The 144,179-nt window shown below is 33.3% G+C and overlaps 8 protein-coding genes and 2 pseudogenes across 12 annotated transcripts; 7 read left to right on the top strand and 3 right to left on the bottom strand.

The window, feature by feature from the left end:
* Positions 1-777: 777 nt before the first annotated feature.
* Positions 778-8,237, top strand: LOC115980362 (annotated as a pseudogene).
* A 9,903-nt stretch (positions 8,238-18,140) lies between these two features.
* Positions 18,141-33,321, top strand: LOC115980361 (annotated as a pseudogene).
* Positions 33,322-68,567: 35,246 nt separating this feature from the next.
* On the top strand, positions 68,568-73,356 carry LOC115982587. 2 transcript variants are annotated; one of them, XR_004089668.1, is made up of 7 exons: positions 68,568-68,868; positions 69,016-69,246; positions 69,337-69,510; positions 69,637-69,743; positions 70,001-70,302; positions 70,393-71,250; positions 73,006-73,356. XR_004089668.1 is itself a non-coding variant. In XM_031105224.1 (6 exons), exons 1-6 carry the CDS (start codon positions 68,692-68,694, stop codon positions 71,061-71,063), a joined length of 1,662 nt encoding a protein of 553 aa, XP_030961084.1. In that variant the 5' UTR covers positions 68,568-68,691; the 3' UTR covers positions 71,064-71,379. The 2 variants fall into 2 exon arrangements, 1 of the variants encoding a protein (XP_030961084.1); XM_031105224.1 differs by lacking the exon at positions 73,006-73,356 and having other exon boundaries at positions 70,393-71,379.
* Positions 73,357-74,179: 823 nt separating this feature from the next.
* Positions 74,180-76,978, bottom strand: LOC115979545. The gene is made up of 4 exons (XM_031101605.1): positions 76,848-76,978; positions 76,606-76,728; positions 75,517-75,632; positions 74,180-74,849 (listed from the first exon to the last, which is right to left on the bottom strand). Exons 2-4 carry the CDS (start codon positions 76,714-76,716, stop codon positions 74,486-74,488), a joined length of 591 nt encoding a protein of 196 aa, XP_030957465.1. The 5' UTR covers positions 76,717-76,728; positions 76,848-76,978; the 3' UTR covers positions 74,180-74,485.
* A 2,759-nt stretch (positions 76,979-79,737) lies between these two features.
* On the bottom strand, positions 79,738-83,384 carry LOC115982771 (peptide chain release factor PrfB2, chloroplastic-like). Its single transcript, XM_031105481.1, has 7 exons — positions 82,531-83,384; positions 81,886-82,098; positions 81,281-81,382; positions 80,954-81,091; positions 80,458-80,762; positions 80,198-80,351; positions 79,738-80,113 (listed from the first exon to the last, which is right to left on the bottom strand). The coding sequence occupies exons 1-7, from the start codon at positions 83,158-83,160 to the stop codon at positions 79,979-79,981; spliced, it is 1,677 nt and encodes a 558-aa protein (XP_030961341.1). The 5' UTR covers positions 83,161-83,384; the 3' UTR covers positions 79,738-79,978.
* A 9,994-nt stretch (positions 83,385-93,378) lies between these two features.
* On the top strand, positions 93,379-96,420 carry LOC115982246 (RNA pseudouridine synthase 1-like). Its single transcript, XM_031104788.1, has 2 exons — positions 93,379-93,768; positions 95,267-96,420. The coding sequence occupies exons 1-2, from the start codon at positions 93,387-93,389 to the stop codon at positions 95,923-95,925; spliced, it is 1,041 nt and encodes a 346-aa protein (XP_030960648.1). The 5' UTR covers positions 93,379-93,386; the 3' UTR covers positions 95,926-96,420.
* A 10,184-nt stretch (positions 96,421-106,604) lies between these two features.
* On the top strand, positions 106,605-113,045 carry LOC115979923 (pyrophosphate-energized vacuolar membrane proton pump 1-like). The gene is made up of 8 exons (XM_031102042.1): positions 106,605-107,042; positions 108,916-109,490; positions 109,797-110,176; positions 110,281-110,367; positions 110,946-111,276; positions 111,693-112,103; positions 112,364-112,423; positions 112,579-113,045. Exons 1-8 carry the CDS (start codon positions 106,808-106,810, stop codon positions 112,783-112,785), a joined length of 2,286 nt encoding a protein of 761 aa, XP_030957902.1. The 5' UTR covers positions 106,605-106,807; the 3' UTR covers positions 112,786-113,045.
* A 2,694-nt stretch (positions 113,046-115,739) lies between these two features.
* On the bottom strand, positions 115,740-121,149 carry LOC115979151 (pleiotropic drug resistance protein 3-like). Of its 4 annotated transcripts, none has more exons than XM_031101117.1 (4): positions 119,462-121,149; positions 116,625-117,622; positions 116,258-116,539; positions 115,740-116,135 (listed from the first exon to the last, which is right to left on the bottom strand). In XM_031101117.1, the coding sequence occupies exons 2-4, from the start codon at positions 116,889-116,891 to the stop codon at positions 115,812-115,814; spliced, it is 873 nt and encodes a 290-aa protein (XP_030956977.1). In that variant the 5' UTR covers positions 116,892-117,622; positions 119,462-121,149; the 3' UTR covers positions 115,740-115,811. The 4 variants fall into 4 exon arrangements, with proteins under 4 accessions (XP_030956977.1, XP_030956980.1, XP_030956979.1 ...); XM_031101120.1 differs by having other exon boundaries at positions 115,740-116,093; XM_031101119.1 differs by lacking the exon at positions 119,462-121,149 and adding an exon at positions 117,878-119,437.
* A 4,476-nt stretch (positions 121,150-125,625) lies between these two features.
* On the top strand, positions 125,626-127,624 carry LOC115980360 (pentatricopeptide repeat-containing protein At1g12775, mitochondrial-like). Its single transcript, XM_031102622.1, has 3 exons — positions 125,626-126,478; positions 126,698-126,966; positions 127,460-127,624. Exons 1-3 carry the CDS (start codon positions 125,626-125,628, stop codon positions 127,622-127,624), a joined length of 1,287 nt encoding a protein of 428 aa, XP_030958482.1.
* Positions 127,625-139,180: 11,556 nt separating this feature from the next.
* Positions 139,181-142,536, top strand: LOC115982309 (alpha-galactosidase 1-like). Its single transcript, XM_031104871.1, has 15 exons — positions 139,181-139,380; positions 139,827-139,885; positions 140,096-140,152; positions 140,265-140,299; positions 140,399-140,502; positions 140,623-140,698; positions 140,805-140,863; positions 140,996-141,061; positions 141,154-141,237; positions 141,327-141,391; positions 141,509-141,591; positions 141,697-141,787; positions 141,891-141,940; positions 142,036-142,176; positions 142,300-142,536. The coding sequence occupies exons 1-15, from the start codon at positions 139,217-139,219 to the stop codon at positions 142,390-142,392; spliced, it is 1,227 nt and encodes a 408-aa protein (XP_030960731.1). The 5' UTR covers positions 139,181-139,216; the 3' UTR covers positions 142,393-142,536.
* The last annotated feature ends 1,643 nt before the right edge of the window (positions 142,537-144,179 follow it).

The raw sequence follows: 144,179 nt of genomic DNA, 5'->3' as shown, positions 1-144,179 counted from the left end.
ATTTGTAGATGAAAATTTTAAGACTTCATGTATTTGGGTTTTTTTTTCCTTTTTTTTTTTTGGTTGCGTCATGCTAATGAGTGCTTTTAGGATATTGGTTAACAATCTAGTTAAAGAAAGTTTTTATGGGAAAAGAAAAAAAAAAGCAATTAAAGTTTTAACAACTTTTTTCATTTCCCATAAAAGTAATGTCAATTATTTCCTAAAATAAATTGTTAACCAATGCCTTAAGGGCACTCGTTAGCATTTCCCTTTATCTTTTTATTAGATTTTTTTTAATTTAAGTTTCTTCATGACCACCTTGGAAAAAATTCTTGAAGCCGCCACTGCTCAGTTGTAAATTAAATAGCTAAGATTTTGAATGTGATAAGGATTTGTGTAGATTAAGAATTTAAGATTAAATTAATCAACAATAGAAACATCTATATATGTATATATAGACATGCATGCAACACTATGCTTAGGCTCAGAAAATGAAGATTGATGAAGTAATGATGACAAAGAGAGTTTACAACATCTTTCTCCACCTTTTGCTTGCAAATTGAAGCTCTCTAAGTTCAATGAAAATGGCTTAAATGGTTGATATTTTTGGGAAGATAGCACTTTGGAGAGATTTCAATTGAAACCTAAATATAAAATAGAAAAACACCATTTAACCCAAAAACATAAGTCTGGATCTAATTATGTTATATTAATCTCTTAACTTCTTTAGTATTTTCTATGTGGGACTTTTACTGACATGTATTCGTTAACAGGTACAAATGAGATATATAGATAATGAGAACTAAGTTGGCAGAAATAGGAAGAAGTATTAGGTCATCTTTTCGGCATCATACCTCGAGTTTTCAAAGAAGTTGATGATTGAGTTCTAAAAAGGGTGATGGCTGAATATGACCTGCAGTGGGCTGCAATTGAGAGATTGCCTACATTTGAGCGGCTGAGATCATCCTTATTTGACAATAATGGCGATGTTGGTGGTACTGATAATAAAGGAAAAAGGGTGATAGATGTCACCAAGCTTGGAGCTCAAGAACGCCATCTCTTCATAGAGAAGCTCATTAAGCACATTGAGCATGACAACCTTCTCTTGTTGAGAAAAATAAAAAACATGATAGACAAGTAATCCTTTTACTCACTTTTTTTTTTCTTGTAAAAATCATGCCTAAGTATATACAAGGAACATATGTATGTACAATCAATTTGAATGGATTTGATGTCATACCAACTAAGTCATAGATAGAGAAGCAAAAACTTGCATGCTAGAATTGAATTCACATACCATGTTGCTGTTCTTTGCTCTTGCTATCTTTTTCATTGCTCTACGAGTTAGTGTTTTTTTCCATGCATGTACCAATGAACAGTTCATTTGTCTGAATTGTTTTTGAAGCTTACCAAAAAATGAATTGTTTTTGCAGTGTTGGTGTAAAATTGCCCACTGTGGAGGTGAGATACAAAAATTTGCGTGTGGAGGCTGAATGTGAGGTGGTTCACGGCAAGCCCCTTCCAACACTATGGAATTCTCTTAAAAGCGTACTCTCTGTAAGTATTTTCATTTTTGGAGGGTAATTCAGAGTTTGATTTATGGATTTTTAGCTTTGACATAGAAGTTTTAAAAAAATAAATAAATAAATAAAAGGCATCATGGGGTATAAATATGCATATACACGTGCATGTTTGTGAGTCTCAGTATGACCATCTTAGATCAAAGAAAATGGGATTAATTTTTTTCATTCATTATATTTTCTTAATTTTATGTAATTTTCATAATTTTAGGATTCCATTTTCTTGATTTTAAGGTTTTCCTTATCAAATTAGAGTCTTGTCTATTTTGATATATTTTGACTTTTTAATAAAGTTTTTAGGAGCCTTTAAATAGGCTTAGAATTTGTTTTCAATAATTTAATAAAAAAATATGGTTCCTTATTTCTGATGGATACTAGAGTTTTTTTTCTTGAGACTACAAGAAGTCCTTATAGATTTAATGGTTTTCATCTAACTAGAACGATATCTAACACCTTTACACTTTTCATTCTGCATCAATAACCAAGAAGTAACCAGGGTTTTCTGAATCTTGCTGAATTGTATAACCTACAGTTTATGAATAGTTTATTTATTTTATCTAAAACTACAGTTATCAGCTTATTATATAACATGTATGAATATTGGAAAATCAAGGTTGTCTTCTTTCTTTCTTAACAGGTATTCACTAAGTTGCCAGGTTCAAAGTCAAGTCAAACCAAGATAAGCATCATCAATGACGTCAGTGGTATCATAAAGCCAGGAAGGTAAGCTATAGCCTCTATACAGAAATAATTGAAATTGAGTTCCTCACTTTGTCGGTCTGTCTTTATCTCTTCTTTAAATGGTATCTTTCTTGTAGGATACTTCTAAGTGGTATCATATACAGAAATTTTATTAAGTAAAGAACCTTTGTATGATTTAGATTGGTGTATTAAGGAAATTTTGAGGACTTGTAGTATATTTTTTAGATATGTGAGGGACATATAATTGGCTTGTCATGCTTTATTCATCGAAGGTGCTTTATTTTGTGCAGAATTTTCAATTGGGAAAGAGATTATACTGTAATTTCTTATCACCTGATGCTATCCCATTTTTATGAAATCTTCATTGATACACTACCTCTATACATAAATTTATAATGCTTTGGAGTGGGGAATATTGTCCCTTCACTTTGAAATACTTTCTAGAGTCTGTAATACTATACATTCAGAAGGTTTTTTTTTTAATAGTTTGTTTAAGGGCACATTAAAAATTCACTATAATTTTACAACATTCCCAAATTATACTAGAATTCTACAATTTCACTACAATTTTTGTTGTGTCCTTAGCTTCAATGATTTTTTTTTTTTTTTAACAATAAAGAGAACTGAAAAATGCGCTTTAATGAGGCTAGAAATGTGTTTACATGGCCTTACCTTTCTTGCAGGATAACTCTACTGCGTGGTCCCCCGGGTTGTGGGAGGCCACCCTTTTAAAGGCTCTATCAAGGAATCTAAACCAATCTCTCAAGGTTTCACACTCACAATAATTGCAATGCAAATTGCAGGATGATCACTACAGAAAATATAAAAAAAAAGCTCAAAGCAATACCTATGTAGATCCTAACATTTTAAATTTATAATGTTAAAATAGAAAGAATTAAATAAAACATGTAAAAAGAGAAAGTAGAAATAAGAGAATCAATTAACATAGTTCGGCTTGATGGCATATGTCTATAGCGGAAAGACAAGTAGTCACATCTTTGCTATATTGAACTGTATGTTACAATATTTAATGTAGGGTATATATAAAAATAGATTAGGCTTAGTATAGTAAGCCTAAACCAAAATAGTCTAATGCATTACAGAACCACGATAGCCTATGGTGTTATACATCATGGCTTATGTATTTATGGTAATCTATTCTAACGTCCCCATCAAAATCAAGTGTAAACTTGAAGACAACTTAAATTTGGAATATATGCATGTGAAGGAAACCATGTCCATGAAGACCAGAGGACAACTATTATGTTCAGAGGATGGCTACACCAGTGGCCTGGAGTTGCCAACATGTTCAAGTGAGCGAAGGCGTAGGCCATTGGCTTGGTTGGAAGAACTTTCTAGCAGAGTGTGAGAAGGGTTTTCGACTGATTTTTGGTATGCTCAAGTGGTCGAAAATACCTAGAAGGAATTCTAAAATATAGAGAAATTCTCAAAATTCTAGCTATTATACCATTTTAGAGTTGTTGGGATTGAGAGTGTGAGATAAAAAAAATATTATGGTAATTTCCTAATATATGCTAACATATAAAACTGAAATATCAGATTCTATATGCTATACTGGCTATAGCGAACTGATCCTTTAGCTGCTTGTGAAAATATTGTAAGATTTTGTTGTGGCTGTAGAAGAACTCTTAAATTATACCTACACCCTTGTGTTAACAATTAAAATATGTGAAACAAATACTTTAGTGTGTAATGAAAGTGTTGTATTATGCCTCTTATCTCCTTTTCTCTAATAGATTACTGGGGAAATTTCTTACAATGGATACAAGCTAGAAGAGTTTGTTCCCCAAAAGACTTCATCCTATATTAGCCAAAATGACCTGCACATTCATGAGATGACTGTGAGGGAAATAATGGATTTTTCAGCACGTTGTCAAGGTGTTGGAAGCCGAGCAGGTAACTTTTCCTTAGAGATTCTTCTTAAAGATGATTCAGTTATGGATTCCCTATTAATTCATAACAATGATGATGATAATAATAATAATAATAATACTTGTTTTTGGCCTAATGAAGAGGTTATGGTGGTCAGTGAAAGGGAGAAGGAAGCTGGAGTTGTTCCAGATCCAGACATAGACACTTACATGAAGGAAGCTGGAGTTGTCTGTGAACTTATCTGTACTGCTATAGCATCATTCAAATACTGTTCTTTATATGTATGAAGGAGACATGCCGAGTGGTTTTGCTATGTGAGAAATTAATAACAAAGGTCAAAATACATCCCTTTGTTTTGATCAACAAATATGATCACGGACCTTGTAGCTCAATTGGTACTTTCTGATGTTTCCAACAAAGACATCCAAGATTCAACTCTCTCCTCCCCAAACTATAAAATTAGCAAAAGGGAAAAAAATGGAATCAAATCCCACCCAAATCCATTAGATAAATATTTTTTGAAAATGAAAAAAAAAAAAAAAAAAAAAAAAAAAAAAACTTCTGATAATGTCAAAAAGTATTGATGGAATCCTTGAGGCTGAATCCCCTTACTCTGAGGAAATTCTGTGCTGTACATAGAAACAATCGTAGCCATAGCAAAAGACATAGCAATGTGTAAGAGTTTGACCATCCAATTCGCATCTTCAAACTAAAGATGGCTTCCTTCTAACCACCTCGAGTATGGGGCGAGATGTTAGTGTATAGACTCATTTATCATATTATCACATTTAGCACATGTTATTGGCGTATCTTATTTGGCACAAGTTAGCCCTTGATTGTAACTAAAATTTAGGAACATTACTTGTCCTTAATTTTAGTCCAATCAAGAGATCATCAAAGGTAAAATTTAGCATATTTATATATATGCTTCCTTGAACAGTACCAATATATACAGAAATACAGAGAATATGCAGATTCTTTCAGAATAGTTTTATTCTTTAATTCCTCTGTCTCTTTGTTTCAACATACTCCTTATTTGCAAATTTGAAAGTGCACACAATGTATTTGAACATGTTCCTTTATTAGAACATGTAACATTGCAATCCTAGGTTCTACGTGTGCATTATCATGCAAGTCAAAGTAAAGCAATGTGCAGCATAGTAAAGTTAGTGCAGCTATTGATTGAAGTTACAAAACTCTAATATCTTTAGGTACAATAATTATTATGCGAGTTCATTTAAAGCATTGTGCACCACGGTCATGTCATTCTATGATATTCTTTTGTTCCTACCTCTTGATGGTATTCATAAGTTATATTTTGCTATATTAATCTTACCATTTTCTCTGACAGGCAATTTCTGTCAAAGGACTAAAAGGAACCCTTCAAACAGATTACATATTAAAGGTCACTCTCTTTTAACTAAGCTGAAAGAAAAGCTTGTACCTTGTAATTCCTATACGGATGAATGCCTTACCAGTTTATGTCTATTGCTGCCTTGGCTTCTCAGATTCTTGCACTTGATATCTGTGCTGACACTCTAGTTGGAAATGCCATGAGGAGAGGTATCTCCGGTGTTCAGAAAAAAAGATTGACTACAGGTAGTTTGAATAATAGAATGATAGTTGTTCTGTTATTTACTAGTGTTACTGAGATAGCCAAATCCCAATGTCAGCTTACAATTTTGACCACAAGGAATTAAATTAAAATTTGGCAGGGGAGATGATTGTAGGTCCTACAAAAGCCCTGTTTATGGATGAAATAACAAATGGTTTAGACAGTTCCACTGCATTTCAACTTGTTACTTGTCTTCAGCAGATGGCGCATATCACAGATGCTACTGTACTGGTTTCACTTCTTCAGCAGCTCCAGAAACCTTTGATCTTTTTGATGACCTTATTTTAATGTCAGAAGGGAAGATTGTGTATCATGGTCCACATGATCATGTTCTAGAATATTTTGAGGATTAGGGTTTTAGGTGTCCTGAGAGGAAAGGGATTGCTGATTTTGTCCAAGAGGTAAGTGCATAAAAGCCTTCTATTTTTTTTTTTTTTTTTTTTTTTTTTTTTTTTTTTTTTTTTTTTTTTTAAAGCTTTCGTTTCTTTAAAAGAACAACTTTGTCCTATCCTTATGCAGGTTATCTCTAGAAAAGATCAAGCACAGTACTGGTATCACATGGAGGAACCTTACAGTTATGTTTCAGTTGATATGTTCTCTAGGAAGTTCAAGGAATCTCCTTATGGAAAGAAGCTAGATGAGGAGCTCTCGGAGCCATATGATAAATCCCAAAGCCATAAGGACGCTCTTTCCTTTAGTGTGTATTCTCTTTCTAAATGGGAACTTGTTAGAGCATGTGCATCAAGGGAGCTTCTTCTCATGAAAAGGAATTCTTTCATATATATCTTCAAAACAACTCAGGTTAGGAAATGTACTTTTGTATTAAAACCGATTCTCATTCTTTCCATTTCAGTCATGTTCTTTATTTCCTTTGTCAAAGGCCCTGCAAATCTGAAACTCGCTTTGGTCTCTTCTATCTGCAGCTTTTTGTCATTGCATGTATCACAATGACTGTATTTTTACAGACTCAGATGGGTATTGATGTTCTTCATGCAAATTACTATATGGGTGCCCTGTTTTATTTTCTTGACATACTTCTTGTTGACGGACTTCCAGAGTTGGCCATGACTCTTCAAAGGCTTGAAGTATTCTACAAACAAAAAGAATTCTGTTTTTACCCAGCTTAGGCATATGCAATCCCAGCAAGTGTTTTAAAGGTTCCACTTTCATTTGTGGAATCTCTAGTTTGGACATCTCTTACTTATTATGTAATTGGATATAGTCCTGAGGCCAAAAGGTGAACTTGACATGAAAATTTGTAAATTTACTTGTGCATTTCCCTGTATTTTTGGTTCATCAATTAGTGTCCTTGTTTTAAAGATTTTTATCTTTTTTTATAGAAATCAATGTTTACTTTATCTTTCTTGTCTAGTAAAAATTAATGAAGTTAGCCTTTAATTTATATAGCTGTCCAAAATTTGGAATGTAAGTGCAGAAGCAGTCTCAGTTTCTTTTTGTTATGACTCTAATAATTTTCTTTGTTTTCAGGTTCTTCTGCCAGATCATTCTTCTTTTCACAGTGCACTTGTCTTCATTATCCATGTTTCGTTTCGTGGCTTCAGTCTTCCAGACTCATACTTCTGCCATTACTGCTGGTAGTTTGGCAGTATTTTTACAGTTTGTATTTGGTGGCTTCATTATCACTCAACGTAAGGTTATCATACCTCTTCTCCAATCTCATTCTAATATAACCAGTTGAGAGGATCAGCTGTGCTTTTTTGTTTCAGCTTCTATGCCTGTTTGGTTGAAGTGGGGTTTCTAGGTTTCTCCCCTGACATATGGAGAAATAGGCCTTTCTTTGAATGAATTTCTTGCCCCACGATGGCAAAAGCCAAAAGGTGAGTCTCTCATTGCATACCAAAAAATCCTGTCTATTTTATGCTGATACAACTGCGCATGAGCAAGGGGCATACCTGGTGATTTTATGGCTCTTCCAAAGAGATCAACAATGAAATCCAATCAGATAAATTCTCAAATGTCCTCACTAATTATTAGTGTCTTTATTGAAGTATGTTATTTTAATTTGAATCTCAAACTTTTGTGCCAACTATATAAATCTTATTTCCTGTTACAACATATAAAGTTGATGGGCCAAACCTTTCTTGGAGTGTGGAAGTTCAAATCCTTCTTCACTATCTCCATCCACCCACTTCTGCCTTTTCTAATCTTAGCCAATTTTTTGTTAGCTTATGCAAATTCAAAAATACTTCTTCACTATTTACTTCCACCCACTTTTGGCTTCTTTTAAAATATTAGCCAGTAAGTCATAATGTTGTATTGGGGCTTCATTACTTCTAAAGCACTAAAACTTCAATAGATTTTCTTATAATATCACTTGTTAATTGTAAAAAATCTTGCACCCGAGTCCCAAAACGCACCTGTGCTTCATAGTGAATTTATCTTTTTTTTAATCCCTAGTGTTGATAAGATATGTTTATCGTATTGCTACAGCTTCTTTCAAGTAGTTTCCATACTTATTAAGGAGTTGTGATGTGGGAGATTTCAAGAAATGTGGTGAAGCATTTAACTCAATACATCTGTGATCAACTACTCAATTAATCAAGACAAATTTATTGCTATTGGATGCAATTTGCATGATCACGTCTATGATTCTTATTGGGTGGTATTTCTCATCTATTAGATCCAAATAAATGTAACTTTAAAGTTTAGTTTTTGCTTTTGTTTGTACTTGGTTCTTTTTGTTTATAAATTTTGTATCATCCATTTTAGTGAAGTAGGGTGTAGAAAAGATATTTGTGATCTATAGTTGATTCAAGGGTTCAACCCAATGCTATTTTGACTAATTGAGGGCCCTTGGCAATCAAGAGATGGTACTTCACATCAGAGGCTAAGGTGCATACTTCATAGGCATGTGCACAAAAATGAGTTATTTATTTATTTTTTAATATATGTATAGACATAATATTGGGACATTTTGTGGTTTCAGTTGCAATCTTAAATAAATATTTTCTATTTTTATTGCACCCATTAAGGGATTCCTCCTATAAAGTAGTTTTTTAATGGTTGTTGGTAGTTTTCCCTTGATTGGTATGAAAGAAATAACATATTGTCAAAATATGTATCATCAAAACAACAAAGGCACATAATGGCTTCTTTCCCATGATGGTTAGTATATTCTCTAATAAAAACTTGAAACTAATGTGTATATTCAACCAAAATTTTTATATATCTAATTGTGATTATTCATAAATGTAACTGTGAGAAACTTGACGAAACCAATATCATGAAAATTGTAAGGAAAAGATATTTTAGTACCTTCAAATGTCCTGGTCGAACGAATGTCCTATATGTTTAATAACTCAAGCTAACATCAATAGCTCCATTACAATTGATTATTTATAATTCGAACTGTATAATTATAATTATTTTTAATTGTACCCATGCATATGCACGGGGCTAAAAGCTGAAGCATAACATTTACTAAGCTCTTACTGCGCCATCTCATCGCCACGTCATTGTCACATAATTATTAATTTTCTTTTTTTATTATTCCTAATTTTTTTTTACAAAAATATATATAAATAGATTATTGACTTTATACATTCATTTTGAGCGGTTTTAACATTACATATATTTTGTTTTTACATATTCATCTACTTTATAAGTGCTTGTGGGGGCGGCAGGAAGGGACTAGGTTCAAGTCTCCAAGAGAGAGCTTCACACACATATACAATTAGATTAGGTTAGAGTAGAATTTATATCTTGTAATAAAAAATAAAAATAAATAAAAATAAAAACTTAGATGTTTATAACTAAATAATGAAATCAATGAAGAATAAAAAACCAAAAACAATGTCTATACATATCTATACTATATATAATAATAGGATTTTTGTAATAAAATTTACAAAACTCTTTTTGCATCACAGTTTTAGCATCCTTTCTTTCTCTCTCTCTCTTTTTTTTTTTTTTTTTTTTTTTTTTTTTTTTTTTTTTTTTTGCTTTTTGCAATTTTTACTTTGTTCAACTTTTCATCTTCTTCAACTATTGTATTTTTAGTTCATTCTTTCATCCTCTTCAATCATTGTCTTTAAAATTTTTTTCATTTGATTCCCTTTAGAGATTTTAAAATTTTTTCCTTATATATTCTTAAATTCTACACTTTTACTTTATTCAACCTTTCATCTACTTCCACCCTTCCTCTTCTATCTTAATTTTCATATAAATTTCTTCTAACTTCATTTCCACTTCTCTTCCCTATTCCTTCCAAGTTGTCTACCACAAAAAAGGTCAATACCCTCTCTCTTTCTCTAATTTTGTTTCTCTTTTGGTGGATTTGTTTCATCCACTTTTTTTTCTACTAATTGTTCTTTTTGTTATTGTTGATTTAATTGTTACATCACATTTATTCTCTTTTTAGTAAATTTGTATGCATATTTAGGTATTTTGGTATTCCAATTCCGGATCCTAATCATCAGTTCTTTTTCTTTTTCCCTTTGGTTTGATTTGATTTAGGTTAACAATTAATTGTTTTGCAAGTTAGAATTTGATTTTTTATAGTGATCAATTTAGATGTTAAATTATGAGACTTTACTAAGTTTTTTTTATTTTTTAATCCTTTTGGGTGGGCAAAATACTCTAAATAGTTGTATTATAAGTATTCTATAATGCTACTTATTCAGAGAAAAGCAAAGATTAGTCAAGTGAAAATAATTGGATGGGTGACAAATTTTGGCTTTTGCAATTTCATTTTCATTATTATTATTATTTTATAACAATGCATATATAGAAACTTAATTATGAGATTTGCTAATAAATGTTTATTTGATAATATTTTTTGGTGGATGAAATTGCAATTATGAAAAGAAAATAACCTCAATAAATTATCAACAACAATTTTTTTATTTATTTTATAATTAGTCCAATTAATCATTGCTAAGTTTTATTAATTTTTTAGTTATATTTTTTGGTGTTTTGGATTGTAATGTAGAAAAAATAGGTTCGATAAAGTTTGTTTAAAACTAAAAGAATAATTGAATAATTTCCAAATTTTATATTCTTTTTAATGATTCACAAAATGTTATAAATAACTTTTATTAAAAAATGAATATTTTTGCTAACTTGCCTTTTGAATTCTTGAGAAAAATTGTATATTTTTCATTTTGGTACAACAAAAATTATATAGGGTAAAATACTATTTTAATTTCTAAACCTTACCAAAAGTTTGTTTTTCGTCACTAAACTTTAAAAAGTTCTTTTTTCATCCCTAAAATTTGTAAAAGTTTTTTCAATAGTTTAGAGACAAAAATAGGGATGAAAAAAAAACTTTCGGTAAAGTTTAAGGACATAAATAAAACATTTTCAATAGTTTAAGAAGGAAAAATGAATTTTTCAATAGTTTAGGGACGGAAATTGAAAATTTTAAAGTTTAAGAATGAAAAACAAACTTTTGGTAAAGTTTAGTGACCAAGATAATATTTTCCCCAATTTTATATATATATTACATCTATAATTGTTCCAATAATAAATAAAAATATAATTGTGAAATACATTACTTTTTATTAAAACTAGTATGTAATTCCGTACATATGCACATATACACTTAAAAACAATCACAATTACAAATATGATTTAAAACCTAATTGGATCTAGACTATTTGGTTTTTGCACCCAATAATTTACTTACCACAAAAATTAAAAAATTAGATGGGACACATGGCGAAAAATTAAACTCTAATTAAAATTAAATTTAGAATTTAATTGAGTTTAGACTCTTTGATTTTTGCATCTAATAATTTACTTGACACACAAATTTAAAAATTAGATAAAATACGTGGTGCAAAATTAGACTCCAATTTAGAATTTAATTGAATTTTCTCTCAACTTTGGCTATTAATATATATATATATATATATATTAGTACAAATTGCAAAAAATATATTTAATGAGACCATTTTAAAGAAATTATCACGCGCAATGTGCAGATCTATGACCAATTTCCATTAATCATTCGTCCAATCCATATCATTAACTTTCATCTAAACGACGTCATTTAGAAAGTGAAAAATACTAAAACTAACGAAAAGATTTGACAAAACTAGATAAAAATACTAAATTGAAAACCTTAAATTACTAAATTGAAAAAAATGTTGATGTTTGTAGGTAAAATTTATGATTTAACATGAATGATAATATAAATAGAAGATTTGTTCATTCAAATTGAAGTGCAAGAAGAAATATGATTTGGTACTCTCTGTTGTGAGCAAAACTCAAATTCTAGCATGTTAAAATGGATTTTCATACAGTCTAAAGCTATTTGTTCATTCAAACTGACCTCAAAATGGACTTGAACATGCCATACACGAACAAAAATCAATGATATAATGACATTGAAAACCAAGCATGCAAACATGAACAGGAATTTCCATGCTTGACATGAAAGTAATACATTTTGTATATGTCATGCTACCAAGCGTGTGGATTGATTGCATAAAAAGAATTGAGTGACATGATTAATTATGGCCTTTCTTTGATACGATTCAATATTAATCATGAAAGAATCATTAATCGTCACCAACCAAAGACCAAGATTAGTCTACTAAAAGAGACTCTTTTTGAATTCCTACCATGACTAAAGATTTTAAGAGTAAGGAAAAACCCCTAACAAGATCTTTTTAAGACTTTGTGGTGTACTAGAATGAATAATTATAATGGAGCCCATTAAGATTTTATGCATGAACCTTCAAGATGAGAGAGAGAGAGAGAGACCCTACTCATGACTCTTTAAGTGCTTGTTGAATAATTTTAAATTTAAAAACACAAACTGGTTAAAAGAGTAATCTACTATTTTTAAAAGAGTTTCTAACCTTAGGCTTTCAAAATTTTATCAAAATCCTAAAAATTAGGACATTATCTCTATCTCGCTTTTAAACATTATTTCACTAAACCTAAAATAAAAAAGAGCCTTGTTAGTCTAGTAATACTAATAAATAATTTGATGAAAGAATCAACTTGTTCATTTTTTAAATTTTAGGGACAAAATCAATTTACCAAGCATGATATGAATGTGTTTATGGACTTTTCATGTGGCCACAAATGCTCAAGTAGCTGACATTTTTACTAAAGCTTTGGGTTTTAGTTCTTTCACAAGACTGTCAGAAAAGCTGGGATTGATAGGTATATTTGTGCCAAGACAATTGAAGGGAAATGGTTCACTTCAAGTCACTGATCTCACAGCTCAAGACTTAAGGGGGAGTGTTAAAAGTTAAAGAAGTGAACAATAGCAGCACGTGTGAAGTGAAGAAGAAAATAACAGAAAGTGGCAGAGGCATTGCACGTGCCAGTGAAAGAAGAAAGAAGAAATCAGTGACAGCGGTCTAGCATTGACTGAAGGAAACAAGTGTCAAGCATTGATTGGTTGTATTGTTGAAAGTTTGTTAGTTAGTTATTTAGGCGGGAAACAATAGTATAGGTGCTAATTATTTTGTAACTTTTTTTTAATATCAGAAGCTTTTGGTAATCAATAAGATTTTCTACTCTCTTCAAGAATCTCTCTTCTTTACACACATGATGCACCATTATTTACTTCTTTTCATTCGTGTACATTGGAATCACCCATTTGAAAGAAGTATAATTTTAAAGTGACATTTGTGGCAGCTGAAAAAGAAATAAGTTATTGACACTGATTTTTTTTTTTTTCTTTTTCTTTTTTTTTTTTGGGAACATAGCTTGAGTGAAAAACATTAGACACCAACTGATGATAAAACATCTGAAGTACTTCTAATTGTTGAACTAGGGGGAATACAACCCCTTTAGCCCAAGTTATCTATCCTATTTTGGTGGGGGGACCTCTTTCATTGAGGTTCTTTGTTCCAAGTTAATCCACTCTGAACATTTCTTTGTGTAACAATGATTTCACAAGAACTTTCTACTATGCACTTACCAAATTTGTTGGTACTTGTTGTCTTTTGTCCAGAATTTTTGTCTTTAGGTCCTGGAAATCCCCAACACAAATGAGCTACTGTGTCATTTGGATTAGCATTAAGTGTTGCGGATGTAAATTTCAGCTTAACATCTATTTCAGTTTTGGATTGATTCTTTAGCAACTGCTCATCCCTCTTTCTTTGAACCTATGATCGTACTTAAAGATACATATATTGAGTGTCTTTGTCGTTGGTGCTTCTGTTGCCGGTAGTGCCTTTCTCTCCTTCAGATTCTGAAGGTTTTGGGTAAGCCTGGCCCATTAAGGTGAAGGGCTGAGAACGAAAACTTAGAGCTAGGGGTGTGCAACCAATCCACCAACCTGCCAAAACCAACCTGACCCAACCCAACCCGTTGGGTTGGATCGGTTTTTAGGACTTGGTAGGTTGGGTTGGGTTACAAAAATTTTTTGATAGAGGGTTGGGTTGGGTTTGGGTCATAAAATTTCAAACCCGACTTGACCCACCCATATATTTAATATATATTTAAAATATATTATATAATTAATAAATTTTTTTTTAAATAGCTAGCTCTTCCTCCTATTCTATATAAAACCAATATTAATATATATTAGTTCATATATTAATAATATATATTAGTTCATATATTAATGTATAACTGAGTCAGAATATTAGTATGATATATTAATATGTATGATATATTAATATATATTTTGTTTATCAACTCAGGTGACAGGTATGATATATATATTTTTTTGCTCAATTTAATAACAATAGTAATAAAAAAAAGTTGTCAAACCCATGGGTTCAACCCGACCCATGTAATGGGTTGGGTTAGGTTGAATTTTTTTTAAACCACCATGGTAAATTGAGTAAAAAAATACCCTCAACCCGATCCATGCACACCCTAGTTAGAGCTCAGCTGAAGGGTCTTTTTCTATATATAGGTAGCTTCTCAAAATGGATGCTTTTTTTTTTTTTTTCTCTCTCTCTCTCTTTTTCTTTTTCTTAGAGCACTAGCATCAAGCTTGCTATGCCAAATGCCATTTTACCAAAACTTACTTTATCAATTTTAACACATCATTTTACAATACGCTATACATTAGATCTTCTATTTTATCATTACATCACATTAAAATAAAAAAATAAAAAAATTGTACCCTAGCAATTTTACATTACAATTCTACTAGTACAATTTGTTATTTAATTTGAAACACCTCATGCTACAATACAATTGTTATTCAATAGAGAATAAAAAATTGTTATTTAACTATACAACATGCTACAATACAATTGAACTGTAGCAATTATGCTAAAAATGCTAAAACTTTTAGCATTTGAAACACCTCATGAACCTTGTTTTTTTGGCGTTTGGTGTGTCAAATGCTAAAATTTAGCATTTGACACACCTAATTTTAGTGCTCTAATACATTCTTTGCAAAGTGGTCATGCGTGGAACTCATTAATAACTATATATATATATATATATATATATCTTAATTACTATAGCAAAAGAATTATTGAGAGGCTCTCTGATATTTTGATTGAAGATTTGGCTAGATTTGTGTGTTAATTTTTGCATTTACTATTTAAATATCGCTCTCCCTCTCCTATAACTTAGGGTTTGTTTTGATTGGGGAGATTTTAGGAGGGATAAAAATGGGGGAAAAAAAGTGGAGAGATAATTGATTTTTATGAGTATTTGGTTGGAGAGAAGGGGAGGATGGAATTGGTGGTGCCTAGGTATTTTCTCCCTAGGCCCACTAAAATATTTTCTTCTTGAATTGATGATAAAATTGAAGAGAAAACCATTACAAAAGATTCGGACCAAAAAGCCCCCGTGCATAGTTCAAACCATGTGAAGGCCCCTATGCAATGTTTCTTCTTCTTCTTTTTTGTGTCTTTTCTCTTACTCATTTCTTTTATTTTTTATTTCCTTTGGTTTTCTACTTTTCTTCTTAGTTTGTAGTCATTTTCAGGCTTCTTCTTTCTTTTTTGTGTCTTTTCTCTTACTCATTTCTTTTATTTTTTATTTCCTTTGGTTTTCTACTTTTCTTCTTAGTTTGTAGTCATTTTCAGGCTTCTTCTTTCTTTTTTGTGTCTTTTCTCTTACTCATTTCTTTTATTTTTTATTTCCTTTGGTTTTCTACTTTTCTTCTTAGTTTGTAGTCATTTTCAGGTACTTTTCATTCATTCAAAAAAATAAATAAAAAATAAAAATTTCATTTGTTTTGGTTTCTTTTTTTGGTTCATCAGTTTTTTGTTGCCCTCTAATTTGTTACTTTTATTTTATTTTTATCTAACAGAGGCATGAGAATAAATTTATTTTTGTACAAATTGCATTTTTTATCCTCTCATTTTTCTTCTCAACCAAATAAAATATTTTTTCATTTATTTTCTTTTCTATCCTTTAATCCAAACATATATGAGAGAAATTTCTCTCCTTTCACTTTTCTATCTCTCCCAACTAAACAGACAGTTAGAGTTCATCATTGTTCAGGGCCTTCATTTTCCACTTTCATGCGTGTTATTTGATTTTTAAGGGCTAATCATCAATCAAAGACTACAAATATATAATAATAATGTCCATCAACATTTTCAGTTTTTTTGCTTTTGTCCCTTTATCATGTAATCTCTCTCTCTCAAAAAATATCCCTGTCACAATTGGATTGAAAGAGAAAAAGCATGAAGCAATGGCCAAGTAGGGCCATGTGAGAGAGATTGGGGTTTCATTTGCAATCAAGTACTTTTATCATTTAAAAAACGAAAAGCAGAGAGACTTGCAATGGTTCTATCTTCTATGGCACGTGCTAAAAATCCAAATCTTTGTACTAGTAGACTAAAGTGCTTTGCATGAGTAATAATTATAAGCCATGAGTGGCACTTGACAAGTTCCTTTCTTTCATATAGATCTTCCTAATATCACTCACATTTGGATTCTTGGGCCCTTCACTGAAACCTGTTAGAAAGTGGGTTGGTTTACTTTCTTTTTGTGTTGACTCTTTTTGGAAAGAGAATCTTGGTGGCTTGTGTGTGTATGTGTCCCACTAATGAGTCATGGCTTCTCTACAATATAGTCTCATTTTATAACCTGCATTGTAGTTATAGTTGTAAACTTGTAATAATTCTATTTTCTGCACCTAGGAAATTCCCATGACTGAAAGTAATAACATTGCTCTCATAAATATTTGTTTGCATCTCAATTGTTATGGCACCTTCTAATGATCCTCTTCTTTCCTCTATTTCCTTTTGTTTGCTCAAACAATGATACGTGGATTGAATAGTGTGGAATACATATGAACAAAAGCGGCTGAATCATTAGATCATTTAGGCAATGGTCTAATGCCCTAAAATGGAAGGTTGCCCCCTAAAATAGAATATATTATTTCTATTTTTCTTATAGTATTACAAAAATAATAATAACATAAAAAATTTAGTTCTCTCACTTAGGGGGAAAATATTCTATTAACTTGTAGTTTGTCTTGTCTATTTGTCTTACGTGAAATTATATGGTTCTCCTATCTTATCATGTAAAATTTTAAAATTAAGGACCAAAAATTTAATAAATATAAATTATTTTCAAAATGTTATAATTTTTTCAAATGTTCAACATTTTATGAATACGTTTCACTATGTTTGCAGAAGTTTAAGAGTTTAAAAAATTTTAATCATCCAAAAATTTTACTCTTCTTTTCTCTCTCTATCAAAAAAAACATATCAATATTTTCAAGACCGGATCATTATTGAAATACATTGTTCAATCATTGAAGTCCAACGTTGCCAAAAGAAACTAACCATCTAAAATATGAAATTTATTTTGATACTAAATGTTTCAATATTTTTAGAATTAAAAGTTTTAAAATATGTTCATAAATATATGAAAATAAACTAATTAATGTATTAAATTATATAAAAAGGTTGGATTTTTTAAAATTCATGTCTATCTTATAAAATATTAAGTAAAAACATATTTTATATTTGCTTCTCGCCCCAAAATGTCTCTAGTCGACCCTTGACTAGGCCCTATTTTTGTGAACCATGAATTTGAGCAATGTTTGAAAAGAAGTTATTTTAAACTGAATTGAGGCATTCAATTGAAAAGACACCATTTAAATTTCCAAGTTTTAAAAACTTTTTATTTATATTTAAAATACTCCACATGAAAAATCATCATAGAAATGTGACCGCATTTTGCACAAAAGGTATTTAATATGCAAATAACGTGGTTAGTATTTCATGATTTTGGCATGGTTATAGTAGTATTAGTATTTTAAAAAAAAAAAAATCAATTGAAGCTAAAGTTGTTATAAAAACAAGTATCAAATTGATAGTTTTTTACAAAGATGTGTTTAATAAGTACCACTATTGGGATATTGGAAGAAACTAAAAATTATTTATAAAAGTCCTTATTGATATTTTTCTACTAGAAAAATAATATGTCTCTCTAGCCCACCAATGGTGGGCAAAATGAGCATAGGTTGTTCAATTGCCCATGCCTTGAATCACAAGCAATTTTGGATTTCTGTTGGAGTATTATCTGATGTTGATGAAATCAGGGTAATTAAACATTTATTTACAGTTTACACTAACACAAAATTTAAGCGTACAATGAAATTATGATTCTTGTATATGAACTCCTAAACTTATTTTCAGGGGCATCGTGTGTTATGCTAAAGAAAATGATGCAGTGCCTAAAAAATGTGGAACACGTAACCCTCTTGTTTAGATTGATGAGGTTGACAAGGTCAATATATGGCTAGTTTGCTTATTTACTCTCAAATCTAAGTAATTTTGTTTTATTTTGTTTTCCGACTTCCTTTTATAGGACAGTATGACTAGGTTTTTACTTGTTTGTTAGCACATGAATGGTGTATTAGATAGCAATCAAATTCATTTTGTTTTTTCTTTAAAAAAATACGTTAGCAACAGTATACTCCCTCTCTCTCTAAATAATGAAATGGTTTGAATCTTCAAATATGATGTTTTTTATGACAGTTGGGAAGGGGGCATGCTGGTGATTTGGTAAGTGCAATGTTGGAGCTTTTTTATCTGAGCAAAATGTTAATTTCCTATACCACAATCTTAATGTTTCAATCGACCTATTAAAGGTTAGTTATGTTGATGTGTAGACATTTGAGGTTGTATTTCTGCAAGAATTTTCTTATAATTAGGTTTTCTATGTTATAATACTAGATTGGTACTATCCTTCTGTTGAGGGCCATTTGTGAGAATCCAAGTGGAAAGAAAGAAAGCCCAATAACAAGGGCAACAAAGAATTGACAAAGCAGACAGCAAAACCATTAGGCCCAAGTAGTAGGAATAATGAATCACAGGCCCAAGAAATAAACAAATGGGTCTTGAAGAGGCAAGCGGGCTCGAAGAAGCCCGGAAAGAGAGAAATAGCATCCCATGGGCAGTGTATGAGGTAGAAAAGCGAGAAAGGGCCGCCGCAAGCCCAAAGTAATGCAAACTAAGAAAGTAAGGGGTTTATGGCAGGCCCATAAAGCCCAAGGATGAGAATAAGGTTATTGGGTCAGGGAAGCCCAATGAAGTTAGTAAAAAGCCCATGGGAATGCAGAATTAGCAAAAGAGTCGAGGAAGCCTAAAGAAAGCAAACAAGCCGAGGATGCCCAAGGGAAAGCCAAAAGGGACATAGGAGCTCATAAATAAAAGCAAACTAGTGGCCATGCCAAGCCACTGAGAGAAGGAAAAAACGGCTGGCCTAAAAGAGGCTCAGTAGGATTAAGTTATTACAGCAGGAATAACAGAACGACATTGCAAGAAATAAGGGAAACCAAGGAATGGGCCAAAGAAATGTAAGACTCATCATCAAATAAAGCCCAGCTCTTGAGAGGAGCGAGAAAACAAAAAGCAGCCCACATAAGAGGTCAAAAAACACAGACGGCGAGCCTCTAAACCACAGCAGACGAATGGGCAGCAGGCAAGTTTTGGACATATATGGAATAAAGGCACGTGCAAGGCCCAAGCACCACCAGCCTATACTCAGCCAATACAGAGTATGGTGAAGTCGGGGGGTCAGAGAATCAGAGGGCATGGTTTGGTGGTGGGGAGAGGGGAAAAATCTATTTTGAAGGTTCCGGCCCAGGCTCTTTCAGGGAGGTGTCTTGTTGGGATGGCTTACTACCTAAAAGAGGCAAGTTGAGTTGGAACCATTAGGTGCATGCCATGAGGGACAGGGAGAGAGAAATAACCCAGACCGTAGCAAGAAAGGGTGCCACGGCAGACTAGCAAACAAAATACTCTTCCTTGTCTGGCGATGGGAGGGCGGCACATAGCGGAACAGTGATGGTCGGCCAGTACACCCAGACCAGACAAAGGGAATTAAGGGTTAAAACAGTAAAATCGAGTCACGGCAGGCACTATAAAAGGAGGGTCTTGTCGTGAACAGAGAGGAGGGGGGGAACAACGGGAACTTTGATTAAGAAATAGAAAACTTAAAAGAAATAGCAAAGAAAACGAGTGAAAGAAAGAAACAGTGTGAAAATTAGAACGGTAGGCATGCACCGGTAGATTGATCCTTTCTCTCCCTCATAAAATTCGGCTCTCTGTAAAAAACTCGAGAGTATTTACGCAGAAAAACCACTCAGATCTGTTTCCCTCAGGGCGGTTAACCTCTATGGCAGGAATCTTTCTTGAGAGATTGACTGCTTTGAAGAGGAACGTTCTTCCCTTTGTGGCTCTGCTCCTGCGGATTGGATTTCTGGTCAATTTCCTCTAATATTTCGACTAACCCATGCGTATTAACATTTGATGTCCTCTGTTATTTCTTTTTCTCTCCTGCAAAAAGAAAATAATTGGTATTGTTGTTGTAATTGATTTTAAGGGCTATTTGGTCAATTCCCCATTAAGTGGCTAGATATTTTCTGTTTATTTTATTGTTATTATGTCTGTCTGCCACAATTTGTCTGAAACAGTTTCACCTGCCATGAACACGTCCCTGGCAGACTTGGCCTAGTTTGCGCACAAGCCAGACCAACTTAAGCTGAAGCTGGGCCGGTCCCAACTCTCTTATCCAGAAAACTTGGACTTAGTGCAGCAGGAAGCAGCCCAACACCACTAGCACAGCCCACCCCCTTACACCTTCTTAATGGACTTGGATGTAAGAGTTTATGGTGGCAGTATTATCAAAGTGTCCAAATTTGTTATTCTCTACCTTATTGTGAAATGAAGAGCGCGTGACAATAGGCCCTCGTGAAGGGGAGGTCACTACTTCGAATTCTCCTTCCCTCTTTCATTGGGACCATTTGGAGAAGAGCACACATGAAGTGTGTGGAATCAAACCTAAAGTAAAAAATAATGGAGCAAGTACTGGATGTTTGTGCAACTTACAAATAATAATGGAGCATGCCCAAAGCCGTGTTAAATGAGTACCACTATTGGGATATTGGAAGAAACTAATAATTCTTTATAAAAGACTTTCCACAAAATGCGTTAATTTGTTCTTGTTTAAGAATTAGAACATAATTTGAAAAGATTAGAATTAGAAAATATTAGAGTTCAATACCTTTTAGTAATCATACTCAAAAAAAAAAAAAAAAAAAAAAAAAAATTTTAGTATTAGTTAATGATAGGTTTAAATTATAGATTGTAACCTCTTATTAATTACTTTAAGTTTTTTTTCATTTCAGTTCTGTAATTTCCATTAATCATTTGTCCAATCCATATCATTAACTTCCACCAAAACCACGTCATTGAGAAAGTGAAAAGTACTAAAACTAATGAAAAGATTTGATGAATCTAGATGAAAATACTAAATTGAAAACCTTAAATTACTAAAAGAGAGTCTTTTTGAATTCCTGAATGATAAATTGATAATATAAATAGAAGATTTGTTCATTTGAATTAAAGGGCAAGAAGAAATGTGATTTGGTACTCTCTGTTCTGAGCAAAACTCAAATTCTAGCATGTTAAAATGGATTTTCATACAGTCTTAAGTTTTTGTTCATTCAAACTGACCTCAAAATGAACTTGAATATGTCACACACGAACAAGAATCAATGATATAATGACAGTGAAAACCAATCATGCAAAGATAAACAGGAATTCCCATGCTTGACATGAAAGTAATACATTTTGTTTATGTCATGCTACCACGCGTGTGGATTGATTGCATAAAAAGAATTGAGTGACATGATTAATTATGGCCTTTCATTGATATGATTCAATATTCATCATGAAAGAATCATTAATTGTCACCAATCAAAGACCAAGAGTAGTCTACTACAAGAGTCTCTTTTTGAATTCCTACCATGACTAAAGATTTGAAGAGTAAGGAAAAGTCCCTAAGAAAGATCTTTTTAAGACTTTTTGGTGTACTAGAATGACCAATTATAATTGGAGCCCATTAAGATTTAATGCATGAACCTTCAAGATGTGTGTGTGAGAGAGAAGCATCCAGATTTTCTTGGAGAAAAAACCCTACTCGTGTTTCATGAATGGTCCATATTTAAGGATAATCAATAGAGAATAGAGAAATTACTAAGTGATTAACTTCCAAATTCCATTGACCCTACAAAGATATCATCTTTGGCTTACCTTAAAATATTTATAGGGGAAAACCTACGTGAGTTTTCATGTAATTAATAACTTGAATGATTCAAAATGCCACAATGACAATCCAATTGCACACCCTTAAAGACTTAAAGAACCACCCAATAGATGAATGAGATTGAGAGATTAGGGGGGCCATGTTAGGTCATATTTCCACCAAAAAATTGAAAGAGAATGTCAGTCATTGCAAGTCCAATTCAAAGACCATTTTTTTTCTTACTTGTAGCTGTTAGGACATATGTGATTCACATGTTAGGAACATATGTCACTATTTTATGTAATTGGCTAATCCTTTGATAAAACGCACTTTACTTGTATTTGGGTAGATCTAGGATGTGTTTAATACTTCAAGAAACAAGGTTTCAAGTTCAACTGTTAAAGCCATGCAAATCTATCCAAGAATCAAGTGTGAAAGTGTTGCTCATTAAATCTCGACAGTTAGCTCGACAACTAGCATCTATTGAGGCTTAGAGAGTTGTCTGAATCCCGTGGCTCGACAACTACTCGATAGATAACAGATTTTTCAGTTCTGTTTTCATCCAATCCGTGGGTATATGTTTGGGCTTTCTTTTCTCACAACCCTAAATATATATATAAGGATTATTTTAAGGACTGTCAAAGGTGACACAAGTTGCACACGTGTGAAGCAAAGTTTTGTTCATGCAAATTGTGACCAGAGATAGAATTTGCCCTAGTTCATATCTCTCTTGAAGAAGCTGCTGTGTTTGTACACCGTAGGGTTTTGTAAACAAGGAGTTTCTTGATTTTCATCGTGTGATGAATTGAAAAACTTTGCAGCCAACATCCTTCTCTAGTTGGTGATTGAAGTCACGTATTGGGATCTACGCAATTAGTCACGTATTGGGAGATGTGCATTGAAAGGAGAGATTGTCACTGCAGAACAAGTCCAATTGAGTATTGGGATAAGGGTTTAACTGTAAGTTGGTATAAGGTACTGGAATTCCTTTACTTGTAACAACTTGTTTTGATAATAGTGGATTTTCAGGAGTTGTGACCTTGAGAGATTGTCACTACAGAACAAGTCTCATTGGGTATTGGGGTAAGGGTTCAACTGTAGGTTGGTATAAGGTATTAGGAGTCCTTTACTTGTAACCGCTTGTTTTGATAATAGTGGATTCTCAGGAGTGGTGACCTTGAAATCACCTAGTGGGGTTTTTGCTGTGTAGGTTTTCCCCATTCGAAAACAAATCACCGTGTCAATTTAATTTCCGCTGCATACTTAGTTTAATTGGTGATTTGTTTGTGCTACCACGCATCTGACATGTTAATTTGACTAATTAATAAACTTAACTAATTAATCAATTAATTTATCACAAGGGGTCAATATATTCTTGACCTATTAGTAGCCATCACTATCAAAGTATCTAAGCTTGTGATTACTTTAATTAAGAGAATGATGATTTGATGACGTGCAATTAGTACTCAAAAGAGGATAATTTTATTTCTCTATTTTATTTTCCTTTCCAATGAAATGAATGCAAAGTGTGAAATGAGAGTAGCAATGTGTAACTTTTTTTTCTTTACATTCTGAAATGGTAGTCGCCTAACTACCATTATCCACTTAGCAGCTTTAGCAGCCAAACCATGCATGCTCCAAATCCCACGTGAGACTTTTGACTAAGTAACATGATCCACATCATAATAGAAAATGAACAATCCAGTTAAAATCTTGTACTATAATATATGTATTTGTCTTTATTATCATTTGAGAATTTTTTTTTTTAAAAAAAGGATAATTTATAATTTTAGGCTTTTTGAAATTTGGGATGAATTCAATTTTGAGCCTATAAATTTAAAAAGTTTGAACTTGGTTCTTGAAATTTATAAAAGGTAACAATTTTCCTGGAATTTTTCAATTTCGGTCCCTTAAATTTAGGTTTCGTTTGATTTTAATTAATCTCTTTAATATGTGATTGATTCAATTTAGTTTTAAAAAAAGAGGTGCCTTAGTGTCCATTAGTCATATAATACTAATAACAACATGTTCATCTTTAAAATGTTGTGGACCAAATCAATTTACCAAGCATGATACGAATGAGTTTATGGATATTCGGTTTTTTTTTTTTTTTTTTCTCATTTAGTCTATTCCAATCCATTTTAGTCTATTTAATCCACTTTGATATTTTAGTTAATTTCAATTCATTTTGTGAGTTTTAAATAGCGACAATTTCATGAGTTTCTTTATCTATGATATGATGTGATAAATCTTGCACACAAAAAAAAAGAAAAAAAAAATTGTCTTGTCTAGAATGACGAGGATTCTTTTTCAATTCATTATCAGTTTTTGTTTTTGCTTATTGTTTTTTTTACCTACCACATGATGAAGTATAATTCAATAGTTACAATGGGGTTAGGATATTTGAAGATGCCTCAATTGAAACACCAAGAAGTATTAGTTGAGAAATAAAATTATTGTCGATGTAATCAAAATTTATTATTTTAATAAATTATAAATAAACAAACAAATAATTGGGTTTTTTTTCTAAAATATTAAAAGTTAATAGTACTCTAAAAAAATGTATTATCAATTGTATTACAAAAAGCTTGTAAGGAGATTTGGTAACTTTGTAATTATAATGGGCTTAATTAAGAGAATGAAAAATAAGTAAATGATTGGAACAAAATTATCATTTGCTTACTACCAGGAGTGGTTGGTCTAGTGGTCATGGGCTCATTTCTTAGGGATTGGGAGGTGGAGGCCCCAAGTTCAAATTCCACAATGGGAAGCGCCTAGGAAATTACTCCATATTTTCGCAGGCCCGGGCTTATTTGGTAAAGTGTCACTATGATCACACCCAGGTGGAAGACACCAACTCAGGTCACCCCCCCTCTACCCATTTCTTGTTCATAAAAAAAAAATTATCATTTGTTTGAGTAAATGGATGGGAATGGTTGCTCATCTAACAATCGCACATACAACAAAATCATCCAAGGGTTACTACAACAGGTCTTGACAATTTGTGATTTCAATGGTCATTGATGTCTATATCTATATTTACAAATTTGATTTTTTTTTCTGGCTAAATGAAAAAAGGGAGTTTCTAGTGTGGACTTATCAACCCCACGCCACGTGACAGTAATGGGTAATACTACGTATATTACTAGGGCCTTGCTGGGGCTATTGCTCAAACCACTCACCATGTAAAGCAATTTGAGGACTCTTACCATCAAGCTATACCCCGCGGTGGTCATTTACAAATTTGATTTATGTAGATGGAAATTGGGTATTGGTATTTGCATTCACATACTTAAGGAGATCTTGGCATGTCAAGCTTTCTGATGCTAAATACTACCACATTTGTTTAATTTGATCAGGCTGCAATGCTCTTTGAATCTATTAGGGGATGAAAAGAGATCATGGCATGCCAGGCTTTCTGATGCTAAATATCATATTTGTTGTGATCGGGCTACATTGCTTTTTGAATCTATTAGGAGATGAAAGTTATTCACTAGCTACTAATGTAGAAGAGGTTAGTGACTACTAAACAAATTTTAAAATGTGAAACCTAATTTTCTAGTGCACAGGTTTAATTAATTTTCCATGAATTTTGTTTTGCAGAAGAAGTCTTGAAAGGCTTGCCTTTTCTGTAAGTGTCCGGAAATTTGTTCTTACTACATTGTATCTTGGAACTAAAACTGAAATTTGTATTCCACACTCTTGTTTCCATTAATTCTCTTCTTCTTCTTTTTTCTTTTTCTTTTTTTCTTTTTTTTTTCTTTTTTTTTCTTTAATGGCTGAAAGAAAGATGGCTTGTACAAGGTTGTATTATGGAGGATGTTGATTCAGATCTAAGATAACATATTTTTGGGTAAAGGATTTGAAATAACAGTTACATCCCACATGAATAAGTACATAAGCTGCACTAAATCTATTGGAAACAACTAGACCGGATCTTAATTGGAGTTATAGTAGAAAAAAATTACAAAAATTTTAAAGCCCTAGCCTTGGAGTATTTTAATTTTATTCCTAATTTTATTTACAAGTTTAGGCCAAAATGGTTGCCTAATTAATGAGCTGAAGGTCATAGGCAAAGATGCAAGAAGCTAGATCTAAGCAGGCATGCGTGGATCTAAAGATGAACATGAATCTAAGCATAGAACATCCAAACATAGCATCACAAGATAAGGGATCTAAGAAAAGGAAAACACAAAAGCATGTAAAAAGGCCAAACAAGCTCTATGCCAAACTCTTTATTGAAATTGAGTGTTTGGATGTGAACCTTGTCCCCAAAAAAAAAAAAAAAAAAGATCCACACCCTACCCAATACACAAAACATAGCATCAAGGCATAAACAATTTATTAAGGCTAAAAAGCGCTCAAGCATAGCATGTAATCAAACATCAAACATGTTGCAATGAAATTATCTTAAATAAAGACAAGCAAAAGGTGGATTTGAATATGATTAAAAGACCTTGGAAACTGTTTGAATGCTTCCAAATAACTTTCCAAAAGGGTTGAGGGGCCTCTCCATAATTTTTGAAAAGTTAAAAGGCTTTATAGAAATTTAAGAAAGATTTGGGGTCAAAATATGAATATAGGAAAGTTCCAGGTCAAAATGAAATTTTGGGAAAAATCTAGGCTCAAAAAATGAATATGGGAAAGTTTCGGGTCAAAATGAAAATATGAAAAAGTATATGTCATAGTATGTAAATATGAGAAAATGATGTGCCACAAAGAAAATATGAGAAAGTATGGATTTAAATGCAATATAGAAAATATGATGGCCTTTTATTAATTAAAGAAAACATGCATGGACCCTTTTTAATTAAAAGTGGGCTGAAAGTTAATAAAGAAGTGAAATGGATTTTATTTCAAAATGGTGGGCTGAACCTAATTACCTTAAAAAAGGATGGGCTAGCCTAAATATTAAAGAAGGGCTCGAGGGGCTAGGCCTAAAACGTAGATTTCGGACCTGGGCTAAGCTCTAGGTGCTGAAGTGCTCGGGCTTAAGGCTGCTGAACTAAGTCCCAAAGGTTTTGGGCTCCAAAATGGCTTGTGAGATGGCCCTAGGGCCACTCACGGGCCGAAGTGTGGAAGCTATGGGGTGGAGAGAATGCCCAAACCATGGGATTGAAGCCAAGAGGTGTGTGCTGGCAGGCCTACCAAGTGAAAGACAAAATCTGTAATGTGGGGTAGATCCAATGGCAATACAATTCCAAAATGCAATTCCAGCTCCTTAAATTAAAATTGGACACTTTCCATAAAATTTCAAGACAATTTGACAAATTCATCAAGAGATATATATCAGTGGACCAATTAAAATAAATGTGGAACTTTCATATCCAATTAAAAATAGTGACAAGCATTTCTTGACAAATCTAACTAATTTCCTATATAACATGGTAGTTTTGAGCACAAAATTAATTTTTGTCTAAACTTGGATTTATCAGAGCAATCTATCTTTAATATACTTCGGAAAAACAATGGTCAGTTTAAGAAATAAAGTACTTTTTTTTTTTTTTTATAGTAAACTCTAAATGATAATTCAAACAATTCAAGCCAGGTTTTTGCCCTAAAATGTTTAGAATGAAGGGAATTTCGCAATCTTTATTAGCAATTCTCTTATAATGATCAATGGCATTATTAAGTGGGGCAAAATATAATTTTTTTGAACTTGAAAAACAAATAGAAATATATGAATTGAGTGAAACTCAAAAAGAAAAGAAAAAAATGCAACAATTCATAATCAAATGAGTCACGAATCGTCCATCAAAATTTGAAATGTTTATGCAGTAAGAGTAGAGGTTGATCGACTACGTATTCAACTTTCCTGTTGGAGTCCCCCATAGGAAACGTACCGAGCGTTAAATCTATACATAAAGAAAGACGTGTGCAATGAAAGATGCAAGCATGACTTGGGGAGGGAATTTTGATTTTCTATTGTTTTCTATAGAGTGATTGAAATTTTCTCGAGAATGATGAAACTCAGGAAGTAGGAGATAGGTATCGAAGGTGAAATAAGAAATGAAGTGGCGGCTCTAGGATTTTTTTTTTAGAGGCGTTGTTGGATCAATAAGAAATATAAACTATATAAAATCTAAAACAAAAGAGAACTTGGATATAACATCACAAAAAAAAAAATTCAAGTACTTGAAGTTTTATGATTTCCTTTTAGAAGATTTAATATTTTGAAATCGTTGCATGATAACTTTATTATCAATCCTATCAGACATATTTTTCAATGTAGACAGCCACACAATCATTCATCCTATTGATCTCCCATTCGTTATTACAAATTTGTCTATAGTACTAGCAAAAGAAAAGAAGATAAACTATAAAGTTCATTTAACATATTTTTTTTTCTAATACAATGAACACACTAATTATTGTTACTAAAATTACATCTTATAAATCATCTAGTGTTTTTCAATAAACCGTATTAATTAATATTGCTTGAAATACCTTAATTTATTAATTTATATCTTTTACTCTTTGCAATTCTTTTATTGAATTCACAAGACATTTTTGAGCAATTATTTTGTATATTTTTACAATTCTTTAATTTAATTTATTAATTTATGTCCCACGGCCCCACTGAGTAAGTGACTAAATTGTGTAATTGTTTCATACTTTCATTGTCCTTTTAGTGTTAATGCTCCCCCTGACAGATCCACTCAAAAACTTCATATCAAAACACTTAGACAATCAAACAATAAACACAAGCATAGAAATTAATGGTCACAAACTCAAAAGTGAAAAAGACAAAAACTTAAAACTCAAAAGCTTTTTATCAAAACACTATAACTAGTTAATTACACAAGTACACACACGGTAAAAGAGTGAGAAAGAGAGATGAAATTAAAATACCAAATTAAATGAGAATTGAGATTGCTTGAGAGATCAAGCGACAACGGTGGTGGATCAGGGACACACCAGCATTAGGCGATGCAACCTTACTAGGTTAGATTAGGCAATGCGGTGGCAAATCGTGGATGATGCAGAGACTAGGTTGGATTTTTAAGTCATTGAGATCTTTGGTTTTGGAGAGTGAATTAGGGCAGGAGTATGTTTTGCTATCTTAGGTTTGGTTTGGCTTTCTTTTATGATTTTTTTTTTTTTTCTTTTTTGTTTCCTGAAGATTTAAGACCAACAAATTTTTTGTTGGACTTGTATAGAAGTTAAATTCAACTGGGCTTAAGTTCAGGGTGTGCAAATTTTTATTGTAGGGGTAGATTTAAAAAAAAAATATATTTTTCATGGACGCACCAATTTGGTCAGCATACCAGCATAAAACTCGTTGGGACGCGTTGTGTGGACTGGACGCGGTTGTAGGTGTGTCCCCTAACGATTTTTTTTTCCCGACACGGTTCAACTAGTTTCAAGTTCGAGTCTCAGGCAATCCATTCGAATATCTAAATTATATGTATGTAAATCTGATTTTTTTTTTTTTTTAAATTAATGAGTGAAATGAGTTAAAAAAATTAAGTTCTTAAAATTAGTACCTATATGTACTTTTTATCTTTTTTAAAAAAACATTAGGGGGCCATTGCCTCCAAGTCCATTAATGGATCCATCCATGCTTAATGCTACTACAAACAAACGTTGTTAGCCAGTTTTTAACGAATTCTCTCTCTCTCTCTCTCTTGTTTTTCCAATTTCTAAATTTTGATTTCTTATTTGTTTTTTGTAAAGTGTGTGAAATTTTCTCAAGAATGGTGAAACCAAGGGAGGAGATAGGTATGGAAGGTAAAACAAGAAATGGAGTTCTGAACCAAGAATCGAGAAGCATAGGTACACCATTTTGGTCAGCGCACCCATGTTAGGCTTGTTTGGACGCGCATCCCCTAACAAATTTTTTTTTTTTTGATGTGGTTCGACTAGTTCCAGGTTCGAGTCTTGGGAAATCGATTCGAATATCTAAATTATATGTATGTAAATCCCTAGTAGACTTAAAGTAGATCACACTAGCTTAAATATCCTTTGTAAGAGAGTTGAGTAACCAAGCCAAAACCATGCTATTACACTTACACCATGCTATATAACTTGGTGATCAATCAAGTTTAAAGAATCAAAGAAATTTAATCAAATCTTGAAGAATCCTGGAGAAGGTTGAAATTGAATTGACTGAGAAATCAAGGAAGATTTCGTGCAAATTCAGGAAGATTTAGTGCAAATTCAACTCAAAGAGTATTGAAACTGAATTGACTGAGAAATCAAGAAAGATTTCGTACAAATTCAACTCAGAGAAAACAAAATTCTGACCTAAAATCAAAGAAATTCTGATCAAGAATCAAAAGAAAGATGAAAAGGAAAGCAAGAGTTGAAATTGGGATAACAACAATGAAAAACTGAACTTGCTGAGCCAGTTAGCTTTGATACCATGTCAAAGATTCAAGCTTTGGCTATGGAGGTCATAACTGAGAGAGAGAGAGAGAGAGAGAGAGAGAGAGAGAGAGAGAGAGAGAGAGAGAGAGAGAGAGAGAGAGAGAGAGAGAGAGAGAGAATTGTGTATGTAAAATGCTTGAATGAATATAATTACACTAAGCTCTGAATTTATATACACTAATAGAGCGGGAAAAAGCTAACAAATCCTCTAACTAACTAACAATCAATCCAGAACCAATCATCAATTAACACCTATCACTATTAACCAACTAATTAAATACAACTAAACTACAAGCAGCTTTACAAGTATTTACACTAAACGACTGTAGTTTATGCAGCACTTGATTCTACAATTTAGGCCTCTGTCTTCACCTTGTACATTACTTTTTCAAGCTATAGATTACCTCCACAGCACAACACAACTCCTCATATTTCAAAATAAATCTTTTTGTAACAGTGTACTTCCCTCCCTCTATAAATAATGTAATGATTTTAATCTTCAAATTTGTTGTGTTTTATGGCAATTGGTAAAGGGGCATTTTGGTGATCCTGAAGGTGCTATGTTGGAACTTCTTGATCCTGTGCAAAATGCTAAATTCTTAGACCACTATATTGATGTCCCAATTGACCTTTCAAAGGTTAGTCATTATGGTGATGTGCTGACATTTGAGGTTGTATTTCTTCAAGAATTTTATGTTGAGTTTACTTATCATTTAGATGATTTGGGGGCTGTTAAGCATCTTCTTACCTTGTTTCACATTGCAGGTTTTGTTTGTGCACATAGCAAATGTTATGGATAATATATCCAAACCCCTGTTGGACAGAATGGAGGTTATGGATATTGCTAGTTATACAACTGGTGAGAAATTTCCATTGCTAGAAACTATTTAGAGAAGGACATATGTAAAGCTTATGGAATTAAACATGAAAAGGTGTTTGATATCTCTCTCACTCTATTGTGTGTGCATGTAATTTCATTGACAATAATGGAGTAGGCACTTGTTTATGTAACTCACAAATTATAATCTATTTGCATGTTGAAGTGACCGATGCAACTCTTCTTATTTTGATAGAGAATTACTGTCGAGAAGCAGGAGTTTGGAATCTCTTGAAGCAGTTAGAAAAGATTTATCGCAAGGTTTATTTAACTCTTATATTTTGATTACAAAGTGGGGAACTTTATAACAGTGAGGTTACTATTAAGAGATGATGGCCCATAACAAGATGTTATGAATACATGATTTAAAAACCATATTTTACTTAGTTTGTTTATAAATATCAAATTGGGATGAGCAATATAGATATAATTAATCATAATGGTTTATAGTTGTGTAATTCATACCCCCTTTCCCTTTGTATTGCTTTTGTGTGGGGAGTAATTGCATGGGATGTTGGACGCAACTTAAATTCCTACTGGTTTGCTTAAATGTATAAAGATTGTTTGAAGCTTACAACTTTTTGCTATGGACTGCCAGATAATTCTCCAACTTCTTAATCAACCCTTTGTAGAAGCTGATGTAGTGCCAATTGACCTCCCAGTTGATCAACCTTCGGATTCAAAGGTATATAAGAAAGTAGGGATATTTTGGAACTAGGTATCAATAAAATATATATTGCATTTTGAATTTAGTAGGGTTGAACTTAAAAAAAAAAAAATTGTTTGTAGAAAGTTATGTTCTAACCTGAATTTGTTTTTATACTATATGGAATTCTTTCTTTTCTAGGGTCAATATCTAGTTTCATTACAAGAAAGCTTTGCAATCCCCTACTGCTAGCACACCTGGAATGTTTTAAGGATACATTTACTTTTGTAATGAATAATGTGAAAAGGTTCAATATGAAGGACCAAACAATTTGATAGTAACTATGGGAGGTTTTGCAAGTCCCACATATTTTTTTATGTTTACCTGTTAAACTGCACTTTATGACTCTTTATACCGTGGTTAAATACCTTTGAAGGTAAATTCATCTTTGATTCACTTTGTTCAATCATTGCAAACCTTTTGCAATCTCTTCCCAAGATCTGGCAGATACTAAGACGATCTAGGAAAGTGAAGCAACTAAGACTATTGAGAAAGTTGTGATTGACACATCAAACCTAGTTGATTTTGTTGGATGACCTATTTTTCCTCCTGAGCGCTTCTATAATCAAACTCCAGTTGGAGTAGTTATGAGTCTTGCTTAGACTGCCACGGGGAGGTCTATCCTGTATGTAGAGACTAATGCAATTGAGGAAGTAGAGGGAAAAGGGGACCTCATTCTCATAGGTCAACTTGGAGATGTTATGAAAGAAAGTGCTTAGATCGCTTATGCAGTTGCAAGATCTGTATTGCTTAAGATAGATCCTAATAATCATTCAATTTGAAGTCTTTTCTTTTAATGAAATGAGTTAAAAAAATTAAAGTTCTTAAAATTAGTACCTAGATATACTTTTGATATTCTTTTAAAAAATTAGGAGGCCATTTCCCTTAAGTCAATGAATGGATCCGTCTGCTTGATGCTGCTACAAACAAGAAGGGATGAAACAAGAGATGGGGTTTTGAGCGATGAACAAGTGGACAATGAGGTAGAAATCAACACATTATATTTTTATCTTGAAGAGTAGATTGCTTCATTCAAATTGCTTTTGTAACTCTGTGTTATTTGCTTATGCAGTTATTTAGATTGGAAATGATTGAATCGTTTGATTCCATTAAAAAGGAAATTGATGGAACGAAGAGAGTTGCATAGAGGTAGCACTCGATGAATAATATCACTACAAGAAAAATGCCCTATTGCAACGCGAATATTTCGTTGCTCACTATTGCAATAAGCTATGTAGCAATATGTTATTGCAACAAAAATTTTGTTACAATAGTATTTAGTTGCAATAAATTTGTTGCGATAAAATATTTTTATTATTATTTAAAATATTTATTAGAACGAAATATATTGTTGCTATAACTTATTGCAACAATTTTTTTGTCGTAATAGATATGGAGGGAGTGAATCGAGAAACTTGTAATAGACATGGTAGAAGGATTTTTTGGAATGAATAAAGTTGCACAGAACTAGCACATGTTTAATAAGCAACTTGGAAGCATGGCGATTCAAGAACTTCAATTCATTGTGAAGGCAATTCAAGAAATGACTCCACCTAAAAAGCAGGTAATCTGCACCACTATCATATGTCTATACATACATGTGTGAATCTTAGTTCTTAGTTGTAGTGACATTGTTGCATCTTTAGAGATTATCAATTTGCTTTGCTTTGTTTGAACCTTGGCCCACCTTCTAATTTTCCTGGCTTGTCTTGATGTAGGAATCAAGGTGGGAGACAAATGTCAAAAGAACACTTTCTAGTTTGTTCTGTAGGAAGTATTTGTAGAAAATTAAGAAAGTATTTCGTTCTAATCATATGATTTTAACTGTTATTATTTGAGTCAAGAGCTATACCGATCCAACTAAGCATCTGTGTAATATTTTAATGGAAAAATAGAAGTGCTATGTTGGTCCTTTTTGTAATTGTTTATTTCATCATTTTCACTTGGCATCACTCTGTTACTATGCTATAGCAAAATTTAGGGCGAGGTTTGAACGGCCTTAGATCCCACCTCATGTTTTGCAAGTTATAGAAGAAGAGCTTACAAAGCTACAATTGTTACAAGCTAGTTTAAGTGAATTTAATTTAACTTGTAACTATCTAGATTGGTTGACTGCTTTTCTTTAGGGACATTATAGGTTTGTTGACCTATTCAATTTAGTTGTTATAAACTTCTTAATGAATAATAATCCTTAAAATGCTTTTGAGATTTCAAAGTTTTCATTCTCATCTATTGTTGCCATAACTTATTGCAACAATTTGTTTGTTGTAATAGATATGGCGGGAGTAAACCGGGAAACTTATTGTAATAAATTATTTTGTTGCAATAGGTTCCTGCAATAAATTGTTTTGTTACAATAAGGTATTTCCACACTAATCATTGGAAACATATTGCAGCAAATTTTTTTGTTGCTACTGCAATAAATTTGTTGTTGTAATATGTTATTGCAATAATATTTTTGTTGCAATAGGTTACTTCATGCCTTTTTTCCATACTAAAAGAGAATATCTAAATTTATTTCCAAGCTAAATGACTGATGCAGCTCTTCTTGTTTTGATAGAAAATTACTATGAAGAAGTAGGACTTCAAAATCTCCAGAAGCACTTAGAAATGATTTATCACAAAGTTTGTTCAACTATCCACTTTTATATTTTGATTACAAAGTGGGGAAACTTTATAATAGTGAGATTACCATTAAGAGATGATGGCCTATAATAAGATGTTATGAATACATGATTTAAAAACCATGTATTCATACCCCTTTCCCTTTGTGTTGCTTTTGTGTGGGAAGCAATTGCATGGGATGTTGGACACAACTTAAAATCCTATGGATTTGCTTAAATGTATATAGATTGTCTGAAGCTTACAACTTTCTGCTGTGAACTACTAGATAACTCTCCAACTTCTTAGACAAGTAGTGTCAAATGAACTTGCAATTGCTGAAGCTTGAGTTGTTGAACCTGAGGAAACTCTAGTGGGATGTACTAATGAATCAAGTCAAAAATTGGTTGAAAGTGAGACTGGAGCTGAACCAATAAAGGATAGCAATCATGAACAAACTACTTAAACCTCTGTAGAAGCTGATGCAATGCCAACTGACCTCCTAGCTGATTAACCTTCGAATTCACAAGTATCAAAAAAGTTAGGAATCTTTTGGAACCGGGTATCAATAAAAAATATAATGCATTTTGAATTTAGTAGTGTTGAACTTTATAAAAAAAAAAATGATTGTAGAAAGTTGTGTTCTAACCTGAATCTGTTTTTATCTTATATGGAATACTCTTTTTTTTGGGCTCAATATCTGGAATTCATTGCAAAAAGACTTTGCCAGACCCCTACAGCTAGAACATCTAAAAAGTTTTGCAAGTCCCATGTATTTTTTTATGTTTACCTGTTAAACTACACTTTGTGACTCTTTCTACTATGGTGCCGGCCCAAGAAAGTTTAAGGCTTAAGACGAAAATTTTAAGGGGCCTTTTTATATCTAAATATCACTTAAATAATATTTATTTTATTTCTTATATTATAATTTTTTTATTTCAAATCTATTATTAATTCTTGCTAATTAATAAGACTAATTCATCCAAAGTGAGCTAATGATACTTACTATACAGGTTTACAAACTAGCGAGTCATCAATAAAGAAAAGTTATTCAAAACATTCATTTATTATATTTTTTAATTAGTTTGTAAGTTTTTTGTCATAAAATTGGTATTAGATTTAACATTTTTCATTCACTTAATGGTGAATTGGTGATTGTGTTTTATTTTTATTAATTCATATATATATATATATATATATTTTTTTTTTTGTGAAGAAGATGCCAAAGTACTACAAATTTTACTATAAAAAACTTACAAACTGATAAAAAAGAAAATAATAAATGAATATTATTGAATTACTAATTGTGATCTGACATATCAATTTATAAGACCTATATGATAAAAAAAATGTGCAAGTTACGCTCTTTTTTAAGTTGGAAGAAAAAAAAAAACCTTACTGGGCCCATTTTAATTTAAGGCCTTGTTAGGGGGCCTGGGCCATGGCCTAAATGGCCTAGGCCTAGGGCCGACCGCCAGGCCCTGCTGTGGTTAAATACCTGCTGTTGTTTTAATTACATAATGATTCATTTCGTTAGCTATCTCTCAACATTTTAATCAAATGGGAGGGACGTTTACTCTTTTAGTCTAACTGTTTTCTTTCATGTATATAATTTGGCATAAATCTAATGTTCATGGCAAGCATGAATTTTTATTTTTGCGGCTTTCCCAACTTTTCTGAAATCAAATTCAAAGAAAATAACTATTACTTTAAATCATTGAATGGAGACTAGTGGGTCCTCTGGATTTCTGTTCATTTTGTGATCCATTACCTCCTGATAAAACTTGACAGAATTTTGAAGGCTCTAACACATCTCTCACTGTCAAACACTAGCCTTAGTAATATAATATCAGCTCTCAAGATTTTACAATATTGCAGGAACTTAAGTATGCTGGCCCTTTCAATGAACTTTCATGATGAACAAATGCCTAATGATGAGAATCTACAATTCAAAAACCTCGAGAGCCTAATTCTTGGAAATTGTAAACTTAGAGGTTCAATCCCACAATGGTTGAGTAGTTGCCACAAGTTGCGGCTTTGGATTTATCATGGAATCATTTGGTTGGAAGTGTACCATCATGGTTCGGAAAGTTTGAATCTCTCTTTTACTTGGATTTGTCTATTAACTCTCTCCAAGGTGAGATACCAAAGAGCTTGACGGAACTACAAAGCCTCATAAGTGGGAATATCAAGAGCCTGACTCAAGCTTTCAACTTCACCTTGCTCAACAAGGTGGACCAACCTTAACTTATAGACAGATTTCAAGCTTTCGACCAACTTTAGACCTGAGTTACAACAATCTCCAAGGCCCAATCTGGCCAGATTTTTGGAATTTGAAACGGCTCCATGTTTTGAACCTGAAAGAGAATAACCTATCAGGCCCTATTCCAAATAATTTATCAGGGATGAGAGACTTGGAGAAACTTGATTTGTCTCACAACAAACTATCAGGAGAGATTTCCCGTTCAATGGTAAATCTTAGCTTTGTGTCAACTTTCGATGTATCCTATAATCATTTGTGTGGGGGAAATCCCTAAAGGAGGTCAGTTCGATACTTTTCCCAGTACAAGCTTCGAGGGAAACAATGGTCTCTGTCTTGCAGAGTACTATACTTGTCAGTCTGAACAGACTTTTATCAGGAAGAAAACAACGACAATTATTGGTCTACCATTTGAAATTGGAGTTGCTACAGGTTTTGTTCTTACTATCAACTATTGCTTCGTGTCCCGATAGTCACTCCCATAGCCGAATAAGAAGGCAGAACATAAAAATTATAATTGGAGATAAAAGTAGGTGTATTTCAAAGAATAAAAATAATATGTATTACCTCTTATTTGATAGTGTGCCAGATTTCCTTGAGTAAATTACCTCTTATTCTGCCCCTAATTGTTGAACTAGGGGGGTATACAACCCCTTTAGCCCAGGTTATCCAGTCCTATTTTCGTGGGGGGACCTCTTTCATTGAGGTTCTTTGTTTCAAGTTAATCCACTCTGAACATTTCTTTGCGTAACAATGATTGCACAAGAACTTTCTACTATGCACTGACCAAATTTGTTGGTACTTGTTGTCTTTTGTCCAGAATTTTTGTCTTTTAAGTCCTGGAAATCCCCAACACAAATGAGCTACTGTGTCATTTGGATTAGCATAAGTGTTGCGGATGTAAATTTTAGCTCATCCCTCTTTAATTGGTGCTTCTCATGCCGGAAGTGGCTTTTTCTCCTTCAAATTCTGAAGGTTTTGGGTAAGCCTGGCCCATTATGGTGAAGGGCTGAGAACGAAATCAGAAAAGTTAAGAGCCCAGCTAAAGGGTCTTTTCTATATATAGGTGGCTTCTCAAAACAGATGTTTTTTTTTTTTTCCTGAGCACTAGCATCAAGCTGCTATGCCAAATGCCATTTTACCAAAACTTAGTTTATCAATTTTAACACATTATTTTACAATACGCTATACATTAGATCTTCTATTTTATCATTACATCACATTAAAATAAATTAAAAAAAAAAACCCAACTATTGTACTGTAGCAAAAAAAAAAGTGTATCGGAGCAATTTTACATTACAATTCTACTAGTGCAAATTATTATTTAATTTGAAACATCTCACGCTAGAGTACAATTGTTATTTAATTATAAAACATGCTACAATACAATTGAACTGTAGCAGTTTTGCCAAAAATGCTAAAACTTTTAGCATTTGAAACACCTCATGAACCTTTTTTTTGGGTGTTTGGTATGTCAAATACTAAAAATTTAGCATTTGACACACCTAATTATAGTGCCCTTTAGAGCATTACCATCAGCTGTTCTATAAAAAAAATACCATTTTAACACATCAAAAGCCTACTTTTTCATTTTACCATAACATTTTATAATATCTCATTTATCAGATGTTTTATTCTTCAAGTCTATACATTATAATAATATTTACAACATATTAAAATAATATTTACATCTCATCAAGCACAATCAACATCCACCACACACAGTTGCCAACAACCAACAGCCACCACCACCACACAACCACCACATCCTCTCCATCCCAAGCCACCTCCCTCAGCTCCCACCCCCACATCCTCTCTCTCTTCCCCGACACTCTCTGCTACCTCCACACCACTTGCTCCCCTCAATTCCTCAGCCTCAAAACCACTGGCAACTCCAGCCTCCTCAAAGAGTCCGACTTTGGCTACAACCTCATCATCACCATCATCGAACCTAGCTAACACAATCTGAACCCACACATCACCGTCTAAACCCACCCATTACCCAACCCACCCATCAAACCACAGCCAAAAAAAAAAAAAAAAAAATCGCTAGAGAGAGATCGGCGTGGAAGTGATCGTCAACGTCAGCGTGGAAGAGCAGTGAGGGTGAGAGAAGAAAAGATGAGAGGTTGTGAGAGAAGAGAGGATTGGGGTTTGAGAAAAAAAAAATAGAGGAACAGACTGATGGAGAGATGAGAGAGAAGGAATAAAAAAATAATAAACAGATGCGCTATAATGTTCCGTACCGTGCCAAACTTATCACGGTACTGTAGCATGTGTCAAAATTTTGACACATTTGACACACCTCATGAGGCTTGAATAGTGGTGTTTGGTGTGTCAAATGCCAAATATTTGGCATTTGACATACCTGATGGTAGTGCTCTAATACATTCTTTGCAAAGTGATCATGCGTGGAACTCATTAATAATAATATATATATATATATATATATATCTTAATTACTATAGCAAAAGAATTATTGAGAGGCTCTCTAATATTTTGAATGAAGATTTGGCTAGATTTGTGTGTTTATTTTTGCATTTACTATTTATATATCACTCTCCCTCTCCTATAACTTAGGGTTCGTTTTGATTGGGGAGATTTTAGGATGGATGAAAAATGGGGAAAAAAAAGTGGAGAGATAATTGATTTTTTGAGTATTTGGTTGGAGAGAAGGGAATGATGGAATTGGTGGGGCCTAGGTATTTTCTCCCTAGGCTCACTAAAATGTTTTATTCTTGAATTGAGGATAAAACTGAAGAGAAGACCATCACAAAAAATTCAGACCAAAAAGCCCCCGTGCTTAGATCAAACCATGTGAAAGGCCCTATGCAATGTTTTATTATTATTATTATTATTATTTTTTGTGTGTGTCTTTTCTCTTACCCATTGGTTTTAGTTTTTATTTTATTTTTTATTTCCTTTGATTTTCTACTTTTCTTCTTAGGTTGTTGTCCTTTTCAGGTACTTTTCATTCATTCAAAATCATTTTTTTTTTTCATTTGTTTTGGTTTCCTTTTTTTGGTTCATCATTTTTTTGTTCCCTCTAATTTATTACTTTTATTTTATTTTTATCTAATAAAGGCATGAGAGTAAATTTATTTTTGTACAAATTGCATTTTTAATCCTCTCATTTTTCTTCTCAACTAAATAAAATAGTTTTTCATCCATTTACTTATATATCCATCCTTTAAACCAAACACATATGAGGGAAAATTAAATCTTTTCTATCCTCTCACTTTTCTATCTCCCCCAACTAAATAGACCATTAGAATTCATCATTGTTCAGGGCCTTCATTTTCCACTTCCATGCGTGTTATTTGATTCTTATGGGCTAATCATCATACAAAGACTACAAATATATAATAATAATGTCCATCAACATTTTCAGTTTTTGTGCTTTTGTCCTTTATCATGTAATCTCTCTCTCTCTCTCTCTCTCTCTCAAAAAATATCCCTGTCACAATTGGATTGAAAGAGAAAAAGCATGAAGCAATGGCCAAGTAGGTCCATATGAGAGAGATTGGGGTTTCATTTGCAATCAAGTACTTTTATCATTTAAAAAAAGAAAAGCAGAGAGACTTGCAATGGTTCTATCTTCTATGGCACGTGCTAAAAATCCAAATCTTTGTACCATTAGACTAAACTGCTTTGCATGAGTAATAATTATAAGCCATGAGTGGCACTTGACAATTTCGTTTCTTTCATATAGATCTTCTTAATATCACTCACATTTGGATCCTTGGGTCCTTCGCTGAAACCTGTTAGAAAGTGGGTTGGTTTACTTTCTTCTTGTGTTCACTTTTTTTGGAAAGAGAATCTTGGTGGCTTGTGTGTGTGTTTGTGTCCCACCAATAAGTCATGGCTTCTCTACAATATAATCTCACTTTATAACCTGTATTGTAGTTATAGTTGTAAACTTGTAATAATTCTATTTTCTGCACTTAGGAAATTCCTATGACTGAAAGTAATAACAATGCTCTCATAAATATTTGTTTGCATCTCAATTGTTATGGCACCTTCTAATGATCCTCTTCTTTCCTCTATTTCCTTTTGTTTGCTCAAACAATGATACGTGGATTGAAAAGTGTGGAATACATAAGAACAAGGGCGGCTCATTCATTAGATTATTTAGGCAATGGCCTAGTACCCAAAAATGGAAGGTTGCCCCCTAAAATAGAATATATTATTTCTATTTTTCTTATAGTATACCAAAAAAAAAATAATAATATAAAAAATTAAGGTCTCTCACTTAGGGGGAAAAATATTCTATTAACTTGTAGTTTGTCTTGTCTATCTGTCTTATGTGAAATTATATGATTCTCCTGTTTTATCATGTAAAATTTTAAAATCAAGGACCAAAAATTTAATAAATATAAATTATTTTTCAAATATTATAATTTTTTCAAATGTTCAACATTTTATGAATACGTTTCACTATGTTTACGGTAGTTTAAGAGTTTAAAATTTTTTAATCATCCATAAATTTTACTCTTCTTTTCTCTCTCTATCAAAAAGAATATATCGATATCTTCAAAACCGGATCATTATTGAAATACATTGTTCAATCATTGAAGTCCAACATTGCCAAAAGAAACTAACCATCTAAAATATGAAATTTATTTTGATACTAAATTTTTCAATATTTTTAGAATTAAAAGTTTTAAAATATGTTCTATAAATATATGAAAATAAAATAATGATTGTATTAAATTATATAAAAAGGTTGGATTTTTTAAAATTCATGTCTCTCTTATAAAATATTAAGTAAAAATATATTTTATATTTGCTTCTGGTCCCAAAATGTCTCTACTCAACCCTTGACTAAGCACTATTTTTGTGAACCATGAATTTAAGCGATGTTTGAAAAGAAGTTATTTTAAACTGAATTGAGGCATTCAATTGAAAAGACACCATTTAAAATTTCCAAGTTTTAAAAACTTTTTATTTATATTTAAAATACTCCACATATGAAAAATCATCATAGAAATGTGACCGCATTTTGCACGAAAGGTATTTAATATGCAAATAACGTGGTTAGTATTTCATGATTTTGGCATTGTTATAGTAGTATTAGTATTTTTAAAAAAAAAAAAAAAATCAATTGAAGCTAAAGTTGTTATATAAAACAAGTATCAAATTGATAGTTTTTTACAAAGATGTGTTCAATTATAAGTACCACTATTGGGATATTGGAAGAAACTAAAAATTCTTTATAAAAGTCCTTATTGATTTTTTTTTATTAGAAAAATAATATGTCTCTCTAGCCCACCAATGGTGGGCAAAATGTGCATAGGTGGTTCAATTGCCCGTACCTTGAATCATAAGCTTTTTTGGTTTTCTATTAGAGTATTATCTGATGTTGATGAAATCAACGTAATTAAACATTTACTTACACTGACACAAAGATATATGTGTACAGTGAAATTATGCTTCTTGTATATGAACTCCTAAACTTATTTTCAAGGGCATCACATGCTATGCTAGGAAAAATGATGCAGTGCCTAAAAAGTGTTCAATTAAACATTTACTTACACTAACACAAAAATATATGTGTACAGTGAAATTATGCTTCTTGTATATGAACTCCTAAACTTATTTTCAAGGGCATCACATGCTATGCTAGGAAAAATGATGCAGTGCCTAAAAAATGTGGAACACGTAACCCTCTTGTTTAGATTGATGAGGTTGACAAGGTAAATATATGGCTGGTTGGCTTAATTAGTCTCAAATCTAAGTAATTTTGTTTTATTTTGTTTTCTGGCTTCCTTTTATAGGACAGTAAGATTAGGTTTTTACTTGTTTGTTAGCACATGAATGGTGTATTATGATAACAATCAAATTCCATTTAAAAAAAAAAAATAAATAGTTAGCAACAGTATACTCCCTCTCTCTCTAAATAATGAAATGGTTTTGATCTTCAAATATGCTATTTTTTATGGCAGTTGGGAAGGGGGCATGCTAGTGATTTGGCAAGTGCAATGTTGGAGCTTCTTGATTTGAGCAAAATGTTAATTTCCTAAACCTCCTTGATCTGAGTAAAATGTTAATTTCCTAAACCACAATCTTAGGACATGTTTGGTAACTGTTTTTGTTTTCTATTTTCGTTTTCTTGTTTTCAAAGGAAAAAGAAAAAAACAAATTTTTTTTTTTTTTTTTCTGTTTTCAAAATGAAAAACATGTTTGGTTAGTTGTTTTGAAAAACACGTTTTTTAAAAACAAAATTCAGAAAATTTGTTTGGTAGTTGTTTTTGAAAAAGTTGAATTTTATTAATTGGCTGGTTCATTAATTGGCTATTTTTCAGGCGTGTTTTAGCGTGTTTTCTTAGGTGAGGGAAAACTGAAAAAGAAAAACAGCTCCAGACCAGTTTTCAGTTTCCTTCACAATATGAAAATTGAAAATAATTTTTGATTTTTGCCTAAAAACAGTTACCAAACAAGTTTTTTGCCTTAGAAAATAGAAAATTGTTTTTGAAAACAGAAAACTGAGGAAAAAAAACAGTTACCAAACATACCCTTAATGTTCCAATCGACCTATTAAAGGTTAGTTATGTTGATGTGCAAACATTTGAGGTTGTATTTCTGCAAGAATTTTCTTATAATTAGGTTTTCTATGTTATAATACTAGATTAGTACTATCCTTCTTAAATGGACTTGGATGCAAGAGTTTATGGCGGCAGTATTATCAAAGTGTCCAAATTTGTTATTCTCTACCTTATTGTGAAATGAAGAGCGTGTGACAATAGGCCCTTGTGAAGGGGAGGCCACTACTTCGAATTCTCCTCCCCTCTTTCATTGGGACCATTTTGGAGAAGAGCACACATGAAGTGTGTGGAATCAAGCATAAAAGTTGAAAATAATGGAGCAGACACTGGATGTTTGTGCAGCTTACAAATAATAATAATAATAATGGAGCGTGCCCAAAACGTGTTAAATGAGTACCACTTGGAATATTGAAAGAAACTAATAATTCTTTATAAAAGTGTTTCCACAAAATGCGTTAATTTGTTTTGTATAAAAATTAGAACATAATTTGAAAAGATTAGAATTAGAAAATATTAGAGTTCAATACCTTTTAGTAATCATACTCAAAAAAAAAAAAAAAAAAAAAAAACCTTCTAGTATTAGTTAATGATTGGTTTAAATTATAGATTGTAACCTCTTATTTTGATCTATTTTCAATTAATTACTTTAAGTTTTTTGTTATTTCAGTTCTGTAATTTCCATTAATCATTTATCCAATCCATATCGTTAACTTCCACCAAAATGATGTCATTTAGAAAGTGAAAAGTACTAAAACTAACGAAAAGATTCGATGAATCTAAATGAAAATACTAAATTGAAAACCTTAAATTACTAAAAGAGACTCTTTTTGAATTCCTGAATGATAAATTGATAATATAAATAGAAGATTTGTTCATTCGAATTAAAGTGCAAGAAGAAATGTGATTTGGTACTCTCTGTTTTGAGCAAAACTCAAATTCTAGCATGTGAAAATGGATTTTCATACAGTCTAAAGCTTTTTGTTCATTCAAACTGACCTCAAAATGAATTTGAACATGTCACACACGAACAAAAATCAATGATATAATGACATTGAAAACCAATCATGCAAAGATGAACAGGAATTTCCATGCTTGACATGAAAGTAGCACATTTTGTATATATCATGCTACCACGCGTGTGGATTGATTGCATAAAAAGAATTGAGTGACATGATTAATTATGGCCTTTCTTTGATACGATTCAATATTAATCATGAAAGAATCATTAATAGTCACCAATCAAAGACCAAGATTAGTCTACTAAGCATTCTCAAAAAAGAAAAGAAAAAAAGATTAGTCTACTAAAAGCGACTCTTTTTGAATTCCTACCATGACTAAAGATTTGAAGATTAAGGAAAAGCCCCTAACAAGATCTTTTTTAGACTTTGTGGTGTACTAGAATGACCAATTATAATGGAGCCCATTAAGATTTAATGCATGAACCTTCAAGATGTGAGAGAGAGAGAGAGAGAGAGAAACCCTACTTATGTTTCACGAATGACCAATATTTAAGGATAATCAATAGAGAATAGAGAAATTACTAAGTGATTAACTTCCAAATTTCATTGACCCTACAAAGATATCATCTTTGGCTTACCTTACAATATTTATAGGAGAAAAACCACGTGAGTTTTCATGTAATTAAGAACTTGAATAATTCAAAATGCCACAATGACAATCCAATTGCACACCCTTAAAGACTTATTAAGAACCACCCAATAGAAGAATGAGATTGAGAGATTAGGGGTCCATGTTGGGTCATATTTCCACCAAGAAATTGAAAGAGAATGTCGGTCATTGCAAGTCCAATTCAAAGACCTTTTTTTCTTACTTGTAGCCATCACCATCAAAGTATCTAAGCTTGTGTTTGCTTTAATTAAGAGAATGATGATTTGGTGACGTGCAATTAGTACTCAAAAGTGGATAATTTTATTTCTCTATTTTTTTTTCTTTCCAATGAAATGAATGCAAAGTGTGAAATGAGAGTAGCAATGTGTAACACTTCTTTTTCCTTTTACTTTCTGAAATAGTAGGCGCCTAACTACCATTATCCACTATAGCAGCTTTAGCAGCCTACCAATGCATGCTCCAAATCCCACGTGAGAGTTGAGACTTTTGACTAAGTAACATGATCCACATCATAATATAAAAAAGAAACAATCCAGGTAAAATCTTGTACTATAATATATATATATATATATATATATATATATTTGTCTTTATTATCATTTGAGAATTAAAAACAAAAGGATACTTTATAATTTTAGACTTTTTGAAATTTGGGATAGATTCAATTTTGAATTAAAAACAAAATGATAATTTATAATTTATCATTTATCATTTGATGTAACAATTTCCTTCCATGGGATTGTTCAATTTTTGTTCCTTAGTTCTGGGGGTTGGTTTGAATTTAATCTCTTAAATATGCGATTGATTCAATTTATATTTTAAAAAAGAGATGCCTTAGTGTCCGTTAATCATAAATATTTATATATATATATATATATATACCATTAATAAGAGAATTCTCTATTTGATTTTCAATATTTTACATACTGAAATATTCTCACAAAAATTCTTAAACTCTCTAAAGTACCCCTATTTTTTAGTTGAATAATTTTAAATTTAAAAACACAAACCGGTTAAAAGAGTAATTTACTATTTTTAAAATAGTTTCTAACTTTTAGGCTTTCAAACTTTTATCAAAATCCTTAAAATTAGGACATTATCTCTATCTCAATTTTAAACATTATTTCACTAAACCTAAAATAAGAAATAAAAAGGAGCCTTATTAGTCTAGTAATACTAATAAATAATTAGATGAAAGAATCAACTTGTTCATTTTTAAAATTTTAGGGACCAAAAATCAATTTACCAAGCATGATATGAATGAGTTTATGGATTACATCATTACAAAAAGAGATAAATCTTCTTCCTTCCCTTAAACCACATTTCCTTAATCCTTCATTTTTGTTTTTTGTTTTTTTTGTTTGTTTGTAAATTCATCTGTATATACAAATTAAAAAGACCAAGTACCATATATACATACTAGCTTTTCAACACGCACTCACGCACGTGTTCAGAGGCTCTTCTATTTTTTTTATATAAAAGTTAATAATTTGCATCTATTATAATTTAGGAATATATTTTTTAATTTTTCAAACAAATAAAAATGATAAACTTTAGAGATAAACTGTAAATGTAATCTTTTTTTGAATGTGAAGGGAAAAAGAAATCCTAAATTTTAGGAGTTCTCTTTCTGAATTCAAAATGAAATTTGTTATTTGACATTTATTACCTTATTCCTAAATAAAATTATAGTTCATTAATAAGAATATTTTTGAACCATATAAAAGTCCAGTTGAAAAAGGAGAATCCTCTTATATGTAGTATAGATATATATATATATATATATATATCATATAGATCCTGTGGGGCCAGAGAATTCATGGCCCAGGCCCACTCTACATTAGGGCCCAAGGCCTAAGCCGAGGAGAGCTATTGCCGAGGACGCATAATGAAATCCCAAAAGGAGCATGAGGATATTACCGAGGGCGACCTCATGCTCGGCACCTCATAAAATGCCTGAAGAAAGGGGCAAACTTAGTATAGGGGCAACACAAGGAAGAAAACTGCCAACATCGTAATATAGAACCCTGTATCTGACAAGCTCATACTCTAAACCATGCCCTTTAACTTTTCCAACGACCCCTAACCACTCTAGGTATGGGTTGACAGGACAGGTTTGCACCCCAAAAAGTAAAACTTACACGTGGACCCTCAAAGGGGAAACGAACACTAGTATAAAAGGGAAAGAAAGCGAAGGAGAATGGGAGGCCCCCGGGGGAGGACGAAAAATCCTGCAAAAGGGAGAAAAAGGGAAGGGTACAATGCTCCCCAGACACTTTTCGAGGACTTAAACCCTGCAACCCGCACTAATGGAAGGCTTAGCTAGTCAAGCCAAGTCCACCCATAGAGGAGCTTCCACAGAAATCCCGGTCAAACCGCTAGCCTGTGACTAAGGTCCTGCCTTTCAAGCCCACTCTCTACAAATTATATTGTCAGGGCCCTTTACTTACGAGCCCAACGTCATTCTTGGGCCGTTAAATAATCGTGTCCCTACAATTGGCGCCGTCTGTGGGGAAGGCTTGCGCGTTGGCACAGGTGGCGGTGGAGTTGAGCCTCTATCAAGCGAAGGTCTGCGAGGGTTCCTCCATTTCCAGCGACATGCTGTTGTTGTTCCAACATAAACTTCCACTAGGGGCTATGCCTCGCAGTGCCAAGGGCACGGGCGATTCTAGGGGCTTCTAACATCAAGCTAACTCCCCCCACCTTGATCGAGGGGCTAACATTTGGAAAATAAATCAATAAATAAATGAATACAAGTTTTGGACAGAATCAAGGCCTTGTATGGTCCTCGGACCCAAGCCTCTGGGGAAACCAACTACTTAGAAGAAAACTACAAGTTTTGGACAGAACCAAGGCCTTGTATGGTCCTCGGACCCAAGCCTCTGGGGAAACCAACTACTTAAAAGAAAAACTACAAGTTTTGGACAGAATCAAGGCCTTGCATGGTCCTCGGACTCAAGCCTCTGGGGAAACCAACTACTTAGAAGAAAAACTACAAGTTTTGGACAGAACCAAGGCCTTGCATGGTCCTCGGACTCAAGTCTCTGGGGAAACCAACTACTTAGAAGAAAAACTACAAGTTTTGGACAGAACCAAGGCCTTGTATGGTCCTCGGACCCAAGCCTCTGGGGAAACCAGCTACTTAGAAAGAAAAACTACAAGTTTTGGACAGAACCAAGGCCTTGTATGGTCCTCGGACTCAAGCCTCTGGGGAAACCAACTACTTAGAAGAAAAACTACAAGTTTTGGACAGAACCAAGGCCTTGTATGGTCCTCGGACTCAAGCCTCTGGGGAAACCAACTACTTAGAAGAAAACTACAAGTTTTGGACAGAACCAAGACCTTATATGGTCCTCGGACTCAAGCCTCTGGGGAAACCAACTACTTAGAAGAAAACTACAAGTTTTGGACAGAACCAAGGCCTTGTTTGGTCCTTGGACCCAAACCTCTGGGAAAACCAACTACTTAGAAGAAAACTACAAGTTTTGGACAGAACCAAGGCCTTGTTTGGTCCTCGGACCCAAGCCTCTGGGGAAACCAACTACTTAGAAGAAAACTACAAGTTTTGGACAGAACCAAGGCCTTGCATGGTCCTCTGACTCAAGCCTCTGGGGAAACCAACTACTTAAAAGAAAAACTACAAGTTTTGGACAGAACTAAGGCCTTGTATGGTCCTCGGACCGAAGCCTCTGGGGAAACCAACTACTTAGAAGAAAACTACAAGTTTTGGACAGAACCAAGGCCTTGCATGGTCCTCAGACTCAAGCCTCTGGGGAAACCAACTACTTAGAAGAAAAACTACAAGTTTTGGATAGAACCAAGGCCTTGTATGGTCCTCGGACCCAAGCCTCTGGGGAAACCAACTACTTAGAAGAGACAATACGAGGTTTGGGCACAACCTGGACGTTATATGACCCTTAGAATCTACCCCGGAGAAGAGTTCCTCATTGATAGTTGGGTTAATCCCTAGACTGAATGGAATCCCCCGTCTATCCTCAGATCCTCAATACCAAGGGAACTGATGCGACAGTTATAGGATCAGATGTTGTCAAAACACGGACAAAGTCCCTCACTGCTTGGCTACCCTCTCGGATGGATTATTTAAAGTTTATCGTTCTCGGATGGTCGCCTCGCATGCATTACGAAGCACTCAGCTGTTATCTCGGTTAGTTTCATGAGTTTAATCTACTGGGAATTATCATTATTATGCTTGATAATGTCGATAGGTTCAAATTAGTAGGATTCTGTTTCAAGGTTTTTCCTGCTCTAAGCATCATTAAAGGAAAATACACGTGTAATATCCCATTCACAAAGTAGTTGTTGCAGAGAAGAAAAGTATTTAAGAGGAAGCAAACCCATTTCTTATTAAGACAAAGAAACAGTACACCGTACAATGAAAGAGCTTAAGTAAGCTCATACTGAAACTAACTACATAAGCGAAAAGAAAAGATACAAGGGAGTGAAGAAAAAGCCGAAGAAGAGGTGCAGAGAAGAGGGGTGCTGCCGTTCCAAAATGTTGTCCAAGGAAACCATTCCTCAATACTTTTACATGCCTCTAACTCAGGCAGCAAAAGAGCCCAACTTGGGGCTTGCACCGCTGAAGAAAAGGTGCAGAGAGCCTAACTTCGGGCTAGCACCGTTGAAGAAAAGGTGCAGGGAGCCGGAAGTTGATTAGCCTCCACGTAACGATGCCTGCGATAGAGCAGACGGCGCTGATGGCGGAAAACCTTACTTCTGACGCACCAAGAATCTGGTGCGACCAGTACTTGCTTCGGATTTTGACTAAAAGAGGGAGAAATACTATTTCCCCCTTGTCAAAACGGAAGATCATCTTGAATCTGTGCCTCCCCTATCCAGACCACGCCACCTTGAGTATCGGAGGGACCCGGCGCCTCTGTGGTGGATGTGGTTCCTTTACCCCTGCCCGTGTCACAAACATATTGCACAAATGGTGGATAGCACTGGATATGGAGACTGTGATTATAGCTGAAGGATTATGATTTTGAAGAGAGCCGAAGGGTTTGTATGTAAGGAGAATAACCTCCTATCCTACTTATATAAAGGGTAAGGTGGTGGCATTCAATTTGTGCAGCTTTCCAAGGAATGCTACGGACAAGGCAGATTTGGCCCAATTTCCAACACCATCCGCAACTGTAGGATCTGAAGATCCTCGTGAAGGCGCGCCTCAAGTACTGAAACGTCAAAGGACTCCGCGTGAGTGGATAAAGGAATGCCTCTTAATTTGGCACATCTCCTATGTAAATGGAAAAACACAAATATTAGTAGAGTATAGAATCTGAGCGAGCCATGATGTGGGCCCAACATTACCAAAACCCTCCTCCCCAACTAAAAGGTCGGGCAGCAGGATTTTGAGGGGCTATTGTGGGGCCAGAGAATTCATGGCCCAGGCCCACTCTACATTAGGGCCCAAGGCCTAAGCCGAGGAGAGCTGTTGCCGAGGACGCATAATGAAATCCCAAAAGGAGCATGAGGATATTGCCGAGGGCGACCTCATGCTCGGCACCTCATAAAATGCCTGAAGAAAGGGGAAAACTCAGTATAGGGGCAGGACAAGGGAGAAACCTGCTAACATCGTAATATAGAACCCTGTATCTGACAAGCCCATACTCTAAACCATGCCCTTTAACTTTTCCAACGACCCCTAACCACTCTAGGTATGGGTTGACAGGACAGGTCTGTTCCCCAAAAAGTAAAACTTACACGTGGACTCTCAAAGGGGAAACGAACACTAGTATAAAAGGGAAAGAAAGCGAAGGAGAATGGGAGGCCCCCGGGGAAGGAGGAAAAATCCTGCAAAGGGGAGAAAAAGGGAAGGGTACAATGCTCACCGGACACTGTCTGAGGACCTAAACCCTACAACCCGCACTAATGGAAGGCTTAGCTAGTCAAGCCAAGTCCACCCATAGAGGAGCTTCCACAGAAATCCCGGTCAAACCGCTAGCCTGTGACTAAGGTCCTGCCTTTCAAGCCCACTCTCTACAAATCATATTGTCAGGGGCCTTTACTTACGAGCCCAACGTCATTCTTAAGCCGTTAAATAATCGTGTCCCTACAGATCCCATGTGTAAATTACAAAAATAGTGCTTTATAACAAGATTTGTATACCTAATCTATAAGTAACCATTAGCCACACTCAGCAAAGAAAAAAAAAATCCATTAGCCACATTTTGAAATTAACTTTGATGCTGTAATATATGTTAAAATTTATGAGGGTAGCATGAATTTTTTTTTTTTTTTAATCTCAAATGATATGTGGTTGGGATACATGGGATGGATTGCACGAGTGGTATATTATATAGTATCATTTATAAAAGCCTTAGAAAAAAATAAAAATCCTTTTAACTTTGTGCGTGAAAAATTCCAATTAAGTTGATGCTAATATGTTAAAATTTGTGAAGGATAGCATGACCCTTTGAAAAAAAAAAAAAAAATCTCAAATGATAGGTGATTGAGATTCATGGGATGGATTTCACGAGTGGTATATTATATATATCACTAGCATTATGCCAGTGTGTTGCACGGTTTTAGTTATAAACTTTTAATATAATTTTATTGAAAAATAATAAATTAATAATCACTTAAATCTAGATTATATAAATTGCATTTAAATTATCGTTCTTAAAAGTATAAAGCAATAATACAATATATTTATATGAAAAAATTATTAAATTTAATAATTAAAAACCTATGGAAACTTAACCAAAGGTATTTCATTTGCCAAAAAAAATAAACATAATTCTCTTCTAACTTATCAATTGTCTTATAATGACATTTTTGTAGCACACACATATAATATTACTAACAACAAAAATAAAAATGAGAAATAGTAACATAAAAATTTTACTATTCAAGAAAATTAATTTAATCTAATACGGTAATGTACATATAAGCATAACTCAAATACAACCTAGAAATAAAAAAGATGGAACCCTTGTTGTAGTATGAAATACAAAATTTGATAATTCTTAAATAATAAATAGATAAAGCCTATGAGAGAGAGAGAGAGAGAGAGAGAGAGAGAGAGAGAGAGTTCAAATAATTCATATATGCAAAATCAATCAAAAGAAACTAAACATATTTTTGTAGGATAAAAAGGAAGAATATTATAGCGATAGAAGGATATATCTCCATACCTTTAAGTTTAACTCAAATAATAATTGATGCGAACAAATCATAAAGGTGAAATATTTATAAAGGTTCATATAGTAGATTTCATGGATTTGAAATTACCTTTTCATGATTCATAAGCAAAACCATAAATTAAAAAAACACACACACAAAAATAAAAAAGAAGAGAAATATACCTGTAATAATATGGATGGTGGCTTTGATAAAGCATTCTACTACAAACAAAACCAACTCAGATAATAACTAAGGCCGGACAAATCATAAATGTGAAATATTTATATAGGTTTATATATGAATTTCATGGATTTAAAATTGACTTTATGACTTATAAACAAAACCATAGAAAAAAAAAACACAAACAAACAAACAAAGAGAAGAAACATACCTTTAATAGTGTGGATGGTGGTTTTGATAAAACATTCTACTACAAACAATACAAACTCAAATAATAATTGATGCTTGACAAATCATAAAGGTGAAATATTTATAGAGATTCATATAATTGATTTCATGGGTTTAAAATTGCATTTATGACTCATAAGCAAAACCATAGAAACAAAAACAAAGAATAGAAACATACCTGTTGTAAGGACGCGATTCGTTGCGGACCGTAACAGTGTCGGGTTCGCGCGTGAAAAGGCCCCTAACAATATCATTTGTAGAGCGTGGGTTTGGAAGGCTAGGCCTTGATCGACAGGCGGTGGGTTTTTCGCGGTGTTCGTACAAGTTTAAGTTTTCCTTCACCCCTGGAGTCTTTCTCCTGGAGGTGGGCTGGGAGGCTCTGGTTTTTGGCCATTTTTCCCAACCCCCCTTTATTGGTGCACCTTCCTTTTTATTATATAGTCCGTCTTGGTTGATCCTGACCCTCCACTTGTAGGTCAGAGAGGAGCTTATTTCTGTATCCATCCCATCAACCATCCCGTCTAACTTTATATTAGTTGCATGGATCGACATTTGCACCGTCCAAACGTCTTTTCTCATTAACCAGCTCTGGGTATTGGCAGGTGCATTTACTGAAGGGGGGGACGCATTTTCCTTAGTCCGAGTTCACACCCTGCTTCCCTATGGGCCCCATTCCGTTCACATCCCCTTGAGGGGGCTGTTTGGGGATTGCCTACACCAGGGTGTTGGTCTTCCCGTTGAAGCTCTGGAATGCCGAGGACAGGGTAAGTTCTCAGCCGTTCCCCTTGCTACCTCGGCCACTGATCATTCGTCTTCGGCAAGGTACCTCCTCGGCACGGGCCCTGGGCCCAAATAGAGTTTGGGCCGGACTGCAGAACTCTCGGACCCACACCTGTAATAGTGTGGTTTTATTTAAGTATTCTACTGCAAACAAAAAAAGAGATACAAGCTTATTATTAATAATGGGGAGAGAAAAAATTTATTAGAAAAATAATTAGTGTTTCTATCTCCAAAAATTTAAATTAAAAAAAAAAAAAAGAGAAAGAAAGAAGCGGTAAATGAAGAAGTTTGTGCATATATAAATATATAAAAATACACTAAAAAAACTGTATATATAGAGAATTTTCAATTATGAAGATGTTAGATTTCTAATTAATTTAGGAATTATAAAAGAAATAGAATTATTAGGAAAAAGATATGTATTAAAAAATTTATCACAATTAACGTTAAAAAAATGTAAAACTCATCACTTAGGATGCATGTTTATCCAAAAAACTTAGAAGTTAGGACTTGGGAGAGTTCTATTAGACATAGAATTTTAAATTATATTGAAGTTAAATTATAAGAGAAATTATTAGATGGTTTGGAATTAAAGAAACACCTATCCTATGTGAAATTCTAAAATATCTATAATTTTAAATTTAAATAAAATACTAATAGTACACTATCCTAATCAAATTAAGATTGCTGTTTTTTTACTAATAGTACACGTAATAAAATACTAATAGTACACGTAAAATTTTTTAAAAAGTATCCATTCTTTATCTTATCCACGCTGCTTTTTTTATAATGCACTACACGTAAAAAATAAAGATTACGTGGATAAGATAAATAATTTGGATTGTAATCGAATTAAAATTTTTATCAACTTAAAAATTATATATATTTTTTTAAATCTAAAAATTTAAAAAAAAAATTTACAATATGATAAAGTCATTTGACACAACCACGATGTTTAAGCCTAATTTTTATTATATAGTATATGATTTATGAAAGTCTTAGAAAAAAAAAAAAAAAAATCCTCATAAGGATAGAAAGTTGATTGCACACGCTTTGATATGTAGGATTAGGTGAAGATTTGACATTCTTTTCTTAGGCTTGCAACTTAAGAAAAATGCAAAACCCATGATTGATTGATTGTGATAAAGCTTAACGACCATATCCATGTATATATGTGTCGACTTCCAAAAGTGTAGAAGCAGTATTAATTATTTTATTTTGTATACCCTTTGATTACATTAAACTTGGGTTTAGAGGCGGCGGCTGATGAGAGAAATGATTATTTTAATTCAATTCCTATATTTGCTAGAAGATCTTGATCTATATTAAACATATATAGTTGAGAAAGTGACATTTCATTTTGTGACGTTGCTAGGCTACAATCCACATTTTGATAAAGCAAATTATCTACTTAAGAGTCGGTTGATCAACTTGTAAAATGAACCATTAATAACACTTAGGACATGACACAATAAATACCAATTAAGTGTGGGTCACAATAAATATTCATAATAATTTCAAAATATTTATAAACTTTGATCAATTGTCTTTTATATATATTAAATTAATAAAATAATCTCTAAAAAGTTTTTTTTTTTTTAATGTTAAAAATGTGAAATATCTTCGTTTTAAGGGAGTATACGAAAAAATTTACTTTTTTAGAAATAATTACAATATATTGCTAACTCCGTAGTTCGAACTTTTCTTCTGTAAACTCCCAAGCATTTTGTATATGGAGATGTATCAATTCAACTACAATATTTATAAAATGCATATGCCTACGGTAAGGTGGAAGGCTAAATTAAACTCCAATAAATATTCATGTATACTTTTAATTACATAGTTATATCATATATTTAATAGTTATATAATCATTGTTGATGATTAAAAGTGATTATGTAATCAAAATCATAAATAGATAAAGTCTACATTAACCAACTCTCAACACTCTTTCCTCCAAAAAAAAAAAAAAACTCTCAGCACTCGTTGATAAAACACAGGTAAAAAAAAAACATTTTGTAAGAAACCAAAATAATATATATATATATATATATATATACACACACGCACAACAATTTTGATCAAGCTTATTTTTTTATCACTTTGTCCTCCCAACTCCAAAAGCTTCTTCTTTTTCAAAACGTCCTCCAATGTAAAAGTCTCTCATCCAATCCCCCACCATCGATTGCGTCCGTCACCACAATAGACCCATCCATCACCACAATAGACCCACCACCACCAACCTTACATGTGACATTCTAGGCTCCATTTTTAATAGCAGAGAAAGTGAGATGAGAGAGAAGAGGTAATATTTTGATTTTAAAGAAAGAATTTTCTTTTTTCATTAAGAAGGTATAGCTTTTTTTTTTTTTAATTTTTTTTTTTAGTGTAAAGAATGGGAGAAGAGTTAATATTATGACGTTTTAGAGTGAGTTAACAGCATAATAGACAAAGACTAACAGTGACAACAAATATATCTTTTTAGAAGAATAACAAACAAAAAGTTAACAGACTGAAATGACAATGGATCAAAATTGTCAATTGTTAATTTAATTTTGCCTAATTATTTCCAATATCTCTAGAGGATGTCTGGCAACTTACTTGGGGAGTAAGTGACTTAGCTAGAGTACATTTGACCTTTTGAGAGCAAAATATCCAAGAGTCGTCGGTTGTTGTGACTGGAAATCTTTTTCAAGGCTTACTTTATTAATATCAAAGATAGAATTTTTTTTAGATTTTAGCGTGTAGATTTATGAAATTTAGAATAATCTTTTAATTTTCTTCAAAATAAAATTTTGGGGAGAAAAGGCCAAAACTATCTTCCAATTTTAATACTAGCTGATGGGAGGCAATTTTCCTTAAGCCTTTCGTTTGAGAGTTTTTTTTTTTTTTTTTTTTTTAAAGGTTTGAGAGTTTATAAATGAATGAAATTGAATAATTATAAATGAATGAAAATGGAGTCTAAATTTTCTGTCTCACTTTTCCTGCTCCACTATATACTCCACAAATAAAAACATGCCACATGTCCATCTATTTTATTAAATACTAAATTTATGCCTTCTATTATTTCAATTTCCTAAAATAAATAACTCATCATATTTAGGTAATTGAAATAATAGAAGACATAAATTTAGCATTTAATAAAATAGAAGAACATGTGGCATGTTTTTATTTGTGGAGTATATAGTGGAGTAAGAAGAGTGGGATAGAAGATTTTGACTCAGTAAAATAGGTCGTTAGTAACACTGACGACCGTTACACACATTAATGCTCAAAGATAAATTTCTCACTTAAATGATGCAAGTGTAACGTACGTACAACCTTTCTAGCTATCAATTCACAGCTGTTACAACTACCTCAAGCTGATCATTACACAGCTGTTACAGAACATTGAATGGGGAAGTTAAATGGCTATTAAATGAGCATTTAAGCCTCCAGCTCAACCATAACTAATGGATAGCAATAAAACGCTCGTCCATATTGCAAACCGTTCATATTAATGACGAGTAAAAGTATGGACGAGAGTAAACGTATTAGTTCTAGACAACATTTAATGTCCAAATGATAAATGAGCATAGAGCCGTTACTGTCGTCCAATTATGTGCATTTAATGGTCATTACAGACGTTAAAGGACTAAGGATAAATGGTCACTATTAGGCCATAAATCCTTCAGTTGTGGTACAATGTTAAAGAGGCCAGTAAACCGAGCATTTACTCATACAAAGGCTATATAAAGCCAAGAGAGACAAGTAAGTGAGGCAGGTTGAACACACACATAAATTACTCTACAGATTACAAATTTCTAAAGAGTTTAAGTTAATTTGAGTATCAGAGGGTCCTTGGCAGGCCCCAAACCAGTGTCATTATCTGCTTAGTGCTTACTTTGGGACAGGATCTCCAAGTCGTCCATAGTACTGACGAGGAACATACTGACAAGCTCCAAGTTGTCCAGCGTACTGATGGGGAACATACTAACGAGGTGAAATTTTGCTTCATCAATTTGGCACCGTCTATGGGAAACGATAGGCTATCAATCAATAAGCCATTGAATTCTCTACTGACTAAGTTCCTTAGAACCGATGGACTTTACCACAACTGCACCGCCGAACCCGGTGGTGATGGCTCAACAAATCCAAGCACTAATAGCCAATGTGCAAGAATTGAAGAAACAAAATGAAGACTTGAAGCAGAGAGTGCATTCAAAGGGCACAAATACATCACAGTCATGGCGTAATCGTAATGACAATGACAATGAAGTCCATAGTCTAGGAAATAATAGAAGAGAAACTTCTAAGCACACCGCACAGTCAACTCATGGCGATGCTCAGATGATGAAAAACATGAGGAAGGAGCTAGACGAAATCAAGAACACCATGAAGGGAAAGATAGTGATAAATCTTGATGGCATGATTAAGAGGACAGACTCACCCTTTACTGCTAGCGTTTTGGAGTGCCCTTTACCTCCCAAATTTCGTCTCCCATAACTAGAGGTTTACGATGGCTCTAAGGATCCCCTAGATCACATAGGGACATTCAAGATGAAATTAAACCTCCAGCAGACCCCAGACAAGATAATTTGCAAATCATTCCCAGTAATCCTTAGAGGAGTAGCAAGGGTGTGGTTTAGCAAGCTGCCTAGGGCATCTATCATGAACTTTGAGCAGCTAAGCGACTCTTTTGTCCACCATTTCATTGGGGGTTGATGCCATAAAAGATCCACCTCATACCTGCTAACTATGAAGCAACAGGAAGGGGAAACCCTGAAAGAGTATGTAAAACGCTTCAACAAAGCAGTGTTAGAAATTTGTAAGGCAAACGATCAGGTGATAATGATGACCTTCCAAGCAGGGCTGAACAATCCTGACCTCGTCTTCTCTCAAGGGAACCGCCAACCACAATGACAGACCTCCTGTTCAAAACCCAGAAGTACATGAACAGAAATGATGCATTAACAGCAAATGGAGTAAATGGTAAGCAGAGGATGGAAGAAATCGACGAGCTCCAACACAAAAAGAAGGAGAAGAAGGATCGTTCCCCTAGTCAAAAGAATGACAATGAAAATACACAGGCTCATACAAGATTGACAAGTATTCCAGAAGAGGAACTTGTTACCTTGAATCACTCACCGGCAAACAGTTACCTCGTCCATGGAATGTAGAGCACTTCAAGAGGTATTATTGCTAGTTAGATGACGTTTTCAATTTTCTTTCATCAAACTATTTTCTAAGCAGGAATGAATAAGGGGGCATTTTTCCCCACATGAATAAATGTCGTTCTCTTGAAAGATCTAAAAGTATTATTTATCATACAAGAAAATTTTTTTGAAAAGAAAGCCCATCATTGAAAGTCCAATGAGTAAAACCAAGTACACGATAAAAATCTCGATAAGAGTAAAATCATCACATAAGGTTCAATTTGGATGAGTACAACCATAATGACGATCAAATTCTCAAAGTAAGAGTAAGTCATATGATTAACTTCGCATGGTTAAAAACTGATAAACACAATCATAATGACGATCAAATTCTCAAAGTAAGAGTAAGTCATATGATTAACTTCGCATGGTTAAAAACTGACGAACACAATCATAATGACGATCAAATTCTCAAAGCAAGAGTAAGTCATATGATTAAATTCGCATGGTTAAAAACCGATGAACACAATCATAATGATGCTCAAATTCTCAAAGCGAGAGTAAGTCATATGATTAAATTCGCATGGTTAAAAACCAATGAGCAGTTTTTCTAAAAAGGAAAACAAAAATTAAGGCACACGAAAAGCTCAAAAAAACTTTGCACGTGTCAATGACCTGACGAGAAAGTTGCTTCGCATTAAATGTGATGGGACGAAAATTTTGAGAAGAGGAAGAGCAATCAAAATTGCCAGAATTATTCCTTTACTTGTCTCTACGAAGTGACGATTAAGGAATAAGGGGGCAACTGAAGAGTAACATTTGATCAGCAAACCTTCAGTGAATTTGGTCATCTGTAAGATTGCAGACCGTCAGTAAAATAGGCCGTCAGTAAAACTGACGACTATTACATACATTAATGCTCAGATATAAATTCCTCACTTAAATGGCAAGTGTAACGGACGTAGAGCCTTTCCAGCCATCAGCTCACAACTGTTACAACTACCTCAAACTGATCATTACACAGTTGTTACAGAACATTGAATGGGGAAGTTAAATGGATATTAAATGAGCATTTAAGCCTCCAGCTCAACCATAACTAATAGATAGTGATAAAACACTCATCCATATTGCAAACTGTCCACGTTAATGACAAGTAAAAGTATGGACGAGCATAAACATATTAGTTCCAGACAACATTTAATGTCCAAATAATAAATGAGCATAGAGCCGTAACAGTCATCCAATTATGTGCATTTAATGGCCGTTATAGATGTTAAAGGACTGAGGATAAATGGTCGTTATTAGGCCATAAATCCTCCAGCTATGGTAAAACATTAGAGAGGCCAATAGACTGAGCATTTACTCACATAAATGCTATATAAAGCTAGGAGAGACAAGTAAGTGAGGCAGGTTGAACACACACACAAATTACTCTACAAATTACAGATTTCTAAAGAATTTAAGCTAATTTAAGTATCAGAGGGTCCTTGGTAGGCCCCAAACCGATGTCATTATCTGCTTAGTGCTTACTTTGGTACAGGATCTCCAGATCGTCCATAGTACTGACGAGGAACATACTGATGAACTCCAGGTTGTCCATTGTAATAACGAGGTACATATTGACAAGCTCCAGGTTGTCCATCGTATTAACGAGGTGAAATTCTGCTTCATTAGAATGTATTTAAGTAAGGGAAATGAATGTAATAGAATGTATTGAAGTAATCTTATTTGGATGTTTTAAAATAAAGGAATAGAAGGTAAGTAACCTTGTTTAGGAGTAATATAGATGGAAAGAAATGTAATCATTTTATGACAATATTACTGTTAGACCTATATTTTAAAATTAAGGGTTAAATATATATGAGTATTTTTGGAGTTTTAGTAAAAAAAATCATTAACTCTAATTTCATTCACTCCAATTTCTCCCAATTTTGTGAGAATGAAAATTTGAAATTTTGAGAGAATGAGTAGGAACGAGTGTTCCCTTTTACGGTGCTACCCATTAAATTCTCTCTTATCTAAACTCTCAAACAAATGAATGAAAAGAGGAATGGAATTTCTATTCCCTCCATTAAAACTCCCAAACAAGGGAACATATTGATTATTCTAAAATTTCTTTCAATTCAATTCTTTTCCCTCGTCTCAAACGATGAAACGAGTTGTAAAACAGTTTAGAATAATTTTCTTCAAATCACGTTCATATAATTATCCATACTAGTAGAATGCATGTGCAATGCACAAATTAATAAAAAATTATATGTAGATAAAAAATTTCATTAACTATCTTCATCATCAATGAGTTACCCGAAAGTTTCACCTAAAAAAATTATCTTACTAATTAATGATCCACATGACAAAAATGTATTAATTTTACAATATTTAGTATATACATATATTGTTTCTCAAAAAAAAATATATATATATATACATATATTGAACCACTTGGCACAAGTATGTAATGTGTAAGTTTTAACTAGTGAGAACACAAACTTATAATGTTTAATCAAAATAACTATAATAAATATTTTAAAAAAAAATAATTACTGTAAACTTTTTTTAATACTATAATTTTAATTGAAGTAAAATTTTAAGTTTCTTGAAATGTAAGGAATAAATTTCTTCCTACAGTAAACCATCTTAACCATTAATATTAATAAGTCACTAAATATTTTTATTATTAAATTTTAATTTGTGGTAAACAAGTGGCAATTCGTATTAACGGGTCATATTCGTGTTGTGTCAAGGTATAAGTATTTGAATGCAGATTCTCCAAAAAAAAAAAAAAAGTATTTGAATGCATAGTTCAACCCTAGTCAAACCCATTTAATAATTGTGTCAAACCCCCTCAATCCTAATATAGCCCATTTATTAAGTAGGTTGACATGACAAAACCTATTTCAACATGTTTAATGCACAATTTAAGAAAAGCTAAATCTAAAAGAGAAAATTTCTTTTGTTCTTTGTTTTGGGTAAAAAGTGTTAGGACATTAGAATTCTTTATTAATTAATTAAATTTAGAAGTCAAATTTATTTTAGATAAAATAATTTTTATTTATATGAATCGGGTCATTTTGGGAAGATTGCGAGTTAAGCAAGTCAAGGAACTAACCAATTTATTGATCGTGTTAAAGCATGTCGACCGCTTTGACCCAAATCCATTTACACCAAATACTAAATCTCAAAAAAATTCTACAGTATTCGTGTTGTGTTTATGAGTTGTGCCAAATCTATTAATAATTAATAAGAATAGAGCCACTTGTTACAAAGATAACATAACCACGTAGTGCAACTACAACTATTGGGACCCAACTTTTATTATATAGTACTAAGTTGCAACTTAAGATATGAAAACCATTTTTCAATTCTTCTCTTACCTAATTGTTCAACTACAAACCCCAACCTTCCTAAAATTTCACAATTAGAAATCTACTCTAGTCTAATCTAAGTGTATATGTATGTGAAATTCATTTTTAAAGACTTGAACCACAACTTTTAAGACCCAACTTTTATTATACACACACACATATATATATATATATGTGGGGGTAAATTTCATCAGTCAACAGTGGGCCTTGGGGCCCGTGCGAAGCCCAGCCATAGCAGGAAGTAAAGGCATGGCCGGAAGACTTTTAGCCCAATCCTGTTGGGCCGGGCTTGTTTAAGGGGTGTCCGAGGAGGAGTGTCTCCTCGGACGCACCAAGTGGGAGTCCAACGCACGCCCTGTACACGGTGAGAAATCGTCCCAAATAGAAGGAAAATGCTAGACGTTCAGGGGGCAACCACAACTGCCGCATTAAATGCAAGGAAGCTGCTTTTCCAGCTACATTAATGTAGATAGGACAGGAAAATAGTATTATCTTGGCCAGTGCAACTCACAGAAAAAAGAAGGAGGATGTCCTATGGGACAGGCACTCAAGTAGAGGCCCAGATGGTTAACAAGTTTAAGGCCATTATCAATTGAAGGATGATATATAAGAGAAGGAAATCCCCATGACTAGGGGATCGGAAAATTGATAGAAAAAGGAAGGAAGAGAGAAAGAGAGGGAGGAATTCTGTAAACAGAGCATAAGAAGCACTCATATAGCCCCACGGACTATTATCCCATGAATCTTAATGAAATATCCCCACGTTCAAATTGTTGCATGGCTTACTAATAATTACGTTTACTTTGTCAAGACCTAGTTCTGTGCTCCACTCTCTACAAATTCATTGTTGAGGGTCTTTTGGGCCAGAATCGCCTGCTTGCTGGGCCTGGGCCCCAAATCCCGCCCTTACAATATACTTATATATGATATGATGTGCTTTTGATCATGTGAAAGTCATCTAAATTGATCTTGACACCATTAAAAATGTTACGTGATTAAAACTTCATGTAGAAGATTGTTTTAATTGTCACATAATATGTTAGAGAAAATTCCTTTAAACTGATTTGGATGAAAACTTTGTTAAAATTGGTACTTTAAGTTTGTTTTCCATTACCCTAATACATCTATGCACACAATCAATTTGTTTTAGGAGTGTGCATGAGGTATGTTGGATTGGATTGGAATATTTTTCAACCCAACTTAACTTCTTCAAGTGAGAAATCCTCAACCTAGCTCAACCCAACCTAGAGGGTTGATAGGTTGTGGTCATTAATTTTGTTAAGCCTAAGAAACTATTATTTTGTATTTAACTATTTCATTCCATAATTCAATAATGAATTAATATTATATTCTATAGTTAGCCTAATATCTCAATATCATCAAAACTAAGTTTTAAAATACCATATCATTGTTGTGAAAATAAAAAAATAAAATAAAAAAAACACTAACATAAATAAAATAAGTCCTATCAATGCAAAATTAAAAGAAAAATTTCTTTAAAATTATTAATAGTGTAAGCCAAGTCAGGTTATTTGGAGTAAAAAATTGTCAACCCAAACTCAATTCAATCCAAACTTTAGAATATATATATATATAACTAGCCCAACCTATTAACTCAAGAAAAATCAATCTCAGTGGGGTAACTGCACATCCTTAGTTTGTCTAAGGAATTTTTTTTATTTATAAAACACTCACATTGCAAATTATCCCTTATTTTTTTCCCCTCTTGTCAAGCAGATTATGTTTCCTACTTATCCAGATGTGATTCTCATCTATATTCTATAAACCCCATAAGAATGTGGATAGGAAAGCACCATGCTACAATAATGTCTTGAGAATTAGCAACCTCTAATTGGAGTCAACTTAGCTTCAATTATAACAATGGTCACTTTTCACTTCCACGTTGGTAACATTCACCCACTAATCATACCCACTTGGCAATGACGGTATGACCTTTTGCTTTTATTTATTTTTTTCTCTCCCAATGTGTTAAAGCATAATCTTAGATCAGCTAGTCTCCTAGATTTTTTTTAGCCTCATGACTCAAAAGCATTAAACAATGAAACTTTGATGACATCAAAATCACTGAAGTCCAGTGTTATATCACATCATGAACCACTAATTGGATCCAAATATTCACACCCCACCTCTCCAAAATGAACAAAAGAAGAGAAAAAAGAAAAAGAAAGAAGTCAATTTTCTCTTCCATTCACAACCCAAGTTGCAGTTTCACCAAGTCTTCCATACTTTTATGGTCTAATAAATAAGTCTAGAAATGATCATTTTATTTTTATCAAACAATCATTAGGAGTGAATTGCACCAAGGAAATATTATTTCCTACCTCAAAATTCTTTGGTGCCATTGATATCAGTTTATAATTTAATATAGACAATAATAGGTATTATTGACTAGCATAATGAAAGCACTTATAATATTTTAAATTAGAATAAAAGTTCACAAAACACATTACTTATATAAACATATCTTAGATTTCCATAATGTAGCAAAAACCACAGGATGCGTGTTCTGCTCCCAACATACTATACAACCTCATGTTGATTAATTGTCCACTGATATGAAACCTCTCTTCCACATTTAGTGCTAACATATTGGAGCATTAGGCTAATTATATAATAAAAATATACTACTATTTTACCCACAAATATAATTTTACAAAGTTTACCTAACCGCGCGTGCCCAATTCAATTTTTTATTTCTTCTGTTTAAAGAGATAAAACTACCTTTTTATATTAAGAGTACTGCATGAATGGATCATCTTGGTGAATGTTAGATGTGAATATGAGAAACTTTTTTCATGGTTAATACTTTAAAATAATGGATTAATAATGCACAAACTGTTACTAATTGAGAATGATGAATTTGGATACTGCACTAAGTAGATCATTTTGAGGGGCAGGATGGGTTTACAGTTGTGGTGAATATAAGATGTGAATATGAGAAAAAAAAAATACTATATAATGGTTGATATTTTAGCTAAAACATAATTTACATCTTCTAAATTTGGGATCTATCTAAATTGGTACATTTACTTTTAAGATTTGTAATCTATAAACTCTTGACTACTAACAACAATGTCAAAATGGCCATTCTATTATGGTCTCACCCTTTACTAGCCTAAAAATATCGTTTTTATTTTATTATTTTATTTTTTTGTTCGGTTGTTTTTGTGTGGGTTAAGGGCAGGATTCTAACTAATATTTGCGGAATGAGCTCTTGATACTATTATAATATTCAATTGTGTAAATTGTAAGTGAATGGTTAAGGGACAAATTTAAACTTAGAGAATAAAAGTAGTATTATTTTAAACTTATAATATAATGGATTTTTGCAGAAACTTTTACTATTTGAGAAATTGCTCTAAGTAGATCAAAATTTGGTATGGAAATTTGGGTTTAAAAGAGTGGATAAGAAGAAAAGATCTTTAATGGTTTGATTCTTTATAACCAAAGCATTGATGATGCAAACTTTTACTAATTCGGAAATGGGAATTTGTGATGGATTTGGTCAGTGAGACCTGATTAAACAATTTGAGGTGAGCGAGGAATATGGACCCACAAGCATGCGTGAAGCTGTTGCGGCGGCTAATGAAATAAATATTTTATTTTATTTTATGTAGAGCTGCTTGCTTTAGAGGGTGGCCTTATAAGCTATTCTTCCACTCATTATTAAAACAGATTTTGAAGAATATTTTTAATTAAAAAAAAAAAAACTCAAATTTGATATGTTAGTTCTACTAATTTTCTTGAATAGTTAATTTGATACTTTAAAAAAAAAGCATTGACACAAACTATTCTTTTTGAAAATGGAAGATAACCATATTTTTTTTTTGATAAGATGAACTCATATTGGATTAACATTACACGTATTTCTCCAGAATTAAAATCAAAAAAGAAATATACAGCCAAATATATTTTTTTATTTAAATAAGTAGTTGTTTAGAATTAGAATCTTGATAATATTCTAAAAAATAAAAATCCTAATAATAAATATTTTTTATATATTATAATAATAATGAAGTACTTTTGTTAATCAACTGATTTTGAGAAATGTTATGTTCACAACATTTTCACAATAAATTATAGGTAGTTAGTTGTTATTGGTTCAAATAGAAAAATAACTCTAGTTACTATATACTTGGTTGATATATGTATTTATGATTAATAATTGTGAGTTAAGAGTTAATATTCATGTGCAAAGCACGAGCTAGCAACTGTTAGCTTTAGATTATCAAAGATTTCAACTTAACCATTGAATTTATAATTGACAATTGACATCCATATATGTAAAGTATTTGATGAGCTCAGTGATGGATAGCTTTTTCCCTAACGACTTGAGAGATTTTTTTTCTTAAAAAAAAAAAAAAAAGTTAAAGAGTTGAAATGAGTAGATTACAACTCATGCTAGTTTAAAGATTTTCTATTCAATTGCTTTATTTTAACATGGGAGAAATTGTTTATTTAAAATTTCACATGTTTATGCACTAATTAATGGAACTGCCCCAAGTACTTTCTTGATAGTAAAAAAGTTATTCAAAAATCTAACAAACTAAAATTATTTCAAACAAAAAAGTTAACAAATTTTCACTCTCAGATCTCAATTAAAAATTTTCTATTAATAAAAATCCAAAAGCGTACAAAGATAATTGGAAAGGAAATCTATAGGGTTTCCAACTTATCTCCTCAACCAGCCATTGTAACAACTAAATACTAATATGGTTCAAGGGTTTTTTAAATAATGGTTTTTTTTATAATGTAACTAATGAAATATTAAAAAATAAAAAAAGATTATATCAAAAATCTCAATAAGACACATACAATAATTAGACAAAATTTACTTTTAGTTACCTCCAATATTTCAAATGAATATATATATATATATATATATATATTATAAGTAAAAATTCTAAAAAAAAATATTTTTCTTAAATATATAGTCAATATAAAAATAAAAAATAAAAAAAAAATTTTTTTTTTTTTTTATTTTTTTAGTTTGGTAAGCATGTTTAAGTACAATGGTAATCACATAGATATGAAAAAATAAACGCAATTTTGGGATCTCAAGGAAAGGAAATGTAATTTTAAGTTAGAAAAAAAAAAAGGTAAAATAGTTCAAGTGCAAAGTATTGGACCCTAAACCTAAAGAAACTAACAAGAAATTCTTATATAATTATAATTTAGACTCATGTGTAAATTAAAGTGAAAGCGACATTTATGTGATTTTTAGATTCATAGTAGTTTCATGGGACTTTATCTATCAAAGAATCATGAATTTATTGCTGGTTAAAAATAATGATGAATGTCAATAAAGTCACAAAATAATGTTCACTTTTAAATGGTTTAAAATGCACTCACATATTAACCACAATAATTTAAAGAAATTTTCAATATTAGGGTTAAATAAAAATAAAAATAATAAATTTCAAACATTGAAATTTTAGATTATATTTAAAATGTAAACACAATACAAACTAAAACGATAATTAAGAGTGATGTTGCAGTTGATTGATAATGTGACCTCATCCACGAACTCGAAGAAAAGTGGCCATAAAGAATCGCCAAAGGTGTTTTTGATGCCTAAGTTAGCTTAGAACATAAAAGATTAATGAGGAGAAGAGGAGATTAATGGGCATATATATATCCTTAGCATCACTTTTTATAAGTAAAATTTACAGTAATTGTAACATCACTTTTTTTTTTTTTTTTTAGAAATAATAGTGATAACACATAAAAACAACTTTTGCCTAAATATAACCTTATTAGTTATTCAGTCATTACTCATTAGTTAAAAGAGTCATTTTCGTTTTTGGATTCAATTTCTCTCTTTTCTTCTCTATTTTTGGGCCACATATATAGGATACCTAGATGAAGGGTAAAATTCAACATGGTTTTTATCCAGACGTTAAATTAGGTTATAGTTATTTAGTTAGATAAACAAACTATGGTTCATTTTTTAAAAAAAAAACGTAGGGATTTCAGAGCTTGCTGTTTGAGCGTGTCAAATGTGAATTTATTTTCTCTAAATTATTATATATAAAAAACTGTAATTTCTTTTCTCAAAAGCTAACAGAAAAAAAAAAAAAAAAATATATCCAAATGTTTAAAACAATATTTTGCCGATGAAATATCTCTTCACAATTATTTAAACTAATATTTTCACCTCTAAATTTACCAATCTTTTTGAAAAATTGCTCTCAAAATAATTTTTTATTGATCCGAAAAGTGTTGGTTACACTAACTAAGTACTCTCATTCATTAATATAATTATAATTATAACAAATTATTAAAGTAGTTTTGCTATAATTATTAAGGTTGTTTACCGTATAGTAAATTCTTTTTTAATAGTGACATATATGTCTCAAGTTCTTTTAGGCCTTTATCCCAGCACTAAAAGAAAGGGAACCGTGAAAAATGAGTCATCTTCCTATAAAAGTGGTGTTTCATCTTCGTATAAAAGAGGTGTAATTTTCTGTTTCAGTATTGGGTTTACTTCACTCCCACAAATTTCGTTTTACTCAACTCCCCCGCAGCCATAGCAGCGAGTCAACATCTATATATATATATGAATGGTAGTTCTCTGTGCAACCAGAACAACAGCGGCAAAAAAACCCAGCAGAAGCAAGTATAAAAGTCATGGTGCATGGCCACGATGGTCATATTCCTACGTTAATAGAGAGACGTGGAGGATCTGAAAGGCCACTGGTTCTTTCTGTGAATAGTAGGAAAGAGACATCTTATTGGATTCAGATTTCAGAAATAGCAAAGAAGAGACTGAAGGAAGCAAAAACAACAGTTGAGAACATCGAAAAGGTTTGTTTGTTTTGTTTTGTTTTTATCTCAGATGTGTTTTTCTATTTTTCCCGATGTGTTTTAATCATTGAGTTCGTGTTAATGAGTTTTTTCGATTGGTTTTTTAAGTAGAATCAATTATTTTATATTTTTAATTTTTTTTATCAGCTTTATCTCAATCAAACTCTTATGAGTTTACCATGGTTGGGTTTGAAACTTTCGGAGTCAAGCTTGGACTTCATATACAACATAGTTAATGATACTGCTGCACAAGCAAGTGCAGCAAAAGAAGCAAAGTTTAAAGCAAGTGCTGCAGCAGAAGCAAAGTTTATTAGCGATTCTGAGAAATTGAAGGCTTCAAATTTCGGTGCATCACTCTTAAGAATAGGCTCATGGATGGTAACATCTCAATTGTTTACCACAATTTAAAATTTTAAACTCTATTCTTACAATAACATAACTAAAAAAAATGAAAAAAAAAATGTGCAGGTACAGCCTCCACGTGAAGGTGCTTTAGTAGTAAAGATTTATTTTGCCAAGCGAAAACTAGTGTGGGAAATTCTAGAGAATGCTTTGAAGAAAAAGATTGAAATACAATGGTCTGATATTATAGGAATTCGAGCTAGAATTATGGAAGATAAGCCTGGAATTCTAGAGATTGAGGTTATTTTCTTAATATTAGTTTCATTTTTTTTTATTAAATTTTTTCTTAATATTAGTTTCATTATTTTGTTTGATGTTTCATTTTCCTCTTGAGTCTCAATTTGATGTGGTTAAAACTGTCTTCAGCTTAACAATCGTCCTGCTTTCTTTGACGAAAGTAATCCAATGCCGCGCAAGCACACCATGTGGAAGATTAGTTCAGACTTTACTGATAATCAAGCTCAAATTTACAGGTTTGTATTGGTTTCTACTTTTGAAATTTTATAGTTGACATTGCTTTTGGTTTCTACATTACAATATTTGTTTGGTTCATTTGTTATTTTGTCACATCTTTGAACACATATTTTGCTAGTTGTAAATGTGTTATTCTGTTTTAGGAGTAATAATGATTTTTTTGCCAATTAATGAATTATTTTTCTAGTTGTAAATGTCTTATTCTGTTCAAGACTTCAAGTTATAATGAATTTTGATGTTGGCATGCTATCCTCAGGTTGCACTATCTTGAATTTCCTCCAGGAACCCTTGACAAACACTATGAGAAGCTCCTGCAATGTGACCCCAATTTGTTAAAGTTGAGCCAAAGACCTTTCCCAAGTCTTAGTTCTCCTTACTTCCATACAGATTGCTACAATGGGCGTAAAGAATTTTCTTTGGATTTTTATAGACACGGGCAGTTACCTTTACCATTCTCGAGTATGCATTCGCCATTTAAATCTATTCAACAAATTCAGGCATATGAACAAGCCCACCAACAATACCTTCTTACAACGAATTCAACTTCACCAATATCAGGTATTGCGTTGTGCAAATTCCAATTCCATCCTATTCTAAGGCTTCAATTTTACTCTAACTTGGTTTTTCAAATCTTTTGTGATGATATAGTTATGGATTTCTCTCCACATTCAGATGGAGCCATTAGCAACCAAGGAGTTGATGATCCAAGGATGGCAATGTGGTATCAAAGGATGATTAATCCTGCAAACGTTCTAGGGAGAGATCAAATGCAAGGGCCATTTTCTATGGCTATACCAACCCAAGTAAATCCAGCCATATCTGGTCAAAACTATAATGTGTCAGCAGCTTGGCCTAATTCAGACACTCAAATCCTAGATGATATTCAAAGCCGATTGCTGAGTGACAAAAAATTTCAATTTGGTTATGACCCTTACTTAGAGGTGGAGTCATTGAACAACTTAGTACCTGACTTGCAAAAAGAAATGAACCCAACAAGCAACTTCGAAACCTGTTTGTTGGGTGAAGCTGAACACACAGGTATGAAAAATGTGCGGAATGTCACAAGGGTGAACTCCTTGGGTTCATTGATGGCGTTGCCAACAGAAGAGCAACCTGCAAGTAGCACTCTCTATACACAGTCTGTTAACTGGCTACCTCAATCTCAAGATCCTAATGTGAATTTTATGATGCATCGACCTGGGAACAACACTTCAATGGATACAGTTTTTGATCCAGATCCTAAAGTTGATACAGATGATCCAACAATGGTAGATTTCACAACTACTAATAATTTTGATGGGGACAATCACTGGACATGATTCAAAAGCGAGTATTGATATGAGGGAAGGATGATAATAAAGCGTATGATTCAAAAGTGAGTAATAATATTAGGGAAGGATGATAATAAAAGCACATCATGGTCGAGCCCAATGCGATGGCAAGTCGAAAAAATACAAGTCACAGATTCAAGCTTAAGAATTAACCTGTTCAAAGAGAAAATTGAAGGTAAACACCATGTGTCTCACATCTTGTTTAACAATGCAAGGCAATTGGAGGATTCATTTTGAAGTCATCTTGTTTAGAATGTGTGCATTGGGTATGACTTTTATTTTTTAGGTTTTTGTCAGTAGGCAATTGTACCCAACTTTTATTTTTTTTTAGATTTTTGTAAATAGGCAATTGGAGGATTCAATTAAAAGTGATCGTAATTTGTGTACTAGGTACGATTTTTTTTTTTTTTAGTGAGTTCTTGTAGTATTACAAGCAAATTCTTCTTCCCTAGGTTCCCTCCGTCTCCCAAAATACATATTATTTTTAACTTTCACATAGACCAACTATTTTTGCTCTACCAATCATAGTCAGTCACACAGAGAATTGTGGCAAAAGTTTTACATTTTTTTTTTGATACTAGATTTTTTGTTTTTTCAATAGAAAAATAGGTAGTCTTGAACTTTGGATTTCCATATTGTTGTGTGAAGCAGTTCTAGCTTCGAAGTATGTGCTTTGCAAATCCTTCTTATCATGTAAACTCACTATACTTTCATTTCACTTTTTTGAGTTACGAATGTATTACTTTTAGCACGCATTATAAATAAAACCTACAACATCTCTATGCTTTTGCTTCCCTTTACAAGGGCTTCCTAGTGTACTAGTGTTTTTCATATCCGTTTCTAAGACAGGAGCAGAGTTTAGTGGATACTAAATATACAACCACCATCTAATATAAATGAGCAGCTGGGAAGCACGGATAAAGTAGTTGCCGTATCCAACATAAATTATGCCCAAAAACATGTAAAATATATCCACACAAAAAATATTAATTAATTAATTGCCGTGACCATAACATGTTGTATTCTAGTTTTTCAAGAAATGTTGTGTTGTTGTGTCCCGTTTTGTGTCTCCGTGACGTGTCCAATACGGACATGCTGCCCAAAATGCTGTGTCCGTGCCTCTCAAAAGAAAGTCAGTTGATCATTCATTCATCTCTTGTACTTTCACTAGGGCTGTCTAGTTTGGTTTGCAATTGACAACTAGATCTGATTGTATACAATGTCATTGTATTAGGGAATAGATTTTGAGTTGGTTGAAGGACATAAGAACCAAGTATATTAGCAGACTCTTTCAATCTCTTTTGCCAAGCCTTTTTTTGTGCCAAATATTCAGTTTTTGCAACCAAAAAGAAAATGTTATTGAAAAGCCTGCCTGAAGTTATTTGGTTATGTATCCCCTTTTGGAACTTGACTTTGAGTAAAGCTCTAGCCATACTGCTAAAGAAGCATAAGCATAGTCTTGGTGTGCTCACAAGAAATAATATGGCTTCTAAGCTATTTATTGGAAGGATAATTGGACTCTAGCAGCCCTGCAGAGTGATTTTAGGACTCTTGGCAGTATGTTTGAGGTCTTTTGCATCAAGAGAATTGGCAGCCACGTCCTAACAGAGGCACATGCCCATGCTTAGCATGCATCAAAATCATTCATGCCAGTTCCCTGGTCTTGACCACTCTTTGAGTTCTTTTTTTTGTATTCTGGCTAGTTCTCCTTTTGAGAGTTGTATATAAGTTGGTCTAAGTCGATTTTCTTTTGGGGTGTACTTTTTTTCAAGTTTTTTTTTTTCAATATATATATATATATATATATATATAAATATAAAATATAATATAATATAATATAATATAAAACAAAATAAGATCATGTGACTTCAGAGTACCATCAAAAACCTATCAGGAAATTAACAATGCAATTTTGTGCTGGATGTTTTAGTGTATTGGTGCAGTGAAGATTGATGGTAGGGTGTCTGGCGATTAGGGAAGCTCTATTGAAAGCGATTCACCTAAACATCAACTCACATGATGGTTGCAAGGAGATAGAAAGAATGATCAAAGGCAACAAATCAAATGGAAAACAGAGTCCTTAGTTGAAGACATTCCAAGTAAGCTGTGCGGCAAGAATCCCAACAATTTGCCAATCTTGCCTCAAATAGTTTCACGAACATATTTGGGTCTGAAATGACTATGTTGCTGGTTAGAACTTTATGTTATTATCTTCACATAAACTTTTCCTTTTTGTTGTATCCAAAAATAGTTGTGTCCAAAAAACAAAGTCCTTGAAGAAAAAAAACGTGATACCCTCTATTCCAAACAATGACAAACCTACCACCCTTAACTGTAAAGCATGCCCTGTTACAAAGAATGTTCCAACTTACCAGATTACTGTCAAACAAACGAATTGGGAACAGGTTCCATGAATATGGGAAAGAACATACCTCTGCCTCATATAAGAACCCGTATCCAGACTTGATTTTATTCTGAAATACTTTCCAACCACACAACGGAGATTCTTGCATGATTGAAATTGGATAATGTGAAACCTGGTCTACTTTGAATCAGAAACCTCCATACAATGGCCATACACTGCTGCAGCTTTCTGTACAATAAGTTTAGGCTCATATATATATATATATATATATATCTATATATATATATCTATAGATAGATAGATAGATAGATAGATAGATATAATCCGTTTCAATCTACGAAGAAAAAACATATCATTACATATTATTTCATGCGACAACTTTGCACCCCAGAGGACAGCAGTGGAAATCATAAATGAGATTTCATTGTGATAGTGAAAATGAATCACTAAATGAGATCTGATATGCCCAAGTGCAAGTATGCTGTTTACAAAATAAGTCCATCTAAATTCTGCACTAACTAATTCAAGCAACAGATACAACCATCCCTCATAGAAATATTCACGATACTTTGCTATGGTATAAACTGCATGAATCAAGTTAACATCATACAGCACAACAGTTGTGCAAACACAGTTTCAGACATCAGTTGCCAAGTTCACTTCTTCTTTTTTTATAAGTAAATGATTTTATTCCAAATAAGTACCTCATTAATAATACGAAACACTAGATAGCCTAAAGAATTGCAACCAAAGAATTAGATAGCCTAATAATGTTAATTTTATTCCATTAAAATGAATTGAGAAACTGATGACAAATCAAAATCTAGACTAAATAACCAGATTTGCACCACCCCACATCTGTTATAAATAGCTCGTTTGACAAAGTTACTCTTGTTGATAAGTAATGATATGGGAACTGGCATAGTGGCCTTTTTTGTAACTTTCAAGTGGGGGAGGTGATGTTTGAACCCAGGTTCTCCTCTTGAGAAAAACAGTAATGGCATTGAGCCACAAGGCTCTTGGCATGACATAGTGACTCGTGTCTTCAAACTTGGTTGGGTGATTTACTAGAATCTTCTAGTATGGCTGGAGAATCACCAGATATGCTTGCAGCTTCACATGCACCTCCTGCATTCAATTCACTAAAACTCCTTTTCTTTAATGAAGAGGGAGAATTCTCCTTTTCTTTGTTTTCATCAGCCCATTCTTTTCCTTTTCCTTTTTCTTTTTCATTCTCAATTTCTTTATTAATATGAGCCACACCGTCTGGCAAGGGAAACAATGGAGGTTCCCGGCCACTCAATCGAGAAAATACCTTTTCAACCATCTCACTAATTTCCTTCCCCAGACCATTACTGTCCAAAATTAGCTCCCAAACTGATTTAGAAGCTTTCTCCAGCACTGGAGCTCTGTATGAAATCGATACAAAATTATAAGTTACAGAAGCTTCAGTAGTCACAAGTGCCATAAAAATTAGTATTGTCACACATTGGAAACCCCTTCTAAACCATGACATTGTAACAAACCACAAATGCTGGCAATGTGAGATGTTCTTACATATCCATTTAGAGATCCCAGGTTCAGAGTAAAAAAAGTGGCAATGGACAAAGAAAGCTCTATCCTCATGTGCATTACTAAAATTTGACAGAGAGTTGATTTAAGCTTTGAACCACCTAAGGTATGTACATATAGGGTATCTACCCACATGGATTCAGCCCACATACAGGGTATCTGCCCAAAATTGCTAAACCCACTTTCAAGTTTCATTCATTATTTTCATATATCCATCCACATCAATCATCAAAATTGGTTACACTGGATTGGTCATATTATTAATTTTTGACAAAGTTAAGGAAATTTCATGGTACTGTAAACTCAGTCATTATTTAACATTTGATACTGCTAAGATAACTTTAAGATAATGACAATTTTCCAACAGATGACTAAAGCCTTTTTACAACCACATAAAAGCTATGAGTTTTCCAAAAAGTAAGTGAATGCCTTTAGTGCGCACGTGGGAGGCTATTTCTACCTCAAAAGACAAATGAAAAAAGGACAAAAAACACTAAAACTTACTCAAGTTCCTGCCTTAGCGCATCAAACAACTCTCTTTTGGTTTGTTTCTCTGCCCCAGGGGTGTTAAGAACTTTACTCTGTTCAGCCATTTTAATAGTAGTATTCTTAAGCTCTTCCTGCAAAAACAAAGAGCATGGACATACAAAAATTTCACATTAAAATCAAAATAAACCAGTACTTCCTTAAGCATTGATATCTTTGACAACTATTGATTTTAACTTTTTCCACTACTTCCATTCCTCCCTTTCTAATTACAGAATTAAGCAAAGGAGAGAATACTTGTGCTAGAACTTGCTTATGAAATCCAAGAATTTCACTCACATAGGCGGCATCAAACTCATCAAGTCACAACACGTCCCTAAGACTAAAAGAATTGTATAAACATGGACAACTAGTTGGCCTAATGAAATTCAACGGGAGCTAGCACCATGAACCTAAAATTTAAAAAAATTCACCAATAAATTTCTAAACTTGATTCTTCTAAACATCTGGATAAGCAACCCACTTTAGTCTACCAGTACTGTTGACAATTCACAAGAATTTAGTACATCCCCACAAATTCTTACTGCAGAGTGCAGACCACACAAATTGCAATGTGGTTCAAGAATTAGAATTGGTGATACCAACACTAGGACTTATACTAAGAACTAGCTGGTATCAACAAAATTTACATAAATACATACATAAGCTGTATATATAAAACCTCACTAATAAAAAAGACGCACGCACACTTATAAACAAGGGAACTTTTTGATACAAACAACGAAGTCTCTGCACTAAATATTGGGAGGGTTCTATTATCAAAACTCATATGTAACAGACAGCTCCATCATGTGCATGTGTGCTTATATACATGGACCTTTGATATCATTAAGTGTTATGTATATCAAATTAGTACTCAAATCAATCACAAAACCCATCAAACTCAACGCCTTCATTGCCCCAGTACCTCTCAAATTACAAATTATAAAAAATAATTTTTTTTTAAAAAACCCAAAATTTAAATCACCCGAAAAACTTGAAAAAATAAAAAATAAAGAATACCCAGAAGAGAAATGTGAATGAAGAGACTTTTTTTTTTCAATTTACATTGGCTTTGAGCTGGTTGATGATCTTCAATCTGAGCGCGTCTATTGTACCATCATTCATTAGCGATTCCAACACATCCTCTGGAGTTATCACTGATGAACATGAGTCCATTTCCCCTCTTTCCTGGGAAAAAAAAAAAAAAAACGATCTTTTTGTTTTTAAAACTTGACATTCAATGAAAAATCTAAAAGGGTGTTAAAATTTATAGAGAAAGTAAAAAGAGAACTGAGAAATTCTCGTACCTATTTCTGTGTTTATGTTTCGGCAGGGGTGTGTATGTTTTGGGGTTGTTAGTGTTTCTCTTTCGTGATTTTGTGTCTAGCGAAACAGAGGTAGTGTTTGTGTTTATAAGAGAAAAGTTGATAATGATCAGCTCCTGTTAGATATTTTCTAAATAAAATTATATGGCAAAAATTATATATTTACAATCACTAATATAGTTATATAGCGTGTTGAAAAAAAAAAGACATCTTCGTATATATTTGAAGTCAAACTTTTTTGTACTAATTTTTTTTGAGTAAATAATAATATTTACATAAAAAAATATTAATATTAGTATTTTAAACTATATTTTTAATATATTATATAACAAAAATTCTAGATACATAACAAATTTTAAAATTTGTTTTCACTTTATGAGATGATAAGTTATGATTAATGTATGATAAAAACAGTGATTGGTTTAATGTGAAACTGACCAAAGTCTACAAATGAGATGTGAAAAAGAAATATAAATTTTGTTATCTGTCTATACTCTAGCATTATATTGTTACAACAAACTTGAATTATTTACATCCTATAACATGTATGCCTTACATTTCCTCTCTGTATGTTAAGAGAATAGAAATCTTTGTATATAGTCTAAAATATCCTTATAATATCTCTAACATTTTTTTTACTATCCTTTATAGTGTCACATTTATTGTTTGGAGTTCAAATCTCATCATCCTCTCCTACTTCTATTTCTCTATCAAAGAAAAAAAAAAGGGAGGGAGAGTGAGGATATCCGTGTAAATTAATCAATTCGTATGTATTGAATTATTTGGTGTTCATTTTCCTTAACTCTCAAAAATACTCATATAGCCTTACCTATTTTATTGAGGATTCATGGAAGGGAATATACATAATTTCCTTTTCTTTTTCTTTTTTAAATTCAAGAAATTCAAGCCACTCTTCATTGAACAAGTTCAAACCTTCCCATTTTTTCACTTACCAACACTTAGGGGTGGTATTGTTTAACACGTCATTAATACAATACCATTTTTTGCGGGTTAATGTTTAGTATAATTGGGTTCTTGTCAAAGCGGGTTGACATATTTTAACACGATTAATAAATGAGTCGAATCCATATTGACTTGCTTAACTTGCAATCAACCTTAAATTATTTAATTTATATAAATAAATAAATTTCTAACATACATTTGAAGTATAAATATAATTGATTAATCAAAAGAATTTTAATGGTTGTATTGATAAATTTAGCATTGAAACTCTAAAGTTCCTAACCCTTTTACCCAAAACAAATAAATAAACTCTCTTTTTGCTTTATTTTTCTTAGATTATGTATTAAACAAGTTAAATAGGTAGTGTTGTGTCAACCCGCTTAATAAATAGATTATGTTAGGTCACAAGTTTTAAGTCTTTTGACATGGTTATTAAATGAGCTAAGTTGGGGTTGAGCTATGTATTTGAATACCCATACCTCAACAAGACGTGAACAAGACCCGCTAACATGAATTGTAACCCCTACTGGTAGTTGCTACTTTGTACATGTCTCTTACTCCAAATTATTATTTTTTAAACGTGGAAGGATACATGTTTCAATAATTCAATAAAAGTTTTCTTTTTAAATATTGCAAAATATTTTCAATTAGGGCTTCATTTTTTGAAGTAAAATATTTTTTGAAAAATATTTTCATTATTTTCTATTATTTGTTTGGTTATAAGACCTTGGTCAATCTTGACAATTTTTTCCGTTAATCATAAAACTTTCTGTTAAACTTGTAAAATGTTTTATAAAAAAAATTCAATAAAACATTTGCCAAATTGATAATCACATTAAACCGTTCTTTCACGCAAGAATGATGCTGGTAGTACTAGTAGATGGGATCGTTTGTGCAGTGGCACGAGACAAGTGGTGATTATCAGTGGTGGCAAGCTATGAGGCAGTGTTGGGAGGTGAAACTTAAGATCATCAAGGTTGGAATGAGTTTGGACTTTGGAGGAAACGCTCATTCAAAGTCAGTACGATGGAGTTCTGGAATTTGTGATTGGCAAAAATCAGTGGAAATTTCATGGTTTTGTGTGTGGATTCAACATCATTCATTAGAGATTCCAACCCATCCTCTTGTGTTACTACTGATGAGCATCACTCCAGATCTCGCTCTCTTTTCAAACTGTTTCCTACTTGCAAAAGAAGAAAAATATTCTTTTTGTTTTTAAAGCTTTATTTTCAATGAAAAAACTAATAAAACAAAATAAAATAAATTTGTAGAGAAGCAAACGAAAACTGAGAATTTCTCATACTGTTTTGTTGAGGTGGGGTGAGGGTGACACTTTTCTCTTTTTATATATATATATATATATATATATATATTCACTTAGGTTTCTGTTATTGGTCGGATGAATGGGCCCAGAGGGAGGAGGGGAAAGTATCTTATATGCCTAGCTCATACAAGAATTTCTCCTAGAGGAGGGGTGGAGTATTTATTTATAGTATTTCTTACAAGTTCAAAAAAAATAAAAAATAAAAATACCTGACATTCAGAAAATCCAATCTTAAAAAAATCCAGCGTAAACCACATAAAAATAGATAATACCTCGTGTTGCATGGAGAGAATTAGAGGATTTAATTGAGAGGGGATCTCATCCTGCTTTCCACATTAGTGCCTGTTTTACAACTATAATATTAGAACTGTACATCATGTAATATTTTGTGAGGACAAAGCATACCAACTGCAGCAAATCCTACTGTTATTGCAGGAAAACAAGAACATACTTGATTGCAACTCATCTAAATGGGTGCAAAAACCAGCACTAAACAATGCAAAAAAAAAAAAATATATATATATATATATAGAGTTTATTTACTTGAGGATATTATTTCATTGCATAAGAAATTATTGACCAAAATACTCGGCATCAATGAATTCCATCACTATCACAAAAATAAATAATTATGTGAAGGATTTTTCTTTCCATCCTTTACCCAATATTGCAAACCCATGTCTAAACTCAACTATCTTATCTCTTGATGACTATCAAAATTCCATGCTGTTGCAGCTCATTGGCCTGTATCATTAGTCAGATGTTCACGCATGCATGGATTCAGCTCTGCTATATGCATCATGCCATGACAATCTTGTAACTGAATTTATTGGTCATCTACATCTTTATCCAAGGAGGCTGACAAATAGCTCATGATGAAGCCATCCAGATCTCCTTCAAGGACAGAATCAGGATCTGAGACCTCATAGCTAGTTCGGAGATCTTTCACCATGCGGTAAGGCTGCAATGAAAATATTAGAGGAAGTTAATGATGCTTAGATTGTCCATGGTAATACTAACAAACAAGAAAGGTCCCAGATCATACATGGAGCACATAACTACGGATCTGGCTGCCCCAAGTTATGTCAGTGAGAGATTGTGTATGTAGCGCATTCATCTGAGCCTGGCGAGCCATCTCAAGTTGGTCCAATCGAGACTGAAGCACAGCCATAGCTGAAGCCTTATTTTGATGTTGTGATCTGCGTTTTCAACATAAATGTATCTTTGGAATTGAGAAAACTAACCAAACAACAAAGCAAAAAGGAATGGTTTTTTTCCTTAACTTTTACACACCACATTTCATACCTTTCATTTTGACAAGTGGCAGTAACTCCTGTAGGGATGTGAACTATCCTCACAGCACTCTCAGTCGTATTAACATGCTGGCCGCCAGCACCCCCAGCACGAAATCGCTCAATACGGAGATCAGATTCATTGATTTGTACACGGGTAGATCCATCACCCATGATTGGAATTACAGCAACAGCAGCAAATGAAGTATGGCGGCGCTTGTTACTGTCAAAAGGGGAGATACGTACCAACCTGTGCACTCCTACCTCTGCTTTGGCATATCCAAAAGCATATTCACCATCCACTTTGATTGTTGCCCGCTGAAAGAACATAATCATTTAAAACCAAAAACTATTAGTATAAATAATAATGCCTATCCACTGTTCAATAGCAGCATAGGTAGGTTGCTAGGAGTGAGTGTTGCCAATTTCCTTTAATAAGCAAGTAATCCATTACAAACAATAAGTTTGATCAAAGATAAGGATAAGCAGAAACTAGTGAGAAGATGAACCTTGATTCCGGCAATCTCACCAGGCATTTCATCCACCACAGTTACTTTATATCTACGTTGCTGAGCCCACAGTTTATACATCTGCATAACCATTGCTGCCCAATCCATGCTCTCAGTACCCCCAGCTCCAGCTTGAACCTATATCATATACATATAAGTACATCCACCACTACTAGTGAACAAGGAGAAGAAGGAAGAAATATATAAATGAAACATGGGAAACTTTCATGTTATCAAGATTCAGAAAACACATGAAGGCATTTAATGTGGAAAAGATGCAATGAACTTAAAGGCTGTTAGTCTTTTACAACAATATATAAAAATAACCTCTATGTAACAAGAGCAGGGATCCTGCTCTCCAGCTAACATAGCTTGAAGCTCTTTCTCTTTTGAATTTTTTCTCATCCTATGCAAAGCTTTCAATGATTCCTGCAAAGAGAAGGCAAGCAAACATGTATACAAGTTGGTATCTAGGCAATAAGAAAAGAAAAAACCAAGTATTACCTTATAACTTAAAAGAAAAAGGCTGAATATTAGGATAAGTATTCAACATCTGTAGAACTAATGAATATTTATGTAGCTTGCTTTCATAACATTAAATTAGGAAGAAAATCTATTGAAAAGATAAGCAAGCTATCTCATCCATAAAATGTTAGGAAAGAAAGAAAATTTCTCAGGATCTTGCTCCATCATCTACACATGACAATCACAGTCAATATATATATATATATATATATAAATGGCTGATTCCAGTTATTATTGACATTGCACACTGAATTGCATGTTCACCAAAGTTTTGGCAACACTATACACCATATATTAAATGAAGAAAAAAATTTCAAAAATTTTGCCACATTGTTCAATATAGTATACAAGCTATAAATTAAAAAAATAGAATGGATACATGCCTAGATAAAGAAGTGAGTGCCCACCGATTCCAACTCCACATCATTCTCTTCATGAGCAAGCTTAATCATGTCAATATGCTCTAACAATTCTCGCTCAAATGCCCTCACTTCTTTCATTTTACCCATAAGTGAACCATGTTCACGGCTTATCTTACCGGCATGCACAGGATCATCCCAAATATCTGGCTTATTCAGCTGCATCGATAACATATCCAACCTAACCACCAATTTCTTCCACTGCCACCATACACGACAAAAAGTACACATCACATTGCCATATATTATATAAAAACAAAAACTTGTTTCAACCCTTATAATCAGAAATGTAAAGCAAAATTATACTTCAGAATTCAGACTCAACTGAAAACCAGCAAATACAAATACACATATTTGATAACTTAAATCTCAATATATACAAAAAACTATGCTTAAACAAATTTAATGAATAACTATCCAAACCTAAAATTTGCTACGCAACAGACATATAAACCAAATTAATGCTTGATTAACCTCTTATGATCAGACAAAACTAAAACAAACTTTATACCAACACACGACCGTATCAGACTTCATACTACTGCATATGACCAAGAATGATTTAACTTTCAGCTAAAGGAACAGACTTTAATGCATTAAAACCAAAATCAGACACAACATTACATGTTATACCTTCAAGCGCTTCTTGATTAGATGAATGGATTGAGCAACTGCAGCAGCATGACTCCTCCAATCACTCTCACTCTCATCAAGAATTGTCCAATTACTAGCCATAATCCCCTCGACGGTGAGCCCGTCCGTGGTTGAGGGCTCCACAACAGCTTCAGTACTAAAATAGTGAGACTGTGTCCAAATGACTGGACTTTGGTGAAACTGACAACGCTTTTTGCTGCTTGGGAGTGAACTGAAGCAAGACCCAGAAGCTGAAAGTGTTGAAAAGAGTGGAATTTGGTGAAACCCATTAGGATTTTTGGTGTTTGGAAGTGAATTGGGGCAAAACCCAGAAAAGTTAGGCCTAGAACCGGGAGACCCAGAAGCTGAAATAGGGTTTTTGGATTCTGAGAGTGATGAAAAGAGTGGATTTTGGTGGAACCCATTAGGGTTTTTGATACTTGGAAGTGAATTGGAGCAAGACCCAGATGGTGAAATGGGGTTTTCTGGTGCTGAATGAGAGAATTGGCAAGACCCAGATGGGGTTTCTGTGGATTTGTGAGAAAATGAAGAGAAAAAATAAGAAATTTTAGGGTTTTGGAGAGAAATTGTGGAGCTTCTACATGATTTTCTGAGTTTGGAATTTAACATTTTTGTAAAGGGGATTTTGTAAAAGGGATTTTGTAAAATGAATTGGGAAAAACAAAGGGCGAATTTTTTTTTGGATTGGATTGGATTTGGAATGTTAGGGTTTAAGACAGATTAAGGGGTTTAAGGGAGACCGTCTCTAAAACGATGTCGTGTAAGTATATTCCACAAATTTCGTGGTGAAATGGAGAGTGCCCCGTTAAGTGCTGAGATTGATTTAAAATAAATCCATTGCCTCAAATATCCCACGTCAAACAACACACTTAAACAGAGCACGAATCAAAACTAACGTTAGTTCCAACGTTTCTCTACTCTGTCTTTTGGTGTCTGTGTCTCTCACAAGTCACAGGCACAGCACATTCGGGCCAAACCCATAAACCCCAAATTTCAAACCAAGCAAAATCATCAAGCTTTACACTAAACAAGAAAACACAGTAAAACTGATCAAAACTAGGGTTGTAAACGAATCAAGCCGTTCATGAACAACTCGAGCTCGGCTCGATAAAAAGCTCGTTCATGTTCGTTTGTTTACAAATAAACCAAGCTTGAGCCTTAGTTTTAGACTTGTTTGATAAACAAGCCGAACTCAAGCAAAAAAAATTGTTTGTGAACAAGCTCATGAACAATAGGGCTCGATACAAAACATGTCGAGCTTAACCTCGTTTATAACTTGATATATGTTTGTTAAATAAACTTATTATTATGACATTACACATATAATTTGGAATGTTAATTTATAGCTTGTTTATTCATATATGTTTTGGAATGTTAATTTATTTAGATTTGTGAAGATTATGGTTGTATGAATGACAAATGTGGATGTAAAGATTGTATTTTAAACAATTACTCAAGCTATAGACAATAAATGATGATAGATGGATTTAATTATGTAAAGTTGTAATTTGAACAAATTCTAATCACAGTTGTTAGAAGCATGATAAAATGAGTATATTATATTATATTTTATATATATAAATATATATATATATATATATATATGTATGTATATTTGTTAACTTGATTTTTGGTGATATAAGCATTTGATAATGCAATTTTTTTTGGATCCCAAGCTAAAAAGTCTGACTTGAGCTTGAGTGTGAACTTGATATGAAGCTCGAGCTTGTCTTGACTAAATAATCAAGCCAAGCCAAGCCGAGCTCAAGCTTTTAGGCATTCTCACAAGCTTGAGTTCAAATATTGTTTTTAGGCTTATCTCAAGATCAAGCCAAGTTTGAGCATTTGGTTTTTATTGACGAGCCAAGCTCAAACACACACTACTCGGCAAAGCTTGGCTCGTTTACAGCCCTAATCAAAACTGAAACAAAATGAGACCTAAGGGTAAAAAGAGATGAGAGACTCATACACCGACTATAGTTACTACAGATCTATAGCAAGGAAAGGAAAAAAAATCAATCAAAGATAGGGATAATCTTTAGTGCTATAATTGAAAGAAAATGAAATCAAGAAAAGAAATAACAAAACCATATATCAGATATCAAAATTTGAAATATTCATCCTATCAAAAAAAAAAAAAAAAATTGAAATATTCAGATTTTTTTGGGTGGGCCTAAAAAGCTGATATCAAATCTTCCTTACCATAAATTCGGGGTGATTCTAGTGAAAAACAGAAAGTGAAACCGAAGTTTGGCTCCGTTAAGTCTCTTGAAATGTTAAATAAATGTACATTTTTACTAGTAAAAGTTTGAAGTAATTTAAAATAAATTTTTATATTTATTTGAATTATTTTGATTATACAATATATCACAATTTTATATTTTTATATAATAAAATTCATTCACCCAATGTATTTTAACTAGGTTAAGTTTCTATCCAATGCATCGGTGCACTAAATACAATATGATGTGGATACATGTTTGTATTGTATTGTATCCAATGCATTAGTACAATAGAGACACATGTATGCATCATATCGTATCCAGTGTACTTATGCACTTGACAGAAGCTACATCCTTTTAATATATCAACTTTATCTACTACACATCATATTTGGTTAAATGTCACAATATATGTATGAAGCCATGAATTTATATGTCTAAAATTAATGTCGCCTCTCAAGTGATTTATTATAATCATTAAAATAGTTAATTTACTTTAGGTAAAACTTTATTAAAATATCATATCTCACTCATCTATATTATATCATATACTATATAATAAAATGTGGGCTTAGAAGCCGTAGTTGCGCCAAGTGGCTGTACCAAATTTCAGAAAATTCGTTAAATTTCTTTTTCGTAAAAATTAATTTAGTTGGTTGGCATCATACAACCACTATACTTAAGAGAGAACTAATATATCCAAAAAAAATAAACATCCTTGGTGAAGATAAAAATTTGTCATGTAAAGGAAAGTTTGATACATATGATAGAAAATTAGGATTTTTTTTTTCTTTTAAAAAGTTTAGACGTCCCATAATAAAAAAAAAGTTTAAATCATATACTATATAATAAAAGTTGAGCTTAGAAGCCGTAATTGTGCCAAGTGGTTGCACCAAATTTCAGAAAATTCATTAAATTTCTTTTTTGTAAAAATTAATTTAGTTGGTTGGTGTCATACAACCACTATACTTAAGAGAGAACTAATATATCCAAAAAAAATAAACATCCTTGGTGAAGATAAAAATTTGTCATGTAAAGGAAAAGTTTGATACATATGATAGAAAATTAGGATTTTTTTTTTCTTTTAAAAAGTTTAGACGTCCCATAATAAAAAAAAAAAAAAGTTTAAATGATAGAATTAGAGTTCCACATAAATTGATGATGTACAACACCATGGTACCCAGATCCATTTGGGCCTTGAATTCTAACCCAGTAGCATGGCCCATGGCCCCAGCCTCTTTCTAGCCAAAACCCCAGTCCGAACCCACACAAATTGCAGGCCCAAGTTTTGTCACCTGGTCCTTGCTCGGCAAATCATTCCCGAACAATAAAGAAAGAATAACGTCCAAACACACCATCCTTTGCATACCCGGCAGCACCTTGGGAAGCACTGCTGCCGGGCATGTCTGCTGGAGTGGGAACCAAGTTCTAAGGTCACTTTCACCACATTCCACTCCCACCTAACCATCTACTTACGACTGATGATATTGGACCTCCAATTGCACTAACTATGGCAGCAATTATGATCTCTTCACTAATTTAGAGCTATAAATATGAGAAGTTGGGGAAAGAAAATGGTTGTTGAAAGGTTCTCAAAGAAACAGAGAAGTAGAGAAAAAGTATGATTCAGAGAGAGAGAGAGAGAGAGAGGCAGTTTCACTAAGTCTCTGTGTCGAGAACAACCCGAAGTAGGAAATCCTAAACCCACTTTACAAATAAGTTGTGAGCCCAAGTGATGTCAGGCCCAAAAGCCTCATTTTAGGCGCGCACAGATGAGTTTGAATAGCACGCATAATGGCATGTAACATATGGTGATATATATCGAGTGTAATATTTAATTTTTTGTTGTTATCTAAATTTTTTTGCAATTTAGTTTCTTCAAAACTCTATATTAACGTAGACTTCAAGAAGTTTAGGTATTTGATATTTACTTGGATTCCTTTTAGGTGGAGTGTATATATACACGGTTATTAGGCTTTTTTTTCTTTTTTTTTTTTTTTACCTATTGTATGGTTTTTTGGTTTACTCTTCCATTCTTCTATTACGTGTTAAAAGTTATTTTCAATTATTAATGCAAACTTATTTCCAAGGTTTTAACTTTTAGTTATTTTTATTCCAAAAATCTTGGAGTTTTTGTGTGTGTATATATATATACTTTTTTTCCTTTTATAGGGTGAAACTCGCCCAAGTTTTGGTGTCTCCTCCCCATCTTTCAAAGACAACAATTAAATTCTCATGTGAATTTCTCCACTTTCATTTTTTAAAGTTTAATCATTTGGATTGTTCTTGACCATTGAATTAAGGTTACCACTTAAAATATGCTTTCAGTTATTATTTTATATATATATATATATATATAAACCTTAATCTTACACAATATGCATTCATTATATAACCCAACATAAAAGATTTCTTTATTTTATCATTTAATTTTAATTAAATTAATAAAAAATTTCTTTAGTTTACAAATTATTCATGCACTCATTATATAATTTAAAGTAAAAGGTTATTTCCTTTAACAAATTTTAATTCAGAGCACTCATTATATAATTTAAAGTAAAAGGTTATTTCCTTTAAAAAAAATAGAGTAAAAGATTATTTTATTTTTATTATCTATTTGATTTTAATTAAAATAATTTTTTTTCATTAATTTACACATGATTCTTGATTAAGCTGTGTATCGTACGGGCATAATACTAGTATACTATAAATGCGAAATCTTTGACTTTTTGTTGACCTCATGACAGCTTGCCACATAAGCTTTTGAAGCTTTACAATTTTCCACATCAACATTATTTTTTTGTTAATTTGAATTTTTTAACCCAATATTACTTTTCCTCTCTATTTTTAGTTGGGAAAAATGCTCATACACCCCTTAAACTTTAAACTAGTGGACATAACACCCCCTAAACTTTTATTTCAGCCAATTTACTCCATAAACTTTACATGAATGTTAAATCAACACCTCTGTTAATATCCGTTAAAATCACAAACAAAATGCTCACATGCATCTCACGTGAACTTCAAAAATACCAAATTAGCAAGGGCTGAACCAGTTGAGAGGAAAGAGAAACCAAGGTGTGGGGGCCAGTTAATTAGGAAGTATTGTTAAGACAGTATTAACTGGGGCTATGGCCCTATCCGAGGACGTTAGACCATCCGAGGAGGTCCAAATAAGATTATGAGGAGAACAAAATGAAGAGAGGAGTAGAGACAATATGAGATAGATCCAATAAGCGTCTGAGGACAAAAGCCTTCTCGGTAACATGTGTTCGAGGTAGATCTGAGTGCCATACCATCACGAACTTACTTTGGAGTTACATCACAACTAAGGGTTGGACATTGGACCAGGGGTAAGAAAAGAAAGGTAAACAAATATCTTTAAAAGTTGCTATCTCCACATTAAATGCCTCTCAACCAACTCTTTGGCCACATTAATGTGGAAGTGATGCCTGAACAGTGATCAAGCAGCCTTACAGCTACTGGTTGATGGTTTTGGGAGGTGCTGGATGGGACAAGAAGGAGTCCCCCGAATCTAACCTACATGTGTGTGGTAAGGATGACACCAAGATTATAGTCTATAACATGGGAAGATGTATTAAAAAAAGAAAAAGAAAAATCAAGCAATTGGAGAATGAGACTGCGAACTCTTGTGTAATTTTATGGTTCAACAAGACAATTTAATATAAATTCCTGGAGTTACTCCGAGGACAGATTTTCTCATCCTATTTGTGTCTAACAGTTTTAAATTACCAAATTTAATCGTTTTTTCTTCTGGAATAGATCTAGTTCGTTCATCCACGCTCTAAAAATTTATTGTTTGGGTCGCTTGGACCGGAACCCAATCCTATTTTGGGTCCAACCCAATTTCAGTCCTTACACAAGGGTTTAGTTGAGACTTAAGAGAGATGATCTAACAAGAAGAATCATCATCGCCGACCACCTTGCCATTAAAAAGCCTTTTTATTTTTCGCACTCTATTTTCCAATCCTCCACGACCTGTGAGAAAGGGAGACAACGCAAGTGCATTTATTCTGGTTTTGGTGGCGATTTACTATAATTTTTCCCTAATGGTTGGTTTGTTTAAATTTTTTGTCGGGATTGGTTGATTTCGGACGTGGTGGTTAACTTTTCTTGCTAGCTATATATTGGGTTTTTGTTAAAGATCTTGTGCTTACTATATGTTCGTCAATATTACTCTGCAAAATAGTGTCCACTAAATTGTCATTTTGATTTCTGATTTCATCTTGATTTATGCTTTATTTTCACATTGTTTCTTACGGGTTTGGTTTGATTTGAAATGAAGTGGGTTTTCCCCTTTTGTTTTTATTTTTTATTTTTAGCATCAATATTATTATCCATTATTTTTTTGTGGGTCGTGGAGGATTGGGAAGACAAAGAGCAAAACAGAAAAAGAAATTATTAAAAAAAAAAAAAACATAACAGTGGTAACAATGGTGGCAGTCAAAGGTAAGCTAGCCGACAATGGTGTTTCTTTTGGTTTGATCGTCTCTCTCAACAGGTTCAGTTTACCAAGGTATTTAAAAGTTTCACATGAGATGCACGTGAGCATTCCGTTTGTGATTTTAACAAAAGATTAACAAAAGTGTTGATTTGACAGTTGTATAAAGTTTATGGAGTAAATTGACCGAAATAAAAGTTTAGGGGTGTTTTGACCACTAGTTTAAAGTTTATGGGGTGTATAAGTATTTTTCCCTTTTTAGTTTATCGAATCCTTCTTCTCTATCTCGTTATGCGTTCCCTTGCCTCCACCTCTCGCGTCTCTTAATTCTGTCTTCATTCACACTAGTATCCTTTGTGAAGAAAAGCCAAACCCTTCACCATGAATTATAGTCCCAAGTGAATTAAAAGACATGAGTCTCTAAGAATAAAGGTGGTTGCTTTTGTTATATAAATAGAGACATAAGTGTGAGGCAATTAGAAGGAGAGAGTGTCGCTGGAATAAGGGAAAAGAAAAGAAAGAGAAACACAGTGAGAAGAAAAAGATCTGTGTGAGAGCAAAGATCTGTTATGCATGCTGATTGTTAATATATATATGATCATCACCCAATTTTTGGCTTCAGGATTTTTAGCACACCACACACACACACATGGTAGGTATAGGGGTGTCAAATGGGTGGGTTTGGGTGGATTTGGGGTGGGCATAATTGGGTTGAGTATATAAAATTCATTTACCCATTTAAATCCATTTAACTAATTGATTCTAATACCACCGCACTCCCTTGGTGCGATGGTCACTCTACAAGTAAAGTGCTTGTGGAGTGTGGGGGGTAAGGCTGGGGTTCAAGTCTCCAAGAGGGAGTTTCACACACATATATACTAGATTAGGTTAGAGTAGAATTCTATCTTGTATCAAAAAAAAAAAACTAATTGATTCTAACCCAAATCCAACCCAACCCAATTATTATGGGTAAACCCCAACTCACCCAATTACCTAATTATCTAAATTACCAAAATGCCATTAAAGTGAAAACTCCCCTACTTTCTTGGCTCCACTCTACTTTCCCGGAAAAAAGAAAAAACAAAGAAATTTTTTTTCTTGGATCTAAAATTTCTTTTTCTTTCTCCTCCATTGCCTACCCACTTCAATTCTGACCAAAAAACTCTCACTTCTGCTCTCTCTTTCTCTTTCTCTGTTTGATTTTCGATTGAGATTTTATTTGAAATTTCAGGGAATTTTTTTTTTCTCAGAGATTTGCTATGGCTAATGAGAAGATCAACGGTCAAGATTGCGTGAACCAATACGATGATGAGGAATACGAAAACTCCTCGTAGTCGTCAATGTCGATGGAGGACTCGATTTTGTTGTGCGGTGTTGGATCCGGAGCGAGTTTGAGTGGTTTGCGAGAGAACAGCGAGTTGAGGAGCGAGATTGGGCTGATGGAGCGTTTGACAAATATTCTCGTGGACGAAGGGGACAGAGATCTATTGCTTTACCGGAGCGATCGAGAGGACCGTGTTCTTCAATGATCTATGCTTGGTCAAGGCGGACAGCAATACGGCGCCATGATCGGTGACGGTGAGAATTCTGGGTTCATGGGTTTTGGATTGCTGGGTTTGTGGGTTTTCGATATGTTGTTGTTGTTGTTGTTGTGTGTGTGTGTGTGTGTGTGTTTTTTATTTTTTTTATATTTTTTTTATGGTGTTTTTGGTTCTTCTTTGAATGGGTTTTTTGGTGTTTGATTTTTTTTTTGTGCAATTTTTTTTCTCAAATCTGAAAATCTCTCAATGAAACTGCTGGGTTTTCGACTAAAACTTGATTGGAGGTCGAGAAAATGAGGGAAAATGAGAAAACCCTTGTGAAACCCTGAAACGTCGGAGGGTTGGGTTTCTCTCTTTTTTTATTTTTTTTATGGGACGGGCTGGGTTGAATTTGGTTATATTGTTTTTGGGTTAAATGGGCCTCAATGGGTTTTTAGTTAAAACCCATTAATCACTGGGTCTAATTGGGTTGATGTCCATTTAACCCAACTAATAATTGGGTGGGTTTGGGTTCAATTTGAGTAGGCAGGTTTGGGTAGGCAAATGGGTTTGGGTTTACTTTGCCACCCCTAGGTAGGTACTCCACAATTATTATTTATTTTAAAGGGTACTCCACAAATTCATCCTTTGTTTACAGAAAAAAAAAAATAGAGAATGTTTAACAAAATATCTATTTTGGCTACTTCTTGCCTTAGCTTTCTTGGTTGTTATTTTGATAATTGTTTTTATGTGATACCTAAAATTAGAGAATGTTTAACAATTTTCCCAAAGCAAAAGTAATTGATGATTTAGGTAAGTTATTGGTTTATGTTGAAAAAGAGTGTTTAAATAAAGTAAAGTCTAAAGACCAAAAACTTGATGTTGGAGACATGATAGACAAGAGTGCTTGATTTACATAATTATTTATTTATTTTGTACTCTATTTCTCTTCTTGGAGAAATTTTTTTTTATTTTATCAATCCTACCATTTAGTTTAGTTTAAACAATAAGATTGTCTATATACAAAAATCTACTATAGCCATTTAGCCTGCTATTGTAGGCAATCAAAAGGGATACTCTTTATAATATTTGCTATCCACTAATAGTATTCACCATTCCAAATTTTAAGTTGGGTTATTTTAAGGTTTTGTTGTTGGATATTATAGAAGAGGATTGTCTATTTGTTAAATAATTAGCAGATTTTGGTGAATGGGCATAGAATTTGATATGTTTGATGCCCTGTTTTTTTAATTTTAATTTTATTTAAATGAGAATCTACAATTTATGGGATATGAATTATAGACTTTAACCAAATCTCTAGGAGCAAATGATAGGTTGAGATTAAGGAGTTTATGGTTTAATCAACGAGTAGGTTGCTATAGTAGACATCCGTTAACCAATAAGTTTAGGGATATAAGTTTTTTTTTTTTAATGTATTGAATTCTTATTTTGTAGCTCAAGAGTAGCGTATATTGGGGAATAGATTCAATTCGAGGTGCATTAACAAATTTTGTTAATTTACAATGATATATATATATATATATATATTTTTTTTTTTTACAAATTCAATTTATGTGATTTAAGTAAAATAAGCTAAGATTAAATCATATATTATACTCAATTTCTTTCCCGTACATCGCACGGGTTAGCGACTAGTTATTATTAATATGATATTAATTAAGTCGTGCCTCACATCTATATATATAATAATAGGTGAAGTTGAGAGAAACTCAAATTATAATTCCAAACTAGAGTTTCAATTTTGTGCCATGTGTCCTAAATTATTTATTCTTAAAGAGTTTTATTTCTTAATTTTAGAATCAAATGTGGAACCACATCATAAATATTCATCCAAGTGAGTTATTAAGTACAAAAACCAAAGAGTCTAGAATAAATGAATTGTTTTTTTAAAAAAAGTGCTTCACAATAATTAAAAAAATATGGACAATTTATATTTTATACCTAATAATATCCTTACAAATTTTTTTAAAGAGTTAATAAAATATAAAAATGACTATCAATAGTATTCAAATTATATATAAGAATTACATTATGTATCTTATTATATATCTTTAAGTGTATCCATGCATATGCATATGGTTATAAGCTAGTGGTCATAATAGTAGTCAATCCTAAAGCTATTATATAGTTTTAATAGACATTAGACAGTTTAATTCAAAAGAAGAAGAAGAAATAGACATTAGGCAATTTACACTTAAATTATGCCATTAAAATAAATTTGTCATCTCTATTCTCTAATAATGTATCTTCATGGTTAATAAATATATAAAAGATAAATGAGATAAGTAGTGGTGAGATTGTTAAAATAGAGAAAACAAGTATTTTAGAAATGATAAAAAATAAGTTATAAAAATAATCTAATTAGGATACATATAAAAAGTATATAATTTTTACTCCACTTTAATACATGACAACTTATGAAACTTTTCACATAAGTGAATTGTCTCTTTAACTGCCATATATTGAGTTAAAGGAAGTTTCCTTTAACAATGTTTGGAGAATTTTTTTTTTACATAGTTTAAATTTATTTTTATTTAAAAAAAAAAATAAAATAGAAGAAATAGTATTTTATGGAATTGGCCAATAGCAAAACGACGACGGTTCGCACAAATGCGACTTCAACTCCAACAACCCACCCTCTTCTTTACCAAGTTCCCCAAACCCCAAATCTGCTCCTTCACCACCATGGCCACCATGCCAAACTCAAGCGGCGAAGCGGACTCAACCACAAATCCCAATTCCCAAAACGACCTTCAAAACCTACAGAATTACCCAGTGCCACTCTCTCCTCGTCCTCCTCTTATCTCCAAGGACATAGAGCTCAGCAGAGCAATGTCTGCCAAGTCCAACTCCTTCTTTGGGTTGCCAAGACCTGATGTGATATACCAGGACCAGTGGTTCGTTGTTGTGAACAAGCCTCAGGGTTGGTACTGTGAACGAGTCTTCGAATCGGTGCCTATGGCTCTGTGTGAGTGTGACTCGGCCGAGTCAGGTACGTCTTTTTAACTCAGTGAAGCTGTTTTTGAATTGTTCTCGGTTTTTTGTTTTGTGGGTATTCGGTGGAATGTGAGGACTCGGACGGCTGAGGTTGACTCGGTCACTGGGTCCGAGTTGACTCGGTCTGAGTCGGGAGACTCGATGAAGGTCTCCATTGGCTTGTTCTCGGTTTTTTATTTTGTGCGTATTTGGTGAAATTTGAGAACTCGGACGGCCGGTTTTATATGTATTATGTTTAGCTCATACAAAGCTACGATGGAGAATCTGAAATGCTTATATAAAAATGATAACTTTGCTGAGGAAGTATAGGAAAAGAAAAGAAGATAGAATTTTTTTTTTTTTGGATGCAATGCTGTTGATTAGCCTAGTAGAAAGATTGAGTTCATTTGTGTTTTCTTTTAAACTAGAGCAAGATAGAGCATGAATTCAATATTTGTGAATGGTTTTATAATCCGTATGGTGGTTTCCTTGGCGAGCACTTGGAGGGAAGAGGTTGGGAAATGTTGAACTTAGATGAAGTTTGTTGGATTGAATGAAACAATATATTCTAGATAACTAAGAGTGAAGAATTACTAGGGTGATGAACTGCTAGTGTATATTCATGTAAAACTAAATGATTGCTTGATGGAGTTTTATAAAATGTGCATCCAAGTAAATTGAATTTGGTTTTCAAGGTATTGTACTCCACAAGAAGCTAACTGATTGCTGGACTTGAGTTGTAGTTTCGTTCATTCATCTTTGTCTGTTTGATAAAACGGCTGTTGTCAAATCAGCATCTTATTAAATACAAGTTGATTATCAGAAATATTTTGGTGCTTGATAGAGTAAGTTGACTATTATACGTGTTTCTATAATCCCTGGACTGCGATTCGAATTTGCTTCTCAGTAAAATCGGCTTCCATTAAACTTGAAATGCATCTTATATGAGGTGCTTATGAATGTAGATATTTCAAGTTATTCAGCAACAACTTATGTGAATTCTAACAGCATCCGATTCCCTTAACTAGATCCTGTAAGCTGCTAGCCATACAATTGATTGGATTTGTAAATGCTAAATATGTACTCTATAATGAACAGGAACTATTAGTGGTGCTTTCTGACATATTAAGCTTCTAGAGATAGTTGTGTAAAGTTTATTTGATTGCTAAAAAGAGTTTCTTAAATTGCCAGAATGTGCTTTGAATTTGCTTCTTAATATTGCTTCCTTTACATATACAGGGCTTGATGGTTAGTGAATAAATTTGAAATGCATCTTACACTAGATTATTATGAATATAGATATTTCAAGTCACTTTGCAACAAAGTATGTGAAATCTAACACCATCTGATGTCCATAACTAGATTCTGTAAGCAGCAAGCCATACATTTGATTGGATTTGTGAATGCTAAATATGTGCTCTTTAATGAACAGGAACTATTAATGGTGCTTTCTGACAGATTAAGTCATAGCTCTTTCTTGAATATGGAACTGAGTTAAAACTGTTTCAATGTAGGGAGCCCTCCAGAGCTTCATCTTGCTAATAGACTTGATCGTGACACCAGTGGTGTTATGCTAATAACAAAGTCCCACAAAGTAGCCTCTAAGATGGTTAAGGAATTCACTGATCACAAGGTTACCAAAACATACATTGCCCTCTGCGTTGGTCCAGCTCCAAAATGGGAAAAAATAACCATTAAATCAGGTCATGGACGGTCAAAATTTGGGGCTTATCGTGTGTATGCTGCATCAGATGTGGGCCGGGTACTACCAGGTGGGTCAATGGTCAAAGACATGGAAACCTCATTTGAAGTATTATCAATAAATGGACAAGGGTCCTTCAAAGAGAGATCTGAATTTAGGAAAGATGAAGAAAATACTGTAGTAGTTGAAGAGAAAGCTGTAACAGACAGTGATGTGAAGAAGGATGAGGTAGTGGTAAGAGCTTATCCTCGGAATGGAAGAACACATCAAATCCGCTTGCATTGCCAGTATCTTGGAATTCCTATTATAGGGGATGTGAAATATGAGGGTGTCAAAGAGTGGAAAGGGAAAAGTTATGATGGTCATGAACTTCATGCAGAGAGCTTGTCGTTTGAGCACCCTGTTACTGGTCTTCCAGTAACGTTTTGTGCACCTCTGCCTTTATGGGCCAGCCAGGCATTGCAACAATAATACCAAAAGGGCCTACTTTGTTTCCTGGTGGACTGTTAGGGCTGAGGAAGATTCTCACAATGTTATGGTGATTGGTGAGATACTATGATATTAAGACTTTTTGCTATTATGAGGTGCAAACTGGAATTTTGTGCATGGACATGATGCTATAGATTTCTGGCGGGCATCTGTATGGCCAATTCATATTCATTGGGCTGGTATCTCACCCTTTCAATTGCCAGGTGCTCTATACAAAGGTCTGTTGCTAAAAGCAAAACATGAGGGCTCCAAGTAAAAGGACAGTTTTCTTTTAAATTGGTTTGAAGAAATCTCCTCCAACCAATTACATGGCATTTAGATGACTAAACACATGTACTTTAATCACATGACATGTTAAACCATATTTCATCAAGTAACTTGACTATTAAATTGATCACGTGTGGATGATCAATTGAATGCCATATAGTGAGTTGGAGGGAAAATTATGTTCCAAGCAAAATCCCTCTTTTGATGGAATCATTTTGTTTTCCTCATCATCACTATGCCTCTCTCAGCTGTCACACAAAAAATGCTGAACATCTTCATCTAGGCATCAATTGTCCAAAAATGGCTTTATAGTGGTTGTGACAAGTGTTTTAGGACTTAATATGCATGAAGAGTACAAGATGAAGTTATCATCATGGAAGATGAAATTATCAACATGACAAACTCACTATTCTCACATGAAAATTAGTCTATAGGAAACCATTGGATCAATTTTCTTTAGAAATGTTATTTCTTTTTTCTGATTTTTGGCGGCATGAGCTCTCAGTTACCAAGTAGCTAGGAAATGCTGAGTTTAAATATGTACTTTTCCCAGTTTTGTCACATTATTTATTTTATGTAATTGCTAACCTTATTTCCTTGTTAAATGACTGCCTAGTTGGACAATTGTATGAGGCAGCTTGATGTCATATGATTGCTTTATTGGTCAGATGAATTGTTGAAATTGCATAATCTGAGACAAAGGTTTCTTCATTCTATTATTTGGAAAGTGGAAGGCCACTGATCTATCTATAAAAGTAGCCAGGGACAAAAGCAATATTGTCCTGCACCACTAACAGTAACATATTCCTTGGAATTAACCACATATCAAATTTGATCATTGGTGCCTTGTTTGTGGTTAATTCAATGGTGGATGTTACTTGTTTCAGCCCCATGCATACTTTTAAAGATGAGGACCTGATTTCTAATTAAGTAGGGTAATGAGATAAACAGAAAGTCATTTAGATGAGATTGCTATATTTTTATTACAGAAGAAAGTAAGCAACCAGGTTCATCCAATATGTCAATGTTTTGTATTGAGTTACTCTGTCTTTCCCCGCATATTTGTTAACTTACATCAGAGGTTCTTTAAGTTGTAAGCATAGTCCTCGCCCGCACATATGTATTAGTAGTACTAAAAATTTGAAGATTTGTTTTTTTGTTAAGTGAAAAATGAAATAATAAGTGACTTATAAGTGTTAGTCCCTAACCCATCTACCAAGATTACCCTAAGTATGTGACATAACTGTCAATGAAGGAGCTTCCAAGGCATTACCAAAGTGGACTGAGACTGGATGGACCAAAGTAAATCAAAATGAACTAGACCCAAATGGACCGAGTGGACCAAAATAGATTAAAGTGAACCGAAATGTTACGCTAATATGGTTCAATAGGAGCATAGCAACAATAAATGTTATACTTCAGCTTTTGGGTGTTATATAGATTCTATGAGGAAAAAAATGTAGGTAATTTAACACTCAATTTGTTTTGATGGAAACGTTTTTTGGAAAACTAACTTGTTTTCTTGTGTTTGATTGCTATCCTGAAAATGGGTCAGAAAACATATTCTATTATTATGTGATTTGTACAGAAAATCATTAATATTTCTTTTAATTCCAAATAATCATATAAACAAAAACTTCTATTCATGGATACAAACTCCAAATATAAATTTTTTTTTTTTTGACCATCTAAGAGCCTCAAATTGGAAAATAGATCTCACATTGAAATCTATTCAAAAAATTAAGTGGGAAAACAACTGATTTAAGAAAAAATAATAATTTACAAAAATAAATAATTTTTTTTTATCAATGCCAATCAACGTTTAGACTCAGAAGAGTGAGAGGAGCGAAGATAGAGACATTAATATTGGGAGAGATACTTGTTGTGTGGAGTTTATTCGTGATGGTTTGGCAAGTTTGTTGAGTATGTAACATTTCAGAAAATGTCCACCACTCTCTATTCTCTAAGGGCACGTTTATGAATTTCTTAAAAAAAACAATGGAGAATGTAATGTTTCAAAAGTGGTAAGCATTTTCCATTTCTATTGGATTTATTTTCCATTAAACATAGAAAACCATCACACCAATTTACCAAAGATTAGAAAATACGAAAAACATTGTCCACCACCTAAGCAAGTGGAGTGTAGTTCAGCATGTGAAATTTTCAGAAGGTGTCTTGACGTGTAAATGAGAAAGAAGCTGTGGCAAGCTCATCTCGAGTGTGTGTATATATATATATGTATATATATTCTTTGAGAAAAAGATAAGAAAGGGGACGAGAACATTAATGTGGTTTGTTGAGTCAGATTTAAAATGCTGTAAACATGGTGGTTTTTAATATTCATTGAACATTTTATGTATCAAATACATAATCTTTAATGTTAGTTTGGGAATAGTTTATTTAGGTTTTTGTAGAAATTTTTTTACTGAAAGTGTGCTAAAGTATATTTGTACTTTGAAAAAATTTAAAAAAGTGAGAAAATGCGGAAAAAATTGAGATTCTAAAAAGCTATATATAAAAACTAAAAACTAAAAACTAATGCCAAACTTACCATAGAGCTAGTGCACTATAACCCATAGGTACTCTTACCATAATCCTTGCAAAAACTTGATCTAAGACTATTTAAAATTGTGTATTGAAAAAAGGTATGGTCTTTGCATTATTAGATGCATGGAACTAGCTGGGCTTCATTTTAGACATATACTAATACTTGCAATATTTAATAGAGATTCCTTTTTCACTTCTTTGATTAATGTAGAAGTTAATAAAATCCTTTAATCGTGTCAAATCTTCATTGCTACGAAAAGAAGAGTTAGCAAACAAAATCGTGTTGACCATTATTATTATTATTATTATTATTTTCTGGGAGGTGAGAGATTGGTAAGAATTATGGTTATTATCAGTATTTTGAGAATAGGAAGATTGTAAATTAATCTTTCTTCAGCGCAAATCCATTTCATGTGAACTCAAGCTTGAATACCCATCATTAAATGATAAATGACACTTCCATGTCAAACCAAATTATGGTCTTCATTTATCAAGAGTTTCGTGACTCGGTGACATTGTCTGATTCTTCTATTAAGAAAACTAGTGTGTAATTTTGTGTATATTCACAAATACAATTAAAAACAACTACAATTATATAGTTCAAATTATATATGGTATTAGCTTACACTTTTTTTAAATCATATATTTCTAAAATATGTAATGGTTTCTCATTATATATATATATATGATTTAGAATTTAATTGGTTTTACATTCTTTGGTTTTTGCATCCAATAATTCACTTGCCACAAAAATTAAAAATTTAGATGGACACGTGGCAGAATATTAGAATTCAATTAAAATCTAATTTAGAATCTAATTGGATTTGGACTCTTCAATTTTTATGCATAATAATTCACTTGACACAAAATTAAAAATTAAATGGGACATGTGACACAAAATTGAGAATCCAATTAAAATCTCATTGGATTTTTTCTAAGTTTTGGCTATATAAATATACTAGTGTATAATCTATACATATGTACGGTACAATTAAAAACAACACAATTACACATGTATAGATTCAAATTATATCTTATTTAAGTCATAGATAAATACATGAGTTTTACTCTTTCTTTCTTCTTTATTTTTTTTTAAAATTTTATTTTTGGATATGCACATGAGTTTACTCTTTTTATTGGATTTTTTTATGGTTTATTTATATTAGACTCTTTGTCTTTTACACAACATTAATTCACCTAAATTAAAAATATATATAGATAGGACATGTGGCACAATATTAGACAACAATTAAAATTCAATATAAAATTTTATTGGATTTTCTCTCAGTTTTACCTATTAATATACACTTAAAAATATACAATAAGATGCATAATATAATTCCTATATATATAATTTAAATATTATTGATAGTCATTTTTATATTTTGTTAACTTTTTAAAAAATTTTGTAAGGATATTATTAGGTATAAAATGTAAATTATCCATGTTTATTTATTATTGCGAAGCACTTTTTTTTTTTTTTTTTTACGATTCATTTATTCTAGACTCTTTGATTTTTGTACTTAATAACTTATTTGAATGAATATTTATGATGTAGTCCCACATTTGATTCTAAAATTAAGAAATAAAACTTTTTAAGAATAAATAATTTAAAACACATGGCGCAAAATTGAAATTCTAATTTGGAACTCTAATTTGAGTTTCTCTCACCTTCACCTATTATTATATGTATAAACTAGCTTGTAACCCCATGCATATACATGAATACACCTAAAAATATACAATAAGATGCATAATATAATTCATATATATATAATTTAAATACTATTGATAGTAATTTTTATATTTTGTTAACTCTTTAAAAAAAATTGTAAGGATATTATTATGTATAAAATGTAAATTTTTCATTTTTTTTTAATAAATTGTGGGGGCCAACTATCTAGAAGGTAATATTAAAGCTGTATGAATTGGGCCTGTGGCCTAATCTAAGGATGGTTTAATAAGGTTATAATGGGAATGGTATAAGAAGAAGAAGTAAAGATTGTATGTGATAGTCTAAAATACATCCGAGGAGAAAATTCATCTCAGAAACGGAGATCCGAGGTCAATAAGAATGTCTTATCATTCCAAGCATCCTTCAAGGTTGCATCACAACTAAGAGTTGAGCATTGGATAAAGGATGAGCAAAATGTGGCAACAAATATCTTCAAAAGCTACTACCTTCGCATTAAATGCTTTCCAACTAACTCTCTGATCGTATTAATGTGGAGGTGATACCTGAACAGTGAACAAGCAGTTTTATAGCTACTAGTTAATGGTTTTGGGAGATGTTGGATGGGACAAGAAGGAGTTCCTAGAATCCAGTCTACATGTGTATGGTAGGGATGATATCAAGATTGTAATATATAGCATGGGAAGGTGACCTAAAAAAGGAGGATCACGAGAAAAAAAGAAGAAGAAATCTTTGTAATAACATTGTGAACTTTTGAGACTTTATTCATCAACAAAACATTATAACATAAGCTCCTTAGGCAGTGTCGAGAACATATTTTCTCATTTTACTTGTGTTCAACAACCTTAACTCACCATCTTTTATTGTCTTTCTTCTGGAGTAGATCTAGTTCTTTCATCCACGCTCTACAAATTCATTGTTTGGGCTTATTGGGCTGAAACCCAATCCTATACTGGGTCCAATCCAAATTCAGTCCCTACATAAATTATTGTGAAACACTTTTTTTTTTTTAATGATTGATTTATTTTAGACTATTTGGTTTTTGTACTTAATAACTCATTTGGATGAATATTTATTATGTGGTCTCACATTTAATTCTAAAATTAAAAAATCAAACTCTTTAAGAATAAGTAATTTAAAACACATGGCGTAAAATTGAAACTTTAATTTGGAATTCTAATTTGAGTTTCTCTCAATTTCACCTATTATTATTACTAGTTTGTAACTCCATGTGTAGGGTCTTGATTTACAGTCCAAGCCCAATACGTATGGGATATTGGCCTAATAAGCCCAATACAATAAATTTGTAGAGAGTGGGTCGAAGAACTAGGCTTTAATGAATTGAACAACGGATAGTTTTGATTCAAATGACAGTCAAACACAAATAAGAGATTTTGATATAAATATCCTTTCAGTCTGAGGAGATCCCTCTTGTATAAATTAACCACAAATGGATACAAAGATAATTTAGATTGCTATAGTGTTTTATCTCTATTTTTCCGATCCCTTCTCCGTGAAGGGTCTTTCACATTATATATCCTCCTTTGGACCATCTTCATCCTACATTTGTTAATTATCCGAGCCCTTATTTGAATACCTGTCTCATCAAACACCCTCTCTGGGTTTCTGTGAGTTATGGTAGCCAATGTAGTACTGTTCAAAGGTCTTCTCCACATAAATATGGCCAGAAAAGTAGCTGCAATGCATTTAATGTGGTGGTGGTAGCTTTCCTTTAGATATTTTTAGGTTTCCTTCCTTCTCTTATATTCATGAGGCATGTCCCTATCATTGGAGCTTCTTGGAGGATCACTCTAATTGCTGGAGTACGTACTTTGAACTATATTCATCATATCCGAGGAGGAGTTCCTCCTCAAACCACCTTTCATTCGTTCTCTATATATGAGACTTTAACTGGGAACATCTAACAACTATTTGTTCCTCCTCAGAACTATCAATGTCCTCGGACAAAGCTCAAGGCCCAACATATGGTTTTGGACCCTTTATCCCTACACCATGCATGTGCATTGATATACTTAAAGATATACGATAAGATGTATAATATAATTCTTATATGTACTGTGTGCGCTGGAAGTGAGATTGTTGGGCTTGACCTCACTTGGGCTCACAACTTACTTGTAAGGTGGGTTTAGAATTTCCTACTTTGGTCGTTCTCGACACAGAGACTCAACGTGGATACTCCTCTCTCTTTTTGAATCACTGTTTCTCTCTACTCTCTATTTTTTGTTAACCTTTCAAAAAGCTTTTCCCTTTCCATCTTCTCATATTTATAACTTTGGATTAGTGGAGAGACCATGATTACAACTATAGTTAGTGCAATTGGGGGTCCAAAATCATCAGTTGTACGTGGGTGGTTAGGTGGGTGTGGGATGTGGTGAATGTGGCCTTAGAACTTGGTTCCAAATCAAGTAGGAATGCTCGGTAGTGATGTTTCCTAGGAACTGCTGAGCATTCTCTAGTGTGTTCGGGCGTTAGTCTTTCTTTATTATTCGGGAACGTTTTGCCGAGCAACTGTCAGGTGATGAAACTTGGGCTTGTAGTTTATGAGGGTTGAGTAGAAAGAGGTTGGAGATGTGGGCCGTGCTGCTGGGCCTGAATCCAAGGCCCAATTGGATCTGGGTACCTCGGTGCCGTATATATATACAATTTAAATACTATTGATAATCATTTATATTTAAAATTATTTTGAAGCATTTTTTTTTTTTAATTTTTACAATTCATTTATTCTAGACTCTTTAGTTTTTGTACTTAATAACTCACTTGGATGGATAGTTATTATGTGGTCTCACATTTGATTCTAAAATTAAGAAATAAAACTCTTTAAAAATAAATAATTTAAAACACATGGCGTAGAATTTGAACTCTAATTTGGAATTCTAATTTGAGTTTCTCTAAACTTCACCTATTATTATATATATAGATATAGACTAGTGTTTTAATCCCGTGCACATGCATGAATACATTTAAAAACAATCACAATTACCTACATATACATATACATACATATATATATATATATATATATATATAAAATTTAGAATCTAATTAGATCTAGACTCTTTTTTTTTTTTTTTTTGGCACCCAATAATTCACATGTCACAAAAATTAAAAAATTAGATGGGATACATGGCGTAAAATTGAACTTCAATTTAGAATCTAATTGAATTTAGACTCTTTGATTTTAATTTGTACCTAATAATTTACTTGACACACAAATTTAAAAATTAGATGAGACACGTGACGCAAAATTAGACTCCAATTTAGAATTTAATTGGAGATATATATATATATATATATATTGAATTGGAATTTCCCTCTCTCTCAATGTGTTGTAAAACAAAAAGGAATTTTTTTTTTTTTTTTTTTTTTATAACAAAAATTTGAGTTTGGTTGTATACATTTTGAAAAATTAATGCATTTGAACCTTTTCTATATTCAGTCCACATTTTGTCAAAAATCTAAACAAAATAAGAAAGGGAGAGGAGAAAGGGGGGATTTCAAATTCTGGAGATAAATACTCCTAAACAGAAGACAGTATACATTAAAAATGGTACAATATATCGTTGTTTTTTCAGGGTCATTTTCAAGGAAAAAGAAAACACATTTACATTAAATACAAAGTTACGAGTTATGACATATCAAAGTAATGGACTTTTGACCTAATTTTTATTTATTTATTTATTTTATTTTTTTTTGGGGGTGGGAGGAGGAAGATAGTTGCCCTTATAGCTACACCTGCCAAATAGAGACCATGCAAAACATTATTATTATTATTAAATGATGGTACACCAATAGTGACCTTTTTTTTTTTTTTTTTTTTTTAGAAAGAAACTAATAGATTTTATTAATAAAAAAGAACTACATCCAATTGTAAAATCGAATCAATATGAGATGGGACATCTTCTATCCAATAGTGACCTAGACAACCCAACATTCAAAAATTTTGATGTTTATAATCTTCTATATAAGAGGCAATTTTATAAATTTTTATTTTAAAATACCTATATGCCTATTAGCATAAAATATTAAAATGATCATTGTTCATTAATTTTCCCATAAAATAAACCTCATTTCCTAAAGATAAATACCATTTAAATTTTTTTTTTTCTGAAATTACATTATGTGCTCGTTTGCTCTTAGTTATCTCTTATCTATATTACGTTTGGAAAAAAAATGTATAGAATTTCATTTTAATTCAGCAGAAAAAGAATTGTTTGTTTTTTTAATGAAGTACGAGTCTAATTCATTATTGTGGAATTATCTAATTGGTACATTCAGAACAGAAGGGCCTGCAAATGGGGCATGATTGCGTGTCAAGCTAATCTATTACACATTAATTACTTTGAGAGTTTTTGTTTTTTGGAAAGTTTGAAAGAAAGATATATATATAATTTTTTTTTTTTTAAAGGCAATGACTTTAATGTGGTTAGTTGAGTTAGATAACTTAGAATAAACTGCGATAAACGTGGTGGGTTTGTTGGGTTTGCATTTCCTTGACTATGAAGAAGCTACAATAATAATCTTTACGCGTGTGAAATATTCATTGCTAAAATTAAAAAAGAAAGAGAAATAAAAAAGAAAAGTAAACAAAATCATGTGGACATATTAATTTAATGGTAGGTGGGGTTGGTGGGAGGGATTTCTTGATTGATCTTTCTTTAGTGCAATTTGATTTCATATTTGCTAACTAAATTTGTATGTGAATTGAAAACATATAATGACATATCATTTAGTCTAATGATACCTAAACTTGATGAACTTCTCAAAGTTTCATATAGTTTGGAATTCAACAGTTGATTTTGATGAAATATGAAACCAATTTAAAAAAAAAAAAAATTTGAATGGTATTTACTATTTAGTTGACAAAATGTTTTGAAGTTTGAACACATGCATATATTATTAAAGAAACTTTGAACTTTGCAGTAATAATTTAAGAAGATGGGAAAGTTTATTCAAATTTGTGCACTTATTAATTTCAATTAAAAATTTCCACATCTCAGCCTGGATTTGAACTAGGCAACATAATTAAGGGCCAAGCAAAGTGAGATAAACGTAATGAACACTCAAACCCTGACATTGCCACATTTAAAAAAAAAAAAAATTATGAGTTGGAAAAAAGAAGAGACTAGTAGCTTAATTTGTAATTGTTCTCAAGAGGCAGCAATAGTTTTAGCCAGCTCTCTGAATTTTAGAGAGGTCACCACATCAACTGGTAAGTTTAAATTTCTTAAATAGCTATGGTCTTTGTCTTGCATATTAAAATGACACTAGTTAGCATGACCCTAAAAAGAATTTAAATGTTTTATTTTGATATGATATTAGAAAATGAAAGAGGAAATCGTGTTAGTTAGAACTATTGATTGACATGACATACTTTCCTAAAAAATAAATTGGCAAGAAATTTTTTTTTTTAAATTATTAAAAAAAAAATATATATATATATATATACACACACACGTACACATACACGGGGTTGCTAAGAGCATGTTAACATGCCCAAAGGAGGTTTGTTTGGGCATGCCCACGTGCACGTTGCATCGCCTCCCCCCTGCACGCCAGCTAAATTGGCTTGCTCCTATTTCCCAAATTGTGTTCCTAGATATACTATATTTACATCCAACACTTTTCAATAACAACAATTATAGTGACAAAAAATTTCTCTTTCTTCACTATTGTTAAGGTAAAAATGATGTTAGCAATGGGGTTATGTAAAAATGATTTTGCGCTATTCACACAAGTAAATTAAATAAGTCGTGAAGTTAAAGAACAATGATGAATGTAAATATTAAAAGGCATGCCTTGATTATGAAAGATAATGAATTATCAAAAGAGAGAATAATGTAGTATGACAAAGTGCTTGATTTTTCCTCCAAACTTCGTTGATATAAAAAATAAAAAGTACTACTTGATTGTTTCAACAAATTGACTGCATTTCTGGTTGACATGTGAAGCCTTAGTTGAGAAGTAATTATTATCTTTGTCTTTTATCACATATATCTAATGCTGACTTGTCTATCTATATCTATGAGTAGCAAATTATTGGCCCAGTGGATAAAGATTGCAGTGATAGAACTCCTAACTGTTAATCAAAACAACCAGTTTACTAGATCCAAGGTTGTATAGAATCTTTCCATGAGTCCCCAACTGTCATTCAAAGCCATATAGTGCCACACATAATACATTCCAAAGGCCAGGGAAGAGCCACAGAGATAAAATTTAGGATAATGCAGTTTCCAAGTTTGTAGGTTTCTGCTCAGACTGTACTTCAAAACCCAGTATTGGTTTTTGCCATTTTTGCTAAGACAACTCAAGAAATCAGTTGAGCTTTGATTTTTGAAAATGGGTGTGCTGAGTGAGGGACTTACACAGATTCTGATACCTGTGGCTGCCTTCATTGGACTTGGGTTTGCTTTGTTTCAGTGGTTCTTGGTCTCCAAGGTCAAGGTCTCAGGTGGCTATGGTGATTATAGTGGGTATAAAGACAGGTTGATTAATGAAGGAGAGACTGAAGAAGGTGTTGACCCTCTTGAGGTTTCCATCAAGTGTGCTGAAATTCAGAATGCCATATCTGTTGGTGAGCTTTCTCTCTCTTGTGTGTGAATTTGTTTTACTTTGTTATTTGCCCACTTATTAGTACATGTGTGATGCTATGATGTTTTGGTGGAGCTTTTGATGATTGAGATTTCTAGTTTTTATTTGCTTTTCCATTCTGTGTTGTATCTTATGAGCCAAAGATATCCTTGTGTTATATTTTTTAGTGTGTGATTTTGTTATTTTATTCAGGATGATGAGTAGTTTCATACGTGAACATCTATTTTTTTAAAGTATTAATTTGTTTATTTTTTTCTCTTCTTGTCTGGTTTATCTGCTAGGAATGCTAACTGTACTCATGAATTTGTCACTATTCACTTATTTGCAATTTTCTTTTGTTTTATTGTTGCTTTTAGTGACTGACATATTAAGTTTTAAATTTCTGACCTTCTGTCTCTCTTATCCTCTCTTTTTTCTTTCTCTTTATTAGATGACTATTTGAATTGTCTATATATAAATAGATCTTGTGTTTTTTTTTATCCACAAAAGGAGTTCTTGCTGTAAATAACCTCTGGGACTGAGTGATTCATTCAAGTTTTAAGAACTAACTAATAGTATCAACTAATTTTATCCCTTTCATCACATATATGTCACTTTTGTTGGACTGATGATTGAGACTAAGCAACATTTAACAACTACATGCAAAGATCAAAAGTCAAAACCCACAACAAACAATTTAAAGGAAAATTTGGAAACAAGAATTAAAAGGGGATCTATAATCATCAAGTTACTTCTATAAAAGAAAATCCCAATTATGAAAATATTGTTCAGTGGCAGCTTTTTCAAAATTCTTCTTCCCTGTTTTTGGTTGAATTAGAAAATTAATCAAAGTGTGTTGAACTCAATGCTTTTCAATACTTCAGATTGGTTTACCATCAGCAGGCAGATTTATTTGTCACTGTTGTATGCGATTGAATCCATCATTTTGAACCTGTAGATTTTGTGTAAGTTTTGCACTATCCAGTATTGCTGTGTGTAATCTACGTAGTAATTCATGCCCTTCCTCTTATGGGTGCTTTGCTAGGCTAGCTGAATGGTTGGCCTTTTCACATGTTAGTTGTCTAACCACCTAATGTGACGATAATCATAGACCATTCATATCAATGGTCTGTTAAAACCTTATATTTTCTCCCTATGATACTCCAGCTCCTATGGTCTTGAAAATGCAATTGCAACACTATGCTTAAATAATCTTTTTTGTCTTTGCTTGAAATGCATATTGCCAAGAATGACTAGATTTCAACAGGACACACTTTCATTAGGATGATATATCTGAGATGGCCCCAGAAACTTCTTAGAAATGGTAGACATTCCTTTTAAGAGGAAATTTCCTAATTTGTCTTCTTTTTTATGTCAGTGTTCAAAAGATGATGATGGTACAGTGTTGTCTTCACCCAAGTTTTAAATTTTTTTGAGGTTTTCTCTCCTTCTCTAAAATTCAAGTTTCAAATGACATGATGTTCTTATGTAGGCAGAAAAACACAACTAATGCATATAACAGGGGCACAAAGCCATGCACACAACTAGATGCAAGTGAGAGGCATTTGTGAATAAAACTAAAAAGAAAAAACGTGCATGAAAGATCTGTAATTTTATGATATGAGATATGTTGATTCGCTATTGTAATTTTCTCTTTAGCATTATGCTTTACTCTGGAGTTTGGACCCTTCTTATGTTAATGCATTCAAGTAACATGCAGATGTAATTGATAGATGCAGAATAAAGTATGAAAAGTGAATTTCAAGTTATTGTAACTTGTAAGAGTATAAAATTGGTCTTCAGTTTTGCTTGGCATAGATAATGTCACTATATCCTTATGGTATTTAATCTAACTTTTATCTGTCTCTTGTTCCCAGGGGCAACCTCATTTCTGTTTACTGAGTATAGATACCTTGGTATCTTCACCGCTGTATTTGGCATTGTCATCTTCCTCTTCCTTGGTTCAGTTAAAGGCTTCAGCACCGAAAGTGAACCTTGCACTTACAACACCGGGAATATATGTAAACCAGCATTGGCAAATGCCTTGTTTACCACCATTGCATTCTTTCTTGGTGCTCTTACATCAGTCCTTTCTGGTTTTCTTGGCATGAAGATTGCCACCTATGCCAATGCTAGAACCACTCTAGAAGCGAGGAAGGGTGTTGGGAAGGCATTCATCACAGCTTTTCGCTCTGGTGCTGTGATGGGTTTCCTTCTTGCTGCCAATGGCCTTTTGGTGCTGTGGGTATCCATCAATTTATTTAAGCTGTATTATGGGGATGACTGGGAAGGACTTTATGAATCTATTACTGGTTATGGACTTGGAGGTTCTTCGATGGCACTTTTTGGAAGAGTTGGGGGAGGTATTTACACAAAAGCAGCTGATGTTGGTGCTGACCTTGTTGGAAAAGTTGAGAGGAATATCCCTGAAGATGATCCACGTAACCCAGCTGTAATTTTCTATTTTTCTCCTCTCTTTATTACCGGGTTTGCATTATGTGATTTTAACATGCATAGTTTTTGGTTATAAACTTATTTTGAAACTCAGACAAATTCATCAAATATTAGTGTAAAAGTGAAGAGTAAACATGCTTTTTTTCTTGATTCCTAACACATTAGATTTCTCCTCTCATTTCCATTTTTGATACTTTCCTTAAGCAATAATTTTGAAAGTTCTAGAGACATATGTTTTCCAGAATCCTTACCCGGAATAGTCGTTATTAGTCAGTTTGAATAAATGTTATGTTATTTCTTTTAGGTTATTGCAGACAATGTGGGTGACAATGTTGGAGACATTGCTGGGATGGGTTCTGACCTCTTTGGGTCTTATGCTGAATCATCCTGTGCAGCACTTTTTGTTGCCTCAATATCTTCCTTTGGTATCAGTCATGACTTCACAGCCATGTCCTATCCTCTGATTGTAAGCTCAATGGGGATTGTAGTTTGCTTAATAACAACACTTTTTGCAACTGATCTTTTTGAGATTAAGCGTGTGAGTGAGATTGAACCAACCTTGAAGAGACAACTTGTTATCTCAACTGTCTTGATGACTGCCGGTATTGCCATGGTCACCTTCTTTGCTTTGCCATCTGAGTTTACTCTCTTTAATTTTGGGACTGAGATGTCTGTAAAGAACTGGTATGCCTCTCCCTCTAAAGACATCCTTTCTCCCATCTTTTGGCAGAGTTGGTTTATTCCTCAAGAGATTTTTGTCTAATTCACTAAATGATATATGACTGCAGGCACCTTTTCTTCTGTGTTGCAATTGGCTTGTGGGCTGGACTTGCTATTGGATACACAACAGAGTATTATACTAGCAGTGCTTACAGGTGAGCTATCTTCTTCAGGTTACTAATGCATAGACTTTCTTCTGGTCTTCTGTACTGCTGCAAATGATCTTTAGTACTGATACATTGCCATGTAGTAATAATTGGATCAGTCTTCCTGCCTTTGCTGCAGGCATGTGATACTTGCACTTGCCAGTCAAAACTATTCATACTGGGAACCTTTTATAACTGGTTCCAAAAGATACAATTTTGAAACTGAATCATTCCATATTTAGTCCTTAGAATTGGACATGGCTAGAGGCCAACCCATAGTGGCTCAGAATCATGTTGAAATACCAAAATTGTTAGATTTTTAATGAAACTTTCTTCTTAAAAAATAAATAACATGTAGATTCCTTGTGGACTGTTATTACTTCATCACATTGTGACATGTTCCTTCAATTTATGACTCTCAAAGAGGCTTCAACAATCCTAATGAAATTTCAATTTGAGGAATTTTTCGTTGTGCATTGTGCAAGTGCAACAATGTCTCATGGAAGAAATGCTTTTGTGTATATTTGCATGTATTGTACCCATCAACTTATAATTGTGATGCTTATTACCATGTTCACATATTGCAGTCCAGTGAAGGATGTGGCAGATTCTTGTAGGACTGGTGCTGCAACAAATGTTATTTTTGGATTGGCTCTGGGATACAAATCTGTCATCATTCCCATATTTGCCATTGCCATTGCCATTTATGTGAGCTTTAGCTTAGCTGCTATGTATGGAATTTCTGTGTCTGCTTTGGGAATGCTCAGCACCATTGCCACTGGTCTTGCAATTGATGCTTATGGCCCCATAAGTGACAATGCTGGTGGAATTGCAGAAATGGCTGGTATGAGCCATGAGATTCGTGAAAGAACAGATGCCTTGGATGCTGCTGGAAACACTACTGCTGCCATTGGCAAGGTGATCTTTTTTCAGTTCTACACTTTTTGATTTAGACTTGGAGCAAATTTGTTTGAGGTCATCATGAGCTTGCAAACCCTTAAATAGCAATGGCAGAGTTGTTGAGTAAAATAACCCTTGTATCTTTCCATCAGTCATATACTTTTCATAATCAGCGAGTTAATGAGATTATATTGGCATTTAGTTCAACCTGTTCAAAATCTTTAAAAGAAAAACAAATTGGGGAAAAGTGAACGGTAAGTTGTATATCCAATGCAAACAATGATGGTCATTATGACATATGTCCTAATGCCATTGCTTAAATAAGTGTTGCCTTGTAACTTTGACTCTTTAGTTTTCCTATTAGACCTGCCACCATTTTAAGATCCTAAATCAACTTGTATGAAATTTTGACATGTTCTGCCATCATTTTTCAGGGCTTTGCTATTGGATCAGCTGCTCTTGTTTCCCTTGCTTTGTTTGGTGCCTTTGTGAGCAGGGCAGGCATCAACACTGTTGATGTGTTGACTCCAAAGGTCTTCATCGGGTTGCTTGTGGGAGCCATGCTTCCATACTGGTTTTCAGCCATGACAATGAAGAGTGTGGGAAGTGCAGCTCTCAAAATGGTTGAAGAGGTTCGTCGACAGTTCAATACTATTCCCGGCCTTATGGAAGGAAGAGCAAAACCAGACTATGCAACCTGTGTCAAAATCTCTACTGATGCTTCACTAAGGGAAATGATCCCACCTGGTGCTTTGGTCATGCTTACACCACTTATTGCTGGAACCTTCTTTGGTGTGGAGACTCTTGCTGGGGTTCTTGCCGGTTCACTTGTTTCTGGTGTGCAGGTATGCGGCAATACTTGATCCTTTTGCTAGAGTGCATCTTTGTCTCAATCCACTTACCTTACCATTATTCTTATAAAATGAAACCAAAAAAAAAAAAATTTGCTTTCACTTGTTGTTCAATATGTTTTCATATTTAGACATAGTTGGGCAACTGCTCCTGCTTTGATTACTTCACAAAATTTTCAGGATATTCATCCCTAATAATCTCTAATGAATCTTTAGTATATAACAAGTTTTCTATTTTATGTTTTTCTTCCTAGGTTGCCATCTCAGCTTCAAACACGGGTGGTGCATGGGATAATGCAAAGAAATACATAGAGGCAAGTACTTTGCTCTTCCAACTTTTGATTTGATAATGTTTTCTATTATATTTCAGAGTAAGACCTCATTGTGTTCTCAAGTTTGAGAGGTGCTTTCTTTGTATCAATCTTTGAGTTCGCCGTTTGATTTTTACACTTTAATATGTCACTTTCAGGCCGGTGGTAATGAACATGCAAAATCACTAGGTCCTAAAGGGTCAGATGCTCACAAGGCCGCTGTCATAGGTGACACAATTGGAGATCCTCTCAAGGATACTTCTGGTCCTTCTCTCAATATTCTCATCAAGCTCATGGCAGTCGAGTCCTTGGTGTTTGCTCCATTCTTTGCTGCTCATGGGGGCTTACTCTTCAAACTATTTTAAAATGGAGGTTCTATGTAGCAGGTTTAATTCCGGTGTATCTTCACTTGTGGAGCAGTGAAGTTGATGAAGATTTATATAATTAGTAGCTTCAAGTTGTAAAGAAAAAGCTATGCGGCTTTACTTAATAGACAATTTACCATTAATAACCATGAAATACATAGGTATATCTCATTATCTTGTACTGAATTTTGTTTCAGTTTCAGACTTTCAGTCTTGTAGAAGACATCCTTCTCAACACACACACACACGTTCCAAGAAAATATGGACATCCTTACAAGGAATAGTGTTCTATCTATTTATTTATTTAAAATTTCTAAAACATGGTTTAAAATTTGAAAACCGTGGTTTAAGTAAAGGCCTTCATTTCTATGTTTCTTGAGTGGTTTTCATAATAGTTATTGTAGGGACACGATTTTTACGACCCAAGGATGACATTGGGCTTGTGTGTAAAGGGTCCAAACAATATGATTTGTAGAGAGTGGGTTTGGAAAAGGCTAGACCTTGGTCGTTGGGCAACGGTTTTGTCAGGATTTTCATGGAAGCCCATCCAAAGATGGGTTTGGCCTGAGTGGCTAAGCCTTACACGGATGGGGTGTGAAGATCTATCTCCTCGGAATTGGTCCGAGGAGCGTCTTGTCCTCACCATCCTCCTTTTTATGAGTTCCATCTTCCCCTTCTCTCTCTGGTTCCTGGAAAACCCCCTTGTCAATGCGACGAGCTTCTCTTTTATACTAGTATTTCCTTTCCACTCTTCACCCACGTGTCCGTTTCTCATTGTTCAGGGTGGTTACTTGTCTTATCAATCCTCACGTCAGAGTGGTTGGGAAAAGCTGGACAGCATAATATCAGTATGGGTTTGTCAGGCGATGGGCTCCACATTAAGGCGTTGGTAGCCTTCTCCCTTGTGCTTATCTTGTATTGAATTTGTCCTTTTCTTCAGGCCTTTCTGTAAGATGTTGGGCGTAAAGTTGTCCTCGGCCACATCCTTGGACCTTCGAGGAACTTTCATCGCGCGTCCTTAGCAGTAAGGCTCCTCGGCCTGGGCTTGGGCTTCTAATACAAAGTGGGCTGGGACCTCAGATTTCGGGCCCCACAGTTATTTTCCTAAAATTTTAATAATTATTTCATTTCTCAAAGAAAAAAAAAAATCTAAACAAAAAAGAAAAGGAGAGAAGAACGCAATTGAATGTGTCAACTGTCAAGAACCTTGCTAGATATGAATGAAGAATGAACTCCCTCACAAGTTAGAGGTGTTACTGTAACTTGAACTAAACCTATATGTATGAAATTGTAATCTTTTAATACTTTAAATTGGTTTAAACATTAATTTTAAGTTTTAACTGGTCTTTCTACTTCCTCTTTAAGATTTGATCCTTTCTAAGTATTTTTTTCTCTCTAAATTTGGATTAACTTATTGTTGGTTTGTGGACTTGTTGAAACTTGAAAGTGATTTAGACACTGATTTTAAATAAATAAAAATTTATATATAATTCTGTATTTACAATGGGAGAGATAGATTTAAAGTTAAATGTCTCCATGAAAAATACCAAGAGGTGATCCCTTAAAATCATGTTTTCAAAACAGAATTTTCAAAGAGGTGATGTAGGGCTCTTTGGCCCAGGAGTTCATTATCTACCTGTATATTGGGCCCGTGGCCCAAGTTGAGAACAGAGATCTGTCTGAGGAGGAGAAGTCTTTGTCAGAAGAGACTGTGTTGATGAATAAAAAGATTAGTTTTGGTCATAATGGCTCAATAGAGTGGGCTGAGGGTGAATATGTCCTCGGCTAGACAAAGCCGAGGTCTTATGAGATGGCCTACTGACAGGGGTGACGATCCCGGAAATTTAATTGGAGCAGATAAGCAATGCAAAGACATTAGATAGGGAGAAGTCCTAAAATATCTTCAGAGAAAGCTGATGCCTCTGCATTAAATGCACTGCAGCTAACTCTCTGGCCACATTAATGTGGAAGGATGCCTGAATAGTGGATTTTAGCCTTACAGCTACTACATAAAGACTTATGGGGAGTGTTGATGGGACAAATATCTACACTGACCGTCTGGCATGCACGTGGAAGGAGGAGATGAAAAGAAAAGACAGTATAAAAGAAGAAGGGGGAGTGAGAAAGGGGGATCGAAAAACTCAAGGAAGAAGGATTTGAACTTCCACACTCCAAGAAAGGTTTGGCACATCAACTTTATATGTTGTAACAGGAAATAAGATTTATATAGTTGGGACAAAAGTTTGAGATTCAAATTAAAATAACATATGTAAATAAAGACACTAATAATTAGTGAGGACATTTGAGAATTTATCTGATTGGATTTCATTGTTGATCTCTTTGGAAGAGCCATAAAATCACCAGGTATGCCCCTTGCTCATGAGCAGTTGTATCGGCATAAAATAGACAGGATTTTTTGTTATGCAATGAGAGACTCAGCTTTTGCCATCGTGGGACAAGAAATTCATTCAAAGAAAGGCCTATTTCCCCATATGTCAGGGGAGAAACCCAGAAACCCCACTTCAACCAAACAGGCATAGAAGTTGAAACAAAAAAGCGCAGCTGATCCTCTCAACTGGTTATATTAGAATGAGATTGGAGAAGAGGTATGATAACCTTACGTTGAGTAATAATGAAGCCACCAAATACAAACTGTAAAAATATTGCCAAACTGCCAGCAGTCATGGCAGAAGTATGAGTCCGGAAGACTGAAGCTAGGAAACGAAACATGGATAATGAAGATAAGTGCACTGCGAAAAGAAGAATGAACTGGTGGAAGAACCTGAAAACTCAGAAAATTATTAGAGTCATAACAAAAAAGAAACTGAGACTGCTTCTGCACTTACATTCCAAATTTTTGACAGCTATATAAATTTATGGCTAACTTCGTTTATTTTTACTAGACAAGAAAGATAAAGTAAACATTGATTTCTATAAAAAAAAGATAAAAAATATTTAAAACAAGAAAACTAATTGATGAACCAAAAATAGGGGGAAATGCACAAGTAAATTTACAAATTTTCAAGTCAAGTGCACCTTTTGGCCTCAGGACTATATCCAATTACATAATAAGTAAGAGATGTCCAAACTAGAGATTCCACAAATGAAAGTGGAACCTTTAAAACACTTGCTGGGATTGCATATGCCCAAGCTGGATAAAAACAGAATTCTTTTTGTTTGTAGAATACTTCAAGCCTTTGAAGAGTCATGGCCAACTCTGGAAGTCCGTCGACAAGAAGGATGTTAAGAGAATAAAACAGGGCACCCATATAGTAATTTGCATGAAGAACGTCAATATCCATCTGAGTCTGTAAAAATACAGTCATTGTGATACATGCAATGACAAAAAGCTGCAGATAGAAGAGACCGAAGCAAGTTTCAGATTTGCAGGGCCTTTGACAAAGGAAATAAAGAACATGACTGCAATGGGAAGAGTGAGAATAGGTTTTAATACAAAAGTAAATTTCCTAACCTGAGTTGTTTTGAAGATATATATGAAGGAATTCCTTTCCATGAGAAGAAGCTCCCTTGATGCACATGCTCCAAAAAGTTCCCATTTAGAAAGAGAATACGCACTAAAGGAAAGAGCGTCCTTATGGCTTTGGGATTTATCATATGGCTCCGAGAGCTCCTCATCTAGCTTCTTTCCATAAGGAGATTCCTTGAACTTCCTAGAGAACACATCTACTGAAACATAACTGTAAGGTACTTCCATGTGATACCAGTACTGTGCTTGATCTTTTCTAGAGATAACCTGCATAAAGATAGGACAAAGTTGTTCTTTTAAAGAAACAAAAGCTTAAAAAAAAAAAAAAAAACATAAGGCTTTATGCACTTACCTTTTGGACAAAATCAGCAACCCATTTCCTCTCAGGACACCTAAAACCCCAATCCTCAAAATATTCTAGAAGATGATCAGGTGGACCATGATACACAATCTTCCCTTCTGACATTAAAATAAGGTCATCAAAAAGATCAAAGGTTTCTGGTGCTGGCTGAAGAAGTGAAACCAGTACAGTAGCATCTGTGATATGCGCCATCTGCTGAAGACAAGTAACAATTTGAAATGCAGTGGAACTGTCTAAACCATTTGTTATTTCATCCATAAACAGGGCTTTGTAGGACCTACAATCATCTCCCCTGCCAAATTTCAATGAAAAAACTGCGAATTCCACCCATACTGATCAAAGCAAGCAAAAATTGTATGAAAAATTATCTGACTAATTTGAGGTAGCCGAGCCTCTTCCTAACAAGATTCACTCATTCCTATATACCCCCAAATATTATATTTCCCAATGTTCTCAAATTTCAAATCCCACACCCTCTCCCTCCATCAAATTGAATGAAATTACACCCTCATCACTGTAAGCTAATGACAGAGAACATCAATAGAGAATAGTCAGAAAACCAACAACTTTGGCTTCGTCTCAGCAAGAAACCTGAAAAGAACAGTATTACCGTACCAGATGGATTGTTGCTGTTGACTTCAAGAGATTGACCATATATGATGCTATAATGTGCTTGTCTTACACTCTTACTTAACACAACATTAATAAATAACCAAAGACTAAGAATAAGATAAAAAGGATAACAACTGCAACAAAATGAGAAAATTTATAAACTTTTCTAATAGTTGGTCAAAAGATACATGTGTTGGGTAGTGAAATCACATTGAGTAAAATGTCTCCACAAAGGTCGACTATAAATTAGTCAGGAAATTAATCTAACTACCAACTGTAGTTTTTTTTTTTCTTTTTCCCCCTTTTCCAATTGCCTTCTAAAGCCTCACAGTGTGATATTTTGATGCAGCAGTCACAGTAACACTTTAGCACCTTACCTGTTCATATAGAACAACATAAAAATCAATAGCACAAGGAAGTGACCACTGAAAAAAAGCATCAACCAACAAAGAAATAGTGCATGCCACCTCAGACACCAAGTAGGATGAAAAAAGAAGAGAGTATAATGTTATTACTACATCACTTCAGACACTAGAATTTTATAGAAAAAATGAGACCAGAGAGGTTCGACTTGGTACAACATTTAATATAGGAGTTTCTGGTAAGAAAGAATCAATCCCTATATATTATACCTTTTTATTTGATGTCACCAACAGAAGCAACTCCATCACGATATCCTTCCGATACATGTACACACTCCAGCAGCTTTACATACTCTTAAAGAAGACTTTTTTTTTAACCAAAAAATAGTTTTGCACATTTGAACTGCCTTAATGGGGAAACTAATCAAGATTTAATAGTAAAAAAGCTCCAATAAATAAGATTTAACCAAATGAAAAAAAATACCATTGATTCTTTCATTTTAATTCTACTTGAAGCATTCACTTTTCTTTCATACTGTGATTTTAATATTATTATTATTATTATTATTTTTTTTTATAAGTAATGAAAGAGTTTTACTTGCTAAGGACTGGGATTCAAAGGAATTTTCATGAAATTCATTTGAGCTGGAGCCCAAAAGCAAAGAGGGTAGCAGCTGGTTGGTTCCAATACCTTGGTAAGGCAGAAGAAAAAAGGACTTGTGGAGGACTTGAAGCTTGGCAGAAAATCTGATCTGGAAGAGATATCTTCGGATGGGTTGAGGGATCACAGGTCCTCAATGATGCTTCTTTTTCCCCTTTTTTTGGAAAATAAAATTAAAAATTCTTTGAACACATTGCCAAAGGACATCGAAATAGGTTCCTCTAAAATCGCTAGGCATTAAAACTACAAAAATGTGACTTAGACGATGGGTAATCTGACATTGCCTTCAATCATGAATAAAAAAAAAAATCAGAACAATTTTCTATATCTTAATTAAGATGCCCTTATAAACTTCAAAAAAACCAAAACCCTTAAATCTATACCACCAATTCTACATAACCAAGAAACCAAAAAGAAAGAATCACAAGCAAATTAAGCACCAAACAAATCATCTACATAAGGAAAATTATTTTCTTTCATAAGTACATAAAAAAACATATTTTTGATAAATTCCTCTAGCTTCCTAAAGAACTTCACAATGTAAAAACCCCAAGTCTGGAACAAAATATCCAAATGCACAAATAGAATTCATAAATGAAGAATTTTGGGCAAAAAATCCATGAACAAATGGATTGCAAAAATAACTAAGCAACAAGTATTCCTTAAATAATTACAAATGTCTCATATGTTCCACAAAATTACAAACTAAAATTAGTAAATATGATCTACCACTAGTCAAATCCCAAGTCTAGTGTCAATACAGTTCAAGAAAGCATGCAAAACTAAGACAAATTCAGCATAGAAATAGAAGTAAGGTATTCACTACACCTTAAATTTAAGCATAATAGATATTTTTATTGTAACATTCAACATGCAACTCCAACACTTAATTTTATTGGAGGGAACATTTATTTTGCACTAGCTAATGGATGTATGACCACAAAGAAGGCCAAACTTTAGAACAACCATTTTTCGCATTAACTTTACATAAGATAAAATTTGAAATAACTATCCATGAAAATAGATCGAAAGCAACAACATGAGTGCACAATGAAATCTCAACAAAAGATAGATCAATTAAAGGAACAATCAATCTTGAGCATATAAATGATGAAAAATATCAATCTTGCAGATGAGAAATATCATCTTATAAAAGATATAAAATTTACTCAAAACAAATACATGTCACTTACAGATTGACATGTGCTGGGAGAAACTTGTCCTCGATCTTGATAAACTAAAACCCCTTCACACAATCTTGTGAAGCAATTCTTGAATGTTCTTATCTACTTGATTAGATGACAGCAAGTCACCCAACATGGTTGCAACCATTGCATTTGCCGAAAAACCCTTGTCAACCATTATTTTGAGATATTTCATTGCCTTTGATGTCTCATTGTGTTGCAATATCCCTTGTATGATTGTGTTATATGTATGCTCGTTAGGTGAACAACTATTCTCATCCATTTTCTCAAGCAGCTCACTTGCTTCATCTATTAATCCCTCTTTGCAAAGCCTTCGAGCATTATGGTGTAAGTCACAACATTGGGAGTTACTCCTTTGTTGGACATTTCGTGAAACAGACTCATTGCTTCATCAATTCTTTTATTCTTGCAATATCCATGGATCAATATGCTATAGCTATACACATTAGGTGAACAACCCCTCTCAACCATCACATTAAATGCTTTGACTGCATCATTCATTTGGTTTTGCAAACAGTATCCATCAATCAAAGAATTGTAAGTGACAGTTTCAGGCCTAATGCCTCTTTGAATCATCACATCAAAAACTTCTTTTGCCTCTATCTACTTCCCTTTTTTGCAAAGCGGGTCCACCAATATGTTGAAGGTATGCACATCTGGCATGACCTTCCTTTGCACCATCTCACTCAACAAAGTAGTAGCCTCCCTCCACCGGCCAAAATTGCATAGGCCTTGAAATAAGCACGTGTAAGTGATGATGTTTGGTTGAATGCCTTTACTCCTCATTTCAGATAAAAGGTTCAAAGCTTCAGTTACCAATTTGTCCTTACATAAATTGTGAATGATTTTGTTATGGAGCACCAAATTAGCTTTAAACTTCCCCTCTTCCATCTTCCTAAGCAATCTAATAGCCATATCAGCCTTACCAATATCACACAGAGCATGTAGTATCTTTCCACGAGAATTTGCATCCAGTTCATGCCCATTCTTCTACCAACCTCACAGCTCCAGCAATGTTACCTTGACGACAGAACCCTTTGACAAGAGTGTTTAGAGTTGTACGGTTTGGTTGATAACCAAGTTTGAAAATTGTTGCTAAGACAGAGAACCCAAAATCTAGACGGTTTAAATAGCAGAAGCAGTTAATCAAAATATTAAGAGTACAAAGATCAGGAGGGATACCAAATGATTCGATTTGTTTAATTAGAGTAATGACTTGAGAGTAATGCTTCATTCTTGCAATGGCACCCAACAACCGAGTGAAATCCGCAATGGAAGGCAAAGGGCTTAAGTGAAGCATTTTATCAAACAGTTATAAGGCATGATCAACATTCCTAAAGCTTCCAGATTTGCACTCATTTCTCACATATTTCAACAACCCTTTTGGACTTTCCGCATTTTTACTACTGGTAAGAGTAGAATAATGATAATAAGAACGAAATGGAAGGCTTACTCTAATTCTCAAACGATTGCATATAAAAAGAAGAGAGCTTGTTGATTTAGCAGAAAAACCACCCCTACCCATTTCCAAGAAGAGGAAGAAGAAGCAGCAGTTCTGACAGCTATTCCGATTCGGTCGGATTTCGGTGGAGCTCCAGAGCTTCAATGGAGAAGCCGTGGCAGATCGAAGCAGGAGTGACTAGTGAGAGAAAAACAAATAAGGTGGGGTTTTGTTTTTTGATAAATGCTTCGAAATGTTTTTAAAAAAAATACTCAATTATAAGTTAAATATTACAGACGATGAGTGCATACATTACGAAGGCGTGAAAAAACTTCCTCTTTGAGGCAAAATTATATTTGTAAAAATAAATGTAAAGCTAAAATGTAAAATTGATTTTCTATTTTTTTTAAATTTTATTTCTATTTTTTAATTTTGTTTTTGTTCATTTCAGTTCTCTAACTTTTAAATTTATTCAATTAAAGTTTTTTCATCAACTTTTGTTACACGTTGTAGTTAATTTTCCAATTTTTTAAATTTTTCTTAAAATTTTTTAAATTAAAAAAATTCAATTAATGATTGAAAAATATTTTTCAGATCTTTTTTTTTTTTTTTTTTTTTTAAATTTGACAAAAGTTATTGGAAATGCCTTAACTGAATAAATCTGAAACTTAAAAGATTGAAATGAACGAAAGAAAAATTAGTGGACTAAAATGAAATCTTAAGAAAGTTAGAAGGTTAGTTTTGCATTTTAACTTTAATGTAATAAGTAAAGCCAATTTTATTTTTATTTTTTTTGGAGATAATATAAGTTGACCAAAAAGTGAATCATCCAATTATAAGACCATGGACCAAAGTTTTCTTCCAAGACTCCAAACTGAGTACTAATTATTTACTAAAGCGAAAAGAATATTCATTCACCATACCAGGTAATAGTGAATTATACTAATATTGATATGAAAAAAAGTCGGCATTATTCTCAAACATAAATTTTATCCAATCCACTATATTTATATGAAAGTTCATTAGATTATTCACATGTAGATTATATGATTTATAAAATCACTTAAAATATATATATACACAACTATTAAATAGTTAAAATGACTAAAAGTATATATTTGCTCATTTGAGTTATTGCATAATATTCTCCAACTCATTTTAGGGAGGTACTTGAACTAACAAGTCCAGTAAATTTATATAACCTCACTTAAAGTTTGACAATGGTTTTATCTACTTTCAACAAATTAGTAAAATCTAATCCGAACACACATAATCACTTACTGAGCTTTTAGATATTTTATTGTGTAAAGCCTTTGTAATTGAGTTGGTATGATCATTGTAATTGATTCCGTTCCGTTCCGGCCGGAACGGCCGAAATTTTTCATACCGGTATGCAAACTGGTACCGGAATACCCCACGTTCCACCTCGGGTCAAATTTCGGGCCGTTTCGGTCCATTCTGGTCATTCCGGTCAATTCCGGCCAATTCCGGCCGAGATGCAAATTTCGGCCGGTACCGGATTTGGCCTATTATTAACTTTTTTTTTTTTTTTTTTTTTTTTTTTTATATAAAAAAGTTATATTTGGGAGTTCTTTTGATGATGAATTTGATCATTCTCTCATGGATGATGATAAAGAGGAGTAAATCTTGTATTATTTGATATTTAGTTATTGTCTTGTAATCTTCTTATTGTGTGATGTTAAATTGATATTATATTTCAAGTTATTGATGTTTAAGACTTAAGAGTTTTTTTTGTTTAAGACTTAAGACTTAAGACTAAATAATTTGTATTATTTGATATTTAGTTATTTATTTATTAGAATTGACAATTTTATGTTCTACAAGAATATATATAAATTATTTTTTAAGAACTCCGAAACACCCTGAAACGGTACGCCGAAATCGGCCGGTACCGAAATATTCCATTCCACTGGACAAACCGAAACGGGCTCCGAAACGGTATTAATAACAATGGGTATGATAATATTTCGTTAATCATATCTAGTTTTTGGGTTATGGATTAGGATTAAATTGGTTTTATAAAAGATTAGTTTACTTTATTACATAACTTGAATAATTGGAACATACATTTAATGGAAAGTAATATTTGCTCAATAGGCACTTCCCGTTTTACTATGTTTGCCTTAGAGAAAATGAAGGTTGCAAACCCAAGACAATTCGGAATTAGTTTTTGGAACACAAAGGGATTGCTATAGAAGTGTGAAAATTCAAGAAAACCAAGTTTATAATATATTGGTATTGTTTAAATTTATATAGTTATATGGAATTTCTCAAGTATAATACCGTTATTATTTAGTGAAATTGTTAAAAAAGAAGATACGTTAGGTGTCATTTAGTTGAAATGACTTGAATTTATAAATTAGGGAACTCAAAATGGTGAATGAATTGCATTTTCTTGTTACCTTAGAAAACACTGAACAAGGGTTTCCAAAAAAGAAAAAACACAACAATAACTAAACCAAAAGTTGAAGAAATAGATGTGTTTTAACCCATTTTCCATAATGTGAACCAGCAATACTAAACTTAAATATTGGTCAAAGTCATGTATCAAAGTCATGTACTAACCATGAGCTACAAGAAAGAGGAAATGAATTCTTTCAATACCAAAGTAATGGAATTATGTGAGGTCTAAATGAGTGATCACCCTTCTTTAGGGTTTCACAATGGCACAATGATTCACCTGTTCAACAAAACCATTGCTCAACAATGCATCATAAAGGAAATGGGCCAACCTACAACTAATGTATCTATTGTAATGCATCTAGATGTGATGGATGAAAGTGTGCCTACGCTCAAGTGCAAGTATTAACAAATTGTTGTGGGTGCCATATAACACATGCTCTTCTTACATTTGGGATATAGTTCTTTTTAGTTTTTATCTGAAATTTTATAAAAATCCCATACCATTGAGATGTACCCAACCACTTGTTAGTCCATTAAGGCCGGCAATCAAAAACCTATGGCAATTTAACTAAAATCCTGATGGTTATGCATTCAATTTCAACCACATTTTCAATGTATTTATGCATTGAAGAGGATCCATATGGAAAAGAAGATCAGATCAACTATACCATAATCAAGACCACTACTCCCATTCCAGCCAAAAAGGTTGGTGACTCACAAAAGAAACTAAGCCTTATATTTGTTTTATTTTCTTTTATTTTTTAAATCTTTTGTTTCTTTAAAAGAACAACTTTGTCATATCTTTATGCAGGTTATCTCTAGAAAAGATCAAGCACAGCTTTAGTATCACATGGAAGTACCTTACACTTATGTTTCAGTTGATATGTTCTCTAGGAAATTCAGGGAATCTCCTTATGGAAAGAAGCTAGATGAGGAGCTCTTGGAGCCATATGATAAATCCCAAAGCCATATTTTTATTCGTTTGTTTTAGCAAACAAATCAAGCATAAGCCGGAGTTTAAGCTCGATTATTAAACAAGCAAAGCTCAATACAATAACATGTTCATAAATAAGCTTGTGAACACAAAGACTTGATTTAACTATATATATAATATTATACTTTTACATATAAACATGTTTAAAAATATATTTGTATAAGTTTGTAAATAAATTCATTGGATATTAAACTATTATTTGTAGTTTATTGATAATATTAAGTGTGAGTTTGGATAGTGTTTTAGGCCTGGCGTTGTGCGTTTGCGTTTTATTTCCCTGGGTTTCGTGCACTGTTCATGGGACCCGTAAATATAGAATTTGGCAAAATCAACTTTAAAACTGGGTCCCACAATACTATTCACACATTTAAAAATTACTTTGCTACAGTGTTTTTAATTTTTAGTTTTCAGCTTTCAACAATAAGCAGTATTTAAACAGATCCTAACAGTCAATTTGTAGTAGAAATTGATAAATTTGTGCAGGAATAAAATATTTTATTAATGATTTTATTATATATATAAGAAAAGAATAAATTAATCAAATAACTCATAAACATGCTCGACAAGAAAATGATTTAAGTTTTGAACATATAATCTTATTTGGTGATAAACTTGAACTCAGCTAGTGTTCAAAACAAAATTGAATGAACTTTTAATACTCTACTATACTCGACTCGACGCCCAGCTAGTTTACTATCCCACAAACACACACACCAACAATGCAAACTATCCTATAAGTCCTATAACAGCAAAGTTTAAGTAAATGAGTTTAAAATCTGGGGGTGGTGTATTTTAATTTTTAATCCATACACAGATAGCTGCCTAGTTTCCTTCTCTCTCTCTCTCTCTCTCTCTCTCTCTCTCTCTCTCTCTGGGGGTGGTGTATTTTAATTTTTAATCCATACACAGATAGCTGCCTAGTTTCCTTCTCTCTCTCTCTCTCTCTCTCTCTCTCTCTCTCTCAGACATTAAAACTCAGCAATTCATTCTCTTTAGTCTTAACAATCTTTAGGAAAATGGGTACGTCGCTTCACGCTTCTAAATTAACCAACTCTCTTCTTTTTATATCCAAATCCAATCCTTCTTTCAGTATTGCTATTACACTTAAAACCCTTCCATTTCATGCTCTTTTCTTCTTCTTCTTCTTATTATTATTATTGTTATTCTACTCTTACTACTACTAGTAGAAAAAATCCAAATCAGAATCAGAATCAGTTCTTGAAATCTGTGAGAGATGAGTGCAAAGCTGGAAGCTTTAGGAATGTTGATCATGCCTTAGACCTGTTTGATACAATGTTTCACATGCGCCCTTTGCCTTCCATTCTAGATTTTACTCTATTGTTGAATGCCGTTGCAAGAATGAAGCATTACTCTCTGGTCATTACTCTAATTAAACAAATCGAATCATTTGGTATCTCTCCTGATCTTTATACTCTTACTATTTTGATTAACTGCTTCTGCCATGTGAACCGCGTAGATTTCGGGTTCTCTGTCTTAGCAACAATTTTCAAACTTGGTTTTCAACCAAACCATATAACTCTAACCACTCTTGTCAAGGGCCTCTGTCTTCAAGGTAACATTGCTGGAGCTGTGAGGTTGGTAGAAGATATGGAGAGGAATGGGTATAAACCGGATGCAATTACTTGTGGAACGATACTAAATGCTCTGTGTAAGATTGGTAAGACTGATATGGCTACTGGGTTGCTCAGGAAGATAGAAAAAAAGTATTTTGAACCTAATGTAGTGTTCTACAACATTATCATTGACAGTTTATGTAAGGATAGATTGGTAATAGAGGCTTTGAACCTTTTATTTGAAATGCAGGGTAAAGGCATTCAGCTAGATGTTATCACTTACACATGCTCAATTCAAGGCCTATGCAATTTTGGCCGGTGGAGGGAGGCTACTACTTTGTTGAATGAGATGACACAAAGGAAGATCATGCCAAATGTGCAAACCTTTAGCATATTGGTGGACACACTTTGCAAAGAAGGGATGTTGACCGAGGCAAACGAAGTTTTTACTGTGATGATTCAAAGAGGCATTGAACCTAACACAGTCACATATAGCTCTTTGATTGATGGTTACTGTTTGCAAAACAAAATGGAGGATGCTATCAAAACATTTAATATGATGGTTGAGAGAGGTTGTTCACCTGATGTGTTTAGCTATAACATATTAATCAATGGATATTGCAAAAATAAAAAAAAATTGATGAAGCAAGGAGTCTCTTTGATGAGATGTCCAACAAGGGAGTGGCTCCCATCATTGTGACTTACAGTATAGGTGGGTTTTGTCGAGTGGAGAGACCCCAGACTCCATTAGACCTATTTCATAAGATGCAGGGCATGTGGCCAACTTGCAGATCCCCAAACTTATGCTATCTTGTTGGATGGTCTTTGTAAGAACAAAAAAATTGGGGAGGCAATGGCATTGTTTCAAGAGATGGAAGATAAAAATTTGGACCACAATATTGTGTTTTACAACATCTTGATGGACAGTATGTGCAATGCCGGGGAGCTTACAATTGCAAGAGAAATCTTTAATAGTCTTCTTGCAAAAGGATTGCAACCTAATGTTCAGACTTACACTATAATGATCAAAGGGTTTTGCAAAGAGGGGCTAATTGATGAAGTGAGTGAGTAGCTAGAGAAAATGGATGGGAACCATTTTTCTCTTGATGATCGCACATATAACACAATCATCCAAGGGTTGTTGCAACAAAATGAGACAACAAATGCTATGGAACTTATTAAGATAATGTGTCAAGGGATTTTTAGCAAATGCAACCACTGCATCCATATTGATTGACTTGCTATTTGCAAATCCAGGAGATAAAACACTTCAAGAATTACTTCATTATTAAGACTTTGCCGATCAATCTATAAGTTGTATGTATATTTGTTGGAAATGGTTATTTACTTTTTATGAGTGAAAAAAAAAAAAAAAAAAAAATCTTGTGTCATAAAGGAACAGATGAGCATCTCCCTCTCTCTCACCGATCAATCTCTGATCTCTCTTATTGTCCCTTACTCTATTCCTCAATCAAACATGACCTGAATTGTTAGCTTGTAATTACAAGGCGGAATAGCTGTCAGTCAATACGAAACCAGATTTACTGCTTCAGGAAATGGGTGAGGCTGCTAAGTCAACAAACTCTCTTGATTTTATATTCAATCATTTCATTAGAGTAATGGTTCCATTTGATGCTCTAACTTATTCTACTCGTACTCTTACTACCTCTAGTAGTCGTTATAGTAGTGACAGAGAAAATGTGGAAACCCCAAATTAGTTCTTTAAATCTGTGAGAGATCAATGTAAATCTAGAAGATTAATGAATCTTGACAATGCCTTAGGTTTTTTGATTGAATGGTTCACATGCATCCTTTACCTATCGTTTTGGATTTTAATCACATGTTGTATACCTATTTTGGCATGGCAAATTAAAGTTTTCCATCCTAGGAGACAAAATTCATGGGATGTATGTTCAATGTCATGGAATGGTAATATAGATATAGTAATATGGAAACAAAATTAGAGTAATGGTTCACTGCTTAGACACATTGTATCACTGCCTATTCTATAGTGCTGCAAATGCTTTATGCGTATTTGTAAGCAGATTTTTTTTTCCCTTATAAGCTTTGGGGGGATATATTTACAGTGGACTGGGAAAGCAATTTTACTAGAGTAGCTGATAGTTGCATGCTTCTTCTTGCATTGTTTGAGAGAGAGGCAACTTAGGTTGCAGTACAATACAAATAACATCACAGTTTTATCATTTTGACATTTACTGTTTTAAGTTACAAAATAGTAAGTTTGAAAATCAAAGTAGAATCAAATGAGCTATTCTCCAAACCTGTGATCATATAGCTTGCTGTACAATAGTTCTTTTGTCTCGGAGGTCACAAATGTCTAAGTGGGGTAGTGTTTCTAGCTGTGACCTCTTCCCAAGTTTGAAAATGGAAAAACATTGCAGAAATGGCTGATAAAAGCCATGAGATTTGTGAAAGAACAGATGCCTTGGATGCTGCTGGAATCACTGCCGTTGTCATTGGAAAGGTGATATTTTTTCAGTTCTGCTTTTTGATTAAGTTGGAGCAGTATTTCATATCTAGCACTTTGTCACAACTTGAAGATGTCAGTATACATAATTAGTTAAAAATCTGTATGAGATTGGCGTGACCTTGCTATGGATTAGTAAAACTGGGCCTTAGCTGCAACCTGAGGGAGTAACTTCAATTATATTATACCAGGTACTTGCTAATTTTGACAAACTTTTTGTCAACTTTTAGAATACCAATTGAAATAGAGTAAATGAATTGCAAAAACTAAATGCAAAATTCAATCTTGAGGAATGTATTTGCCTAGAACTGTCTAAAATCCTATATCGATAAACAAATTGGGGAAAAGTAACAAGTAAGGTTTATTTTCAATGCAAAGAATGATGATCATGATGACATGTGTCCTAATGCTCTAGTTTCCTCTGCTTTGTTTGGTGCCTACGTGAGCAGGGCAGGCATCAAGACTGTTGATGTGTTGCATTCCAAGGTATTCATCAGGTTGATCCAGGGAGCCATATTTCCATACTGGTTTTAAGCCATGAAAATGAAGAGTGTGTGAAGTGCATCTCTCAAAATGGTTAAAGAGGTTGGCCGACAGTTCAATACTATATTCCCGGTCTTATCATTATTATTATTCACAATTGTTTATTTAATGGTCCTTTAATTCATTTAGCAAGGACATGAGCTCTCTATTGGAAAAATTTAGACTAGATCTTAACTAGATGAACATTTGGGATTATAGCAGTAGAGCTAAAGGTTGCAGGTTCAAGGCTTATCAATTTGTGTATATTTCAGTTTTTTTTTTTTTTTTGGAGAAAATTTCAACCTATGCCGTCTACCTCTGAATATAGCTCTTTATCATTAGATCATTTCAGATGATAGCTCAATATCATTAGATCATTTCAGTTTTATAGCATTAGTAAAGTCTCATATGAATTTCCTTATAGCTTAATGATACTTTTATAATTATAATTTGTATACTTAATGGTCCCTTAACCCCTCAATATTTGCATCTGGTAGGTGATGATGCATTAAATAATATGAGCTTTAATTAAAAAAAAAAACTATTAACTTTGCCTATATTTAGTTGTAGTTTCAACTTTCAACTCTCCACATGTGCCTACATTGGAAAGTGCACAAGTTGCTGCTCTCATCAACCCGGACTAAATGACCTGGAATCAGAACATGTTACAACAACATTTTTTGAGCTTTGAGGCTGACCGTATAAAAACCATCCCACTCTGTTGGACAATACAGAACGATTGTCTAATATGGCTGGCTTGTGGTAGTGGAAACGGGGTATAAGCTCCTGTGTGAAGATGAAGACTCTAGTGCCGCATCAAGCTCGGACAGGTCGGAGCAGGATCTTTTTTGGAAACGCATTTGGAGATTACGTGTCCCAAATAAAATAAAATTGTTCCTTTGGCGAGTATGTTCAAATGCTTTGCCAACAAAGGAAAATTTGAAGAGGAGGAAGATTCTAGACGATACCAAATGCAGTGCTTGCCTCTCGGCCCAGGAGACCACATTCCACGCCATCTGGAGTTGCGAGCTGCTACATCAAATCTGGAACCCCTGTTTCGGCTGGGTCCGAACAGAGCACCCTAGAATTCAAGACGTGCAGGAGCTTATTCATCTGGTTGGGCAGCGGACTGAAAGTCTTGAGCTGTTTGCAGTTGTGGCGTGGTTTATTTGGAATCACAAAAATCGGCTGAGACTGAATGAGAAAGGCATGGCGACTGATAGAATTTTTACAGCAGCCAAGGAGTACCTCTCAGACTTTCAGCTGAAACTTCCGAGGACCGCACCTAAACTGTCAAAGGCGAGTATAAGATGGAGACTTCCGTTGGGTGAGTTATATAAAACAAATTTTGACAGGGCTGTGTTCAGTGAGTCGGGCGAGGCAGGTATCGGAGTTGTAATTCGAGATGAAAAGGGGGAGGTTATTGCGGCTCTTGCTGAAAAAATCACCTATCCGGGGTCACTGGTGATGTTAAAAGCCTTAGCTGCAAGAAGGGCTGTAAACTTTATTGTGGAGCTGGGCATATCTTTGTCTGAATTTGAGGGGGACTCGGAGGTGGTGTACAGGGCACTTCGGACAGCGGATTGGAGCCACCCGTCCGTTGGCCAGATTATCAAAGATACTTTGTCTATCGTGGGTTCGCTTAGAACATTTTTTTTTTCTCATACTAGGCGGTAGGGTAACTATGTAGCCCATGCTTTAGTTAAGAGAGCAATTGTTTCTTTTCCTTTACTAGTGTAGATGGAGCATGTTCCATCGGACATAGAACAGCTTGTTATTTTAGATTCTGCAACTACTTAATAAAAGCTCTTGGTGTTGATTCTCAAAAAAAAAAAAAAAAAAAAAAAAGTCATGGAAAATCCGTTGTGAAAACATCAGTGAGACATATAAAAGAAGAAACACACCATGACCAAGCACGGAAGATCATCCAATTTTCACATGCCAAATATGCGTTAAGCCCATGTAATCAACTACAATAACAACTATGTGCACCATTTTTTATGATGCCAAATACATTGAAACCCAAATTGACAACGGGGAGCCAAACATTGAATGCCCTATATTTATTTATGATACAAATATATTTATGGTGTCCGTTGTTTATAACCACAGTCTACAACTACAAAGATTAAACCCTTTTGTAGTTGTACTCTGGTTATGTAATGTATTATAAACCCGGTTTAAAATACTAAGTATTATTATTTTCGTGTGTGTTCTAATAAGTATTACTGTTTACTAAAAAAAATAAGAATTTATAAATAAAACTTAATATTATATATATATATAAATATCTATATTTGCTACCTCACTTTGATGGCTTTACAACGTCATTATTTTAATTATTTTATTTTTAAACCAAATTTCACCACTATGAACGTGTTTCTCTCATATTCGGTCTTATTTGGTTCATATAGTCCTATTCGGTCCACATTGGTCCATTTTGTCTATTTCGGTCCCTTTTGGCTCTATTCGGTCTAATTTGACCACTTTGGTCCTATTCCGTACATTTGGTCTTATTCAGTCTACTTTGGTCTTATTCGGTCCATTGTGTCCACTTCGATCCTATTCAGTCTTATTTAGTCTACTTTAGACTTATTCGGTCGATTCGGTCTTATTCAGTTTACTTTGGTCCTATTTGGTCCACTTCGGTCCATATTAGTCCTATTTGGTACACTTTGGCTCTATTCGGTCCATTATATCTGTTTTGGTCCTATTTGGTCTATTTGGTCCACTTTTTTTTTCGGTCTACATTGGTCCTATTCAGTTCATTTTATCCATTTCAGTCCTAGTTGGACCACTTTGGTTTTATTTGGTCCATTCTGTCTACTTTAGTCTTATTTGGTCCATTCTGTCTACTTTGATTCTATTCGGTCCAATTTAGTCCTTTTCAGTCCACATTGGTTCTATTCGGTCCATGTGTCTACTTCGGTCCTATTAGATTCATTTTGTTTACTTTGGTCTTATTTGGTCCACTTTGGTCCTATTCATCACTGCGGTCTATTTGTCCACTTTAGTCTTATTCGGTCCATTTTGGTCCTTTGGAACTAGAATTATTGATTTTAATTTTTTTAATTTTTAAATTTTAATTTAACTCATTGTAGAATTGAACAAAGTGAAGATATTTAACCCTTGTTATCTATTCAGTGCATCGCATGAGTCAGTAGCTAGTTCATATAAAGAGGCATCTCGCCCTTGGTAATCCATAAAATTCTTTTCTTAAACTTTTCAAATTAGTTATTAATTTAAATATAATTTTTTAACAGGTAGATAGCATTGGAGGTGAGGTTTAAATCATAGATACAAAATACTATCACAAAGAATATTATTGCCATTGAGCTATCACTTCCTTATCACCATGAACCCAAGCTGTTTTGTTGGTAGACCTATTAAAAATTATTATAAATTTACTACAAATAATTGTGCCAAGTAGTTACACTAAATTTCATCAAGTTTTTAAGACCTAGAAACCGTGGTTGAGCCAAGTGGCTGCACCAAATTTCAGAAAGTTTTTAGATAAAAACAACTTATTTGTTCTCATCAAATAAGTTTTGTTCATATCAACATATTAGTCCAACTAACAATAATAAAAAAAGATTTAAGTTAAGTATAACTCATCTAAGTTCAAACTTATCTAGAGTCCTTATCCTTTCACTTTGCTCTACATATATGGTTCACGTAGCTTGCTCTCTCTACGGAACATAGCTTCGAAGGATGTATTTAGATACCGCTTATTTTGTTGAAACTGAAAAATTATTGCTGAAAGTACTATAGATAAAGATAAAAGTTAGTTGAAATAGTACAATGGAGCCCATAAATAGTGCCAAAAAGTGCAGTGAGACCTAAGTATAGTAGCAAAAATATGCTGAATAGTGAAATAAATTTCATTTTTCATCCTAACCCAAATGCACACGAAAAATATGGTTGCTTTGCTGTTAACCTACTAATGTTTAATTGTTTTTTAAGTCATTAACTTAATCTATTTTTTGATATGCTCTGGTGCATGTTGGAGTAAATGCAAAAGCAGTGCACATGTTTGAATTGGATATGCTCTTGAAAATAAGGTAAAGAATTGTTAGCCTGTGTTTTTTGTATGAAGAAATTTCATCATTATTGACTCTAAAAAGTTCTTACAGGTGCAAAGACTATTGGAATAAGAGCCTAACTGCAGAACACGCTAAAATATAGAAGCAATCTAAGGTGTATTGGTTTTCAAAGGCCAAGTATCTGCAATTAAGTATTGACAATGTGGTTTTCTCAAAAAAAAAAAAAAAAAAAAAGTATTGACAATGTGGTTGTTTGATAAAACAATAAAATTCAGTTAGTACTAAATAACTGTGGTGAAGTTGGTGCTGGCTTGGAGCCTAGCAGCATCTTCTATCAAAAAGCTTATACTTTAACATATACATCTACATTTTCAGAAAACACACACATATATATCTTATAGGAAGTTTGAGTAACATTAAAGATTCAAATTTGTTGAACCACAGGGTTTAGTTTATTTTTTGGGTACAAACGCAATTTTTTTTCTTTTTAACTAACAATAGGTCACAAAATCTTTGAATGAGATTTCTTAGGATTCATTCTACTATAAATTTTGTTTTTTTTTTTTTGTTTTTTGTTTTTACAACATGTTTGATTTTGGCCACCACAGAAAAATTATTAAATGAGATTAAAGACACCCATAATTCATATTTGCCATATGTGAAAAAGATTAATTGAGGAAGCCAGAGCTCATTCGTACGTAGTTGCTCTATGTGAAAAAGATTGAGGAACAAGCCAAAGCTTCCCTTATTTACAGATACAAGAGCATAGCACAGTGCTCCCACCTGAAGAAGCAAAAATGGTTTTCAACATAATTGGAGGAAGCAATATTCGTGGATCAGAACCACCCAAGAAAGATTTCTTTGCACACTGCAAATCGTGGGAGTTTATACTTTATATTGCTTTAAAGTATAAGTTTCACTATTATGTATGATATATCTTACAGGAATTTATGAATTGTGCTTTTTGAATTAATTTTTAGACTTCATACTCTAAACATGATGAATTGTTTACAAACAGTATACAATCACAACTTTTCTCTTTTATACAGTGGAAGTAACACTTCAATTTCTTTACTTTTGTTATGATAATATGCTATACTTTTTTTATTATATAGCCTAATTGTAGATTTAATCACATCATTATGATTACTGAAACTAATATATATTACAAAAAAGGTACCCGCCCATGGTGTGCGTAGAGCTTTGAAATTTTTTTTTTCCCCAAGTTTACATAATGTTTCTCTTACAATTCAAATGCAAACACTTTGTTACAAACAATTACAAATGTTATTATGAGAAAGTCGATATTTAGATGAGAATTCGAAAATTATGCAATAATAACTATTCATTTATTTATTGTTTCTCAAATAAATTATATATTATATAAGTTTATGATTAAAATTGTGCAAGACATAGACTTCAACTGATTTCCATTAAAGTTAGACTATCAAGTACTAACACAAAAAATCCCACACCAATTTTTACACTAATATCATCAATCCGACAAATTCATTCCAGCATCAACACCCTAACTATGCGGCTTAAGATAGGGTTTATGGACCAAGGTTTAGGTCATGGTCAATGGAGTCATAGGAGATTGAGAAGAAAGGGCTTGTGAACAATTGCACAAAAGCTCTCTCATTGACCATTTTTCATTTTTATTTTTTCCCCTTAAAGAAAGAATTAATATTTTTTTCCCACTAACAAGTGATGTTTGGATGATCCAAAAAATAAAAGAAAAACTTTTCTTTGAATTATTCTTATATTTTTTTTTCCTTTACTCTGTTGGCGATCTCTTTCTACAAGAAAAGTAGCAAAATGGAAATTTTTACCAGAGTTTGGAATTTTATGTCATGACTTTTCTTGCATGTTGTTTTTTTTTTTTTTTTTTTTTTTTTTTTTTTTTTTTTTTTTTTTGGATAGGATTTCTTGCATGTTGTTATTTGTGGGGGTTAAAGTACTAAAAATTTTACGGAGACTAGTAATTTTCGACAATTTTTTGTAGTGTCCTTGAGATTAATGGGAAGAATTGCTTTAGTGTGTTTTTGCATTGATTTCTCAAGAAAATAAAAGGTTATTAAAATAAAAGTTTAACCAATTTAGAATTGTATTAATGGATTGCTAATGTGGCAGTATCTTAACCATTTATTTTAAAAGAAATGTAGAGATTTAAAGAAATCTACTTTATCTCAATTTTGTTATTTATATACTAGCCTCATCACATAGACTTTGTGCGTGTGATGAGGTTTTTTTTTTTTTTTTTTTTTTTTTTTTTTTTTTTTTTTTTAAAGTCACAATTCTTCGTTAATGAAAAAAAAAGGGAATTTATTGAATAAAAAAATACAATTTATAAAAATACCTATTCTTAAAACACTTGTGGGATAATAGATTGAGAAGAGAAGCCATGCAAAACAGTGAATTTTAGGCCCCTACACCAACAAAAAATGGTGTCACCAACTACAAAAATATCGATATTCTCCAATGGAATTTGGCAGTAAAATAATCTTATTTTTTGGTAAAATGAAGTAGGAGAAGTGAGGAAAAAACTGAAGTGTGGCAACTAGAATCATGGATTCATGATTTTGTGGGTTGGTAGCTTTTTATTTGTGAATGTTTGAACAAATGCTACTAATTCGAATAGTCATCTCTTAGAAGTTGTGATTGAGATAATTGGGAACTGACTTGCCTTTAGAAAAAAAACTAAGGATATGTGGAATGCCTAAATTTAAGGAATATGGATGAGAAATTGTAGTAATGGTTTTATAGTAGGAGTGTTTTTTTTTTTATTATTTTTTTTCCTTCTTCAATTTCAAAATAAAGAAAATTAGATTTGAGAAGGAAAAAAAAAAAAAAAAAACAATAATGTGAGAATAGGGATTAAGGAAATGAGCAAAAAAAAAAAAAAAAATAGAAACGATAAATCTTGTTGATAAGTAAAAAAAAAAAAAAAAGAGGTGAAATATGTTGACATTTTTTTATAATAAAAAATAAAATTGTTTTAAAGACGTGGGTTAGTGGGAGAGTGGTCCTTTTTTGTAGGCAAAGTTCTAGGTGGAGTTAGAAATGTATTTTTACCATGTTTTTATCAAGTTTTGTCATGCTTAAACTTAGGATGTATGGCCAGTTTCGGCAACATCTTAGGCGATATTCGGATGCACTCTGATGTTTTCCAGTTTGTAGAATTTGCTTCTGTTAATCGTAAGTGTAATGCTGTGGCAGATGCGCTTGCTAAGAAAGCAAAGTCAGTTAGGGGGGTTCAGGTCTGGTTATCTGATTTGCCAGCTGATATTGCCCCGTTGCTTTTGTATGATGTTCATTAAGTTTCTGTTTTTGGAATAAAGTTCCCAGGTCTTTGATCTGGCTTCTCAAAAAAAAAAAAAAAAAAAAACTTAGGATGTAAATGTATTTTCGAAACACATAAAAGGAAAGAGGATTTTATGGAGAATGTTTTGACGTTATTAACCCTTATTCCTAAGACATTTGTTGGAGAAATCATTGGTTACTGAAATGAGTATTTTTGACCTTCATAAAAGTCCAAATCAAATGGAAGAATCTTGTTATATATATACTATTAATAATAGGATTCCCAGTTTGTGTTTTAACATTTTATGTACTACAATACTCTCACACAAATTCTTGAACTCTCTGAAATATCCCTATCTTTTAATTAAATAATTTCAAATTAAAAGACACAAATAGGTTGAAAGAGTAATTTATTGTTCCTAAGTTTTAGTCTTTTTCCTTTATCTTCTCAATTCTGCCTAAAACTTAGGATGCTATCTCTATCTCATTTTTAATGTTACCTTAACTTTTTTTTTTTTTTTTCCTTTTTTTCTTTTTTTTTAATAAAAAAATACACTCGGTTATTTATATATTAGTATATCACTTTTAAACATTATAACACTAAAAAAAAAAAAAAAGAAGCATTAATGCATGCACAAAAATGCGTGTTATGAGTCTAGTGTATATGTGTGTGTGTGGTTCAAATTACACCTAGTGTAACTTTAAGTAATGTTGCACCACCTAATAACTTGTTATATAATTTATATTTTAAAAATCGCACCGTTAAATTACATGTTTTATATGTTGTTAATATTCTAGCCAATTTTCATATTAATTGGATGTTATTTACTATTCGATCTATTATGCATTATTTTAAACTATAAAAACTTGAATTTAAACAATTGATTGATGACATGACTATTAATCTTTGATCACCTTGAAAATTTGACAAGCACGGAGAATATACAAAAGTAATGTAATCTAAAGGTGGATTTGTCAAAATTTCGCATTCAATTAAAAAATATTGAATAGTGTAAAATCGCTTAGAGTTACACCGCTTGCCAAATTTTCAAGGTGATCAAAGATTAATAGCCATATTATCAAGCAATTGTTTAAATTCAAGTTTTTGTAGTTTAAAATAATGCATAATTGATGATTTTATGAATTAAATGGTAAATAACATCTAATTGACATGAAAATTGACATGAATGTTAAAAATATATAGAACATATAATTCAATGGTGAGATTTTCAAAATATGAATTTTATAATAAGTTATTGGGTGGTGTAACATTACTTAGAGTTAAATGAAATCAATGAAGAATCATGGAACTTTGGGTTTTTTTAATAATTAAATCATGAAATCAATGAAGAATCAAAAACTAAAAACAATGTCTATGCATATCTATACCATATATAATAATGGAAGTTTTGAAAAAAACTTTTTTTCTTCTCTTAAAGTTCCTTACTCTCATGTATCTAGGTCAATGGTCCTAAACCCTACAAGAACCAAATTCCACATTTAGTATTATCAAAATCAAATAAAAATTAAACCCCTAATCATGTTTTGAGATTTTCTATTTCCTTGTGACCAAACTTTTGAGGTAGATTTTTTTATTGTCTATTGGACTGTAAGATCAAATTATTATGTGCTGCACATAATAAGAAAAAGTTTGCTAAACATAATATTTATTGAGCCAAATAGAAATTGAAAAAGGTCTCACAACAAAAAAGAACCATTGAGTCAAAAAATATGAAAGCATTAATTGAAGTATAATTATAACGTATATTCTATTATTGTTTCAAAACTATTAGAGGTAAATACCTTTTTTTTGAGAGAGAGTTTTAACCCATGACATCTGCTCCTAATAATAGTTTTTTATCATCAGACAAAGAAACTAATCAGTTTTTGGTGTAGGCGGGGATTGAATCCCAGATCTCTTATACAACCATCAGAGACTTTACCAGTTGAACTAACTGGAACCCACTTAGAGGTAAATACATTAAACCTTGGTTTTTTTTTATTTTTTTATTTTTTTTTTATTTTTAATAGAGTTAAACAAATGTCAAATGTAAGAAAACTAAAATGTCAAAGACAAACAAATTGAACGGGTTAAACACAAATATAAAATAAAAATTGTACAACATGAATATGAAGTAAGAAGTTGTAGAGATTTCTAATTCTTGAAAGCCCTTCTCATAACTGATAAAACAATCCTAGCCACCCATAGCTTCAAAGTGATTACATTGTCTGCAAGCCACAAAAAAAGCATATCATCCACAAACTTTAGAAATCCAATGGAAAAACAAAAGTTGGGGGAAAAGAAAAAATAAGAAGGGAAAGAACACACCTCAAAGGGACTTTCCAAATCTGATGCCACTTTGGCAACTTTTGTGGAGGTAGAGAGCAATTGGAAATTTATAGTGTTAAAAATAACATAGTTAATCATAGGAGTGGCAATTGAAGGGTTTGAACTTCAAAAGAACAAAACGGTTTTGAAGGGGAAAATGAGGAGTTGAGAATTGGAAGAAGGCTAAACTAATGGTGACTTGGATTTAATGAGTTAAAGAATGTGTAAGGTTGTTTGTAGTGAGTTGGATTTAATAAGTTAGAGAATGTCTAAAGTTGCACTATTTATTTATATATTAATATTGTTTAAAAAATGAAGAAAAAAAATATGACATGGTAGATGATGCGGTTCAACTGAAGCGTAGCAACAATAAATGCTACCCTTCAACTTTTAAATATATACGTATAAATAGACATTATCCTTAATTAAGTATATTACATTTCTATATTATTGCTACTAGAGCCACAAACTATTCTATATATCTATATTATTCACACATATAAATAGGCATTATCCTTAAACAAGTATTTTATATATATATATATATATATATATATATAGACCTCACCTCTGGTTAAGAGACTTGAGAGATAGTGGGTGTGGGTGAAAGGGCACATCTACGAAGATGGAGAGATCTAGGGATGTTTGTGTAGTTGTAGCGGTGTTGATGTTATGCTCAATGATGGTGAGCACTGCTTCGTCTATGTCAATGCCTGAGGCTGAGAATAGCAACGAGGAACTCAAAGGAAATCTGCTTGCCAATGGGCTTGGCTTGACTCCTCAAATGGGGTAATATATATAACTACTACTGCAATGCTAATAAGCTCTATCATTCTTCTTCTTCTTCTTCTTCTTCTTTTTTTTTTTTTTTTTTTTTTTTTTTTTATTTATTTATGGACGTCCAGTTTGTGCTTTTTGGATCAGATCATCATAAGCACTGTTTGTTTGGGGTGGTGTATGTATATACAAACCCAATAGTGCTATTACATCAGGGTCCTCATCTGGAATGTGGATTGCAGTGATTATTATTAAAGGAACAAGTAATTAATGATTGCGTTTTGTAGTATTCGTGTCATATCCATGTTATACAGGTGTTATGGCAGCCATTTCATGTTATAATTTTTTCAAAACTTACTCGTATCACATTGTTGTACTCATATATGTCCTTGTCCGTGCTTCCTAAGTGGTAGGCACTAGCATCATCGTAATTATTGAGGTGTTTTCTACTTATGTAGGTGGAATAGTTGGAATCACTTCAACTGTAAAGTGGATGAGAAAGTCATCAAAGAAACTGGTAGGTTTACTACTCAAATGCAATATTCTCTTTCAAACGTTAACCAAGTTCTATCTTTTTTCAAAATAAAAAAATATCCTTAAATATATATATATATATATATATATCAAAAAGTGCTGTCAAAGTTCACATAGAAAAACGGTAAACTGCATCTGTTGAGGTGGGAGAGAGATTGACTTAAAAGAGTTCTTTGTTTTCTTGGTTTGACAGCTGATGCTCTGGTCTCCACTGGTCTTGCCAAGCTTGGATATATCTACGTTAATATAGGTATGTGGCAATAGATTTACGTGGCTTCTCTTTTTTATCATTAATCTTATTTTTCTTTTAGCAAAGTGGGCACAATAAACTGAGCCAGAACTTCTATTTCTTACTTTCCCAGATGATTGCTGGGCTGAAATGCATCGTGATGCCAAGGTTTGGTTTCTCTTACAATTTTTGCTAAGTTGGTTTCTCTTACAATTTTAGTGTTTTTGAACTTGTAGTTGCACTAAACATTTGATTTTACTTTTTCAGGGTAATCTATTGCCTAAGAATTCAACATTTCCGTCTGGCATTAAAGCCCTTGCAGATTACGTTCACAGCAAGGGCCTTAAGTTAGGAATCTACTCAGATGCAGGGTAACATGACTGTACTACACCCTAACACAACTTTATGCTACATTATTTATTGTTCAATATCGATATTCCCTTGTTACTGAAACAACTAGGAAAACAAATGCTTTCACCTCCACTTTGCAGGCAATTTACTTGTAGCAAAACCATGCCTGGTTCACTTGGTCACGAGGAGCAAGATGCCAAAACTTTTGCTTCATGGGTAGGAAATCTAGTTTTTATTTTCTTTATGGGTTTTACTTTGTCCATTTTTGCTATTGACACTACTTGCAAATACCAAATCGTGCAATAACGAAATTTGTATGCAGGGTATTGATTATTTGAAGTATGATAACTGTTACAATGATGGAACAAAGCCAACTGTTAGGTAATATAGTCATCTTGACATTAACCTCACAAGTAAATGGGGAAATATGGATCTTTTTTTTATGTTTAGCAATGTATGTTCAAACTTTGAGATATGAGAGTGTAATGATCCTTTTTTTTTTTCTTCTGTTAGATACCCTGTAATGACTAGGGCACTAACAATAGCAGGTCGTCCAATCTTTTTCTCACTTTGTGAATGGTAATCCTATATCTCTAACTTTTAAATCTACGTGGTGAAAGTCACTCCATTAATGATTATTTTGTTTGATTTGTATTTCTTTCCCTTAATAGGGGTGACTTGCACCCTGCTCTATGGGGTTTTAAGGTTGGAAATAGCTGGAGAACTACTAACGACATTTCTGATAATTGGAACAGGTAGATTAATTTCATGTTTCTGTTAAGTTCATAATTGATTATACAAATTCTTAGTCCAAAATCATTTCTTTTGGTCTGTTCTCCCACAGTATGCTCTCTATAATAGACTTGAATGAAGTATATGCTGATCTTGCAAGGCCCGGTGGTTGGAATGGTTAGTATTCTCCTACAATAGTTTTAGTCACACTAACATAATTTAAATAATAAAAAAAGCATTTAGTCCATTTTTTCTATGAAATCTATTTCATATTATCTGGTTGACTTTGTTCAGATCCTGACATGCTTGAGGTGGGAAATGGAGGGATGAAGAATAATGAATATATAGCCCACTTTAGTTTATGGGCTATTTCCAAGGTATTTCAGGCAGTACGATCTGGAACTAGATGCTCATGATTTGAATGAATGCATTTTTTTTGGGTTTTGGCTATCTGTTTGCTTAAACATAAAATGGTATTGTAGGCTCCCCTTCTCCTTGGTTGCGATGTGAGGAACCTGACAAAAGACACATTCAATATCATTTCCAATCAAGAAGTTATTGCAGTTAATCAAGGTAAGTGCATCAATTTTGTAACTGATGGTGTAATTTTCCTCCCATCATGTGAACTACTCTTAGCAATGGTTATGAAAATTGACTTGATCATCATCTATAACAGATTCACTTGGCATACAAGCTAAAAAGGTTAGGATGGAGGGTAATAGTGAGGTAATAAAGTTTACCTAAAATATCTTATGATGCGTAGTTTGTACTTTTGTCTCACTTCATATGAGCAAAACATGACTTTTTATATATTGCAATAGATTTGGGCAGGGCCTCTTTCAGGCAACAGGGTAGCTCTAGTTCTGCTCAACAGAGCCACTGTACCTCATTCAATTACAGGCATTTGGGACGATATTGGAATCCCTGAAAACAGTGTCATCGAAGCAAGAGATGTTTGGGAGGTAATTTTGATTAGGCTTTCATTTCTCATCCTCTTATGGTCATGAGGCATTTCAGACTTTCAGTTTTGCATTTGTATTTGTGAGATACCTTCAAATATATATGTGCATATGTGTTTCTTGCAGCACAAGACATTGGAGACAAGATTTGTTGGAAACTTGACAGCCAACGTGGAGCCTCACAGTTGCAAAATGTTTGTGTTGAAGCCAATTGCTTGAGTTTTACTGAGAAATGCACACTTGGCATTGCTCTCTTCTGTATATTCTTCCTGTTAATTCTTATGCATTCCTGATGTAGTGTGAGTGAATATTGAGATTTACAACTCTCTTTTCCACGGTTTCACGTAATTAAAATTTATTGGAATAAAGAAGGAAAAATTGGAAGAAGCAAAAGTTTCCTCTTTGTTCAAATATTGAGCAATGATTAATTAGTAGTGTAGTACTACTACTATATAATCTTTAACAACCCCCCCCCCCCCCCCCCCCCCCCCCCCCCCAAGGCTGTTCTTTCTTCTGTCTTGGCATTACCTTTTTGTAATAGAAGGAACAAAACATTATTAATAATTTTTGTTAAGAACAATTATTATTTGGTTAAGTAAATACATTATTAATTAAATTGTGTTAACGTGTATTAGGATATGTGGGCTTTAGGCCCATCTTGTTTACTTGTACAGCACACTTACTTGTACTACACACTCTGCCTCCTATATAAAGGCACTTATGTATATTCTATTACTTGAGAAATACAATACAATCATTCAGTATTTCTAACATGGTATCAGAGCCACCGCTCTGACCTTTTCTTAGCAGTCTTGTCTTCATTAGTGTGACTTCCTTTCTTTTACTAACGCTTCCGCCATCACAACTGCCGCCGCAACCTCTCGCCGTTGAACCTCCGACGTCATCCAGCCGTCGTCCTTGGGTTCTGGACCTGCAGCCGCCGTTGTTAAGGAGTTTCACACTGCACAGACCACTGCACTTTGCATCACCGCTGCGAATATTGCTCCGATTTCATTTTTGAAGGTACCACTGAGATCGTCTTGCGCCGATCTACACACTTGTGGAAGTCTCGCCGCCATCGGAGACCGCACGCGCCGTTCAAAGCTGCTGTGACGCTGATCACGCGCCACCACGCGCTGCAGTTTTCTTGCACGCGCCGCCACACGCGTCCTGTCTACGCCACCCGCCGTCACGCGCTCCCACGCGCCGGACTCTGATCTGCTGACGTCATCACCTCTGCCACGTCAGCCCTAGCTGCGTCAGCATCCACTGATTTGATGACGTCATTGCCACGTCATCCTGTGACGTCATCTGCCTGACCGTTGACCGTGGACTTTGACCGTTGACTTTCCGGGGTTGATTTTTGCAGTCCAGGTGTTCCTTATCCAGTTTTTCGTGTAGATTTCATTTTTGCAGTCCATTTCTGCATATTTTGCTTCTAAATAAAAAATAAGGACAGGTCTTCTTCTTGTTGCAATAATCGTCGCCGACAATCCAGCAAACGTTTTTGCAATTTTTGCAAACGTTTTGGCCACAATATTGAGACTTGCTATCATCGTAACAAATCAGCTGTGTCAATTTCCACTACTACTGTTGCTAACACTGAGAGTGTCCAACCAATGGCTCCCATCTCTGCACAGTCTAAGTCTTCAGGACGCATTTTCACTATGTCCATAGATGACCTTAAAAATATCATCGCCAATGTCATTCGTATGGTTGGTAATGCATCTTATTCCTCTTCTCTCTCAGCTTTATCTGGTATGTCTCCTTCCTCTTGGCTTATGGATTCTGCTTGTTGCAATCACATGACTCCTCACAAGTCCTTATTTTCTGAACAACCTACACCACATCCTCTTAATATTCAGACAGCAAATGGTTCCACTATGTCTGGTCATAATATAGGTTCCGTTTCGACCTCCAATCTCTTGGTTCCTGGTGTCTTTAATGTTCCTGACCTTTCTTACAATTTATTTTCTGTGGGACAATTAGCTGAGTTAGGTTATCGT

The sequence above is a fragment of the Quercus lobata genome, chromosome 3 (assembly GCF_001633185.2).
Source record: "Quercus lobata isolate SW786 chromosome 3, ValleyOak3.0 Primary Assembly, whole genome shotgun sequence".
NCBI lineage: Eukaryota > Viridiplantae > Streptophyta > Magnoliopsida > Fagales > Fagaceae > Quercus > Quercus lobata.
This window is presented reverse-complemented; position numbering and strand designations above follow the sequence as displayed.

Excerpts from the sequence above, each read along its gene's own strand:
- LOC115979545 (XM_031101605.1), bottom strand. The coding sequence starts at position 76,716 with ATGGACTCATGTTCATCAGTGATAACTCCAGAGGATGTGTTGGAATCG. Across the intron at positions 75,633-76,605 it reads TCAACCAGCTCAAAGCCAAT|GAAGAGCTTAAGAATACTAC; the intron begins GTAAATTGAAAA and ends TTGTTTTTGCAG. Across the intron at positions 74,850-75,516 it reads GCGCTAAGGCAGGAACTTGA|AGCTCCAGTGCTGGAGAAAG; the intron begins GTAAGTTTTAGT and ends GATTTCATACAG.
- LOC115982771 (XM_031105481.1), bottom strand. The coding sequence starts at position 83,160 with ATGTTAAATTCCAAACTCAGAAAATCATGTAGAAGCTCCACAATTTCT. Across the intron at positions 82,099-82,530 it reads TAATCAAGAAGCGCTTGAAG|TGGAAGAAATTGGTGGTTAG; the intron begins GTATAACATGTA and ends GTATGGTGGCAG. Across the intron at positions 81,383-81,885 it reads ATGATGTGGAGTTGGAATCG|GAATCATTGAAAGCTTTGCA; the intron begins GTGGGCACTCAC and ends TTCTCTTTGCAG.
- LOC115979923 (XM_031102042.1), top strand. The coding sequence starts at position 106,808 with ATGGGTGTGCTGAGTGAGGGACTTACACAGATTCTGATACCTGTGGCT. Across the intron at positions 110,368-110,945 it reads TATACTAGCAGTGCTTACAG|TCCAGTGAAGGATGTGGCAG; the intron begins GTGAGCTATCTT and ends CACATATTGCAG. Across the intron at positions 111,277-111,692 it reads CTACTGCTGCCATTGGCAAG|GGCTTTGCTATTGGATCAGC; the intron begins GTGATCTTTTTT and ends ATCATTTTTCAG.
- LOC115980360 (XM_031102622.1), top strand. The coding sequence starts at position 125,626 with ATGTTTCACATGCGCCCTTTGCCTTCCATTCTAGATTTTACTCTATTG. Across the intron at positions 126,479-126,697 it reads TAATATGATGGTTGAGAGAG|ATCCCCAAACTTATGCTATC; the intron begins GTTGTTCACCTG and ends GCCAACTTGCAG. Across the intron at positions 126,967-127,459 it reads AAGAGGGGCTAATTGATGAA|GAAATGGGTGAGGCTGCTAA; the intron begins GTGAGTGAGTAG and ends TTACTGCTTCAG.
- LOC115982309 (XM_031104871.1), top strand. The coding sequence starts at position 139,217 with ATGGAGAGATCTAGGGATGTTTGTGTAGTTGTAGCGGTGTTGATGTTA. Across the intron at positions 141,592-141,696 it reads GTTTATGGGCTATTTCCAAG|GCTCCCCTTCTCCTTGGTTG; the intron begins GTATTTCAGGCA and ends ATGGTATTGTAG. Across the intron at positions 142,177-142,299 it reads AAGCAAGAGATGTTTGGGAG|CACAAGACATTGGAGACAAG; the intron begins GTAATTTTGATT and ends TGTTTCTTGCAG.
- LOC115982246 (XM_031104788.1), top strand. The coding sequence starts at position 93,387 with ATGCGACTTCAACTCCAACAACCCACCCTCTTCTTTACCAAGTTCCCC. Across the intron at positions 93,769-95,266 it reads GTGTGACTCGGCCGAGTCAG|GGAGCCCTCCAGAGCTTCAT; the intron begins GTACGTCTTTTT and ends GTTTCAATGTAG.
- LOC115979151 (XM_031101117.1), bottom strand. The coding sequence starts at position 116,891 with ATGGATGAAATAACAAATGGTTTAGACAGTTCCACTGCATTTCAAATT. Across the intron at positions 116,540-116,624 it reads TTGCTGATTTTGTCCAAAAG|GTTATCTCTAGAAAAGATCA; the intron begins GTAAGTGCATAA and ends ATCTTTATGCAG. Across the intron at positions 116,136-116,257 it reads ATATCTTCAAAACAACTCAG|CTTTTTGTCATTGCATGTAT; the intron begins GTTAGGAAATTT and ends TTCTATCTGCAG.
- LOC115982587 (XM_031105224.1), top strand. The coding sequence starts at position 68,692 with ATGGTGCATGGCCACGATGGTCATATTCCTACGTTAATAGAGAGACGT. Across the intron at positions 68,869-69,015 it reads CAGTTGAGAACATCGAAAAG|CTTTATCTCAATCAAACTCT; the intron begins GTTTGTTTGTTT and ends TTTTTTTATCAG. Across the intron at positions 69,511-69,636 it reads CTGGAATTCTAGAGATTGAG|CTTAACAATCGTCCTGCTTT; the intron begins GTTATTTTCTTA and ends AACTGTCTTCAG.